The sequence below is a fragment of the Salvelinus namaycush genome, chromosome 16 (genome assembly GCF_016432855.1).
Source record: "Salvelinus namaycush isolate Seneca chromosome 16, SaNama_1.0, whole genome shotgun sequence".
Lineage (NCBI taxonomy): Eukaryota > Metazoa > Chordata > Actinopteri > Salmoniformes > Salmonidae > Salvelinus > Salvelinus namaycush.
In genome coordinates, this window is record NC_052322.1 from 26,330,635 (window position 1) to 26,457,383 (window position 126,749).

Here is a 126,749-nt window from a genome sequence, read left to right on the forward strand (position 1 = left end):
TTTTTTCTTTTTCAAGACATACACAACACATGTAAACACAGAAAAGGAAAAGAAGGACATGACCAGAAGGAGTATATAAAAACAGAAATACAAGGAGACAAATACAGCAGTTAAGCAAACAAACAATACATACAAACATACATCATACATACATACATGGATAGATAAAGCTAATCAATGAAGCATCATTAACTGGAATATAATAATTGTAGTAGTAATTGCAGTAGTAATAACAACAGTAATAATTTGGACAATAATATTTTTTAAAAAGCCGAATGAATTAACCCCATTCCACTTTCCATTGAGTCTTTCATCATTTCAATCAAAAGGAAAATAATCAATTCCAGTTCATTCTTGTCTCTACTACACCAATCACTCCTCTATTGCGTGCCTAGATATACATTTCAAAAGTGTCTTTATCAGAGTCTGGTGGGGTTAGCATCGTTGGACTGTGGAGCTTTTTGTGAGGATTTGAGAGTGCTTTGAAGCAGAGAGTGCAGGCTAAAAGCAGTGGCTGTGGGGGGAAAGGTCGGGCAACGAAACAATCCATAAAACCATTGGTCTATACAATGTTATTTCCAGGTAATACTTTCTCTTTCCGTGTCCAGTTCATCTTCATTCCCTCTTTGTTGGGTTACATCCATGTCCATCAAAGTCATCGGTGTTTCCTCTCCCTTCTTATCAACCATGTCCCCAGATCGTAGTTATAAACAGGTCTCCACGTTGTGCAATGGGCTGGCGGGGCGGCAGAGAGAAGCAGCTGGTAGTCTTGCATCTTTTGGGGTCAGATGATCTCCATTCTCAGCAGCAGCAGTGGCGTTGTTGTTGCAGTTGAGTGTAACGGGGAGGCTCTGCTGGCGGTAGGGGGCGGGGCGGGAGGCGGAGCGGTGGCGAGAGGGTGGCTGAGGGGGCTTGGCAAGGGGAGGAGCTTGACGAAGAGCCAGGCGAACGTTGTTGCAGTCTGAGCGCTCTGATTCTTCGGTTTCAATGTCTGTCTCGTCAATCAAGGGGATGTTGTGGACCGAGTCATTGATGAGAAATTCCGGGTGTGCCATGAAGTCGTGGATGGAGTTCTTGGATTCCGGCTTCTCAATGCCATCATAAAGTGGACTACGGAATGCTTTCACCACTTGGATCTATGTTGAGTTTGGTATAATAATGGTCATACAAGGGGGAAATGCGGAGCGGAAAAGGGAATAGATGGGACAAACAAGTGGAGAGAGATTTAGCATTTAAAAAGCGTCACAGTGGCAGATTTATCTGACTAAACTTACCTGAAAAAGTTGTTATGAAAAGATACAACTTTTGATTCTTCTGAAAATTCCAATTAATGTTAATTAAATTCTTAGTCAAAAGTTTTATTGTTGTAGGTTTGCCTGGGTGTGGGCAGGCATGCTTCTTTCTGTCCATTGAGGTAATTCCTAGATATTATTTTTGTCCATTTAGGGCAGGGTTTCCCAAACTAGCCCCCCCCCCCCTCTCCCCCAGGACCGAGTGTGGGAAACCCTGATTTAGGGGACCACTTTTGTTCAGGAGCATGCCCAGAGGCAACATTTCTGTATAGTCTCTTTCAAGGCAATCAATTACCTATGAATTGAAATGCCTCACTGACCGGATTAAGCCTACTGTATTTGTACAATATGTACATGTCCGATTGGGAACACTCTGTAACTTTAAAGCAATTTAGGGGAAGTAAAACAAATGAAAAGGTAACTTAAATAATGAAAAATCAAAGTTGCTGTTGTCAGTTCAATATAAGACATTTTAAATGTATCAAATACTCATTGATGGATGTACAACATTGTCTGACACACTCACACACACACGCGCACACACATATAGAAACCTTTTTGTACAGAGCTATAAAACGTACATACGGGACAGGTGAAACAACTAGAACACAGAGCATGGGATTGAGACCAGTTTGCAAACCAAACAACAACTGACATGCTGACAGGCTGATCATGTGAGAGCCTCATTTACTGCCATGCTGTAAAAAAACAAACACATTCAATGTGGTCGTGCATGAGATTGTCTTGATGCAGAAGAAAATGCTTATGGGCGCAGTTGGATGAGCTACTGTATCTACTGACTGTTGTAATGTCCAATGAGCCATAATGCTGCTTGCTACCATTAAAGCAAAGGGAAAATCATCCACAATACAGACCAGCCACAGTAATAACAGTGTATGTAAAGTAATCAGTTCAACTTTTTAAAATAATTATTGTAAGTGAATTGTACCTTTCTATTGAATATCTTGAACATGTACTTTGTATGTTGTTTTGGGTATATTTCAAGTCGGGTGTTTTAGATTTAAGGACATTAATACAGTCAACCAGATCGGTACAAACATGTCAATATAGTAGACAATGGTTGTATTTCATAAGGCACAATAGTCACCACACTGGAATTGCAAGTGTTGTACAACAAACCATTACCTCCAATGTCAGAACAAATGTATCAAAACTTTTCCTCATAGTCACATAATAAGCATGTGAAACATGTATGATATACCACCAGTTTTTCTGTGTTACACTCTTAGAAAAAAATGTGCTATCTACAACCTAAAAGGGTTCTTTGGCTGTCCTCATAGGAGAACCCTTTGAATAACCCATTTTGGTTCCAGGTAGAACCCTTTTAGTTCCAAGTAGAACCCTTTCCACGGAGGGCTCTACAAGGAACCGAAAAGAGTTTGACCTGGAACCAAAAAGGGTTCTCCTATGGGGACAGCCAAAGAACTCTTTTGGAACCCTTGTTTCTAAGAGTGTACCCCTGTCCCTGTACAAAAATAATAACAAATGATGGGTTATTCATCCACTCAAAGTCAGGACCCATTGACACAGAACTCAACATAGGTCTTAAAGGCATTATGGTGAAGTTGACTTTAATATTGTTAATGAGGAAAACATAAATAAGGTGTTCCTGCAATTACTATGACTGGTCCTAAATTGTAAAGAGATGTGCATATTGTGAAGTATAATCAAATCATAATAATACATTCATTCCCACAGAGAATTTGATGTAAAGCAAATAAGTATGTGAACATGAATGCAATCATATTACGTTGCGATGGACACTTCGGGCTGAATCTTAACTTGATACACTACATGACCAAAAGTATGTGGACACCTGCTCGTCGAACATCTCATTCCAAAATCATGGGCATTAATATGGAGTTGGCGCCCCTTTGCTACTATAACAGCCTCCACTCTTCTGGGAAAGCTTTCCATTAGATGTTGGAACATTGCTGCGGTGACTTGCTTCCATTCAGCCATAAGAGCATCAGTGAGGTCGAGCACTGATGTTGGGCGATTAAGTCTGGCTTGCAGTCCAATTCATCCCAAAGGTGTTCGATGGGGTTGAGGTTAGGGCTCTGTGCAGGCCAGTAAAGCTCTTCCACACCGATCTCAACAAACTATTTCTGTATGGACCTCGCTTTGGGCACGGGGGCATTGTCATGCTGAAACAGGAAAGAGCCTTCCCCGAACTGTTGCCTCAAAGTTGAAAGCACAGAATCATCTAGAATGTCATTGTATGCTGTAGTGTTAAGATTTCCCTTCACGAGAACTAAGGGGCCTAGCCTGAACCATGAAAAACAGCCCAGACCATCATACCTCCTTCACCAAACTTTACAGCTGGTACTATGCATTGGGGCGGGTAACATTCTCCTGGCATTCGCCAAACACAAATTAGTCCATCGGACTGACAGATGGTGAAGGCGTGATTCATCATTCCAGAGAACTTGTTTCTAGTGCTCCAGAGTCCAATGGCAGCAAGCTTTACACCACTCCAGCCGACGCTTGGCATTGCGCGTGATGATCTTAGGCTTGTGTGCGGCTGCTCGGCCATGGAAACCCATTTTATGAAGCTCCCGATGAACAGTTCTTGTGCTGAAGTTGCTTCCAGAGGCAGTTTGGAACTCGATACTGAGTATTTCAACCAAGGACAGACAATTTTTATGCGCTACGCGCTTCAGCACTTGGTTCGCGTGGCCTACCATTTCACGGCTTAGCCGTTGTTGCTCCTAGACATTTCCACTTCACAATAACAGCACTTACAGTTGACCTGGGCAGCTCCAGCAGGGCATAAATGTGACGAACTGACTTGCTGGAACGGTGACATCCTATGACGGTGCTACGTTGAATGTCACTGAGCTCTTCATTAAGGCCATTCTACTGCCAATGTTTGACTATGGAGATTGCATGGCTGTGTGCTTGCTGTTATACACCTGTCAGCAACGGGTGTGGCTGAAATAGCCGAATCCACTAATTTGAAGGGGTGTCCATGTAACAGTATAACTTTATGGCGTCCCCTCGCCCCGACTCGGGCGCGAACCAGGGACCCTCTGCACACATCAACAACGGTCGCCCACGAAGCATCGTTACCCATCGCTCCACAAAGGCCGTGGCCCTTGCAGAGCAAGGGGAACCACTACTTCTAGGTTTCAGAGCAAGTGACGTAACTGATTGAAACGCTATTAGCGCGGCGTACCCGCTAACTAGCTAGCCATTTCACATCCGTCACATACACATATTTTTGTATATATAGTGTACATGCAAGTAACCCTTGTTTAAATCATACGCTGATTTAAAAAGAGGGATTCTCGCGAAAGTCAGAGTTATGGATGAGCATTAGGAATTCTGTTTGCTCAGTGTACTGTACTTCAGCATGCACAAACAATACGATTTGTTTGTTTATTCCCCCAGCAAGCATAGCCATAAAAAAAAAACATTTCTTCAGCAAGCACATCCAAAAAGACCAACTTTTGTAGCAAGCACAACCAAAAAATACCCATTCTACCTCTGAAAATGACCACAAAGATCTTGGACAAGAAGCGACATTACCCAATAACCATGTTGTGATGAGGGAGTGAGGCAACACAGAGACAATGTTAAGGTTGACTTGTGCTAATTCTTTTTCTCTCTCTCTAAGAGCTGTTTGTTTCCATTAAGTAAATTATTTAGAAAAACACATAATTCTTAGGTACCCTCTGAATTAATGTCCCCTTGCGGAAGTTGTAAACTTTCGAGTATAGGTCCCACAATGGTCAATACCAAACAGCTGTTGAAAATGAAATATTATTCAAGTCAATGTATTCACTTGGTTTCTTTTAAATGGGCCACCTAACTTTGAGAAGAAAATGAGAATGCCTGTTTTTTTGCGTTGGAGGTTGAATCCCATGGACGCTCCAGACGTATTGAATGACACTAGACAAAGGAAGAGAGGATGTTGGAGGGGAGGACAGACAGGTATTAATGATAGTCAAGGTTGGGCTCAATTAATTTCCACTCGGTCAATTCAGGGAACAAAGAGGAAATTAAATTCATGAATTGGTAAAACAATTCTCAGTGAAGATAATGAACCATCCATCAATGTACATCAATGTACATTCCATTCCTGAATTGAATTCAGTTGAAATGATCCCAACCCTGACACAACATTTAGGATTTTCTTCACGAGTCCTTTTTCTAAACCAAGACATTCAGCTAGTGATCAGATTAATATGAGTGTGATTCATAGTCTTCATAAAGCCATGAGAAACATAGGACAGGTGAGTGTGATTCATAGTCTTCATAAAGCCATGAGAAACATAGGACAGGTGAGTGTGATTCATAGTCTTCATAAAGCCATGAAAAACATAGGACAGGTGAGTGTGATTCATAGTCTTCATAAAGCCATGAAAAACATAGGACAGGTGAGTGTGATTCATAGTCTTCATAAAGCCATGAGAAACATAGGACAGGTGAGTGTGATTCATAGTCTTCATAAAGCCATTAAAAACATAGGACAGGTGAGTGTGATTCATAGTCTTCATAAAGCCATGAGAAACATAGGACAGGTGAGTGTGATTCATAGTCTTCATAAAGCCATTAAAAACATAGGACAGGTGAGTGTGATTCATAGTCTTCATAAAGCCATGAAAAACATAGGACAGGTGAGTGATTCATAGTCTTCATAAAGCCAAGAAAAACATAGGACAGGTGTGTGTGATTCATAGTCTTCATAAAGCCATGAAAAACATAGGACAGGTGAGTGTGATTCATAGTCTTCATAAAGCCATGAAAAACATAGGACAGGTGAGTGTGATTCATAGTCTTCATAAAGCCATGAAAAACATAGGACAGGTGAGTGTGATTCATAGTCTTCATAAAGCCATGAAAAACATAGGACAGGTGAGTGTGATTCATAGTCTTCATAAAGCCATGAAAAACATAGGACAGGTGAGTGTGATTCATAGTCTTCATAAAGCCATGAAAAACATAGGACAGGTGAGTGTGATTCATAGTCTTCATAAAGCCATGAGAAACATAGGACAGGTGTAAAAAACATAGAAACAGAAACATAGGACAAGGAAAACAGACATTGTGGTAATAAACATATAGATCAGACTCCTAATTTGGGAAGTGTGTTTGGAGTGTTGCACACGTATGGATCTCAAGTTAGGATTCAGCCCATAGAGAGCTACCTATGATCACTGAACTGACAACCACACCGTCCGGAAAGTAAAGAACATTAAGGGGAAATGATAAGTACCTATAAAGCTGAAGAGCAAAATAATATGTAAAAGACATTGCTTGGATCAACGCAAATTCCTTCTATAGTTAGAGTTCCTACATTCAGATATCTACTAATCTTCCTTATAGACAAGGTAATCTGGAGCTGTTTATAAATTAGATTCATAAATAAAGAAGTCCTTAAAGGAAATGATGAGGCAAAATGCACAACACTTGAGGGACTGTTTTTTAAAAATGTGGGTTGGTTGGATGAATGCATGGATATTGCATTATACCAATTACACCACATACATCCAAATTAACCTCCTGCAAAGTCGACAGATCAAAGGAAAGAAAAACAGCCAGATCACACCTTTTACACCGAAATACAATCTAGTCTGATGTGTAATCCTGTCTCTTGCATGGTTTACACCTTGTGCTAACATGTGGGTCTTGTGATCTGATCAATACGATCCAATCACTATCTGATCAATGTTTGTCGTGTCTATACATGGTGTAAAAATGTGTCTCTTATCCGTCAACTGTGTCCACAATTTGACCAGATTTCCTGGTGCCTCCCTGTATGCTAATTATTTGACAGTCATTCTTTCACAATAATATTAATTAATACATTTTTTAAGATGTCTACTGATGCTATAAGTCAATGGTGCTAGCGGTCAATGATTTTAGTGGCCGATATAATGATGATTTAAATGGTTTGACCTTCCAGATCTGTTTACACTTGATTGATATCCAGATACAATGGGTCCTTGACTACCACCAGAGGTGGTCAGGAAGATCTAATCACAATCAAATCACAATTAGTCTTTTAATCATCTACACCTGACAAAAACACACAAAAAAGTAGGCCTATGTTAGGAAATAGAAAGGAAATAAAAATGTCTTCCTTCATGAGATGCAGAACCTACAACAAGAGAACAAAAGAAACCAAGTAAAATGAGGGTAGTTATTTGTACAAAGCAACACTGCAGATCCTTATTTGGCAGTCTGATCAGACCTAGGGACAGAGAAATTGTTTTATTGGTAAGGTGACCAAAACCGGATGTCTCAGAAATGTCACTGTTGCAGGTTATACTCGAAGGTTTACAACTTTCCAGAAGCGCACACACTGGAAAATAAATGTAACTATTTTTCTTTTGTGTGTCCCTTTTTACCTTGGTTTGTCATCTCAGAAATTGGCATGGCTGCGTCATTGTAATGCTCTGAATAAAATGTCGATCTCATTGAAAATAAGGAGCATACAGACAGTCTTCTCCAGGCAGTTTGAAACACAATTGATCACAGACTGTGTCGAGCCAAACAAAGCAGCAAGATAAAGAAATAGATTACGGCCAGCATTAAATCAGATTAAGGGTAACCCGTGTTAGCCGACAAACGCATGGCTCTTGTTCAGGCGGTGTTGGAGGTATAACTGGGGTATGAGCTGTCAAATTAGTGAGCTGCTGCTCTTGTGGTCATTGTCAAAAACCACCCCTTCTTTCCCTACCGCATTAGTAGTTCAAAACGGTGATTTAATGTGTAGACTATATCAATGATAAAAAGAATGACACTCAAATGTAAAATCATTCAACGAAATTCATAGCCCACGTTACACATAAAGAATATAATTGATTTTTGTTATATATATTTTTTTATGTGTTCATTAAATACTGCTTGCCAGCTAATGATCATGTTTGAAGAAGTGAAGTAGTCTATACTGAATTAAGAAGACAAACGAGTATGCAGCCTGACACTCGAATAAGAGTCATGCGGTTGTCGGCTAGCACGGTTCTGATTGAATCCTGGACTAAGATCATGAGGTAGTAGTGAAAAGGATGTAAAGAAATATTAAATTAACAACTAATACAACAACAAAAGTCAAATAAAAAGGTCAGTGGGTCAGGCGCCTCAGTGTTGGCTCCCCCACTCCCCAACACACAAACACGCACATAGACAAACACACGTATCGTTGATGCTTAATTGCATTTCTGGGCAGGCAAAGGTGCATTTCAACATGCTCATTTTGATGATGGTGAGTGGACTGTTTTTTGTTGTGTGCCGTTAATGGATGGCAGAAACTCACTCCCAGGCGCACCAGTTGCATTGGCAGTGGAGAGAACTACGTGAGTGGGAGTAGAAATATTGGTTACGTCATGGAGTTGGCTGAGAACTGAGGAGCGACGTCGCGCAGCACCCTGAAAGGAACCACTTCTCTTGAAGGTACTCACTACCTCCATCTGTTGGAGAAGAGAGAGAGGATATTAAAGAGAGGACATGACAGTCGTGCAGTAACTCATGTCAGTTGGTAGGGGGCCCTGTGATGCATATTGGAGGGAACCAGCACGCAGAATGAATCACGTTTAAAGGGATGGTATAGTAGAACGTTTTGTAGAGGTCATGTTCCACTATGGAGGTATCAAAAGCATGTATTAGATACAAAAAGGCATTTTAATAGACAATCCTAATCCAATTTAGAACTCTGTTTTTAATCAATGATGTTGCCCTCAAAATATGGACTGGTAATGTTTTTCTATGTCTCATCTAGATGTTGGTGTGTGTACAAGAAAGACAACAATTACAACTCTTGTAAAATATTTTGTATACTTGTTTTTAGGATTGATTAACAATGAACAAAGGATACATCAAAAATAATGACAGAATCTGTAATAATAGCAATGACATGAGGAAGAAGGAGAAAAAGTATTATAGTGAGAAATCTGAACATGCAATGGAATCAAAATTACTCTTATAGGTTACAACAATATAAATAATTATGTTTGTCCTATCGATAAATACAGTGCCTTCAGTAAGTATTCACACCCCTTGAAACTTTGTAACGTAACACATTTAGTTGTGTTACAAAGTGGGATTAAAATGGATTTAATTGTAATGTTTTGTCATCAATCTACACAAAATACTCTGTAATGTTAAAAGTGGAAGAAAAATGTGAACATTTATACAAAATAAAACACTGAGTCAATACATGTTAGAAACAACTTTGGCAGCGATTACAGCTGTGAGTCTTTTTGGGTAAGTCTTCAAGAGCATTGTACACCGGGATTGTACAATATTTGCCCATTATTCCTTTCCAAATTCTCCAAGCTCTCTTAAGTTGGCTGTTGATAACTGCTAGACAGACATTTTCAAGTCTTGCCATAGATTTTCAAGCCGATTTAAGTCAAAACTGTGACTTGGCCACTCAGGAACATTCAATGCCATCTTGGTTAGCAAGTCTTTTGGTTAGATTTGGCCTTGGGATTTAGGTTATTGTCCTGCTGAAAGGTGAATTTGTCTCCCAGTGTCCATTGGAAAGCAGACTGAACCAGGTTTTCCTATAGGATTTTGCCTGTGCTTAGCTGTATTCTATTTTTGTTTTCAGGACAAAAAGTTTATTTCTTTGCCACATTTACTTAAGTGTCTTGTTGCAAACAGGATGCATGTTTTGGAATATTTTGATTCTGTACAGGCTTCCTTCTTTTCCCTCTGTCAATTAGGTTAATATTGTGGCGTAACTACAATGTTGTTGATCCATCCTCAGTTTTCTCATATCACAAACCATTAAAATCTGTAACCGTTTTTAAATCCCCACTGGCCTTATGGTGAAATTTCTGAGCGGTTTTCTTCCTCTCCGGCAACTGGAAGGAAGGTTAGGAATGATGCCTGTATCTTTGTAGTGACTGGGTGCCCTTCTTTGCAAGGCATTGGAAAACCTCCCTAGTCTTTGTGGTTGAATCTGTTCTTGAAAAACCATTACTTGATTGAGGGACCTTACAGATAATTGTACAGTATGTGTGGGTTACAGAACTGGGGGTAGTCATAAAAAATCACGTTAACCACTATTATTGAACATAATTGAGTCCATGCAACTTATGTGATTTGTTAAGTACAATGTTACTGTTGAATTTATTTAGGCTTCCATAACAAAGGGGTTGAATACTTATTGACTCAAGATATTTCAGCTTTTCATTTTTAATTAATACAAAAAAATCTATAAAACCAAAATTCCACTTTGACATTATGGGGTATTGTGTGTAGGGCAGATCCACAAAATTCAAGCTGTAACACAACAAAATGTGGAAAAAGTAAAGGGGTGTGAATATTTTCTGAAGGCTCTGTATAGGAAAACGTCTTTGGTATCTGACAGAATGATCCAAACCCATTGTATTTTAAATAAGATTGCATAAAATATAACTTTTTTGAATGAGAATATTATGTGCATGTTTTACTCTGTTCACATCACTGGTTCATATCATATAAAAAAACAAGGAATTAATTGTGGTGAAATGAATTAAGGCATCAAAAGGTGAATAAAGAGAGACACAAATCAACAGAGATGAGTCGAGCAAGCAAAAAAAGACTCCTCTTCATAGGACAGTACAGTACATACTACAGTACAGCCCTTGTTGGAGAAAGACAAGGGACAGGGAATTGTGGAGCCCAATGCACTGTACCTGAGTTTGAATGCGATTGAGGCCCCTGAACCAGAGGATCTGCCCTCGACGCAGCTCCCTCTCGGCATGGTCAATCTCTTGCTCATCATCTGCCATGTCATCATCAATCATCTCCTCCTTACCGAGCGCATGACCCGCCTCCTTCAGACAGGGCAGGCGGCTGGTGGGTACCGTGGTGATGAGCTGTTTGGGTCAGGGTCAGTGTTAGTTGACAAGGAGAAGAACACAACTTGTAAAACAAAGGGTTTCGGTCTGGTGGGTCTTACATGCTGACCAGACGTCTGCGTGCGCCATCGTGCGCATGTTGATTTTGTCCACCCACACCAGACACGATCAGGACACGCAGGTTGAATTATCAAAACGAACTCTGAACCAACTATATTAATTTGGAGACAGGTTGAAAAGCATTAAACATTTATGGCAATTTAGCTAGCTAGCTTGCTTTTGCTAGCTAATTTGTCCTCGGATATAAACATTGGGTTGTTATTTTACCTGAAATGCACAAGGTCCTCTACACCGACAATTAATCCACAGAAAAAAGGGTAAACAGAGTTTGTTTCTAGTAATCTCTCCTCCTTCAGGCTTCTTCTTCTTTGGACTTTATATGGCGGTTGGCAACCAAATTTAAGGTGCATTATCACTACCAACTGGACTGGAGTGGGAACCTCAGTTCATCTTTCAATCACCCACATGGGTATAGGCTCCTAAAAACCAATTAGGAGATGGGAGAGGCAGGACTTGCGTGTCCTGATCGCGTCTGGTGTGGGTGGACAAAATCAACATGCGTGCAGTCTGGTCAGCATGTTAAGCAGTCCTTCCTGTGTAAAAGCCAACTAAAGACTAGGTTATGGATATGTGGGTTTGTCTATGTCAAATACCTTAATTGGTTCTTGACACAAAACCACTGTAGAACCACAGTTTGAGTAACACATTTACACATTAACTCCAGCATAAGTACCTGTCCCCACAGCAGCTCTCCTACTCCCACGAGCAGACACCACAGCCACTGCTCCACATTGAGTGGTGTGCAGCTGAAAGGTTTCCCCCCAAACTGCACAATCACAAACTGTACAGAACAAGACACAGGATGAGAGAGATTTGATCACAAAAAGTGGTTGCCATTGGTTAGCACAACATATCCTGTGAGACAATAATTAAGTAGGAATGATTATTAGGTACAGTATATGACATGGTTGAATAACATTACTAGTGTTGCTATAATGTAAAGCAAGGATGGGCAACTGGCGGCTTGTGGGCCGCATGCTCCTCTTTTGAAAGCCCTCGGAACTCATGCGGGGTCTGAATTTACTGTTGCGAGTTAGAATAGCAGAGGGGTATGGATGTGGGTACGTAGACCTGTGAGCAACTACAGCCCCTCATGATGAGTTTTATATTTTTTGTGGTCCTCACCCCCATCAAAGTTGCCCACCCCTGAACGTATAAGAAGGAAACGCTTATGGTCCTCTTACCTGCATTAAAAAAGTCCCCAGCACAATACTGCAGAAAATAGGGTTGTGGAATATGCCGTCAAAAACGTTCCTTTCACCGTGGATCTTACGGGCATTGATCTCGTTGAACAGTTGCATGAGCACAAAGGTGTTGAAGATGATAGTGTAGTGCTCGGAGGGAGGAGAGTGCAGAGGGGCATTGCGTCCACTATCAATGTTGAAGATCTTCTCTCCTGAGATGGAGAGGAACACAAAAAAGATAAGCGGACAATAGTCACATGTAGTTAAAGATATACTTCCTACTTCCAAGCAAAGGCATACTAAATGATCATGTAAAACGCTACAAGCTAAACCTTTTTGTCCCTCACTAATGCCTTTTCTTACACCCTCCCTTCCTCTTCCCCCACCTCCAGTCTCTGTCCCTCCTCCCATCTCCAGTCTCCGTCCCGCCTCCCATCTCCAGTTTCCATCCCTCCTCCCATCTCCAGCCTCCGTCCCTCCTCCCATCTCGTCTCCATTCCGCCTCCCATCTCCAGTCTCCATCCCTCCTCCCATCTCCAGTCTCCGTCCCTCCTCCCATCTCCAGTCTCCATCCCTCCTCCCATCTCCAGTCTCCGTCCCTCCTCCCATCTCCAGTCTCCGTCCCTCCTTCCATCTCCAGTCTCCGTCCCTCCTCCCATTTCCAGCCTCCGTCCCTCCTCCCATCTCCAGTCTCAGTCCCTCCCATCTCAAATCTCCGTCCCTCCTCCCATCTCCAGTCTCAGTCCCTCCCATCTCCAATCTCCGTCCCTCCGTCCTTCCTCCCATCTCCAGTCTCCGTCCCTCCGCCCATCTCCAGTCTCCGTCACTCCTCCCATCTCCAATCTCCGTCCTTCCTCCCATCTCCAGTCTCCGTTCCTCCTCCCATCTCCAGCCTCCGTCCCTCCTCCCATCTCCAGTCTCATCCCTCATCCCTCCTCCCATCTTCAGTCTCCGTCTCTCCTCCCATCTCCAGCCTCCGTCCCTCTTCCCATCTCCAGCCTCCGTCCCTCCTCCTATCTCAAGTCTCCGTCCCTCCTTCCATCACCAGTCTCATCCCTCATCCCTCCTCCCATCTTCAGTCTCCGTCCCTCCTCCCATCTCCAGCCTCCGTCCCTCCTCCCATCTCCAGCCTCCGTCCCTCCTCTCATCTCCAACCTCCGTCCCTCCCCCCATCTCCAGTCTCCGTCCCTCGTCTCATCTCCAGTCTCCGTCCCTCCTCCCATCTCCAGCCTCCGTCTCTCCCATCTCCAATCTCCGTCCCTCCTCCCATCTCCAGTCTCTGTCCTTTCTCCCATCTCCAGTCTCCGTCCCTCCTCCCATCTCCAGTCTCCGTCCCTCCTCCCATCTCCAGTCTCTGTCCCTCCTTCCATCTCACGTCTCACCCCTCATCCCTCCTCCCATCTCCAGCCTCTGTCCCTCCTCCCATCTCCAGTCTCCGTCCCTCCTCCCATCTCCAGTCTCCGTCCCTCCTCCCATCTCCAGTCTCCGTCCCTCCTCCCATCTCCAGTCTACGTCCCTCCTCCCATCTCCAGTTTCCGTCCCTCCTCCCATCTCCAGCCTCTGTCCCTCCTCCCATCTCCAGTCTCTGTCCCTCCTCCCATCTCCGTCAATTCTCCCATCTCCAGTCTCTGTCCTTTCTCCCATCACCAGTCTCCGTCCCTCCTCCCATCTCCAGTCTCCGTCCCTCCTCCCATCTCCAGTCTCCGTCCCTCCTCCCATCTCCAGTCTCTGTCCCTCCCTCCCATCTCCAGTCTCCGTCCCTCCTCCCATCTCCAGCCTCCGTCCCTCCTCCCATCTCCAGCCTCCGTCCCTCCTCCCATCTCCAGCCTCCGTCCCTCCTCCCATCTCCAGCCTCCGTCCCTCCTCCCATCTCCAGCCTCCGTCCCTCCTCCCATCTCGTCTCCATTCCGCCTCCCATCTCCAGTGTCCATCCCTCTTCCCATCGCCAGTCTCCGTCCCTCCTCCCATCTCCAATCTCCGTCCCTCCTCCAATCTCCAGTCTCCGTCCCTCCTCCCATCTCCAGTCTCCGTCCCTCCTTCCATCTCCAGTCTCCGTCCCTCCTCCCATCTCCAGCCTCCGTCCCTCCTCCCATCTCCAGTCTCCGTCCCTCGTCCCATCTCCAGTCTCCGTCCCTTCTCCCATCTCCAGCCTCCGTCTCTCCCATCTCCAATCTCCGTCCCTCCTCCCATCTCCAGTCTCTGTCCTTTCTCCCATCACCAGTCTCCGTCCCTCCTCCCATCTCCAGTCTCCGTCCCTCCTCCCATCTCCAGTCTCCGTCCCTCCTTCCATCTCCAGTCTCATCCCTCATCCCTCCTCCCATCTCCAGCCTCTGTCCCTCCTCCCATCTCCAGCCTCTGTCCCTCCTCCCATCTCCAGTCTCCGTCCCTCCTTCCATCTCCAGTCTCATCCCTCATCCCTCCTCCAATCTCCAGTCTCCGTCCCTCCTGCCATCTCCAATCTCTGCCCCTCCTCCCTTCTCCAGTCTCCGTCTTTCCTCCCATCTATAGCCTCCGTCCCTCCTCCCATCTCCAGTCTCCATCCCTCCTCCCATCTCCAGTCTCCGTATCTCCTCCCATCTCCAATCTCCGTCCCTCCTCCCATCTCAAGTCTCCGTCACTCCTCCCATCTCCAGTCTCCGTCCCTCCGCCCATCTCCAGTCTCCGTCCCTCCTCCCATCTCCAGTCTCCGTCTCTCCTCGCATCTCCAGCCTCCGTCCCTCCTCCCATCTCCAGTCTCTGTCCTTCCTCCCAGCTCCAGACTCCGTCCCTCCTCCCATCTCCAGGCTCATCCCTCATGCCTCCTCCCATCTTCAGTCTCCGTCTCTCCTCGCATCTCCAGCCTCAGTCCCTCCTCCCATCTCCAGCCTCCGTCCCTCCTCCTATCTCAAGTCTCCGTCCCTCCTTCCATCTCCAGTCTCATCCCTCATCCCATCTTCAGTCTCCGTCCCTCCTTCCATCTCCAGGCTCATCCCTCATCCCTCCTCCCATCTTCAGTCTCCGTCCCTCCTCCCATCTCCAGTTTCCGTCCCCTTCCCATCTCCAGCCTCCGTCCATCCTCCCATCTCCAGTCTCCGTCCCTCCCATCTCCAATCTCCGTCATTTCTCCCATCTCCAGTCTCTGTCCCTCCTCCCATCTCCAGTCTCCGTCCCTCCTCCCATCTCCAGTCTCCGTTCCTCTTTCCATCTCCAGTCTCATCCCTCATCCCATCTTCAGTCTCCATCCCTCCTTCCATCTCCAGCCTCCGTTACTCCTCCCATCTCCAGCCTCCGTCCCTCCTCCCATCTCCAGTCTCCGTCCCTCCTCCCATCTCGTCTCCGTCCCTCCTCCCATCTCCAGTCTCCGTCCCTCCTCCCTTCTCCAGTCCCCGTCCCTCCTCCCATCTCCAGTCTCCGTCTTTCTTTTCATCTCTAGTCTCCGTCCCTCCTCCCATCTCCAGTCTCCGTCCCTCCTCCCATCTCCAGCCTCCGTCCCTCCTTCCATCTCCAACCTCCGTCCCTACACCCATCTCCAGCCTCTGTCTCTCCTCCCATCTCCAATCTCATCCCTCATCCCTCCTCCATTCTCCAGCCTCCGTCCCTCCTCCCATCTCCAGTCTCTGTCCCTCCTCCCATCTCCAGTCTCCGTCCCTCCTCCCATCTCCAGTCTCCGTTCCTCTTTCCATCTCCAGTCTCATCCCTCATCCCATCTTCAGTCTCCATCCCTCCTTCCATCTCCAGCCTCCGTTACTCCTCCCATCTCCAGCCTCCGCCCCTCCTCCCATCTCCAGTCTCCGTCCCTCCTCCCATCTCGTCTCCGTCCCTCCTCCCATCTCCAGTCTCCGTCCCTCCTCCCTTCTCCAGTCCCCGTCCCTCCTCCCATCTCCAGTCTCCGTCTTTCTTTTCATCTCTAGTCTCCGTCCCTCCTCCCATCTCCAGTCTCCGTCCCTCCTCCCATCTCCAGCCTCCGTCCCTCCTTCCATCTCCAACCTCCGTCCCTACACCCATCTCCAGCCTCTGTCTCTCCTCCTATCTCCAATCTCATCCCTCATCCCTCCTCCATTCTCCAGCCTCCGTCCCTCCTCCCATCTCCAGCCTCCGTCCCTCCCATCTCCAATCTCCGTCCCTCCTCCCATCTCCAGTCTCCGTGTCTCTTCCCATCTCCGGTCTCCGTCCCTCCACTTCTACAATCTCCGTCCCTCCTCCCATCTCCAGTCTCTGTCCTTTCTCCCATCTCCAGTCTCCGTCCCTCCTCCAATCTCCAGTCTCCATCCCTCCTCCAGTCTCCGTCCCTCCTTCCATCTCCAATCTCATCCCTCATTCCTCCTCCCATCTCCAGTCTCCGTCCCTCCACTTCTACAATCTCCATCCCTCCTCCCATCTCCAGTCTCTGTCCTTTCTCTCATCTCCAATCTCCGTCCCTCCTCCCATCTCCAGTCTCCATCCCTCCTCCCATCTCCAGTCTCCGTCCCTCCTTCCATCTCCAATCTCATCCCTCATTCCTCCTCCCATCTCCGGTCTCCGTCTCTCCTCCCATCTCCTGCCTCTGTCCGTCCTCCCATCTCCAGCCTCTGTCCCTCCTCCCATCTCCAGTCTCCGTCCCTCCTCCCATCTCCTTTCTCCGTCTCTCCTCCCATCTCCAGTCTCCTACCCTCCTCCAATCTCCAGTCTCCATCCCTCCTCCGATCTCCAGCCTCTGTCCCTCCTCCCATCTCCAGTCTCCGTCCCTCCCATCTCCAATCTCCGTCATTTCTCCCATCTCCAGTCTCTGTCTCCCTCCCACCTCCAGTCTCCATCCCTCCTCCCATCTCCAGTCTCCATCCCTCCTCCCATCTCCAGTCTCCGTCCCTCCTCCCATCTCCAGTTTCCGTCCGTCCCTCCTTCCATCTCCAGTCTCATCCCTCATCCCTCCTCCCATCTTCAGTCTCCGTCCCTCCTCCCATCTCCAGCCTCCATCCCTCCTCCCATCTCTAGCTTCCTTCCCTCCTTCCATCTCCAGTCTCCGTCCCTCCTCCCATCTCGTCTCCGTCCCTCTTCCCATCTCCAGTCTCCGTCCCTCCTCCCATCTCCAGTCCCCGTCCCTCCTCCCATCTCCAGTCTCCGTCTCTCCTCCCATCTCCAGTCTCATCCCTCCTCCCATCTCCAGTCTCCGTCCCTCCTCCCATCTCCAATCAACGTCCCTCCTCCCATCTCCAGTCTCCGTCCCTCCTCCCATCTCCAGTCTCCGTCCCTCCTTCCATCTCCAGTCTCCGTCCCTCCTCCCATTTCCAGCCTCCGTCCCTCCTCCCATCTCCAGTCTCCGTCCCTCATCCCATCTCCAGTCTCCGTCCCTCCTCCCATCTCCAGTCTCCGTCCCTCTTCCCATCTCCAGTCTCCGTCCCTCCTTCCATCTCCAGTCTCATCCCTCATCCCTCCTCCCATCTCCAGCCTCTGTCCCTCCTCCCATCTCCAGCCTCCGTCCCTACTCCCATCTCCAGTCTCCGTCCCTCCTCCCATCTCCAGTCTCCGTCCATCCTCCCATCTCCAGTCTCCGTCCCTCCTCCCATCTCCGTCAATTCTCCCATCTCCAGTCTCTATCCCTCCTCCCATCTCCAGTCTCCGTCTCTCCTCTCATCTCCAGTCTCCGTCCCTCCTTCCATCTCCAGTCTCATCCCTCATCCCTCCTCCCATCTCCAGTCTCCGTCCCTCCTCCCATCTCCAATCTCCGTCCCTCCTCCCATCTCCAGTCTCCGTCCCTCCTCCCATCTCCAGTCTCTGTCCCTCCTCCCTTCTCCAGTCTCCGTCCCTCCTCCCATCTCCAGTCTCCATCCCTCCTCCATATCTCCAGTCTCCGTCCCTCCTCCCATATGCAATCTCCGTCCCTCCTCCCATCTCAAGTCTCTGTCCCTCCTCCCATCTCCAGTCTCCGTCCCTCCTCCCATTTCCAGCCTCCGTCCCTCCTCCCATCTCCAGTCTCCCACCCTCCCATCTCCAATCTCCGTCCCTCCTCCCATCTCCAGTCTCCGTCCCTCCTTCCATCTCCAGTCTCCGTACCTCCTCCCATCTCCAATCTCCGTCCTTCCTCCCATCTCCAGTCTCTGTCCTTCCTCCCATCTCCAGTCTCTGTCCTTCCTCCCATCTCCAGTCTCCGTCCCTCCTTCCATCTCCAGTCTCATCCCTCATGCCTCCTCCCATCTTCAGTCTCCGTCTCTCCTCGCATCTCCAGCCTCAGTTCCTCCTCCCATCTCCAGCCTTTGTCCCTCCTCCTATCTCAAGTCTCCGTCCCTCCTTCCATCTCCAGTCTCATCCCTCATCCCTCCTCCCATCTTCAGTCTCCGTCCCTCCTCCCATCTCCAATCAACGTCCCTCCTCCCATCTCCAGTCTCCGTCCCTCCTCCCATCTCCAGTCTCCGTCCCTCCTTCCATCTCCAGTCTCCGTCCCTCCTCCCATTTCCAGCCTCCGTCCCTCCTCCCATCTCCAGTCTCCGTCCCTCATCCCATCTCCAGTCTCCGTCCCTCCTCCCATCTCCAGTCTCCGTCCCTCTTCCCATCTCCAGTCTCCGTCCCTCCTTCCATCTCCAGTCTCATCCCTCATCCCTCCTCCCATCTCCAGCCTCTGTCCCTCCTCCCATCTCCAGCCTCCGTCCCTACTCCCATCTCCAGTCTCCGTCCCTCCTCCCATCTCCAGTCTCCGTCCATCCTCCCATCTCCAGTCTCCGTCCCTCCTCCCATCTCCGTCAATTCTCCCATCTCCAGTCTCTATCCCTCCTCCCATCTCCAGTCTCCGTCTCTCCTCTCATCTCCAGTCTCCGTCCCTCCTTCCATCTCCAGTCTCATCCCTCATCCCTCCTCCCATCTCCAGTCTCCGTCCCTCCTCCCATCTCCAATCTCCGTCCCTCCTCCCATCTCCAGTCTCCGTCCCTCCTCCCATCTCCAGTCTCTGTCCCTCCTCCCTTCTCCAGTCTCCGTCCCTCCTCCCATCTCCAGTCTCCATCCCTCCTCCCATCTCCAGTCTCCGTCCCTCCTCCCATCTCCAATCTCCGTCCCTCCTCCCATCTCCAGTCTCTGTCCTTCCTCCCATCTCCAGTCTCTGTCCTTCCTCCCATCTCCAGTCTCCGTCCCTCCTTCCATCTCCAGTCTCATCCCTCATGCCTCCTCCCATCTTCAGTCTCCGTCTCTCCTCGCATCTCCAGCCTCAGTTCCTCCTCCCATCTCCAGCATTTGTCCCTCCTCCTAACTCAAGTCTCCGTCCCTCCTTCCATCTCCAGTCTCATCCCTCATCCCTCCTCCCATCTTCAGTCTCCATCCCTCCTCCCTTCTCCAGTCCCCGTCCCTCCTCCCATCTCCAGTATCCGTCCCTCCTCCTATCTCAAGTCTCCGTCCCTCCTTCCATCTCCAGTCTCATCCCTCATCCCTCCTCCCATCTTCAGTCTCCGTCCCTCCTCCCTTCTCCAGTCCCCGTCCCTCCTCCCATCTCCAGTATCCGTCCCTCCTCCCATCTCCAGCCTCTGTCCCTCCTCCTATCTCAAGTCTCCGTCCCTCCTTCCATCTCCAGTCTCATCCCTCATCCCTCCTCCCATCTTCAGTCTCCGTCCCTCCTCCCTTCTCCAGTCCCCGTCCCTCCTCCCATCTCCAGTATCCGTCCCTCCTCCCATCTCCAGCCTCCGTCCCTCCTTCCATCTCCAACCTACGTCCCTACACCCATCTCCAGCCTCCGTCCCTCCTCCATTCTCCAGCCTCCGTCCCTCCTCCCATCTCCAGCCTCCCATCTCCAATCTCCGTCCCTCCTCCCATCTCCAGTCTCTGTCCCACCTCCCATCTCCAGTCTCCGTCCCTCCACTTCTACAATCTCCGTACCTCCTCCCATCTCCAGTCTCTGTCCTTTCTCCCATCTCCAGTCTCCGTCCCTCCTCCCATCTCCAGTCTCCGTCCCTCCTGCAATCTCCAGTTTCGGTCCCTCCTCCCATCTCCAGCCTCCGTCCCATCTCCAGTCTCCGTCCCTCCTCCCATCTCCGTCAATTCTCCCATCTCCAGTCTCTGTCCCTCCTCCCATCTCCAGTCTCCGTCTCTCCTCCCATCTCCAGTCTCCGTCCCTTCTTCCATCTCCAGTCTCATCCCTCATCCCTCCTCCCATCGCCAGTCTCCGTCCCTCCTCCCATCTCCAATCTCCGTCCCTCCTCCCATCTCCAGTCTCCGTCCCTCCTCCCATCTCCAGTCTCTGTCCCTCCTCCCTTCTCCAGTCTCCGTCCCTCCTCCCATCTATAGCCTCGGTCCCTCCTCCCATCTTCAGTCTCCGTTCCGCCTCCCATCTCCAATCTCCGTCCCTCCTCCCATCTCAAGTCTCTGTCCCTCCTCCCATCTCCAGTCTCCGTCCCTCCGTCCCTCCTCCCATTTCCAGCCTCCGTCCCTCCTCCCATCTCCAGTCTCCCACCCTCCCATCTCCAATCTCTGTCCATCCTTCCATCTCCAGTCTCCGTCCCTCCTCCCATCTCCAGCCTCCGTCCATCCTCCCATCTCCAGTCTCCGTCCCTCCCATCTCCAGTCTCCGTCCCTCCTCCCATCTCCAGTCTCCGTCCCTCCTTCCATCTCCAGTCTCCGTCCCTCCTCCCATCTCCAGTCTCCGTCCCTCCTTCCATCTCCAGTCTCATCCCTCATCCCTCCTCCCATCTTCAGTCTCCATCCCTCCTTCCATCTCCTGCTCCCGCCCTTCCTCCCATCTCCAGCCTCTGTCCCTCCTCCCATCTCCAGTCTCCGTCCCTCCCATCTCCAATCTCCGTAATTTCTCCCATCTCCAGTCTCTGTCCCTCCTCCCATCTCCAGTCTCCATCCCTCCTCCCATCTCCAGTCTCCATCCCTCCTCCCATCTCCAGTCTCCGTCCCTCCTCCCATCTCCAGTCTCCGTCCCTCCTTCCATCTCCAGTCTCATCCCTCATCCCTCCTCCCATCTTCAGTCTCCGTCCCTTCTCCCATCTCCAGCCTCCGTCCCTCCTCCCATCTCCAGCTTCCTTCCCTCCTCCCATCTCCAGTCTCCGTCCCTCCTCCCATCTACAGTCTCCGTCCCTCCTCCCATCTCCAGTCTCCATCCCTCCTCCCATCTCCAGTCTCTGTCCCTCCCTCCCATCTCCAATCTTTGTCCCTTCTCCCATCTCCAGTCTCCGTCCCTCCTCCCATCTCCAGTCTCCGTCCCTCCTGCAATCTCCAGTTTCCGTCCCTCCTCCCATCTCCAGCCTCCGTCCCTCCTCCCATCTCCAGTCGCCGTCCCTCCTCCCATCTCTGTCAATTCTCCCATCTCCCATCTCCGTCCTTCCTCCCATCTCCAGTCTCCGTCCCTCCTCCCATCTCCAATCTCCGTCCTTCCTCCCATATCCAGTCTCCGTCCCTCCTCCCATCTCCAGTCTCCGTCCCTCCTTCCATCTCCAGTCTCATCCCTCATCCCTCCTCCCATCTTCAGTCTCCGTCCCTCTTTCCATCTCCAGTCTCATCCCTCATCCCTCCTCCCATCTTCAGTCTCCGTCTCTCCTCCCATCTCCAGCCTCTGTCCCTCCTCCCATCTCCAGCCTCCGTCCCTTCTCCCATCTCCACTCTCCGTCCCTCATCCCATCTCCAGTCTCCGTCCCTCCTCCCATCTCCAGTCTCCGTCCCTCCTCCCATCTCCAGTTTCCATCCCTCCTCCCATCTCCAGCCTCCGTCCCTCCTCCCATCTCCAGTCTCCGTCCCTCCCATCTCCAATCTCCGTAATTTCTCCCATCTCCAGTCTCTGTCCCTCCTCCCATCTCCAGTCTTCGTCCCTCCTCCCATTTCCAGTCTCCGCCCCTCCTCCCATCTCCAGTCTCCATCCCTCCTTCCATCTCCAGTCTTATCCCTCATCCCTCCTCCCATCTTAAGTCTCCATCCCTCCTCCCATCTCCAGCCTCCGTCCCTCCTCCCATCTCCAGTCTCCGTCTCTCCTCCCATCTCCAGTCTCCGTCCCTCCTCCCATCGCCAGCCTCTGTCCTCCTCCCATCTAAAGTCTCCGTCCCTGCTCCCATCTCCAGTCTCTATCCCCCACCCCCATCTGCAGGCCCCTACCCTCCCCCCTAGTCTCCAGTCTCGCACCTCCTCCTCCTTTGTGCGTACCTGCAAACAGCAGGGTGAAGATAATGGTGAGCTGGTAGATGGCATGGCCCAGGATGTTCTTCATCATGGTCCGGGAGATGAGGGGGTTGTTGCGGCCATAAGGCTTCCTCAGGAGCAGGGACTCAGTGGGCGGCTCAGTGGCTAGGGCCAGGGAGGCAAAGGTGTCCATGATCAGGTTCACCCATAACATCTGGACAGCCTTCAGGGGAGAGTCCTGGAGGGGGGAGAGAGAGGGAGGGGGTATGGAGAAGGAGATGTAAGGAGCGAGGGAGGTAGAGGGAGAGAAAGAGGCAGAGAGAGGGGAGGAGGCAGGCAGAGAGAGGGAGGTAACAGGGAGAGAGGCAGAGAGGTAAAGAGAGAGAAAGAGAGGTAGGGAGAGATAATTTTGCTTTAAAGCTTGTTTGGAATGTCCGTAGACCGTTACCTACACTACCGTTCAAAAGTTTAGGGTCACCGCAAAACACCAGTCTCAACGTCAACAGTGAAGAGGATGCTGGCCTTCTAGGCAGAGTTCCTCTGTCCAGTGTCTGTGTTCTTTTGACCATCTTAATCTTTTATTTTTATTGGCCAGCCTGAGATATGGCTTTTTCATTGCAACTCTGCCTAGAAGGCCAGCATCCCGGAGTCACCTCTTCACTGTTGACGTTGAGACTGGTGTTTTGTGGGTACTATTTATTGAAGCTTTTAGTTGAGGACTTGTGAGGCATCTGTTTCTCAAATTAGACACTCTAATGTACTTGTCCTCTTGCTCAGTTGTAAACCGGGGCCTCCCACTACTCTTTCTATTCTGGTTAGGGCCAGTTTGCGCTGTTCTTTGAAAGAAGTAGTACACGGCGTTGTACGAGATCTTCAGTTTCTTGGCAATTTATCGCATGGAATAGCCTTCATTTCTCAGAACAAGAATAGACTGACGAGTTTCAGAAGAAAGGTCTTTGTTTTTGTCCATTTTGAGCCTGTAATCAAACCCACAAATGCTGATGCTCCAGATACTCAACTATTCTAAAAAAGGCCAGTTGTATTGCTTATTTAATCAGAACAACAGTTTTCAGCAGTGCTAACATAATTGCAAAAAGGGTTTTCTAATGATCAATTAGCCTTTTAAAATGATAAACTTGGATTAGCTAACACATCGTGCCATTGGAACACAGGAGTGATGGTTGCTGGTAATGGGCCTCTGTACGCCTATGTAGATATTCCATAAAAAATCTGCCGTTTCCAGCTACAATCTTCATTTACAACATTAACAATGTCTACACTGTATTTCGGATCAATTTGATGTTATTTTAATGGACAAAAAAAAGGTGCTTTTCTTTCAAAAACAAGGAAATGTATAAGTGACCCCAAACTTTTGAACAGTAGTGTACATCTTTGACCATTTCCTAGTGAGTTACTTACAGTAAGTGGTCCATTTGGAATTTACACAACAGTGAATTGTGGTGTGGTGTGGAGTGCGAGAGTCAGAGATGGAGTGAGTACCTGTGTGATACAGGCGCCGGTGAAGGCCACGATGACAGCCACCACGTTGACAGTGAGCTGGAACTGGAGGAACTTGGAGATGCTGTCATAGACGTTGCGGCCCCACATGACTGCCTTCACAATGCTAGAGAAGTTGTCATCAGTCAGGATGATGTCAGAGGCTTCCTTGGCTACGTCAGTACCAGCGATGCCCTACACAGAGCCACAAAAAATAGCCACTTTAAATGTACACTGCTTTGAAAAGTATTCACAGGTCTCACATTAAAAAAACAATACATGTCAGTAATACCTATTTATGTGCATGATAGTTACATAGTAGTAATGTACTGTAAGTACTTATGTAACAATACTTAAGTACATACCATGCCTATGTAACTATATTGTAAATACATAGGGTACATTTAGTGAAATGTAGCGTTAAGTATGGGATTTAATATCTCCCCAAATGTACTAAAATTACTAAAGATGTGTGTCATCACCATCATCATCATCATCATCATCATAATCATCATTTAGATGACTCACCATGGCAAAGCCAACATCGGCCTTCTTCAGGGCAGGTCCGTCGTTTGTCCCGTCCCCTGTCACTGCCACTACCTGCCGCTGCTCCAGTACGGTGCTGTCTATGATGCCTGCAGGAAGAGAAAGTTATCATTGGAAATTATAGAGATGCATGGTTTACCATCTGTTTACAAAAATAGTACTGTAGCTTTGAGTGGAGTTTCCCTGACCCACCTTTGACCAGTGTATGTTTGTCTGTAGGTGAGGACCTAGCCAGAACTCTTAGTTTGGGCCAAACCTTATCAATGCGCTCCTGCTCAACCTGTAAGAAATAAAGATTGTATTATAGGGGTATCCACAGAAACTGTTGAGTCTTGTAACACTGAGTTATTGAAGCTAATGAATTGAGTCAGGCCACTTGCATTTTTTGTCAGTAAAAGAGTATCAAACAATACATGAAAGATGAATTCTACCTCTCCTTTCTCATTTCTGATTCGTCGGTTGAATTCCTTCCCGTCTATACACAGGAAGTCATCCCCAGGCTGGATGATGCCACACTTGGCAGCGATGGCGCGCGCTGTGTTGATGTTGTCACCTGTCACCATACGCACAGTGATACCTGCCCGCTGGCATTTCTTGATAGCATCTGGGACCTGGTTAGAAAAGACACCAGAGTTTTGCTAAAGCCTTGGCACACCCTCTTACTAGCTGATGTACATGATACTACAGAGAAATTATTGAATATTTACTAAACCTACAACTATAACAAAACCTATCATTTGGAAACCCCGAATTAAAATCTTGCAACATTGTGATTTGTCAAAATGATCAGTGACAAAAAATCAAGGCACTGGAACAATGTTCCTTGTTAGTTGTCGCATCCCAGTCTGTTGACAGACGCTACGGTGCCATTTATGTTATGTGTGTCTGTCCATGAGAGATTACAATACCTATAACTATATACCTACAGTATAACAAAACCTGTTGTGTCATCCTACTGTGCCAGCCCTTCCATAAGGGCAAGCTTCTCCCCACTCTAATCCTAGGTTTTTACAAGTTCTTATTTAGACATTTTTCAACAGAATTATCCACTTGAAACGAAGAGAAAGTAACAGACAATTGTCATCCCTGTGGAAAAACTCCACTCCAAATCTACCTACATCTGTGAAAACAAATGCACCCCAATAGAGAATCCCTCTGCGTAAGGTCTTGGTTACCTCTGGGCGGACAGGGTCCTCGATGCCCACCACTGTGATACAGATGAGGTCACTGACGATGCCAGCCTCGTCCTCCCAGTCAGGCTCAGGGCTGGCCGGCAGGTCCTTGTAGGCCACGCAGATGGTGCGCAGGCCGTCGCAGGCCATGGGCTCGATCACCTTCTTCACCATCTCGTCCCTGTCCCGCGGGCGGAAACCCCGTGGATCGCCACCACCAGCCATGATAGAGGAGCATCTGACAGACAGAGAGTCAGGACACAGATGCTCTGTATGTTAGGGCACAATATTAATGTTTGTCATTTTGTTTTGATCATCAATTCTCATTCAAGGCCCACTTTATCTTGAGGCCCCTACCACCCCTTTCTCTATCAAAGCTGTAGCCTCTATCAAATCCAACTTTGGGCTTTATTCAATCCGTATTGCGGAAGTTCCGCATTACAGCGTGATTTAAATTTAAAGGCAATGTTCTCGCGTTAGAGGAGACTGCATTCACGGTAAATGCTGCATATGTTGGCTCAATCGGAATTTACCTTTACAATTCTATCAAGCTTCAGCAATACGGATTGAATAGAGCCCTTTATTTGTATGCGTGATTCACAGGGAAACTACTTTTCCTACTTGTCATGACAAGGCAGGCAGACAAGGCAGGCCGTCTCCAGCCTGAGAGTCAGACTCACTTCTTGAGCAGGATCTCAGAGGCCCCCTTGCTGTAGAGGCGGAAGGATCCATCAGGCAGCTGCACCACCGTGCTCATGGACTTGCGCACAGAGTTGAAGGTGTAGACCTTGTAGAGCTTCTCCTCAGGGATCTGTTCCCTCACAGGGGCATAGTCCCTCTTCAGGTCCAGGATGAAGCCAAGTAGGGCACACTCTGTCTTGTTGCCCACCTGCTTGGGTAGGCCTCCCTCCTTATCCGGGGGCTAAGGGATAAAAGATGAAGATACCATGTTTTTGCTCAATAAGTGTGGAGGAAAAAGACAGAATAGGAGACTGGGCAAAATGCACATTTGTATGTAAATTTGTATGTAAATTCTGAATTCTATTAATGGTTTATATATGTTGTGTTAACATGAACAAAATAAATGTCCATCCAAATGGCCAATAAAGATGTAAATGTCTTTGCCAGTTAACCAGAAAATAACCAGAAAAGATAATGTTGTGTCCCTTTACCATTCCGCATTGCAGACATTATCCACAATATAAATGTGGGAGCATTCAACAATGTGCAGGTATCTATCTATCTTTCATAATCCACCCTCTCACCATAATCTTGGAGGTGTAGGCGCTGTTGACAGCTATGGCGTTGACGAGCGTGTCCAGCACTTTAGGATTCATCTGGTCAGGGTGTGGGACCTTGTGGAAGTGCTGGTCGCCCGCGTAGGCCTGCACCACGGTCATTCGGTTGGTAGTGAGGGTGCCTGTCTTGTCGGAGCAGATGGCCGTGGCATTGCCCATGGTCTCACAGGCATCCAGGTGGCGCACCAAGTTATTGTCCTTCATCATTTTCTACAGGGAAGGAGGAGGAAACAGACGGAGAGGGATCTTACTGTTAGGCCTCCACCTGAGATACTACAATACAATTCAGCTGCATGTACAATATATAGTATAGTGTAATCGTGCCTTGATTTTGCCATATGGGGGATATTCGAGCAAAAACACGATTTAAAACTTCTTGTCAATAGGGGGGCGCTGTTTTCACTTTGGAAAAAATAGTGCCCAAATTAAACGGCCTCGTACTCTGTTCTAGATCATACAATATGCATATTATTATTACTATTGGATAGAAAAAACTCAGAAGTTTCTAAAACTGTTTGAATTATATCTGTGAGTAAAACAGAACTCATTTGGCAGCAAACTTCCTAACAGGAAGTGAAAAATCTGAAAACGAGGCTCTGTTTCAGGGCCTGCCTATTCAACTGGCTTTTATTTATCGATATGTATGCGATATGATATCATACGCCTTCCACTAGATGTCAACATCTAGAATAAGAGCTTTTGGAGTGACAGGTCCGGTATTTTCTTTGTCTTCGACGGCGCGCGGGGGACCTCGACATTGTCTTCTGAAAAGCGTTCGGTATACACGGCGAATATCTCCGGCTCTGATTTTATTTGATACATATGAGAAAAACATCATAAAGTAGGTTTTTTCAACCGAGTTTTATCAGTTTATTCAACGTTTAATGGGACTTTTGGAATTTTCCGTTCTTTGCGCCAAGAGATGATGGGAATGTTCGCGCCACAATGCTAGCCAAGGTTGCTAATTCGACAGAAGAAATGGACATTCTAAAACCAAACAACGATTTATTCTGGAAATAGGACTCCTTGTACAACATTCTGATGGAAGCTCAGCAAAAGTAAGACAACATTTATGATGTTATTTCGTATTTCTGTGTAATATGTTGATGCCTATTCTCCGCCGTGTTGGTGAGCGCTGTCTCACAATAACCCAAGCTGTATGTTGTGGTAAAGTTATTTTAAAAAATCTAACACAGCGGTTGCATTAAGAACCAGTGTATCTTTCATTTGCCATACAACAAGTATTTTTATGTAAAGTTTATGATGAGTTCTTTGGTCAGATTAGGTGAGTGTCCAAAATATCTCCGGACATTCTGGGGAATTGTTGCTACGTATTCACAATGTATAACCACGATTTGCAGCTCTAAATATGCACATTTTCGAACAAAACATAAATGTATTGTATAACATGATGTTATAAGACTGTCATCTGAAGAAGTTGTCCAAAGGTTAGTGATTAATTTTATATCTATTGCTGGTTTTTGTGAAAGCTACCTTTGCGGTGAATAAATGCCTTTGTGTGTTTGGCTATTGTGGTAAGCTAATATAATTCTATATTGTGTTTTCGCTGTAAAACACTTAAAAAATCAGAAATATTGGCTGGATTCACAAGATGTTTATCTTTCATTTGCTGTACACCATGTATTTTTCATAAATGTTTTATGATGAGTATTTATGTATTTCACGTTGCTCTCTGTAATTATTCTGGCTGCTTTGGTGCTATTTTTTATGGTGGCTGCAATGTAAAACTATGATTTATACCTCAAATATGCACATTTTCGAACAAAACATAAATGTATTGTATAACATGTTATAAGACTGTCATCTGATGAAGTTGTTCAAGGTTAGTGATTAATTTTATCTCTATTTTGTCGGTTTTGTGAAAGCTACCTATGCGGTGGAAACATGGTGAAAATATGCGGTTGTGTGTTTGGCTATTGTGGTTAGCTAATAGAAATACATATTGTGTTTTCGCTGTAAAACATTTTAAAAATCGGAAATGATGGCTGGATTCACAAGATGTTTATCTTTCATTTGCTGTATTGGACTTGTGATTTCATGAAATTATATTATATGATATCCCTGTCCCGTTAGGCTAGGCTATGCTAGTCAGCTTTTCTGATGAGGAGGATTGTAGTTTCCCTGTGAATCTACAGCAGCACGCACGCACGCACGCACGCACGCACGCACGCACGCACGCACGCACGCACGCACGCACGCACGCACGCACGCACGCACGCACGCACGCACGCACGCACGCACGCACGCACACACGCACACACACACACACACACACACACACACACACACACACACACAAACAGTTTATTACCCTTACCTTGACAGAGTAGGCCAGTGATATAGTAACAGCCAGTGGCAGCCCCTCAGGCACAGCCACCACCAGCACTGTGACGCCGATGATGAAGAACTTGACAAAGTACTGCACATAGACGGGGGTACACTCAGTGAGCCACTCCCGGCCCTGCACCACAAAGGTCTCAATCACAAAGTACATCACCAGGATGATCACTGTGATGGCTGACATGACCAGACCTGAGGAAGAGGACAGACAGACACACAGACATGGCTACTTAGATCAAAGAACAATGTGAAGAGTTTGTCGGTAGTAGAGAATGCACTGCTAGCCAACCTTGTGCATACACAGGTCAAGTCAGAGTGAACAAGCAGGCCAGCAAAAAATTGATTATGAACGCTGAACGTTTAGAGTCAGCCCTCACCTGCCTTCCCGATCTGCACGGCCAGTTTAGTGAGTTTGCCCTGGAGCACAGACTTCTCTTTTTTAGGCACGTTGCCCTTTTTCTTCTCCGCTTCCACCTCCCCACCTTCAGCGCTCTTCAGGGGCTGCATCTCCATGGCAACAGCCTCATCCTGTTTCTTGGCTAAGGTTGGGGGTTGTCACAAAGTTAGGGAGTGGTTAGGACGGTTAGAGAAAAGCCAAGAGGTGTAGTGGGCGTTTCGGCACAAAATGGCTGCCATGCTTCCCCCAGGTGGGTTCTACAGCTACAGTATGCAACTGTAACAGGATGTAAAGCACTTATGAGACCTAATGAAAAGGGCTGTATACATACAACCCATTATTATCAAATGTACAGGTAATATGTTTTCAACATAAATCAAGATATTGCTTCCATCTTATTTGAGAAGTAAAATGTTTGAAAATATTTTGTATAAATTATTACCTCATGCCATCTGTTGTTTGCATAGTTCCCCAAAGGATTAACATAAAGTAGCCTACTTGAAATTATGGATGATTCCTCTGCCTTGGAATCCCCCTGTTTCTTACCTTTGTTCTGATTGTTTTCCAGTGTCCCATCTTGCTTGCCTGTGATTAGGCGAGAGAGAGACAAATATCTAGACTGATACAGCTGAATGTGACAGACATATTGCTGCATGGGAGGCAAACATTGCTCCCATTTTAACCCCCCTAAAGGAGTAAAAATCGAATGGGAAAATGAATAGACAAAATGAAAGTGACAGAAACGTGTGAAGAAATCGCCATGACTTATATCAACATGTTAAACTTAATTTTCAAAATATTTTACAGTTTGTTCTTTTTTTCCCAATTACATTAGGGGTCCACAATCTCCCATGGGAGTCCCATGGAATATCTCTAGCAAACCCCTTCACCAACCTAACTAGTCTAGTAGGGGAAACACCTACCATTCGTGATGCTGATCTGTTTTGCTTCGACTGCAGGGGTATTATTGCCCTCTGATGAGATAGTGGTTTGGGATTTGAGATAGGGACAGGGACAATAAGAGATTTTATCAAATTAAGAGACAAAAACAATCAAAACAGTAAAAAGGATGAGCAACAGAAACAACAAACAAGGAATGAAAAAAAATGAATGTATGAGACCTCAGGAGCAGCAAATAAGTAAACCATTGCATCATGTCTTTCTGTGGTCTTTATTGTGAAGCTTCGTCCTAACCAGAGGCTTCCCCCTCTGTGTAACCCCATCTCCATCTTGCTCTCCCCCTTTCCATTCAAGTATTGATTGCTTTGCATACTCCTATGCTTTTAGATATAATTATTAAGCAGCTAGCTACCACTCTTCATATCAAGGAGAGGGAGACAGGGAGAAAAGTCTCTGCCCATGTACTGTAAATGCACACTGTACAGTTCAGAGATGCTTTGCTCTCTCTTTCTCATAAGCAGAAGTAACATCAGGCCTTGAATGTCACAGCTTAATGGAGCATCCCTTCAACACACCTATTGAAACTGCCAATGCATGATACTTATATACTTTGTGAGTCAATCAATTGTGAGTCAATCATATGTAAATACATCCATGTATATATGAAAAGTTCCTTTCCAAAACATTGTATGCACAGATTTTTCACATTTGTGTTTTTTCATCAGAAGGGAATGCTTATGGGTGTGTAAAATATCACTGGTCTCATATTTTTGTTCATATATTTTAGATGTGTATTAAAATTAGTTTTGTTGCAAAACGATATACAGTTGAAGTTGGAAGTTTACATACACTTAGGTTGGAGTCATTAAAACTTGTTTTTCAACCACTCCAAAAATGTCTTGTTAACAAACTATAGTTTTGGCAAGTCGGTTAGGACATCTACTTTCTACAAAAAAAATGTGGACCTCCACAAGTCTGCTTCATCCTTGGGAGCAATTTCCAAACACCTGAAGGTACCACGTTAATCTGTACAAACAACAGTACGCAAGTATAAACACCATGGGACCACGCAGCCGTCATACCGCTCAGGAAGGAGACGTGTTCTGTCTCCTAGAGATGAACGTACTTTTGTGCAAAAAGTGCAAATCAATCCCAGAACAACAGCAAAGGACCTTGTGAAGATGCTGGAGGAAACAGGTACAAAAGTATCTATATCCACAGTAAAACGAGTCCTATATCGACATTACCTGAAAGGCCGCTCAGCAAGGAAGGAGCCACTGCTCCAAAACCACCATAAAAAAGCCAGACTACGGTTTGCAACTGCACATGGGGATAAAGATTGTACTTTTTGGAGAAATGTCCTCTGGTCTGATGAAACAAAAATATAACTGTTTGGCCATAATGACAATCGTTATGTTTGGAGGAATAAGAGGGAGGCTTGCAAGCCGAAGAACACCATCCCAACCGTGAAGCACGGGGGTGACAGCATCATGTTGTGGGGGTGCTTTGCTGCAGGAGTGACTGGTGCACTTCACAAAATAGATTGCATCATGAGGCAGGAAAATTATGTGGATTTATTGAAGCAACATCTCAAGACATCAGTCAAGAAGTTAAAGCTTGGTTGGAAATGGGTCTTCCAAATGGACAATGACCCCAAGCATACTTCCAAAGTTGTGGCAAAATGGCTTAAGGACAACAAAGACAAGGTATTGGAGTGGCCATCACAAAGCCCTGACATCAATCCTATAGAAAATTTGTGGGCAGAACTGAAAAAGCGTGTGCTAGCAAGGAGGCCTGCAAACCTGACTCAGTTACACCAGCTCTGTCAGGAGGAATGGGCCAAAATTGTGGAAGGCAACCCGAAACGTTAAACAATTTAAAGGCAATGCTACCAAATACTAATTGAGTGTATGTAAACTTCTGACCCACAGGGAATGTGATGAAAGAAATGAAAGCTGAAATAAATAATTATCTCTACTATTATTCTGACATTTCACAGTCTTAAAATAAAGTGGTGATCCTAACTGACCTAAGACATGGAATTGTTACTAGGATGATTAAATGTCAGGAATTGTGAAAAACTGAGTTTAAATGTATTTGGCTAACTTCAACTGTATATCCATTGCTTAGCTGGAATGGAATGTTCATATCCTGTATAATTAACATATAAATTCAACTCATATATAAATTCAACTATAGCCTGAGGCTATAGTCTTTGGTTAGAGTTAGGTCTCGTCCCAAATGGCACCCTATTCCCTATATAGCGCACTACTTTTGACAAGAACACAGATCTAATATTACTGTATTGATACAGTTTAAAATATATAACAAAAATGTATGTCACAAATGTATCAATTGTACAGTTGTAATTATTGTCACATTTGACTGTGTAAAACCTTGCACTGCTACTTTTGTCTCTGAGAGAGAGGAGGATATATCTAATTTTGCAACAAAATGTGATTGTCTCTCTGAAATAAAACCATCAATTGATAGATTTTTAACAAATACCTGTCTGTCATTGAACATGCCATGATTAGATATGGGAAAAAAAACACACCAATCACTTTTAATAAGTTCTTCAAAAAAACAAATTTACTAACATTTCTGAAAATGGATATATAGCGTTTTGGAATGAAACTCTTCATATCCATTTGAAGCATCCCTGGTATATGTATTGTGTTTCAAATGTACTATATTTGCTTCATACTCACAAAAATGATACCGAACATCTTAATGACATTACACCTTCAGCCTGTCTTATTATCTTACCTTTCTTGTCTTTCTTCTCATCCTCCCCCTCCCCCTCTCCAGCCCCCAGTAGAGTGAAGATGATTCCAGTTTGAGAGTTGATCCCCACAGCAGTAACAAGCATCTTTCCTGAGCCTTCCATCACATGAGTTCCTAAAGGGATACAAAGATGAAATTCCTAAATAGACATGGGAATAACCCTTCACTTTTTCCACATTTTTGTAACGTTACAGCCGTATTATAAAATTGATTAAATTATTTGTTTGTTTTTCCCTCAGCAATCTTACACACCCCATAATGAGAAAGCAAAAACAGGTTTTTAGAAATTTGTGCCAATTTTTGCCAACCCCCCCCCCCCCCCCCCGGAAACATCACATTTACATATGCATTCAGAACCTTTACTCAGTACTTTGTTGAAGGACCTTTGCCAGCGATTACAGCTTCGAGTCTTCTTGGGTATGACGCTACAAGCTTGGCACACCTGTATTTGGGGAGTTTCTCCCATTCTTCTCTGCAGATCCTCTCAAGCTCTGTCAGGTTGGATGGGTAGCATCGCTGCACAGCTATTTTCAGGTCTCTCCAGAGATGTTTGATCGGGTTCAAGTCCACGCTCTGGCTGGGCCACTCAAGGACATTCAGAGACTTATCCGAAGTCACTCCTGCGTTGTCTTGGCTATGTGCTTAGGGCCGTTGTCCTGTTGGATGGTGAACCTTCACCCCCGTCTGAGGTCCTGAGTGCTCTGGAGCAGGTTTTCATCAAGGATCTCTCTTATCTTTCCCTTGATCCTGACTAGTCTTGCAGTCCCTGCCACTGAACCCCCCCCCCCCACACACACACACAGCTTGATGCTTCCACCACCATGCTTCACTGTAGGGATGGTGCCTGGTTTCCTCCAGATGTGACGCTTGGCATTCAGGCCAAAGAGTTCAATCTTGGTTTCATCAGAACAGAGAATCTTGTTTCTCATGGTCTGAGACTATTTAGGTGCCTTTTGGCAAACTCCAAGTGGGCTGTCATGTGCCTTTTACTGAAGAGTGGCTTCCGTCTTTCGTTGCTCAGTTTGGCCTGGCGGCCAGCTCTAGGAAGAGTCTTGATGGTTCCAAACTTCTTCCATTTAAGAATGATGGAGGCCACTGTGTTCTTGGAGACCTTCAATGCTGCAGAAATTGTTTGTACCCTTCCCCAGATCTGTGCCTTTATACAATCCTGTCTCGGAGCCCTACGGACAATTCCTTTGACCTCATGGCTTGGTTTTTGCTCTGACATGCACTATCAACTGTGGGACCTCATGTCCAATCAATTGAATTTACCACAAGTGGACTCCAATGAAGATGTAGAAACATCTCAAGGATAATCAATGGAAACAAGATGCAACTGAGCTCAATTTCGAGACTCATAGCAAAGGGTCTGAATACTTATTTAAATAAGGTATTTCTGTTTTTATTTTGAATAAATTTGCTTTGTCATTATGGGGTATTGTGCTTAGATTGATGAGGGGAAAAAATGATTTAATACATTTTAGAATAAGGCTGTAACATAACAAAATGTGTAAAAAGTGAAGGGGTCTGAATACTTCCGAATGCACTGTATTAATCATGTCGCAACTCAAACAGAAGGGAGAATTTCCATTAATATTGTTTGCAATCAATATGGTGTTCAAAGAAGGTTATTGTGGAAAAATCTGTGTTTATTTCTATGATGTAGACATAGTGGACTGCTAAGTTCACATTACACAGTGACGTCATCTTCGCTGAGACCTAAAAGCCAATTCTCATTCCTGGAGTGACAAGCTCGACTCTTGTTATAGAGTTTTGCATGGTTGGCTTGAGTGTGGTGTGCATTTGGGAAGGCAGGTTGGAATCCAGAGGCAACGCATAATTACACTCACCAATTACACTCTGGAGCTACTGTAGTTTGTGTTTTTAATCACTGAGTAAGGTCACTTTCCTCTGTTTCTCCTACTGACCGGTGATCTAATTACTTTTGTACAGCAGAGCTCCATTATGTTCCCATTAATTAAAATACTTTATCACAAGAGACCAAGGGTTGTTCAATAACACTGTTCATACTGCCTAATACCAGGGAGTGGAATAGCTCAGAATACTGCTAAATATGTTTGATGTTGATGATTGCTTACATATGTAATGGCTTGGTACTGTTATAAACTTGTGCACTAAACCACAGCATGTACATGGTTATAACAAGTAAAGTGAATGTATTTCAACTGGAACTGATACATTCTTATCGGCAGACTCAGCAGCCTTGGTTCACTAACTACTTCTCAGATAGAGTTCAGTGTGTCAAATCAGAGGGCCTGTTGTCCGGACCTCTGGCAGTCTCTACAGGGTTCAATTCTCGGGCAGACTCTTTTTTCTGTATATATCTATGATGTCGCTCTTGCTGTGGGTGATTATTTGATCCACCTCTACGCAGACGACACCATTCTGTATACATCTGGCCCTTCTTTGGACGCTGTGTTAACAAACCTCCAAACGAGCTTCAACGCCATACAACACTCCTTCCGTGGCCTCCAAATGCCTTAAATGCTAGTAAAACTAAATGCATGCCCTTCAACCGATCGCTGTCCGCACCCGCCCACCCAACTTACATCACTACTCTGGACGGTTCTGACTTAGAATATGTGGACATCTATAAATACCTAGGTGTCTGGCTAGACTGTAAACTCTCCTTCCAGACTCACATTAAGCATCTCCAATCCAAAGTTAAATCTAGAATCAGCTTCCTATTTCGCAAACAAAGCCACCTTCACTCATGCTGCCAAACGTACCCTCGTAAAACTGACTATCCTACCGATCCTTGACTTCGGCGATGTCATTTACAAAATAGCCTCCAACACTCTACTCAGCAAATTGGATGCCGTCTATCACAGTGCCATCCGTTTTGTCACCAAAGCCCCATATACTACCCACCACTGCGACCTGTATGCTCTCGTTGGCTGGTCCTCGCTACATATTCGTTGCCAAACCCACTGGCTCCATGTCATCTATAAGTCTTTGCTAGGTATAGCTCCGCCTTATCTCAGCTCACTGGTCACCATAACAACACCCACCCGTAGCACACGCTCCAGTAGGTATATTTCACTGGTCATCCCCAAAGCCAAGACCTAATTTGTCCGCCTTTCCTTCCAGTTCTCTGCTGCCAATGACTGGAATGAATTGCAAAAATCACTGAAGTTGGAGTCTTATATCTCCCTCACTAGCTTTAAGCGTCAGCTGTCAGAGCAGCTTACCGATCACTGCATCTGTACACAGCCCATCTGTAAATAGCCCATCCAACTACCTACCTCATCCCCATATTTGTTTTTGTTTTTCTGCTCTTTTGCACACCAGTATTTCTACTTGCACATCATCATCTGCACATATATCACTCCAGTATAAATTGCTAAACTGTAATTACTTCGCCACTCTTAGCCTATTTATTGCCTTACCTCCTTACTTCATTTGCACACACTGTATACAGATTGTTCTATTATGTTATTGACTGTACGTTTGTTTATCCCATGTGTAACTCTGTGTTGTTGTTTTTGTCGCACTGCTTTGATTTATCTTGGCCAGGTTGCAATTGTAAATGAGAACTTGTTCTCAACTGGCCTACCTGGTTAAATAAAGGTGAAATAAATCAAATAAAAAACAAAAAATTCCACAGCATTTACAGAGTTTGCATTCATCCAATGTGTGGTGGCCTAAACATCAAGTGATGTATGTGCACCTCGAGAGGTAAGTGTGACAGATACTGGAAAAAAACAATCAATGATAACAAAAGGGAATTCTGTATATTGATTGATGAAATCACATCATACATGTTTCTGAACCTGCAGCTGAATACTTTCAATATTTGATCTTCTGCTCCATCACCAATGTGGATTAGGCTGCTACATCACCATCACAACAGCATGATTATTTTAGATCTCTGCATAGACCTAGCCTAGTGGACCTATGGAGTGAGTAGCAGAGTCCAGTTCCGAGTATCATTATTGGGTAGAGGATGAGTGAGGGTCCCCTGTGGGTCTAATGGATTCATGACCCGGTGCTCAGGATGCTGACCAGGGGCTACAATCCGATTAGCCCTGTCAGGCTCCAGGGAACAGGGAGGAGTCGCTCTCTCACTGGGAGAGGCAATGAGATTTCCCCTCTCGGCACTGCAGCCAGCACACAGAGACACAAAGTCGCCCTCCCCCTCTCCTCTGCCCACTGACAGCACTCATCCTGCAGGCAGAAGCTACTGGCGCCCAACGGTAGTGTAAGTAGTGGCTCTGTTTTGAGTTGCATGTGTCATATCACGGCCAGTAATAGGGAAGGTTTAAATGTGTTAGTAGGCTTAAGAGGCAGGTGTCAGCAGCACAACAAACTCCAATCACGGGTGAAAGACTAGTTAGGTTGTTTCAACAGCATAGCTAACTAGGTAGCTAGCTTACTAGCTGGTTTACATAATCTACTATCTCTGTGATCAGCTGATAGCCTACCCCTCTTTGCCCTCTCTTGGAGCAGTAGGCTATAAGCTTGCTTACAGTCAGATGAGTGTGATTTTGCGTTGGACACACACACACACACACACACACACACACACACACACACACACACACACACACACACACACACACACACACACACACACACACACACACACACACACACACACACACACACATACTGCACAGAGGCAAACACCCCTGGCATGGCCTCTTTTGCCCGACTGTAACATGACTACTGTATTATATGCAAACAACTCACCAGACAGCAACATGGGGTCCTTGTCAACAGACTTTTTTACATGGTCAGACTCTCCGGTCAGCGAGCTCTCATCGATCTTCAGGTCGTTGCCCTGTATCAGTATCCCATCAGCAGGCAGGAGATCACCTGTGTGGGAGTGGAAGCAGGAGGAGACAAGGGACCAGAGACTTATAAGGATCTATAAGGAATTATAAGGATCCAAACATCGTTATGACTGCTTAATAGAAATCTACACAAAACCAGATAGGTTTAATGTATTATTTATGCATTTATGGTTGAGCTGTTATGAATGTTTGATTCTTAATAGACCTTCGGTAAGATACAGTCAAAGGAACTACAAATGCATTATACACAGGTAGCTACATAGATAGTCCAACCAGGTATACTACATCAGGGGACTTCTCCTGATCCTGGACTGACCGTATTTGATTTGGGCCACATCCCCAACCACCATTTCAGCAACAGGGATCTGGATGACGGTGCCATTCCGCACCACGGCAAATCGCTGCTCCTGCTCAATGCGGCTCTGCAGCCCCCGGAACTGCTTCTCCTTGCTCCAGTCGTTAAAGGCCGTCACCAGCACTACGCAGACGACAGACAGCAAGATGGCCGCGCCCTCAATCCAGCCAGCCTCCGCCTCGCCCTCGTCCTCTGCACCGGATGCCACATTCCCACACGCTGCAGAGAGAGAAATAGGAAGAAAGATAGAGCAGAGAAAGAAAGGAGGTGAGAGACAGGGCAAAGAGAGAGAGAGAGAGATAGAGAGAGAGAGAGAGAGAGAGAGAGAGAAAGAGAGAGAGAGAGAGAGAGAGAGAGAGAGAGAGAGAGAGAAAGAAAGAAAGAAAGAAAGAAAGAAAGAAAGAGAAAGAGAAAGAGAGATATGGCAGAGAAGTGAGGGAAGAGGGAACTTCGCTCACCTGATGAGTTACCTTAACTGAGAGAACTGAAAACCTGTGTTAACTCCCATAGCTAATGCCTAGGCTTTAGCTCAGAGTGCTAATTAATGCTTTATTAAGGCATGCGGAAGGCCAAAGTCTGATACCTGGACAGTCAGTCACACCTACCTTCGCTCTCCTCTCCAGGCGGTTGGTAGAAGGACAGTGCGAGGGAGATGATGGCAGCTATCTCTAGGATGATAAGAGTTACATCCTGTAGGGCCTCCCAGACCAGCTCCAGGAACGACTTGGCCTTCTTAGGAGGGATAAAGTTCTGGCCAAACACCTGACCACGCTTCTCTAGGTCTGACGGGTTGTCCGATAGGCCTAGAGAGGACAGGGAATGCTGCTACTGAACATGGTGCATGGCATCCCTTCATCCACCTCACTGGATTTAATTTAAAACACTATTAGAGGGTATCAGATTCTTGTGTGAATTCAGTAGGTAAGAGGGTAGCTAAGGAACTGTTGAAGATTACTGTAGAGTGAAACGTTATTTGGATGTTCTATCAGGATGCCTACTTACGACCAAACATTTGTCAAATTGCAGGTCTCTGCCATGAAAATTAGTCTGTAACACTTCATAATAGGTTCATATTAGAAACTGGCCATGTGAAATACTGTTGTCATAAACAGTCATTACATTATATGGGACATGGTCATAGAACTTGAGATAGTTACAGTTTAGGCCATGTTTCTTACAGCCTTGTGTAGGCATTATGACAGAGCATTAAAATAAAATGCTTTCAAAATGTCTACATTAGAGCAGACAAAACACAGCATAACCATCTTTCAATTACTTCTGTAAAATACATTGCTATAGACTCACTCACATGAATCATATAACGGACATATAAATGTTTGAGTGTTGACACTGGGTGCTGGGTGCTCTTTTAGTAGAATGAGATAGATGGAGTGGGAATGGCACAGATGGCTAAGTCAGTGTGTGTCTGCTTCTCTGTGGGGTGTGTGCTCTGGCACACCCACCTCATGTCCTCCCCTGCCAAACATCACCTGCTGCTACTGTCAACCCAGCCATCTCTCTCTCTCTCTCTCTCTCTCTCTCTCTCTCTCTCTCTCTCTCTCTCTCTCTCTCTCTATCTCTCTATCTCTCTCTCTATCTCTCTATCTCTCTATCTATCCCATTTGGGGGGTAGTCAAAATGTAGTCGCACTATAACCGAGTTCAGAAATGATGTGTGAAACAATCTGGTGATAAAAAGACACGTGAGTAGGAACATTTCAGGGCGATGAGATATGCAAATTAATAATTAATCTGACTCTCTGTGAAAAGTCACCTTTTACTCATTCAGACAATATTCTCACAGTTGCCATGGTAATGAAAGGTTCATGAACAAATTCCCCTTCATCTCTCTAACTGAAACAGCCTACATTTATCTCTACTGAATTATAAAAATAGTTTTGTAATCATCATAAAAGTGTGCAGATATTGTTGAATCATAGGCGCTTGTATAATTTAACATCATCTAAAAAGTGACAAATTACATAATTTTAAACTATAATGGTGAAAATAAAGCAATATGCTGAAAACATTAACCGCTCATATAGTGGTTTGAGCATCTCTCCTCAGGCCTATTTTATGTTTGCTGCAGGAGGCCATGATGAATGAGAGGAGGTGTCTGTCTCTCTGCATCACACCCACCAGATTGCTGATGCTTTTGTAGCTTAGCAACATAACATGAAAGCCTGTTCGGGCAGACTGAGTTGGGAATGCACAAATACAGATAGAAAACCAGGCGGATGAGGACAGTACAAATGAGGACATCTGGTAGAAACCATCTATGCAAACACGATGGCAGTGGCGCTATAGCATAAAATATCATCAACTGGTTGTTCATAAAAAATCCAGTTGATTTGACCTATTGGTTTGAATTTGATTAGTAAGGTAGACTAATAAAGTGCATTGTATGTTTCCAGTGAAGAATGTCACTGAGAGTGGTGTGTCTGAGTGAGACTCTCACCATCGGCTGGGGAGGTCTTCAGTCTCTGACAGAGGCCCTCTGTGTCCGTGTAGTTCTCCTGGATCTTCTGAATGGCCTCTGCACCTCTCAGCTCCATAAGGTCCCGCAGGTCCTCCAGGGTGGCCCCAAAGTCCCCTGCATGGTTGACCTCTGTTCCCCCTCCACTACCTCGCTTCTTGGGTTTGAACTCCACCGAACTATTGGCTAAGTCCCCCATGATAATGTATGGTAATAGATGTGTATTGATTCTTCAAAAAACAATGATTCTTTGATGGACTTCTTTGAAAAGGGCCAGGGTAGGCCAGGATAGGCCAGGGTAGGAAATGCTTGACTATGTGATTTTTAGATTAATGTTCCCCCATGCCACTCCCTCCTTTGCCCCTTCTATGATTCTCCATATCAGGGCATGTGTGGAAGAACATTTGGAAATGTTTTTGTTGTGTGATTTGTCGGTGGTTTATTCCACCAAAGACCTTAATCTGGTCTGTCTCACAACCCCAGAAGAGAAAAGAGAATCAAACAAAATGATAAGGGGGATACCAATCCATAGAAACAGATATTTGTAAGGAGAGAAACAGAAAGAAGAGCTCAAGCGTTTGGAGGTGAAGAGAAAGATGCTTTGGCAGGTGCAGTGTAGGATTCACCTAAAGGCTGGAGAAGATGGAGAAGATGGGTTTTGTAGGGAATATTCTTACATCATTAAACCCTATCTAGATGTTGAGTTGTCAACATTTGCTACTATAAACCCAAGTCTGAAAAGAACTCTCAGATTGTAAGGATTTCAGCATCTTGACATGATTTCACTCTGTCATAAAAATGTGATCTATAATTTGCACCAAAGAGAATTATTAATGATCCAATAGGAGTTGCTGCAATCCCACCCCCTCCCTCACTGGGACACAAATCAAACGAAACAAAAAAACAGACATAATTTATTTATAAAAAGTCTATTGATTTTTAGTTTATTGATTTAGGATGTTATGGCCTCTCTAACTGCTTAGTAGTGGGTTGGCTCTCTGATCAGGGGGACATACTTAACCGTAATGAATGTTCATACTAAAAATAGGAGGAGAAAGGCATTGGGATGAAAACCCATGCAAATATACAATATCTTCATAATGTTATTTATCTATGACTCTAAGTTACATCCTTGAATCATGGCATCAAATTGTAATCATTACAAAGAAATGTGTACATTTCCTTATGATTTAATACGTTTTAGGCCCTATTCAATGTTTTATAGGCATTCGTGTGCATGGAATTATCTGATTATTTTGTCTCATGAATTTTACAAGCGTTTAGGTAATGCATCAGGCCTACACTTTTCTGAGTATTGTATAATGACCTTCGCATAATAACGCCTCTCCTCCTCATCTTCAAACAGTGAATTGCATTCCCTTTATGCTATTCCACCCATACTTGCTATATGGGCCCAGGAATCATCAAAATCCCAACAACATTTTTAAGGTTAAACACATTTCCAGAATATATTTGTTATCACAGTACAGTCTCCTAAACGAGCGTCGTGACGCTCGTATGGAAATAGCCAATCCATGTCTAGAATGGGCTTTTACCAAGGTGACGCGCACAGCCATGATGCTCAGCGATCTGGGATACAGAGGATACTCTCCTCCGAGTGATGCGAGGCGAAAATTGCCTCCATCGTGGCACGAAGCATTAGGCTTTATTAAGATGTTTTTATATTTCCACAGTATCAAAAAGTGAATGGAAACATATGTGTTTATATATCATAACTTAAAAAATCCTCAATTTCCCTTGCAAGACGGAGCATGTTTTAGTACATTGTCAAAATCCACCATGCCCTTTACTTGTAACCTTCAGATATCAGTGTTAACCTTGGTCTGCACAAATTCTCTCTTATGTCAGCGATATCCATCCTTTACGATAGAAATACACACTAAAGTAGGGAAATAACACCTTTCCTTATATTCATAATTTTTATAATTGTTTTTCCAGAGGTGAATGGGGATATGATGGGCCTAATACGAATGAGAACATATTTTCGAGGCAACAGATTTCAGAGGAATTGCAGCTCATGGAAAAATACGATTGGAACATAGTGTGTTTCTTTATGGTGGGAAAATTATACAATTTTGCCCGAGTGAATGTGCTACATTTAATCTGTGAGCTGGCCTACTACAAGGTTATAACCGTGTTGACTGGCTCATTTGCGGAATAATTTATCTCTGTGCACGGATTTGACTCATTCAGACATAAAATAACGGCATACTCATATAAATCATAGAAGTGACCGGTAGGCCTATACCCAATTCCCAGAATACGCCAAATCGGGATTTTATATATTCCAGATGGCAGTGCTGCCCTACTATGAATAATAATCTATTCCTGTTGCCCACAACATTAATGTAGCCTACATAGTCTACTCGGTAATAAATTATAATTGCCTGTAATAACTGACAAATAAATGTTTTATAGCATCTCGTATTGATAAAGGTAACGTAGCCAATTCACTATATTGGATTCATGAATACATTTTATGTCATTATTATAGTTTACCTGTACCATAATATTTTGGATGACTGCTATCAATACTAGTGTTCTACCGAGAAAGGTATAGGCTATAATAATAGGCCTAGGTCTAATAAATGGTGCAAATATTCGCCATTTTCACAGGTCACTCCAATATCATGAGGCATTTTGATGCCATATTATCCTTAGTCCACCATAATGATAGACCACCATTGAACTGAGATAAAAAATACTCACCCGGCCATGTCCAAGGACGTCAAAGGAGAGTTTAGAAAAACAGGAAATCCAATGTTCTTTACTTTTAAATTCACTTCATATCCGACAGACAAAAACGTTTGAAGGATGTAGACTATACCGACGTGATGTTCCATCTGTTGTTTCTGGTCAGGAAATAACAATGTATAGCACAGAATTGTGCAGACGTCTATGTGGAATTCCTCTAATGCGGAATAAAATTATTTGATGGAAGGCAGATATTAGCGTGTTTGCATAAATTAACGGTTAAGGACCGCAGGTAGCTATTTGATATTTTACTGTTATTCTGGTCGTTGGTCCCAATTATTCTCGTTGCTGTAATTTTTTAGTGTAATTGATAATACAGCATAAGCTCCAATTGGTGAGCAAGAATTTGGGTCTACATGCTGAAACGATTCCTCGCTTACCGCACTCGTCCTATGATGATGGCAACATTAAAATGGGCTGTTCTATGCGACGGGTAGGAGTGGGGTGGATGGATGCTGCGACTGCCGAGCTGACGCTCCTAGCTATCCCTCCCTGCAACCCCTCCCCTTGCTCACCCAGACTTTACAACCACGTTAGTCCAGAATATTGGTACTAATATCCCTATATAGACTGTCTGAGCTTTAGACAGCCATTCGTAAAACAAAATCTCAACATAATTTAAAAAAAAATCAAATCATCATACAGTAAATAATAATCAGAATGACTTTCATCAATTCATGGAGGTAGATAGGCCTATATAAGCTACTTGATAGCCCTACATTGAAAACGGCTCTGTAACAGGTTTATGTTGCCTCATCACAATTAAATGTTTTTATTATCATCATAATAATTAGCTAAGCATTTTGTCTACAGAACATGTAATAGACAATCAGAGCATATAGTGTTACGTAGTTTATTACACATAGACAAAATGACAGGTTGTTTTTCTGGTCTCATTGATATGCACTGTCCATTCATCATAATCAGATTTCTCCTGTCCTTCTCCCCAGAACACATTGCCTTCTAATGCTAAACTACATTAATTATAGAGGTAGCCATGTAGCCAGCGACTTCCCCATTAATAAAACATAGCCCAGTGCCAACACGGGAGTGGGGTGAGGAAGAAGGAAGAGGATGGAGGGAGGAAGTTATTGAGTCCATGACCTTCACCTGCATGAGTCTGGTATACACTTGGTCTCTTCATCCCTCTATAAAAAGAGACCACCTTTTTTTAAGCAACGCCCAAACAACAATTTACACAATCAATTAATTAATTAGAAATCCTTTAAATGTCCTATCAGAATTGTAGCAGATGTGAATTGAGATCCGCACCTGGAATGTATCCCTCTTCTGGCATAAAATGGAATTGCCTGATTGCATATTCAGAATCTAAATAGAGATTATTAAGGCTCACCCTGTGAAATTAGCTGAGTTGCTGGGCCTCTCTTGTCATAAATGTGATTGTCTGACTAATGTTTATTAATATGTCAATATGGGGGCGCTGTTTTCACTTTGTAAAAATTCGTTCCCAAATTAAACTGCCTCATACTCAATTCTTGCTCGTACAATATGCATATTATTATTACTATTGGATAGAAAACACTCTCTAGTTTCTAAAACCGTTTGAATTATATCTGTGAGTAAAACAGAACTCAAGTTGGAGCAAACTTCCTGTCAGGAAGTGAGAAATCTGAAATCAGGCACTCTGTTCCAGGGTCAGTTTATTAATTTGCATGTATTCTATTGGTCGACATGCACTGCATACGCCTTCCCCTAGATGTCAGCAAGCAGTGAGAATTGGAATGGAGTTGCTAGGCAGATCTGAGGCCATATAAAGGGTCTTGGAACGTGGGGTGCACTCTTTTCAACGTTCGCCATGACGCGAGACAGACCTCAGGATGGCATTCTGGAAAGCTCTCGTTATAGGCCTTAGATATATCCGGCTCTGATTTTATTCGATATAGGTGTTAAAAACGTCATAATGTAGTTATTTTAAACCGAGTTATATCATTTTATATCAGTATATTGCGATTTTTGGAATTTTCTTTGTGCTGCGTAATGAAGAGTTGGACACGTCTGGGCCACATAGCTAATGTTTGCTGCTAATTCCTAAGCTGAAGACTACATTCTACAGCCGGAGCAACGATTATTCTGGACAAAGGACAACTTGCCCAAGATTCTGATGGAAGCTCATCAAAAAGTAAGAACTATTTATGATGTTAATTCGTTGTTCTGTTGAAAAATGTAAAACTACTATTCCGCCATTAATTTCGGTGCGGTCTCGCTTTAACGCACGCTGTATGTCGTAGTAACGTTAATTTTAAAAATCTAACACAGCGGTTGCATTAAGAACTAATGTATCTTTCATTTGCTGTCCAACCTGTATTTTTTAGTCAAGTTTATGATTAGTTATTGATTAGATTAGGTGCCTCTCCCAAGATTTCTCCCGACATTTTCTTTGCAGCTTGGCTACTATTCTCATTGTATAACCACGATTTGTGCCGCTAAATATGCACATTTTCGAACAAACAATATATGTATTGTGTAATATGATGTTATAGGACTGTCATCTGATGAAGTTTTGAGAAGGTTAGTGAAAAATGTAATATCTTTTGCTGGTTTATTCGCTATCGCTAACGTGCATGAATCAATGCTGCTGTGTGGTTGGCTATTGTAGTAAGCTAATATAATGCTAAATTGTGTTTTCGCTGTAAAACACTTAAAGAATCTGAAATATTGGCTGGATTCACAAGATCTTTGTCTTTCATTTGCTGTACGCTGTGTATTTTTCATAAATGTTTTATGATGAGTATTTAGGTAATTCACGTTGCTCTCTGTAGTTATTCTAGTTGCTTTGGTGAGAGTTGTGATGGTGGCTGCAATGTAAAACTATGATTTATACCTGAAATATGCACATTTTTCGAACAAAACATATGCTATACAATAAATATGTTATCAGACTGTCATCTGATGAAGTTGTTTCTTGGTTAGTGACTATTTATATCTTTATTTGGTCGAATTTGTGATAGCTACCTATGCAGGAAAAAAATGGTGGGAAAAAAAAGTTGTGTCTTTTGCTATGGTGGTTAGCTAATAGAAATACATATTGTGTCTTCCCTGTAAAACATTTTAAAAATCAGAAATGATGGCTGGATTCACAAGATGTGTATCTTTCATTTGGTGTCTTGGACTTGTGATTTCATGAACATTTTATTATATGATATCCCTGTGGCTTTAGGCTAGGCTATGCTAGTCAGCTTTTTTGATGGGGGGGATCCCGGATCCGGGTTTGTGACTCCTTAGAGGTTTTAAACAGCAGTGCACCTCCCATAAGCCTAACGTGACAATGTGAAACCATTATGGTGATTGTGGATGAGGAATAGGAGGACAATAAAGAAAGAATGTAATAGAAATGCCTTTGAAAAATATATTCCTATTGATATTTTGGGAAAAGTCTAATGTTCAAGTTAGCCTATATTGTAAAGCTTAATTAGATACCTTGATCATCTAACAATGACCTATTGTTGCTCTCTATTGATGGAGTGGATGGAGAGGAATTTAGCAGGTGAACTTACTCTTGCAACTTTGGGAATATATGGGTAAAATCCCAAAGAAAATAAAGAAATGGTAAATACCTTGGAAGAACAATACAGTATTCATTACTTTGATTTAATCCAAGATAGAGTCAACTATAATAATTCACAGTACACTAGCCTGGTAATATGACTCAAGGTCCTGTTACTTGTAGAAAGCAAACTATGCAAGGGACATAACAAATACAATGTTTAGTAGAACTAGAAAAATGTCAACACAAACTTTTAAATGTCTAAATATCAATATCAATTGAAATTAAAACCATGAATGAAAAATTGAGGGCTTTTATGAATGATACATGAGGCAGGATTTTAAATAGTTGGATGTCACAATCCCTGCTGAAAGCAAGAAAATCCCCTCTGGTCAGAATTCAATTGTTACAGATAATGGTTTTCCGTACTGTATTTTTATACGTGTGTTTGATTTGCACACCAGCATGTCCCAGGAGAAGAGAGTTGGTATCATAGAAATAGAATTTGAATGTACATACAGTATCTATGGTTGACCATTGTTACTACTAGACTGGATGGATGAGAGCTCTACAGTACATGCTTTCAGAAGGCCCCGGAAGCAGAACCTAAAATTAGAAAAACAGTGAAACATTGACACATAGGGTCACCACATATTAAAATGATCAAAATTATTACTTTTCACACAGACTTTTACACAGCATCTACGTATGAGCTAGCAACAACTTCTTGACTGATTTCTGCTTAACGGGATAGTTCACCCATAGTACAAAATTACATTGGTTTCTTTACCCTGTAAACAGTCTACGGACAAGGTTTGACAGAAATCCATGCTTTGGTTAATTTCCCGGGGATTGTTTTACAAATGCTAACGTTTTAGAATTTGTGGCACGAATCCAATCCAAATCCTAGCACCGACATTTTTTGTAAATCATGTCCAAATCATCCGAAAGTATCTAAAATGTATTGCGAAAATCAACAAAGTCACCTATAGATGATTTGAAGATGATGTGGGAAACATGTTAATATCAGTACCATGACATGAATAGGATTTGTGCCACAAATGTAAGTACAGTTACCAACATATACAATATCATGATATGTAAACGTCCTGCCACAAACATTTATCATACCAGCGCAGGTGACTCCTGCATCTTCATGGTGGCCACAGTCATGGTTACCCAGGCCACTGTGGGGACACTGCAGCAAAGAGTCTTCAGAGCCAGAACAGGCCAAGTCATCCAAAGAGATGGAGCCACTGCCCTTTCCAAACCTGGCAGATCCAAAGGCCTCTAGTGCTTCTCCACAGCCCAACTCTCTGCACATCACCTGAGCATCCCTCTGATCCCAGCCATCATCACACACTGTACCCCACTGGCCAGAGTCAAACACCTCCACTCTACCAGAGCAGTTGTTGGGACCGTTGACCAGACGCACTCTGGAAATGCCATCTGTAATAGACAGGTAGAACTGTGAAGATGACAGGGTGTGGGACTGTCGTTGAGTTGAAAACTTTGTAGAAAATATACAGATGTAGCATCTTAATTAGATCACCCTGTTGTAGGATAACATTCCTGCAATGCAGGAAATTTAGAACTTGTAGTGTATTTGAGGTTTAAGACGGCTTCTGAAGTTTGTAATTTCCACTTTGAAATCTCAGACTTGATTTTCCCTTATGAAAAATGTATCAACCCCGACAAAAATGTCCATTAATTCTAATCCACATAACAATTAACATTTCATGCTGATGCAGGATTATTTGCCATTGACCTTAACAAAGCCCACAAGACCAGTGGAAGCAAAATAACCCCATAACATAAAAAATTCACCACCATATATTACAATAAGTATGGGGTTCTATTCTGCTCATGCATTCTCATTTCGAGGCCAAACCCCACCACTGGTGTGCGTGGCCAAAGAGCTCTATTTTTCATGTCATCTGACCATAGCACCGGTTCCAATCCAAGTGCCAATGCCATTTAGCAAACTCCAGGTGTTTACATTTGTTGGATGACATGAAAGTTGAGGTCTTTGGCCACGCACACCAAATTAAATCAAATCAAATTTTATTGGTCACATAAACGTGTTTAGCAGGTGTAGTGAAATGCTTGTGCTTCTAATTCCGACAGTGCAGCAATATCTAACAAGTAATATGTAACAATTTCACAACAAATACCTAATACACACAAATCTAAGTAAAGGAATTGAATTAAGAATATATAAATATATGGACGAGAAATGTCAGAGCAGCATAGACTAAGATACAGTAGAGAGTATATAAAACAGTATATACATATGAGATGAGTAACGCAAGATATGTAAACATTATTAAAGTGACTAGTGTTCCATTTATTAAAGTGGCCAACGATTTCAAGTCTGTATGTAGGCAGCAGCCTCTCTGTGCTAGTGATGGCTATTTAACAGTCTGATGGCTTTGAGATAGAAGCTGTTTTTCAGTCTCTCAGTCCCAGCTTTGATGCACCTGTACTGACCTCGCCTTTTGGATGATAGCGGGGTGAACAGGCAGTGGCTCAGGTGGTTGTTACCCTTGATTATCTTTTTGGCCTTCCTGTGACATCGGGTGCTGTAGGTGTCCAGGAGGGCAGGTACTTTGCCCCCGGTGATGCGTTGTGCAGACCGCACTACCCTCTGGAGAGCCTTGTGATTGTGGGCGGTGCAGTTGCCGTACCAGGCGGTGATACAGCCCGACAGGATGCTCTCAATTTTGTAAGTTTGTGAGGGTTTTAGGTGACAACCCAATTTTTTTCAGCCTCCTGAGGTTGAGGAGGCGCTGTTGCGCCTTCTTCACCACACTGTCTGTGTGGGTGGACCATTTCAGTTTGTCAGTGATATGTACACAGGAACTTAAAATTTTCCACCTTCTCCTTTGCTGTCCCGTCGATGTGGATAGTGGGGTGCTCCCTCTGCTGTTTCCTGAAGTCCACGATCATATTCTTTGTTTTGTTGATGTTGAGTGAGAGGTTATTTTCCTGACACCACACTCCCAGAGCCCTCACCTCCTCCCTGTAGGCTGTCTCGTCATTGCTCGTAATCAACCATTCTACTGTTGTGTCGTCTGCAAACTTGATGATTGAGTTGGAAGAGTGCATGGCCATGCAGTCATGGGTAAACAGAGAGTACAGGCGGGGGTTGAGCAAGCACCCTTGTGGGGCCTCAGTGTTGAGGATAAGCGAAGTGGAGATGTTGTTTCCTACCTTCACCACCTGGGGACAGCCTGTCAGGAAGTCCAGGACCCAATTGCACAAGGCGGGGTTCAGACCCAGGTCCTCGAGCTTAATGATGAGCTTGGAGGGTACTATGGTGTTGAATGCTGAGCTTCAGTCAATGAACAGCATTCGATTGCATTGTCTGGGGATCTATTGGTCCGGTAGGCAAATTGAAGTAGGTCTAGGATGACAGATAAGGTGGAGGTGATATGATCCTTAACTAGTCTCTCAAAGCACTTCATCAGTCTCTCAAAGCAAACAGTCAGAGGTCACCAAGCGCAACATAGCTTCAGCGTGTAAATCAGCTAGAAAGATGTGTCGGCATTGAGTAATTGTCTCTGGCCCCCTCCCAGTTAGGGGGAGTGACGAGCTCTACAGCTCAATCGAGTCTCACAACTCAATCGCTGGTTGAAAACTGTTTTCTGCCCCTCCCAAAAGATAGAATTTGTAGATAATTGGCCCTCTTTCTGGGACTCACCCACAAACAGGACCAAGCCTGACCTGCTGAGGAGTGACGGACTCCATCCTAGCTGGAGGGGTGCTCTCATCTTATCTACCAACATAGACAGGGCTCTAACTCCACAATGGAATAGGGTGCAGGCCAGGCAGCAGGCTGTTAGCCAACCTGCCAGCTTAGTGGAGTCTGCCACTAGCATAGTCAGTGTAGTCAGCTCAGCCATCCCCATTGAGACTGTGTCTGTGCCTCGACCTAGGTTGGGCAAAACTAAACATGGCGGTGTTCGCCTTAGCAATCTCATTAGGATAAAGACCTCCTCCATTCCTGCCATTATTGAAAGAGATCGTGATACCTCACATCTCAAAATAGGGTTACTTAATGTTAGATCCCTCACTTCAAAGGCAGTTATAGTCAATGAACTAATCACTGATCACAATCTTGATGTGATTGGCCTGATTGAAACATGGCTTAAGCCTGATGAATTTACTGTGTTAAATGAGGCCTCACCTCCTGGTTACACTAGTGACCATATCCCCCGTGCATCCCGCAAAGGCGGAGGTGTTGCTAACATTTACGATAGCAAATTTCAGTTTACAAAAAAGAAAATGACGTTTTCGTCTTTTGAGCTTCTAGTCATAAAATCTATGCAGCCTACTCAATCACTTTTTATAGCTACTGTTTACAGGCCTCCTGGGCCATATACAGCGTTCCTCTCTGAGTTCCCTGAATTCCTATCGGACCTTGTAGTCATAGCAGATAATATTCTAATTTTTGGTGATTTTAATATTCATATGGAAAAGTCCACAGACCCACTCCAAAAGGCTTTCGGAGCCATCATCGACTCAGTGGGTTTTGTCCAACATGTCTCTGGACCTACTCACTGCCACAGTCATACTCTGGACCTAGTTTTGTCCCATGGAATAAATGTTGTAGATCTTAATGTTTTTCCTCATAATCCTGGACTATCGGACCACCATTTTATTACGTTTGAAATCGCAACAAATAATCTGCTCAGACTCCAACCAAGGAGCATCAAAAGTCGTGCTATAAATTCTCAGACAACACAAAAATTCCTTGATGCCCTTCCAGACTCCTTCTGCCTACCCAAGGACGTCAGAGGACAAAAATCAGTTAACCACCTAACTGAGGAACTCAATTTAACCTTGCGCAATACCCTAGATGCAGTTGCACCCCTAAAAACGAAAAACATTTGTCATAAGAAACTAGCTCCCTGGTATACAGAAAATACCCGAGCTCTGAAGCAAGCTTCCAGAAAATTGGAACGGAAATGGCGCCACACCAAACTGGAAGTCTTCCGACTAGCTTGGAAAGACAGTACCGTGCAGTATCGAAGAGCCCTCACTGCTGCTCGATCATCCTACTTTTCCAACTTAATTGAGGAAAATAAGAACAATCCAAAATTTATTTTTGATACTGTTGCAAAGCTAACTAAAAAGCAGCATTCCCCAAGAGAGGATGGCTTTCACTTCAGCAGTAATAAATTCATGAACTTCTTTGAGGAAAAGATCATGATCATTAGAAAGCAAATTACGGACTCCTCTTTAAATCTGCGTATTCCTCCAGGGCTTAGCTGTCCTGGATCTGCACAGCTCTGCCAGGGCCTGGGATCGGGAGAGACACTTAAGTGTTTTAGTACTATATCTCTTGACACAATGATGAAAATAATCATGGCCTCTAAACCTTCAAGCTGCATACTGGATCCTATTCCTACTAAACTACTGAAAGAGCTGCTTCCTGTGCTTGGCCCTCCTATGTTGAACATAATAAACGGCTCTCTATCCACCGGATGTGTACCAAACTCACTAAAAGTGGCAGTAATAAAGCCTCTCTTGAAAAAGCCAAACCTTGACCCGGAAAATATAAAAAACTATCGGCCTATATCGAATCTTCCATTCCTCTCAAAAATTTTAGAAAACGCTGTTGCGCAGCAACTCACTGCCTTCCTGAAGATAAACAATGTATACGAAATCCTTCAGTCTGGTTTTAGACCCCATCATAGCACTGAGACTGCACTTGTGAAGGTGGTAAATGACCTTTTAATGGTGTCAGACCGAGGCTCTGCATCTGTCCTCGTGCTACTAGACCTTAGTGCTGCCTTTGACACCATCGATCACCACATTCTTTTGGAGAGACTGGAAACCCAAATTGGTCTACACGGACAAGTTCTGGCCTGGTTTAGATCTTATCTGTCGGAAAGATATCAGTTTGTCTCTGTGAATGGTTTGTCCTCTGACAAATCAACTGTACATTTCGGTGTTCCTCAAGGTTCCGTTTTAGGACCACTATTGTTTTCACTATATATTTTACCTCTTGGGGATGTTATTCGAAAACATAATGTTAACTTTCACTGCTATGCGGATGACACACAGCTGTACATTTCAATGAAACATGGTGAAGTCCCAAAATTGCCCTCGCTAGAAGCCTGTGTTTCAGACATAAGGAAGTGGATGGCTGAAAACTTTCTACTTTTAAACTCGGACAAAACAGAGATGCTTGTTCTAGGTCCCAAGAAACAAAGAGATCTTCTGTTAAATCTGACAATTAATCTTGATGGTTGTAAAGTCGTCTCAAATAAAACTGTGAAGGACCTCGGCGTTACTCTTGACCCTGATCTCTCTTTTGACGAACATATCAAGACTGTTTCAAGGACAGCTTTTTTCCATCTACGTAACATTGCAAAAATCAGAAATTTTCTGTCCAAAAATGATGCAGAAAAATTCATCCATGCATTTGTTACTTCTAGGCTAGACTACTGCAATGCTCTACTTTCCGGCTACCCGGATTAAGCACTAAATAAACTTCAGTTAGTGCTAAATACGGCTGCTAGAATCCTGACTAGAACCAAGGAATTTGATCATATTACTCCAGTGCTAGCTTCCCTACACTGGCTTCCTGTTAAGGCAAGGGCTGATTTCAAGGTTTTACTGTTAACCTATAAAGCGTTACATGGGCTTGCTCCTACCTATCTTTCCGAGTTGGTCCTGCCGTACATACCTACACGTACGCTACGGTCACAAGACGCAGGCCTCCTAATTGTCCCTAGAATTTCTAAGCAAACAGCTGGAGGCAGGGCTTTCTCCTATAGATCTCCATTTTTATGGAATGGTCTGCCTACCCATGTGAGAGACGCAGACTCGGTCTCAACCTTTAAGTCTTTACTGAAGACGTATCTCTTCAGTAGGTCATATGATTGAGTGTAGTCTGGCCCAGGAGTGTGAAGGTGAACGGAAAGGCTCTGGAGCAACGAACCGCCCTTGCTGTCTCTGCCTGGCCGGTTCCCCTCCACTGGGATTCTCTACCTCTAACCCTATTACAGGGGCTGAGTCACTGGCTTACTGGTGCTCTTTCATGCCGTCCCTAGGAGGGGTGCGTCACTTGAGTGGGTTGAGTTACTGACGTGATCTTCCTGTCTGGGTTGGCGCCCCCCCTTGGTTTGTGCTGTGGTGGAGATCTTTGTGGGCTATACTCGGCCTTGTCTCAGGATTGTAAGTTGGTGGCTGAAGATATCCCTCTAGTGGTGCGGGGGCTGTGCTTTGGCAAAGTGGGTGGGGTTATATCCTTCCTGTTTGGCCCTGTCCGGGGGTATCATCGGATGGGGCCACAGTGTCTCCTGACCCCTCCTGTCTCAGCCTCCAGTATTTATGCTGCAGTAGTTTGTGTCGGGGGGCTAGGGCCAGTTGGTTATATCTGGAGTACTTCTCCTTTCTTATCCAGTGTCCTGTGTGAATTTAAGTATGCTCTCTCTAATTCTCTCCTTCTCTCTTTCTCTCTCTCTCTCGGAGGACCTGAGCCCTAGGACCATATGTCAGGACTACTGGGCATGATGACTCCTTGCTGTCCCCAGTCCACCTGGCCTTGCTGCTGTTCCAGTTTCAACTGTTCTGCCTGCAGTTATGGAACCCCTACCTGTCCCAGACCTGCTGTTTTCAACTCTTAATTATCGGCTATGAAAAGCCAACTGACATTTATTCCTGATTATTATTTGACCATGCTTGTCATTTATGAACATTTTGAACATCTTGGCCATGTTCTGTTATAATCTCCACCCGGCACAGCCAGAAGAGGACTGGCCACCCCTCATAGCCTGGTTCCTCTCTAGGTTTCTTCCTAGGTTTTGGCCTTTCTAGGGAGTTTTTCCTAGCCACCGTGCTTCTACACCTGGATTGCTTGCTGTTTGGGGTTTTAGGCTGGGTTTCTGTACAGCACTTCGAGATATTAGCTGATGTACGAAGGGCTATATAAAATAAACTTGATTGATTGATTGATTCATGATGACAGAAGTGAGTGCTACGGGGTGATAATCATTTAGTTCAGTTACCATTGCATTCTTGGGTACAGGAACAATGGTAGCCATCTTGAAGCATGTGGGGACAGTAGACTGGGATAGGGAGAGATTGAATATGCCCGTAAACACACCAGCCAGCTGCGCATGCTCTGAGGACGTGGCTAGGGATGCCGTCTGGGTCGGCAGCCTTGCGAGGGTTAACAAGTTTAAATGTCTTACTTACGTCGGCCACGGAGAAGGAGAGCCCACACTCCTTGGTAGCTGGCCACGTCGGTGGCACTGTGTTATCCTCAAAGCGGGCAAAGAACGTGTTTAGCTTGTCCGGTACCAAGACGTCTGTGTCCATGACATGGCTGGTTTTCCTTTTGTAGTCTGATTGTCTGTAGACCCTGTCACATACGTCTCATGTCTGAGCCATTGAATTGCGACTCCACTTTGTCTCTATACTGATGTTTTGCCTGTTTGATTGCTTTGCCGAGGGAATTACTACTTTGTTGTGGTTTGCACGTTCAGTTTTGCGCGAATGCTGCCATCTATCCAGTTTCTGGTTAGGGTAGGTTTTAATACTCACAGTGGGTACAACATCTCCTATACACTTCTTGATGAAATCAGTAACCGTCTCAGTGTACACGTCAATATTGTTCTCGGAAGCTACCCAGAACATATCTCAGTCCGCGTGATCAAAACAATCTTGAAGCGTGAATTCCAATTGGTCAGACCAGCGTTGAATAGTCCTTAGCACAGATACTTCCTGTTTGAGTTTCTACCTATAGGAAGGGAGGAGAAAAATGTATTTGTGGTCAGATTGGCTGAAAGGAGGGCGGGGGTGGGCCTTGTATGCATCCCGGAAGTTGGAATAACAATGGTTGAGTATTTTTCCAGCGCAAGTACTACAGTCGATATGCTGATAGAATTTAGGTAGCCTTTCCCTAAAATTTATAATAAATGCAGCCTCAGGATATATGGTTTCCAGTTTGCATAAAGTCCAGTGAAGTTCCTTGAGGGCAGTTGTGGTATCGGCTTGAGGGGGGATATACGCGGCTGGGACAATAACCAAAGATAATTATCTTGGGAGATAATACGGTCAGCATTTGATTGTGAGGTATTCTAGGTCGGGTGAAAAAAAGGATTTGAGTTCCTGTATGTTATTACAATTACACCATGAGTCGTTAATCATGAAGCATATACCCCCGCCCTTCTTTTTCCCAGAGAGATGTTTATTTCTGTCGGCGCGATGAACTGAGAATCCAGATGGCTGGACCGACTCCGACAGTATATCCCGAGAGAGCCATGTTTCCGTGAAACAGAATATGTTACAATGCCTGATGTCTCTTCAGAAAGCGAGTAATATACTCGGAAGCGGTGGGTGGTGTGCGCTCCTCCTAAGTTTGACTAGAAGACTGCTTCCAGTCCCTCTTTTTCACCGGCGTTGTTTTGGGTCGCTCTCTGGAATCAGTTCAATTGCCCTGGGTGGTGTGAACAAATGATCCGCTTCGGGAAAGTCGTATTCCTGGTTGTAATGCTGGTAGTGCTGGTGAGTTACCACCACTCTGATATCCAATAGTTCTTCCCGTATGTAATAATCTACCAGTGGTAGGTTTGGTGTCGAAATGAGAATGCATGAGCAGAAAATAACCCATACAGTACGTACTGTAAAATATGGTGGAGGATCTTTGATATTATGGGGCTATTTTGCGTCTATTGATCCTGGGACCCTTGTTAATTAAGGTCAATGATATCCGAAACTTTACCCAGTACCGGGACATTTTAGCCAAAAACATGGTTGCCTCTGAAGGAGGCTGAAACTTGGCTGCAAGTGGGTCTTCCAGCAAGACAATAACCCCAAGCACACAGCAAAATCCACAAAGAAATTATTAATTGGCCACAAAATCAACATTTTCCATGAAAACATGTGGTTTAAATTGAAGAGGGCAGGGCCTCCTGAGTGGCGCAGTGGTCTAAGGCACTACATCACAGTGCTAGAGGTGTCACAACAGACCCGAGTTTGATCCCGGGCTGTATCACAACCGGCTGTCATAGGGCGGCGCACAATTGGCCCAGCCTCGTCCGGGTAAGGGGAGGGTTTGGCTGGGGGGGCTTTACTTGGCTCATCGCGCTCTTGTGGTGGGCCAGCTGCCTGCAGGCTGACCCCGGTCGTTATTATTTATTTTATACAGTAATTTTTGCTCATCTTTATCAAGGTTGTCAACAATTTTGGAACCCACTGTATGTAACCTTAAAAAGTGCTATATAATAAATAAAGCTAACTGCGTTTAAAATTAGCTAAAGGTTGCAGTGGCTGTTTAAAGAAAACTGAAACATGGATTACAGTTCTCCTGGCCAATAAACTACTTTCAGGATCAGGAACCATCTAACAGTTGAATATGGAACTTCCCCTTTAATCTCACCTGAGCAGACAACGCTCGCATCCTCAGGATGCATGTAGTTGCACTGACCTTTCACATCAGAGGGGCAGTCAAAGAGAGATTCCTCTGTTCCAACACAGGCCATGTTGTCCAGAAGAATGGGAATACCATCTCCCATACCAAACCAGGCCCATACGGGGGCATCTATCACCCACATACAGCGGAGCAGTCTGCAGACCACGTCAGCAGCGCTCACGTCCCAGTTATCATCACACACCGTACCCCACTGCCCCGCATGATACACTTATAATATAGTTGTATGGAATTGATCTTACTGTTTTTAAATGGGTCTTCTTGTTCTTGAATTGAAGGTTATGAAAATATGAACATATGGAGAAGGGATATTGACAATGAGAGTGAGATATTGTGAAAAACAGGTATTAAATTGTCCTTAATTCATCTGAACATAAACTATTTTTGTCTACTGTAATTGTAGACTGAGACTTACCCATCATGCAAGTTACACTGGCATCTTCATCATGGCCACAGTCATGGTTTCCTATCCCTCCTGAGCTGCATTCCAGTAAAGATCCCTCACTTCCCATGCACGCCACATCATCCAATAGGATTGAGCCACTCCCCTCACCAAAGTGAGCCTGGTGAGGAGCCTCTGTGGCTGGTCCACAGCTCAGCTCCCTACATACAACTTGGGCATCTAGCAAAGCCCAGTTATCATCACAGACTGTCCCCCAACTCCCATCCTGGTAGACCTCCACCCTGCCAGAGCAGCGGTTAGGACCATCAACTAGGCGCACTGTCAAGTCAGCTGTCTGAGTTAAGAGGAAGGGAAAGGGAGAAACGTGTAATGGGCACTAACTTTTTGTTTTACAAATACGTATTATGACTCATTTTGCAACTGAAACATAAAGTAAAAAATGTTTTTTTGATTACTCACAATGGGAATCTGAAGGGGATGGACCTGAGAGACGGAGAGAGAGAGAGAGAGAGAGAGAGGGAGAGAATATCGTATGGTGTTAAATCTTTCCCCTTCAATTATTGCTGGAGAGACAGACAGCACCTGCCATTGTCTGCCAGCTGAATTACAGGACCCAGGTCAAAGGAGACAGGTAGCCTAGCAGTTAAGAGCTTTGGGCCGGTAACCGAAAGGTCTCTGGTTTGAATCTCCGAGCTGACAAAGTGAGAAATCTGTTCATGTGCCCTTGAGCTAGGCATTTAACCCTAATTGCGCCTGTAAGTCTCTCTGGATAAGAGTGTCTGCTAAATGACTAAAATGTAAATGTAAATCTCTTATTCGGACCTAAAATATACCGACCATAAACAATGCTCAGATTTATGGTGATAAGTGACCACAAACTGCACTGAGGCAAACTGGTTATGTCAGTTAGGGGTTTCTTCTTATGACGTGTGAATCGTAATTTCTTTGCATATAGTGAGGCTTTCTGTAATTGAAACATAAAGTAAAGACCCACTGGGAACACACTGTTTAAATCAACATTGTTTCCACATCATTACAATGAAACTACGTTGACCAATGTGAAATAGACGTTGAATTGACGTCTGTGCCCAGTGGTAATTCATTTTTAGATGACTCACAACGGAAATCTGAAGGGGATGGACCTGAGAGAGAGAGAGAAAGAGAGAGGGAGGAAAAACATGGTAGCATTACACAAGCCCCTGGTTGGTGTTGGAAGTTTAAATAAGTTGTCTGAGATAATTCAACCATTCACTTACCCGACTGGCCCTGACATATCGCTGCTGCATCCTCAGAATGTCCACAGTTGTGTGACCTCAGTCCATCTGAGCTGCAGCCAAGCAGTGACCCTTCATTCCCAGAACATTGCACATCCTTTAGCCAGATCTCTCCCCTGCCTTGGCCAAAGTGAGCCTGGTCCGGGGCCTCCAGCGCCACCCCACAGCCCAGCGCTCTACACACTACCTTGGCATCCAGCAGGTCCCAGTCATCATCACACACTGTACCCCACTGGCCAGAGTGGAACACCTCTACTCTACCAGAGCAGTTGTTGGGACCATTGACAAGACGCACTCTGAAAATGCTGTTGTTCTCTGTAGGACCTGTAAACAAAGATAACTGTTAACTCCATTTACTAAGTGGTTTGATTAGAAATTAGGTGCATCCCTGTTCACTTTATTAAGTAACAATTGGGTTAACGAACAATACTGAGGTGAGTGCATGTTTCATCAATTTTGCATTGTTTTTCTTTGCATATACTATAGCTTTATAAACATTGCAAAAAGCAAAGGCAAAATACTGCAAACTTGACCGGTTCCTCTACACTGAAGGAATCATTTTTAAAGGACTTCATTAGTGAATATGGCGCTAGGTTTTTTATACATGATTTTGATCCAGTTAATAAAGTAAGATCACATAATAGATCGAGCCAATACTGCAAAAAGAGAATAAGACGGTCCACAGGAAGTTCAATGGCTGGATGTCTACAGAAATACCTGTTGTAGAATTTGGTTTTTACAGTGTAACACTAGCCCTATTACCAACATATACAATATAATGATGTATAAACTTCCTGCCACAAACATTTATCTTACCAGCGCAGGTGACTCCTGCATCTTCATGGTGGCCACAGTCATGGTTACCCAGGCCACTGTGGGGACACTGCAGCAAAGAGTCTTCAGAGCCAGAACAGGCCAAGTCATCCAAAGAGATGGAGCCACTGCCCTTTCCAAACCTGGCAGATCCAAAGGCCTCTAGTGCTTCTCCACAGCCCAACTCTCTGCACATCACCTGAGCATCCCTCTGATCCCAGCCATCATCACACACTGTACCCCACTGGCCAGAGTCAAACACCTCCACTCTACCAGAGCAGTTGTTGGGACCGTTGACCAGACGCACTCTGGAAATGCCATCTGTAATAGACAGGTAGAACTGTGAAGATGACAGGGTGTGGGATTGATGTTGAGTTGAAAACTTTGTAGGTGGAAAAGGATCTTAATTTGATCACCCTGTTGTAGGAGAACCTTCCTGCAATGCAGGCAATTTAGAACTTGTAGTTTATTTGAGGTTTAAGAAGGCTTCTGAAGTTTGCAATTTTCACTTTGAAATTTCAGACTTGATTTGCCGTTACGAAATATTTAACAATTTCTACAAAAATGAAAATTAAGTATAATGCACATAATAATTCACATTTCCTATTGCTGCAGGATTATTTGCCATTGACCTTAACAAGGGCCCCAAGACCAGTGGAAGCATAATAGCCCCATAACATAAAAAATACACTACCATATTTTACAATAAGTCTGGGCTTCCTTTCCGCTCATGCATTTTCATGTCGACGCCAAACCCCACCACTGGTGTGTATGGCCAAAGAGCTCTATTTTCATGTTATCCGACCAAAGCACCGGTTCTAATCCAAGTGCCAATGCCGTTTAGCAAACTCCAGGTGTTAATATTAGTTGTATTACATGAAAATAGAGCTCTTTGGCCATACACGCCAGTGGTGGGGTTTGGCGTCGAAATGAAAATGCATGAGCAGAAAGGAAGCCCAGACTTATTGTAAAATATGGTAGTGTATTTTTTATGTTATGGGGCTATTTTGCTTCCACTGGTCCTGGGGCCCTTGTTAAGGTCAATGACATCATGAACTTTACCCAATACCAGTACATTTAAGCCAAAAACCTGGTTGCCTCTACCAGGACGCTAAAACTTGGCTGCAAGTGGATCTTCCAGCAAGACAATAATCTCAAACACACATCAAAATCCACAAAGAAATTGTTAATTGGCCACAAAATCAACATTTCAGTCTCCGGATTTGAAAGACATTGGAAACCTGTGGTTTGAATGGAAGAGGGCAGGCCATAAGCTCAGACAAAGGATATCTAGGATGTGGAAGGATTCTGTATCATTACCCATTTTAGAAAAAGGTTCAGTGCTGTTATCCTCGCAAGGTGAAGCATTGAAAGGTATTGAAAACAGGAGTGTCAATAATTTTGACCCCTACCTTTTTGAGAGAAAGAAATATTACTTGTTAAACAAAATCTCTTTCTCTAAGCAATTTTATTAGTATAAATAATATAATTTCCCAATTTTTCTGAGCATACAATTTAGTTCAGTATTTTAATTATTTATTTTATAGTCATTTTTGCTCATCTTTGTCAAGGGTGTCAATAAATTCAGACCCTACAGCATATAACCATGACTGACCTATCACATCAGAGAGGCAGTCAAAGAGAGAGTCCTCTGTTCCAACACAGGCCATGTTTTCTAGCAGAATGGGAATACCACCTCCCATACCAAACCCAGCCCTTCCGGTGCCATCCTAAGGGCTCCCGAGTGGCGCAGCGGTCTAAGTGCCTGGTTCAAACCCAGGCTGTATCACATCGGGCTGTGATTGGGAGTCCCATAGGGCGGCGCACAATTGGCTTAGCGTCGTCCAGGTTTGGCCGAGGTAGGCCGTCATTGTAAATAAGAATTTATTCTTAACTGACTAGCCTAGTTAAATTAAATTTAAAAAATTGCCCACATACAGTGGAGCTGTCAGCAGTGCTCACGTCCCAGTCATCATGACACATGTATAATATAGTTGTATGGAATTGATCTTACCCTTTCTAAATGGGTCTTCTTGTTCTTGAATAGGATGTTATGAAAATAGGAAAATATGGACATTGACAATGAGAGTGAGATATTGTGAAAAACAGGTATTAAATTATCCTTAATTCATCTGAACATAAACTATTTTTGTCTACTGTAATTGTAGACTGAGACTTACCCATCATGCAAGTTACACTGGCATCTTCATCATGGCCACAGTCATGGTTTCCTATCCCTCCTGAGCTGCATTCCAGTAAAGATCCCTCACCTCCCATGCACGCCACATCATCCAATAGGATTGAGCCACTCCCCTCACCAAAGTGAGCCTGGTGAGGAGCCTCTGTGGCTGGTCCACAGCTCAGCTCCCTACATACAACTTGGGCATCTAGCAAAGCCCAGTTATCATCACAGACTGTCCCCCAACTCCCATCCTGGTAGACCTCCACCCTGCCAGAGCAGCGGTTAGGACCATCAACTAGGCGCACTGTCAAGTCAGTTGTTTGAGTTAAGAGGAAGGGTAAGGAAGGAACGCGTAACGGGCACCGACCTTTTGTTTTACAAATACATATTATGACTTGTTTTGCAACTGAAACAAAGTAAGGAATCATTTTTAGATTACTCACAATGGGAATCTGAATCTGAAGGGTATGTACCTGAGAGAGAGAGAGGGAGAGAAAGAGGGAGAGGGAGAGGGAGAGAGACAGAGAAAGAGTATGGTATGGTGTTATGATGGTGCCGACGGAGATGGCAGCATCGCGACTAGTTCTTAGGAAACTCTGCAGCATTTTGTTTGTTTATGTACTATTTTTTACATTATTAGCTCAGGAATTATTTTGTGTCATTACATACAGCCGGGAAGAACTATTGGATATTAGAGCGGCGGTAACTCACCAGAACTTCCAGCAATACGACCAGGATTACAACTTCCCTGGAGCAGATCCTTTGTTTGCTCTCCCCAGAGTAATTAAGGTACTCGAGGCGGTCTTCTGCACACCTGCCACCACTCCTGAGTATTTTACTCGCTGATGTCCAATCTCTGGATAATAAAGTTGATGAGCTCAAGGCGAGAGTTGCTTTTCAGAGAGACGCCAGGGATTGTAACACACTGCTTCACAGATACATGGCTCTCTCGAGACATACTGTCTGACTCTGTAAAGCCAGTTGGGTTCTCAGTACACTGCACCGACAGGAACAAACATCTCTCCGGGAAGCAGCAGGGTGGCGGTATATGTTTCATGACTAACGACTTATGGTGTAACTGTCATAACATACATGAACTCAAGTTCTTCTGTTCACCCGACCTAGAATATCTCACAATCAAATGCTGACGGTACTATCTCCCGAGAGAATTTTCCTCAATAGTAGCCACAGCGGTCTATATCCCCCCTCAAGCTGATACCACAACGGCCCTCAAAGAATTTCACTGGACTTTATGTAAACTGGAAACCACATATCCTGAGGCTGCATTTACTGTAGCTGGGTATTTTAACAAAGCAAATTTGAGGAAAAGGCTCCTGAAATTCTATCAACATATTGATTGTTGTACTCGCGCTGCTAAAACTCTCGGCCATTACTATACTACCTTCCAGAATGCATATAAGGCCCTCCCAGGCCCTCCATTCGGCAAATTGGACCACGATTACATCTTTCTCCTACAGGCAGAAACACAAACAGGAAGCACCCGTCGTGAGAACTATTCAATGCTGGTCTGACCAATCGGAATCCACGCTTCATGATTGTTTTGATCACGCGGACTGGGATATGTTCAGAGTAGCGTCAGAAAATAATATCGACACATATAACGATACGGTGAATGAGTTTATCAGGAAGTGCATAGGAGATGTTGTACCCACTGTGACTACTAAAACCTACCCCAACCAGAAACTGGATAGAAGGGAGCAAAGAACCGCATTTAACCATGGCAAGGTGACTGGGAATGTGGCAGAATACAAAACAGCGTAGTTATTCCCTCCACAAAGCAATCAAGCAGGCTAAACGTCGGTATAGGGACAAAGTTGAGTCCCAGTTCAACGTCTCACACACAAGACGTATGTGGCAGGGTCTACAGACAATCACGGATTATAAAGGAAAACCAGGAACACCGACGTCTTGTTTCCAGACAGGCTGAACACCTTCTTCGATTCTTTGAGGATAATACAGTGACACCAATGCGGCCTGCTATCAAGGACTGTGGGCTCTCCTGCTCCATGACCGACATGAGTAGGACATTTAAACATGTTAACCCTCGCAAGGCTGCCGGCCCAGATGGTATCCCTAGCCGCGTCCTCAGAGCATGCACAGGCCAGCTGGCTGGTGTGTTTACAGATAATTTCAATCTCTCCCTATCCCAGTCTGTTGTCCCTACATGCTTCAAGATGGCCACCGTTGTCCCTGCACCTAAGAAAGCAAAGGTAATTGAACTAAATAACTATAGCCCCGTAGCACTTACCTCTGTAATCATGAAGTGCCTTGAGAGACTTGTCAAAGATCATATCACCTCCACCTTACCTGCTACCCTAGACCCACTTCAATTTGCTTACCGCCCCAATAGATTGACAGACAATGCAATCGCCACCACACTGCACACTGTCCTGTCCCTTCGGGACAAGAGGCATACCTATGTAAGAATTATGTTCATTGACTATAGCTCAGCATTCAACACTATATTACCCTCCAAACTCATCATCAAGCTCGAGGCCCTGGGTCTGAACCCCACCCTGTGCAACTGGGTCCTGGACTTCCTGACGGGTCGCCACCAGGTGGTGAATGTAGGAAACAACATCTCCTCTTCACTGATCCTCAACACTGGGGCCCCATAAAGGTGCGTGCTCAGCCCCCTCCTGTACTCCCTGTTCACCCATGACTGCATGGCCATGCACTCCTCCAACTCAATCATCAAGTTTGCAGATGACACAACAGTAGTAGGCTTGACTACTAACAACGATGAGACAGCCTACAGGGAGGAGGTGAGGGCTCTGGGAGTGTGGTGCCAGGAAAAAAAACTCTCACTCAACGTCAACAAAACTAAGGAGATGATCGTGAACTTAAGGAAACAGCAGAGGGAGCACCCCCCTATCCACATCAACGGGACCGCACTGGAGAAGGTGGAAAGTTTCAAGTTCCTCGGCGTACACATCACTGACAAACTGAAATGGTCCACCCACACAGACAGTGTGGTGAAGATCGCACTGGACCGCACTGGAGAAGGTGGAAAGTTTCAAGTTCCTCGGCGTACACATCACTGACAAACTGAAATGGTCCACCCACACAGACAGTGTGGTGAAGAAGGCGCAACAACGTCTCTTCAACCTCAGGAGGCTAAAGAAATTTGGCTTAACACCTAAAACCCTCACAAACTTTTACAGATGCACAATTGAGAGCATTCTGTTGGGCTGTATCACCGCCTGGAAGGGCAACGGCACGGCCCACAACCGCAAAGCTCTCCAGAGGGTGGTGCGGTCTGTCCAACGCATTACCGGGAGAAAACTTCCCGCCCTCCTGAACACCTACAGCACCGATGCCATAGGAAGGCCAAAAAGATCATCAAGGACATCAACCACCCGAGCCACTGCCTGTTCACATGATGCTGCCACCCCCGTGCTTCACGGTTGGGATGGTGTTTTTCGGCTTGCAAGCCTCCCCCTTTTTCCTCCAAACATAACGATGGTTATTATGGCCAAGCAGTTATATTTTTGTTTCATCAGACCAGAGGACATTTCTCCAAAAAGTACGATCTGTATCCCCATGTGCAGTTGCAAACCGTAGTCTGGCTTTTTTTATGGCGGTTTTGGAGCAGTGGCTTCTTCCTTGCAGAGCGGCCTGCTAAACACATGTATGTGAACAATAAATTTGATTTGAATCTTTCCTCTTCAACTACTGCTGGAGAGACAGACATCACCTACCATTGTCAAAGGTCAAAGGCGGTAGGTAGCCAAGCGGGTAATAGCGTTGGTGGTTCGCATTCCTGAGTTGACTAGGTGAAAAATCTGTCGATATGCCCTTGCGGTAAAGGGTTTCTTCTCATGACGTGTGAATATACAGGATATCTGATGTGACCATAATTTCTTTGCAAATAGTGAGGTTTTCTGCAATTGAAACATAAAATAAAGACCCACTGGGAACACACTGTTTAAATCAACATTGTTTCCACATCATTACAATGAAATTACGTTAAACCAACGTGGAATAGACATTGAATTGATGTCTGTGCCCATTGGGGAATAATTTTTAAATTACTCACAATGGAAATCTGAAGGGGATGGACCTGAGAGAGAAAGAGGGAGGGAGAGAAAGAGACAGAGAGAGAGAGGGAGGGAGAGAGAGAGAGAGGGGAGAAATGGTAGCATTACACAAGCCCCTGGCTGGTGTTGGTAGTTTAGATAAATCTTCTGAGAAAATTCAACCACACACTTACCTGACTGCCACTCACATATCGCTGCTGCATCTTCAGAATGTCCACAGTTGTGTGACCCCAGTCCATCTGAGCTGCAACCAAGCAGCGCCTCTTCATTCCCAGAACATTCCACATCATCTAGCCAGATCTCCCCCCTGCCTTGGCCAAAGTGAGCCTGGTCCGGGGCCTCCAGCGCCACCCCACAGCCCAGCGCTCTACACACTACCTTGGCATCCAGAAGGTCCCAGTCATCATCACACACTGTACCCCACTGGCCTGCATAATACACCTCCACCCTGCCAGAGCAGTTGTTTGGGCCATCCACTAAACGTACTCCTCCAGCACTGACTGTGGAGGCTGGAAAATAATTGTTTTGTTAAGTCCCACATTAAGTGACTGGGTATTTATATGATAGTCACATATATAGGAACTACAGTGTATGATTGCCATCATGGAACTACAGTGGCTTGGTGAAAGTATTCACCTCCCTTGGCATTTTTCCTATTTTGTTGCCCTGGAATTAAAATAGATTTTTTGGGGGTTTGTATCATTTGATTTACACAACATGCCTACCACTTCGAAGATGCAAAATATTATTTATTGTGAAACAAACAAGAAATAAGACAAAAAAAACAGAAAACCTGAGCGCGCATAACTATTCACCCCCCAAAGTCAATACTTTGTAGAGCCACCTATTGCAGGAATTACAGTTGCAAGTCTCTTGGGGTATGTCTCTACATGCTTGGCACATCTAGCCACTGGGAATTTTGCCCATTCTTCAAGGCAAAACTGCTTCAGCTCCTTCAAGTTGGATGGGTTCTGCTGGTGTACAGCAATCTTTAAGTCACACCACAGATTCTCAATTTGATTGAGGTCTGGGCTTTGACTAGGCCATTCCAAGACATTTAAATGCTTCCCCTTAAACCACTCAAGTGTTGCTTTAGCAGTATGCTTAACGCCCTTGTCCTGCTGGAAGGTGAACCTCCGTCCCAGTCTCAAATCTCTTGAAGACTGAAACAGGTTTCCCTCAAGAATTTCCCTGTATTTAGTATCATCATTCCTTCAATTCTGACCAGTTTCCCCACAGCATGATGCTGCCACCACCATGCTTTACTGTGAGGATGGTGTTCTCGGGGTGATGAGAGGTGTTGGGTTTGAGCCAGACATTGTGTTTTCCTTTATGGCCAAAAAGCTCAAATTTAGTCTCATTTAACCAGAGTACCTTCTTCCATATGTTTGGGGAGTCTCCCACATGCCTTTTTGCAAACACCAAATGGGTTGCTTATTTTTTTCTTTAAGCAATGGCTTTTTTTCTGGCCACTCTTCCGTAAAGCCCAGCTCTGTGGAGTGTACGGCTTAAAGTGGTCCTATGGACAGATACTCCAATCTCCGCTGTGGAGTATCTTTGGTCTCTTTGTTGCCTCTCTGATTAATGCTTTCCTTGCCTGGTCCGTGAGTTTTGGTGGGCGGCCCTCTCTTGTCAGGTTTGTTGTGGTGCCATATTCTTTCCATTTTTAAATAATGGATTTAATGGTGCTCCGTGGGATATTCAAAGTTTCTGATATTTTTTTATAACCCAACCCTGATCTGTACTTCTCCACAACTTTGACCCTGACCTGTTTGGAGAGCTCCTTGGTCTTCATGGTGCCACTTGCTTGGTGGTGCCCTTTGCTTAGTGGTGTTGCAGACTCTGGTGCCTTTCAGAACTGGTGTATATATACTGAGATCATGTGACAGATCAAGTGACACTTAGATTGCACACAGGTGGACTTTATTTAACTAATTATGTGACTTCTGAAGGTAACCAGATCTTATTTAGCGGCTTCATAGCAAAGGGGTTGAATATATATGCATGCACCACTTTTTCGTTTAGAATTTCCGTTTTTTTTTTTAAACAAGTTATTTTTTTCATTTCACTTCACCAATTTGGACTATTTTGTGTATGTCCATTGCATGAAATCCAAATAAAAATCAATTTAAATTACCGGTTGTAATGCAACAAAATAGGAAAAATGCCAAGGTGGGTGAATACTTTTGCAAGGCACTGTACATTTATTTTGTATTTTTATTAAGATTAAACTTAATAACAGAATTAATTACAAGTCTGCTTCACTATACTTACTTCTATCTAGAACTCGAGATGCTCCTTCATTGGTGCAAACAACTACTTGAGTGGAAAATAATGATAAACATACAATGAGGTAAAGATGTTATATTGTATTTCCATGTCAAAAGTCCTCTGTCTGTGTGAGTTGATAAGAGATGGACACGGACGTGTTTCAGTTCTCATTTGCTTTTAGTTAACAGATTAATTGGAAAGCAAAGTAGATCAGGATATTAGTAGTCATATACCTCACAGTGCTGTTTCTGAACTTTCGTAAAGCAATAGAATATACAATGGAAATGTTAGTGAGTAGAGTCACTATTGTGGATTAACCCAATAATATTAAATCAATTATTATTTTCTGAGAACCTATGCACAAAACTACAACATGAAATCTTAGAGCCCTGTGTATACATGTAGTACACAAAATATGAATTGTACATTAAGTATTTTGTGAAACACACTATTTGCTCATATGGGACAAACACATTCATAAATAGTTAACATAAATATTCATAAATGGTATTGTTAAAATACAATTTGCTCACCTGCAATCACAAATGCTAGATACCACTTGCGCTTGGGTGTAAGAGTCATGATCAACGTTGAGAATGAGTGTATTGTCATGTATGAACCTTTTTATAGACAGATTATGTTACCTTTTGTTGTGTGTCACCTGATTCCTACAAAGAAAAAAACTGATATCTAACAAAAGGTGGCATTTATTTATCACTGAATACACGTTATATAACACCCGTGAAGATTACTATTTGAAGAAACCACATGAAGGCATCTTCTCTGGGAATAAGACTAGCACACTGTTTATCAAAACAGAATACAAGCTTTGGAAAAAATAATGAATTTAATTGGGAAATTGTTGTTTCAGAGCCAAATGAGTATGTTCAAGGTGCTTTCCTCTTCCCACTTTCAATTCCTTGAGGGGTAGGCCTGTTTCATGATAGATAGTGGGGTGGGGTCAATATCTCAACGGGTTACACCTTAAAAGGAAACTCCCTTTTCACTAAGGACCCAATTCTAAATTAGGATTCATGCACATGCATTATGTAAATGAGAGAATAAAGCAGGGGGAAAAGATTTAAAAAATAAATAATTATGCCACCCGCAATAACTCAGTTCAAGCACGTCATAAAATGCTCTATGCAAAGTTGTTTTCTAACTGGTGATGCGCAAATTGCATGTTAGATATATAACAGAAATATAATGCCACCCGCAATAACTCAGTTTAAGCCAGTCATAAAACACTTTATGCAAAATTGTTTTATAACTGGTGATGCGCAAATTGCATGTTAGATATATAATTCCCCTTTAGAGATCATATAACTGCTAATGATCTTACTATTGGTTTTGAAACAATATTTAATTATGAATGAATATGCTTGCATGGGAATATATCTCATATATTGCACTTTTCACGATCACATTGTTTTTGAATTATGAGAGGCTGAGTCATTGTGAATGAATTGTACATAATCCCCTCTGCATAATCTGTTTTTGGGGCAGGCATTGTATTCTAGAACACATGCTTCAGATCAGGCACACCTTCTCTCCTTTGGCTATGGCCCAGACAATGTCAGAAATCTGGGTCAAAGTTCATTTGTACTTTTCCTGTGGTGTGTCAAACATACATGTTTGTTTTAGTAGTCTCTGAAAAACTGTGTTGCGCAGTAGTGAAGAAACAGCCACTGACAGGATTGCATTTTTCTTTGCCTTGGCGATATTCATCCCTATTTCAAAGTACTCTCATACTTAAAGGGGCTCTTTGGGGCCACTTTCAACAAGGTGCTCATCATATCTTCCTACCCAAGGTAAGATGTGGCCTTTTATTTTGGTATAGTATGTGTGTGTGTTACATTCTGTTCTTTGAAAAAAAATATCCATAATACTGTACCAAATAACTTAAAATAAATGTGGTCCAACCCCTGCTTTTGCAGAGCCTCCCCTACTTTGGGTTCAGGTAAAGTTATGTTACACAAGTGGATGCAAAATGTTATGATTTTCTGCAAATGAGTAACAGAAAGGTCTACTGGTACCTATACATAACATCCTCAAGCCTAAAGAGCTTCACATTTATGAGCACATTGTTCTCCCCTCCCTCAAACAACTACATTCTGATTACACTGAATGAGATATCTATGTGCAGTGTATATCATCACATAAAAGTCCATTTTCTTGTAAAAACTTGTTTGGCCATGTCCATTGTGGCTAACACAAAGGTTGGTGTCAGGTGAAGGAAGGGATCCAACTTCAGTTCAAGGGTATACCATGACTACAACAGTGGCAGTCAGTGCAGTTTAAGATGAGGGAGGACAATATATATTTTTAATGAGCATGGCCTTATTTCTATTACAGCGTATTGGATGACTGTCATTCATATTCCATTCACCCAGTTCAATTTAACTACTATAGATTAAGGCTACTTACTACATGATACTCACATTTTCTCTATACCCATCATGAAGTTGCTACAACCTAGCCTATGAATGAAAGTGTACAACGTAGGTGCACACAGGTTGAGAGAAAATGTTGAGGCGACAGAAGGTTGAGAGAAAATGTTGAGGCGACAGACAGTGACCCATTCAATACTGCCTTGCACACTCTTGCCTGCATCTAGCTGATCTAGGGTGTAATCATTAGTCCAACAGTTGCAAACCAGAGTTTCTATTGGACAAATGTAGGTATGTATATTCCTGTTTTGTTCCGTTTTGCTTCTGTTTAAGAAAAGTTTTTCAACAGAATCGGCGGAATGAATACACCCCTGATCACGTGTAAACACAGTTCACTTTCATAGCAGCCATGATGTATTCATTCTCGCATCTATGCGCTCTCCTCCTCTCACCTTTTCCCTTTGCTTGTGGATTTCAATCCACAACACATCACTTGTACGTGACCAGGCAAAAAACCTTTCCAAGCCAAACCATATCTTAACCTCTACACACATCCTACATCGTTGTCACCATATTAGCTAAAGTAACGTCATAGTCAACATAGCTAATACAACTAAATGCGTTAGTAAACCCGCTACGATCATGCAGTAACGTTAGTGTAGTCAGTAAGTAGTTTAGCACTTACACCGGCGGGCTCCGGTGGCAATAAATTAGTCAAACCAAAAGCTTACCTTGACTTGGAGGAGTTCCAGTGTTGTGTTGGATAGTCATTGCCAGCTAGCTAACATAGCATCCCTCTGTTTGAGCAGGGTGCTTGAGTAGGGTAAACTCACTAGCTGCATTTGCTAGCTAAGTAAGTGAAACTTAAAGTAAAAAAATAAATAATAATCTCTCTCTCCTTCTTGTCTTTCATTTTGGAAGAAATTAATTTGTTCAAAACTGTTCAACTATTGTCTTTCTCTCTCTTTGAGTCAACTACTGTAGCTTATGCTTTCAGTACTAGATTTGTTCTCTGGTCCTTTGACTGGGTGGACAACATGTCAGTTCATGCTGCAAGAGCTCTAATAGGTTGGAGGAAGTCCTCCAGAAGTTGTCATAATTACTGTGTAAGTCTATGGAAGGGGGAGAACCATGAGCTTCCTAGGTTTTGTATTGAAGTAAATGCACCTGTAACAGTATAACTTTAAACCGTCCCCTCGCCCCGACACGGGCGCGAACCAGGGACCCTCTGCACACATCAACAACTGACACCCACGAAGCGTCGTTACCCATCGCTCCACAAAAGCCGCGGCCCTTGCAGAGCAAGGGGCAACACTACTAATAGGTTTCAGAGCAAGTGACGTAACTGATTGAAACGCTACTAGCGCGTACCCGCTAACTAGCTAGCCATTTCACATCCGTTACACTCACCCCCCTTTCAACCTCCTCCTTTTCCGCAGCAACCAGTGATCCGGGTCAACAGCATCAATGTAACAGTATAACTTTAGACCGTCCCCTCGCCCCGATCCGGGCGCGAACCAGGGACCCTCTGCACACATCAACAACTGACACCCACGAAGCGTCGTTACCCATCGCTCCACAAAAGCCGCGGCCCTTGTAGAGCAAGGGGCAACACTACTAATAGGTTTCAGAGCAAGTGACGTAACTGATTGAAACGCTACTAGCGCGTACCCGCTAACTAGCTAGCCATTTCACATCCGTTACACACCCAGAGGAGGACGGAAGCTAGATGTCCTCCGGCTACACCATGGTGCTACCCTAAAGAGTGCCGTTGAGGCTACTGTAGACCTTCAATGCAAAAAAAGTGTGTTTAATAAATTATTTGGTGACGTAAATATATTAAGTAAAGTTTTATCTAAAAAGGATAACCTTTTAAATGTTTAACCATTTTTTAAATGAAATTCACTGGAGGATGGTACTCCCTTCCTCCTCTGCAGAGCCTCCACTGAACAACAACTATTGCTATTTGAATGCTAGTCTAATTTTTTTATAATCTAAGGCCGGACAAAGTTGAATTACTGTTTAACGGATGCCCCGCCTTACTTTTCTCCACACCCCGCAAATATATGGGCAATATATGTATTGCTTGTAATGCACTGTCCGCTCTCCTTTGAGGCTTTCCCAAATTGATGCTCAAGAGACCAAACAGCCTCAGATCACGTGCTCAGATCATGTTCGAGTCTCGGGACAGTGTAACACACAGGCTCACACCTGCAGGTCACTTGCAGATGTTTAATTTCTCTCTCATGCTGTCATGGCTGAAGCCAGCGCAAAATGCCTACTATTTATGTGGCCAGGTTAAACGTGGGACGTCCCTCATTATAAACAAACAGTCGGTTAAATGCATGGTTAATGCATCATTTTCAGATATATTAGAAGTGATTAATAGACGAAACAACAATGTCATTGAACCAATTGACTGGCCAGAGATCAGGGTATTCATCAGCAAAGACGCAGTGCAAGCTGATAGTATTTTGGACTGATAGTATTTTGGACAACCAAATTGAAGTCAAAATATTTGATGAAATCGAAGTGTGTTAGTTGTATGGTGATTTGCGATGTGATCTACGGTCTCCAAGGTGGGGCCTTTTTGGGGCAGCCAGGCGAGACAATCGAAGGAGGACGCGCTGAGCAAAGTTACTGGGCTCGAATTTAGTCAAGCTTGCGCTCTATAGATTGATGCCTCTAATTGTGCATGTTATAGACCAAATTTTCTATTTTGATGATGATAGGCTATACTCTACGGCTGGATATGTGTATTATTTTTACAATGCTACATTAATTTGGCAGACCTAACTTGATTGACGCTCTTTCTACAAGACCTAGTCTATGACAGACCTAATCATATTTGTATGAATATTTTGTTAACGCCTATAGGCTACAGAGATGCATTATTATACATAAACATTTACTTTATTACACATTTATTGTCAATCATTCTGTAATTAGATGTTTTAAAATAGTTTACTCTATTGCCCTATACATCACATTCAATTATGAGATTGGATTGCACTTTTTTATAATCAGGAATAAAGAAACTGTCACAAGTTATACTTCCCATTGTGTTTCATTTCTCATGGTTATAACAACATTGTAACATCTGCATTCTTTTAAAGAAAAATAGTGTAGGTTTTCCCATGGAAAAATATAACTCTTGAAGCTCACATTAGGCCTAGAGAGCCTGCACAAGTGCCTAGGACAATGTGGTAAAGTTATTCCTTATCCACTTAATGTTTTTTTTGTTTTCTCTCTCGCTTGCCTCACTTTTCTGGGGGGTTAAATCCATTAAACAGTGAATCAATTTTGTCTAGCCTAACCACTATTTATTCTCAGTAATGGCCTCACCAACATATCTGCCTAGCTTGCTTCATATCACCTTCTGCCGGGAAATCTTAAAGTTGCAGTATCTCACGGATTTATCTTTTTATCAATGGCAGTCTGTTACCGCCAATGTAGCTAAAAGATAAAAGAACATACGCAACCAATGCATTGAATTTATGTTTGAGATAGTAAACAACTAGTCACATTACTTAATGTGTGTGTGGTGGGAGGGGGGTGGATGAAAACACTTTTAGACTGTTCAAACACAGAAAGCAACAATATTTGTTACATTCTTTGCCCTCTCCAGAGAAACCATGCTAGTCACCGTGGCAGCCCCACTTTGCTTCCCTCCACATCCTGCTCTCTGCCTCCTGACCTGTCTCCTGTGGGTGTTCCCAGCTCAGAGCCACTCTGGCAACATCCTGGTGTACCCTGTGGACGGCAGCCATTGGCTCAACATGGACATCCTCCTGCGAGAGCTGCACCAGCGGGGGCACTCTTTAACGGTGGTCCGCTCGTCCACCAGCTGGTACGTCCCTGAACACGCCCCCCACTACTCCTCCGTCACAGTGCCGGTGCCCGGGGCCAGCAGCCTGGAGGACCCACAGTACATGGCATACTTCCTGAAGAGGAGCCTGGAGATATGGACACGAGAGCGCTCCGTTTTGTCCTTCATTGAGCTACAGAAGGAGACAATTAATTTGCTGGAGGAGGCCCATCGTGGCAGTGCTGAAATGGCCCTCTTAGCCATGGAGGACAAACAATTAATGGAGAAGCTGAAGGCAGCCAACTTTGATTTAATGTTGACTGATCCTGGATTTGCAGGAGGAGTTGTATTAGGGAATTACTTGGGTCTTCCTATTGTGCTTAACGTTCGTTGGATCACTAATGCAGAGGGACACTTTGCAATTGCACCTTCGCCCCTTTCTTACATACCAACTATCGGGTCACTGGTCACAGATAAAATGAGCTTTGCCAACAAACTGAAAAACTTCTTGCATTATGGAATTGCTCTTTATATTGATTATGGCATAACAAGACCCTTATACCAGGGTGTGATCAACAAATTCATCGATCCAAACACCAACATCTATTCTCTCATTCAAGGGGCTGACCTATGGCTGATGAGAGTGGACTTTGTGTTCGAGTTCCCACGCCCCACCATGCCCAACGTGGTCTACATGGGGGGCTTCCAGTGTAAGCCTTCTAAGCCTTTGCCCTCAGAGTTAGAGGCATTTATGCAGAGCTCGGGGGAACATGGGGTCGTGGTCATGTCTTTGGGGAGTCTGCTTGGTAGCCTCCTACCGGAGATCTCAGAGGTCATTGCTGCTGCCTTCGCCCTCCTGCCTCAGAAGGTGGTGTGGAGACACACAGGAGAGAAGCCCTCTACTCTAGGCAACAACACACTGTTGGTGAACTGGCTGCCTCAGAACGACCTACTGGGCCATCCCAAAACAAGAGCCTTTGTGACACATGGGGGTACCAATGGGATCTATGAGGCCATCTACCATGGGGTTCCCATGTTAGGCCTTCCTCTCATCTTTGACCAGTTTGACAACATGCTGCGTCTACAGGCCAGGGGTGTGGCTAAGGTTCTCGAGGTGACGGCCCTAAAGGTGGAACCTATGACACAGGCACTGACAGACATCATGGACAACAGGAAGCACTATAGAGACAATATGCGCAGGATGTCAAAGCTCCACCATGATACACCTCTCAAACCAATGGACAACGCCATCTTCTGGCTAGAATTTGCCATGAGACACAAGGGTGCAGCACACTTGCGCACTGAGTCCTACAAGATGCCCTGGTATGCTTACCACAATGTGGATGTGCTGGTACTTCTCCTGACTGTTGTAGTCTCTGTCGTGTTACTAACGCTAATGACTTGCAAGGTTTTAGGCAGGGCTCTTTGCCGAAAGAAAAAGGAAAAACTGCAATAATTTCTGAAGAATTTGTTTTACATTCTACAGTACATTCAAATTATCTGGTGCAATTGAAATCCATTACAAGACAAATGGGCATGAAACTTGGTCAAAATCAGACTATAGATGATTAATCAATCCCATTTTCTTGTAATAAAATAAAAACAGCAGTTTAGCAAATGTTAAATCAATGCGATCTTGTTAATGTCACAATATTGCTAATACAACATTTTTATAGATTTTTAAAGAACATTTTCTTTTACAGACATTAAAATGTACCCATCACCTATAACCATGTTCATATTCACATAATACCACAATCTCTTTCTTGGTCAACACAAAATAATTACAAAATAAATTGGTCGACACAACAATGTGATGCATTTTTTGCTTTTATGTCCTAGATTTCTGAGTGGTGGATTTGACTAATGTTTGTGTGGTACAGCTAAATATTTTAAACAGTTAAAAAATAAAGTGCCCATCAGCTGTATGGTATTGACAATACACATCTCTCCAATTTATGAACAGTCTCATTTGCTTGCACTACGCAAGAAAAATGCATTAAAAAAGTTGCAAAGCAAATTAAATATAATTGAATGAATTATCTACAGGTTACAAAACTTGTCTCAAGTTTCCGGGGATCATGATCAGACATGCAATCTATCTTAAGTCAGATGTTTAAAAACTAATATAGAACCTATATACTGAGTGCACAAAAAATTAGGAACACCTGCTCCTTCCATGACATACTGACCAGGTGAATACCGGTGAAAACTATGATCCCGTATTGATGTCACCTGTTAAATCCACTTCAATCAGTGTAGATGAGGGGGAAGAGAGAGTAAAGAAGGATTTTTAAGCCTTGAAATAATTGAGACATAGATTGTGTATGTGTGACATTCAGAGCGTGAATGGGGAAGACAAAATATTTAAGTGCCTTTGAATGAGGTATGACAGTAGGTGCCAAGAACTGCAACACTGCTGGGTTTTTCACACAACAGTTTTCCGTGTGTATCAACAATGGTCCACCACCCAAAGGACATCCACAGTTGTGTCAAATTGGCTGGGAAGCATTGGGGTCAACATGGGCCAGTATTCCTGTGGAATGCTTTCGACACCTTGTAGAGTCCATGCCAGACAAATTGAGACTCTTCTGAGGGCAAAAGGGGGTGCAACTCAATATAAGGAAGGTGTTCCTAATTTTTTGTACACTGTTTACAATAGATACCAGTTTGCAACCTTGCTATATTCCATTAGAAAAACATATCCCATCGTAACAGTGGCTTTAAAGTGTGGTGTGTCCTTTTCTGACATGTGCCCAAGGGTTGGTATGGCAAACTCAATAACTTCAGTTGGCAGAGGGGACTTTTTTTATACAACTATCTATCTAAAGATAATTGGGTTAGAATTCCTTTTAAATGTTTTTTCTCCTATTAAAAGCAATAAAAGGTAGCAGTAAAACTGATACTAAAATAAAAGATGGCATGTGTCAAATTGCTAAACAATCCTAATTTAATTTCTGGCATTCTTACTTCAAACTACCAGACAGAACCTTTTATGTACCAAGATTAGATTTTAGCACCAATTAGGACTAGCTATTTTATTAAATGACCATGTAAAGGGGAATGTCACTGATCATTTTATTAACTACAGTTAAAATCAAAAAATGATTTTTGAAAGCGGCTTCATCTTCCATAAAAAATGTAATTGCTGCTTTGCAAAAGTGCAAAAAATGCTCATCTTGTAGGCTATAACATTCATTTACAAACAAATTTTAAAAAATGAGGGGAATACAAATATTACATATACTGCACTCTAGATTAACTATACTACCTTTTCATGTGGGAGGAATCTTCTGGATAGTGAACATCCGTTCAACGTAACAGATGTACACAGTATACACTGTTTAACAGAAGCAGACACCTGCTGTAGCCTATATGACACTGAGAACATTGTGTTACAATGCAAACAAGTATGAAGTGTAAAATAATCAGCAACAATCACATTCACTTCCCCACACTCATCACTGCTTTTGACCTTGCTGCATCTATGAAAGCCAAACATACAACCTATAGAAAAAATGTAGCCTAGAAAACCACATCAGAAAGAATTCAAACTGAGGTATTCAACATGGTATGCCAGAGGTATAGCCACCTGAACTGTATTAAATATTCAAATGGCAGTCTTTGCTCATGTTCATTTCCTAAAGTAAGTATCGGAGGCTCTTAACTGGGGTAGCACTTAACCATGCTAAATTGTGACTGATTGTAGGCTATTGAACTGTGGACAAAGATGAATCTATGCCAGCCAAACATAATAGAATCCTTAACGCAGACATGTCCTGAAAATTATTTTGGTCTTGCACATTTGCATGAAACAAAATGAGCTATTGTAGTAAAATTTGAGATGACTTGGAAAGCAGATCAAAGATAGTATTGAATCAATACTGATCAACTCAAAACGTTTGTCTTTCTGTTTCTGAAAGTTTGATTTATGCATTTTATTATCTAAATGAGTCTTTTTTCAATTTCAAAACCGCAAAGTCAAAATTGGCTATATTGAAAAAATTCATGAAAACAAATATTTGCTTTTTGGGCTTAATTTAAGGTTAGGCATTAGGGTTACCAGTGTGGTTAAGGTTAGGTTTAAAATCAGATTTGTGGCTGTGCCAGCTAGTGACCTCTGCAGAATCGCTGCCTCCTGGGAAAAGACTCATGACAATAAATGCCAACCTGCTTCTCTATTAGAGGCGAATATTCATGAGAATTTACATTGACATCAAAAAAAGTATAGTAAACGGAGGATTGATTTCATGTGGATTTAGAAGAGGCAGGGAGGTTGTACCTCTCACAAATATAACGATAATAAAACAATTGCTTAAAGAATAAATGTAGCATTTTTCAAATTAAATGCAAATATTGACATACAAATCAGTAAGGAATCTGAGCCATGGGTGAAATACAATTTAACAATGTTTTATACGGGAGGGTAGACGGGCAATTCCACAGTACGGTAAAAGTGACGCGAGGCAGGTTTCCATTGACCAAGCAATGTCACATCAAAAGAATGTGCCACATGTTATGGAAACGGCAGACATGATAATTATTATCCGTTCGACACGGGTGGACTTTTGTCAACTTACTTAATTTATGGCGACAAATTATGGAAACTTTTTCAAATAAATTATGATTGCCAAATAATTTTTTATGTATGCGGGCATGTGAGATCACCTAACTATAAAAGCTCCACTCCACATTTCATTGTAAATGCCTACTGCTTGCTAAATCTATTTTTCAATTATAAAAATGTTTCTTTGCAGAACAAGGATTGTTTCCCTGAATTGCTTCGCCCTGCTTTTCTGGTTGGCTGGATGCAGTTTTCACCATCCAATTATTACAGATCTACAGGAGTCGCCATGGTACATTAGCACATGATTATGATTAGAATATGGCAAATAAGACCTCCCGATTGGCACAGCGGTCTAAAGCACTGCATCGCTAGAGGCATTACTACAGACCTGGGTTCGATCCCAGGTTGTGTCGCAGGCGACCGGGAGACCCATGAGGCGGCGCACAATTGGCCCAGCGTCGTCCAGGTTAGGCCGGCGGGATATCCTTGTCACATCGCGCTCTAGCGACTCCTTGTGGCGGGCCGGGCGCTTGCACGCTGACTGCGGTCGCCAGCTGGACTGTGTTTCCGCCAACACACTGGTGCGGCTGGTTAAGCGAGCAGTGTGGCTTGGCAGGGTTGTGTTTCAGGGGACGCAGGGCTCTGGACCGTCGCCTCTCCCAAGTCCGTACGGGAGTTGCAACGATGGTACAAAACTAACTACCAATTGGATATTATGAAAAAGGGGTCAAATGTACCCCCAAAAATATATAAATATATCAAAGACTACAGCAAATACCAGTCAACTATTGCATTCTATCCAGGTAACTTGGTCTACCTGAGACATGAAACAGATAGGTGGGGAGGGCATACAGGCTGTCGCCAATTTATTCACGCGCAATTTGCTTAAATGGATAATGGAAACACTTCAACCATTTCATTTGTATTCAACACTTTCAGTTTTTTTTTAAGTGCCGTCATTACGCCCAGCTGTTTTTTTTATAACACACAACAGTTAAATGGAAACGCACCATAGCAGTCAATTGTCGCAACAATTTTCTATGCAAACTTTGTAAATGTCAACAGAAAAGAAATATATAATTCACTTGACAAGTTGATGGAAACATGGCTACTGAGACTTTTTAAATGTACGTTAAACAAAAACCAATGATTGCAAAGTTAATCAAACCTTACAACTCTATGCCTATTTTTACAATTCCTTCTGAAAATGTTACAAAAACACAGAACAGTGCCGATGCAAAGTTTGGTAACAGAATGACGGTTTGTGCTGTCATTCGGCTACCAAACTTTGCATATGCAATGTTCTGTGGAAATCTTTTAAACAAGTTATTGTGCATAGAGTTGTATGGTTTGTTTAACTTTGCAATCATAGGTTTTGTTTGGCATACATCTTAAAGTGAAACATCGGAGTCTCAGCGTTACTGCTACCGTGGAATTGCCCAGATACAGAATTTAGGGAGCAAAATGACTTCAACATGACTTCCCGTTTAAAAAAAATAATATATATATCTGCATTCTATATGTTGTTGAATGTATGTTTGTGTTGCAACAATTTTCAAGCACTTCTGACACCTCTCAGTAAGGTTAATATTTTTTTCCTTCTCAAAATGCTTGTACCTTGTTGTCAAATGAACAAATATTGTGAATCATTCTTGTTGATTTGGTTCACAATATTTGTTCATTTGACAACAAGGTACCAGCAGTTTGAGAAAAATCAAGACTTATTTACTACCAAATAATTGTATGATGGTAATGTCTCTGGCTTAAAAGGATTCTGTCCTAGCCTGGCAATAAACGAAATGCAAAATGTCCCAACAGTGACTTGCCTGTTTATAGCCATGTGAAGTAATAGTCTACAAGAGGACATTTCATGAACACTTTTTGGGAAAGAGATGTGTGATACCAAAAGAAAATGTAAAATCTGATTTTATAGTCAACTCACAAGTTACAATAGAAAATATTAGCATTGTCCCTCCAGCAGAAAGAACAAAACCCTTCAACTTTCAAAGCACTTCTCTTCGGTCTGTGTTCCACATCTCCTGACTCACTTACTTTGACTCACTTGCTTTGGCTCATTTTTATTTCACATTCCCTTCATAGATGAAAGGGCAGGGCACCCAGCATTCTCCCTCACACTTCTTCCTGAAACAGAACAGCCTTTTCACTTTTCTTGCTCCTGTCCACACCATGAAGTCAAGTTCTCTTATTTGGGACACGGGTTCCCCCTCTGCTAAAAGCAGCAGACGCATGCGTTTCTAGGATGGAGTCTCTCTGCTCCCTCCAAGTGCGGCTGCGGCTTCAGCTGCAGACCCTGCCCCCACTCCAGTGACCAGGTTCCGGAGCAGCTTGCGGCGGCCAGCCTGATAGTCCTCCTCATCCACATTGACCAGGAGTTTGATGGCCTCATGGCCCACCGCCTGTTTGAGTGAGTCTGTGATGAAGACGCCCTTCAGGGCCTCCAGCAGGGAGCCGTTGATGTAGTCCCGCCAAAAAGCATCTAGGTAGGTGAGCTCCGAGAACTTGATGTCGCAGATGATGGAGCCCAAGTCCCGGGACTTGAGGATAGTGTTTGCCTGGTTGAACCTCTCAAACTGCCTCTCCAGAGCCTCCTGCTTGTTGGAGAAAATGTTTCCCAGAAGCGCTGATTCATGCTGGCAGTACTCAGCGCGCACTCGTAGGCGGATGTCTGCAGGGTGTGGGGTGAATAGGGAAGAGAAAGGGGAGGAGTGACACAGAGGAAGAGGTGTGCCGTCTATTGGAAATTATACTGTCAATGAATCATGCCGCAATCTTTAATTTTTAATCAGCGTCTGTATAATTTGGCGCAGATCTGTATGCATGTGCTTTAGCCAAGTCCTTTGTCATTCATTGTCATGAAATAACTGACAAAAAGTAGATACAACCTTTGAAAGCATAAAGTTACTTAAGAATTATTTTTATTCCGTGCTTTCATGATACACACTCAAAATGCCCTTACCACAGGTTTGCTTTTCCCTGCAGTCTCCTGTGGCGTAGGCCCTCTTTCTTTTGCGGCTGGGTAATGGGGGGCCTGGCTTGGTGCGGGAAGGACCCACCTGGGTCCCCGATGGAGAACAGCAGATCACTGGCTGGGGACCTGTTATTGGAGTGGGGGGCAAAGACATTTACAGATGTATTTATGTCACTATTTCCACCAATTCTATTAATTCCCCCAACACACATACACTACATCACAAAAGTATGTGGACACCTGCTTGTCAAACAGGTCATTCCAAAATCAAGGGCATTAATATGGAATTGCCCCCCCCCCCCCATTTGATGTTGTAAAAGCCTCCACTCTTCTGGGAATGCTTTCCACTAGATGTTGGAACATTGCTGCGAGGACTTGCTTTCATTCAGCCACAAGCGCATTAGTGAGGTCAGGCACTGATGTTGGGCGATTAGGCCTGGCTCACAGTCGGCGTTCCAATTCATCCCAAAGGTGTTCGATGGGGTTGGGGTCAGGGCTCTGTGCAGGCCAGTCGAGTTCTTCCACACCGATCTCGACAAACCATTTCTATATGGACCTTGCTTTGTGCACAGGGGCATTGTCATGCTGAAACAGGAAAAGGCTTCCCAAACTTTTGCCACAAAGAATGTCATTGTAGCGTTAAGATTTCCCTTCACTAGAACTAAGGGGCCTAGCCAGAAACATGAAATGCCTCAGACCATTATTCTTTCTCCACCAAACTTTACAGTTTGCACTGTGCATTGGGGCAGGTAGCATTATCCTGGCATCTGCCAAACCCATTTTAGTCCGTCAGACTGCCAGATGGTGAAGCAATTCATTACTTCAGAGAACGCGTTTCTACTGCTCCAAAGTCCAATGGCGGCGAGCTACCACTCCAGACGACACTTGGCGTTGCGCATAGTGATCTTAGGCGTGTGTGCAGCTACTCGGCCATGGAAACCCATTTCATGAAGCTCCCGACGAACAGTTCTTGTGCTGACGTTGCTTCCAGAGGCAGTTTTTAACTCGGTAGGGAGTGTTGCAACTGAGGACAGAATTTTTACACGTTTCAGCACTTCGCTGTCCCGGTTGGTAAGCTTTTGTGGTCTACCACTTCGCGGCTGAGCCATTGTTGCTCCTAGGCGTTTCCACTTCACAATAACAGCACGTACAGTTGACCAGGGCAGCTCTACCAGGGCAGAAATTTGACTAACTCACTTGTTGGAAAAGTGACATCCTATGATGGTGCCACGTTGAAAGTCACTGAGCTCTTCAGTTAAGGCCATTCTACTGCCAATGTTTTTCTATGGCGTTTGCATGCTGTGTGCTCAATTTTATACACCTGTCAGCAACGGGTGTAGCTGAAATAGCCAAATCCACTCATTTGAAGCATTGTCCACATACACTACATACACTACATACAGTATACTGAAGTATGTAGCTGTATACATGCAGAGCCAAACTCACCTGTCCTTCTGTGGGGTGCAGCCTCCCTGCTCTCTCCTCCTCTTCTGGGGGACACATAACGCACCGACGTCTCTTCCAGGTACTTATCCACTGGGTCTGGGCACACTGAAAGGTAAAGCACATGAAGGCTTTTGGTTAGTGACATAAAATATTTCAATTTAACGTAAAGTGTCAATTATTAACTAAGGGACTAGAAAGTGTGTTTAAGATGGCGAGAAGTGGAGGGAAAAATATTCGGAATAACATTTAGGAGATTGACAACATAACATTTTGCAGATCGGGAATCTACATTTCTCTGTCTCAACAACATTACATGTAGTTTGGTCTTTCATTTTTTTATAAAATGACGGTGGGCCTGAAAAAGACTAAGTTTGAGAAGGAAACCAACACTTACCGGTCTGTCTCTTCCTGAGTGTGACGTAGGGCAGCAGGTCGTGCCGTGTGATGATGCGAAGCAGCTGCAGGACGTGTCTGAAGTTGGTCTCATCACATCGCCCCTGGCGCTCCAGAGCCAGCAGGAAGTCCCGGCCACTCCTGATGCCACCGCGCTCATACTCATCAATAACGTCCACGAACAGGAACGAGAGCACTCGCACGTCGCGGTGCGTGAGCTGGGCTCCCACTATGTCGAACATGCGGTGCAGCGAGTACAAGCCGTAAGCATTGTCTACGGCTTCCTCGGGCCAGGGTTCAAAGCGTCCCGACGAGGGCATCCTTGAGGAGGCAGAGTTAGTGCAGGAGGCCAACGTGCCCCTATTCACTGCCACTCCGCTGGAGGTCCCCACCGACGAGGACCCCACAGCGCCCATCAGACCTGTGTGGGAGGCAGGGTGCCCCGCAGCACTACTCTGAGTAGAGTCCAGCTGGTTTGGATGAATGTGAGGCCTACCCGGGTGAGCTAATGAGTTCTGGGGGACGAGGAGGGGAGGGTTGACATTTGCATTGGGGAGGTAATGCTGCTGTGAGGTCATCACTGTGTTAGGGGTGGACGATCCCAACAACTTCTGTGCTGTGTCTGAATACTTCAACTGCTTTCCTACAAGAAAAGGAGGGACAAAACACTATTCACACCTAAAGTGACGACATTTAAAATACACAAATGCAGGACAACAGGATGATTTTGCAGGACAGTGTGAGCTTACATAAATACAAACATTTGGTAGCACCACCCCCCCCCCCCCCCGCCAAATGTTAATGGCTTCATCATAATTTCTTCAAGGTTGTGCTGACAAATGTAGCTTATTGAATATATTTATAGAATATGCATAAAAATGCATCCTTCAATTGCAACGTTTGCATATGCCCAACATTTCTATTTTTAATAGGCTACCCTCAAACACCAAATTAGGCATAACAAATTTCAAAATAGACCATGGCATGATCAATGTCAATCGTGAATGATAACTCTGGTTTTACCAGTGAAATGTCAAAAATGTGTCTGCATTCTAATCATTTGATCTCAATCAGTTTCATTGGTAATATAGATTTAGATGTTCTTGAATTGCTGTTTCGTGAATACATTAGAGCAGATGGTGTTAAACTATATAGCCTTCTGGTATTTTGTTTCAATCAAAGAACAGTCTGCCTAGTAGCTCGCACTGTTGAGTTTTGGCCGCATGAGATTTATTATAAAAATGTTTTTACATTTAGCCTATCATCCTAAAATATCTTTATAAATGGTGATGTTTTTGGTGTAACAGTAACGTATTACTATTATATTTGGTTATGTTATGTAAAATACTAATTAATCATTATATTATCTTCGAAGACTGATTCAGCTTCTACTAAAGTGGTACATCGGAAGCGCTCCACCACTGCAGTCTGCTGCACTGAACGAGCAATTGAAGCGCACCTAGCCTACTCTTTTGCCTCGCGCAAAATTTGGTGACGCAGAAATGAGAGACCACAGTTTGGCTGTTTTATGAAAATCTGGGAATATTTCTGGTTCGTCTCATGGAATGTAAAACAGCTGGGAAGGGAGACTTAAAACGGGATTGAGTGAAGTAGCTGCAAATATGTTGAATAAGCAACTGATGAGCCTCACACGTTTGACGAAATTACCTTATACGTTTTAGTTTTAAAATCACCAGTAGGTTTAGGCTACCACATCCTTATGAAATTTATATTTTCATAAAAAAGACACGATGGAATGTCTAACTGAAAAACGCTTACTTGTAACTATGTGTTGAATTTCATACTTTTATTTATTTATTTTATTATTGAACGCAAACACCGAATTTTCAATGCGCTTGTGCCAATTGAATATCTGTGTATGTAGTACGTCAATCACGGCAGCTACGTCTCCAGTTGAGGAACACAACATGAGGAAAACGTTGGTTGTTGTATTCCAGTGTTTCCAAACCAGGGGTACTAGGCCCCCTAGGGGTACTTGAGAAGACTCGTGAGACCATAGGCTTATTGGTAAAGTGCACATGAAGGGGTACTTCAAGGGTAGCCTGGGCAGAGCAAAATGTACTTGATGTTACAGTAACCAAACGGTTGGGAATCAAAGTTTTTATTTAAAGTATGAATGTCAGTAACTCTTACCCCGCGGAAGGACTGCAGTTGTACAGGACAAACATAGGTATATGTAAGCGTTTTCAGAATTAACATGTTTACAAGTATCGACTGATGGTGACCCAATGTTGTTAGATAATTGCGCTACCAGTTATCAATACACAACTCCGCCTCCGAGAACTGGCTACATTGAGGCGTTCCTCAACTAAGCTACCGTTAACTAAATCACAACAGTCGGGAAGCTAACGTAGCTTGTTGTAAACAGTAATGACCAGCTAGCTAACGCTAGAGTACTAACTAGCTACATGGTGACATTGTTGACTGTCGCTAACCCTAAATGGCTAGCTAACCTTAGCTAGTTGACTAAACCACGCAGCTAACTGGCTAGCCACCTTGCTACAAATAAGCAGCTTGTTATTGTGAAAATGTAGCTAGCTAACGTTAGCTACGTCAACTAGTTTCAATTTAGATAAACTAGTTAGTTAGCTAAATATTTCAGTTACACACAACAACAAAATGCAACAAAAGTTTAGTCATAATAAAATAAACGACACCACCAGTAACTAACTAGTTTTTCAAAAAAGCTAGTTAGCTAACAAGGACTAGGTCGCTTATGCTAGTTGGCTAACTTTAGCAAAGTAGATAACGTTACCTGGCTATTGATGCTTACCTTAGCTACGTTTCCTTGAGTTAATACCTTGATTCAAAGTAATTTAACTTGAAATACCGTAGATACTTACTTAACGTTTTTGGTTGAACGCTTAACTAGCTCCTTCAAGATCAGAAAACACAATTATGGTGTATAATTGCACACTCTTTCACAAGGCTAACAATTAGCATGCCCATTTTCGTTTCTCAGCTAAAATGAAAGAACATCCGGTACACTACGTAGTATTAACATCCGGGTTACAATGGTTTAGACTAGCGAGTCTCAAATTCGGTTCGCGTTAGAATGCTTGTAAACCAGACACTCCTTTCCTTCTTCGAAGTTCTCTCTCTTGAAGTACTCTTTGATCTAAACACAGTTGGCTAGGTAAAAACACATGTTTCTCTACATGAGATGGATTGTTTGTTTATGACAACAAAAACAGGATTAATGTGTTTGGGTTATGATAGGTGATATGAAGCTCATTTACAAATTAGGGACAGTTCGACATTTACTGGGGGGGAAGGGATGGCAAACTTTTTATTGTTGCTTTCGGCAAGGTTGTGTGTTTTTTTTTATTGGGCACGGGAGGGTATTACATTTTTTCCCCTGGTTTACATTCACTCTTTTGCAGGTTTTACTATATCATTTCTTGCATCCTAGCTGAATTGACTCATCGGCTTGCATGCGCCTCCCCTATATCAAGGTGTTTTGGTACTTCCCTTATGCTCCACACTTTTCCGACTGCTAACTTTCACAATACCACAGGTCAATATAGTGTCTATTCTGTCTATCCTGCCCTCTATCCACAGAAGTGGTAGATGGATCATTTGTCCAGATCTGCAATAGGCTAACTAGAAATCAAACCACATTGGCCAATCTGCAGTTGCTACATCCCACTGCTGGCTTGCTTCTGCTCAGCAGGGTGGTCTTGGTCAGTCCCTGGATGGGAGACCAGATGCTGCTGGAAGTAGTGTAGGAGAGCCAGTAGGAGGCACTCTTTCCTCTGGTCTAAAATAAAATATCCCAATGCCCCAGGGCAGTGATTGGGGACATTTCCCAGTGTAGGGGTGCCGTCTTTCGAATGGGATGTTAAACGGGTGTCCTGACTCTCTGTGGTCACTAAAGATCCCATGGCACTTATCGTAAGAGTAGGGGTGTTAACCCCGGTGTTCTGGCTAAATTCCCAATCTGGCCCTCATACCATCCTGGTTATTACCTAATCATCCCCAGCTTACAATTGTTTCATTCATCCCCCTTCCTCCCCCCTGTAACTATTCCCCAGGTCATTGCTGTAAATGAAAATGTGTTCTCAGTCAACCTACCTGGTAAAATAAGGGTCAAATAAATTAAAAGCTACATACATTTTCAATATGAATCCACAAGAACAAATAGGAATAGCTGATAGGCAGTGGAAAGCCCAGGTGCAACATTGCGCATGAAAGAACATTGAAGACATGAGACACGCAGCTCAAAAAGCTCCCCTAGAATATCTTGTTTAGGGACAATACAATAACCCTACCTAGACTAGCCTACAACACCACAATGCAATGAACAATTGCCTTATTATTTTCAAGGGAGTACAACATTCTACTCTAGGCTGCAGTGAAAATGTCATGAATAACAACGAGTAATCCCTGTGATTTGAATGTTTAATTCCATTTGGATCAGTTGTGGTCTACTCTCGACAGTTTATAAGGTCTAGAAAGGCACAGTAGCAGGTCAGTCTGGCAGTGTTTTTAATTTTGATACTGAGATGCGCTCTGCTTCCTCTCCAATGCAAGCGTCATTTAACTTTTAAAATGTAACATAAGTCTCCTATAGGCATGTGTACATTTGTCCAAAATATAATTCCAGTGTCCTCAAAACGGCTTGACATTAACCAGGGTTCCATCCAACCTTTCTATGTGAGGAAAGTACAGTTGAAGTCGGAAGTTTACATACACTTATGTTGGAGTCATTAAAACACATTTTTCATCCACTCCAGAAATTTCACTCCACAAATTTCAAATTTCACAAAAAACTATAGTTTTGGCAAGTCGGTTAGGACATCTACTTTGTACATGACACAAGTAATTTTTCCAACAATTGTTTACAGACAGATTATTTCACTTATAATTCACTGTATCACAATTCCAGTGGGTCAGAAGTTTACATACACTAAATTGACTGCCTTTAAACAGCTTGGAAAATTACAGAAAATGATGTCATGGCTTTAGAAGCTTCTGTTAGGCTAATTGACATAATTTGAGTCAATTGGAGGTGTACCTGTGGATGTATTTCAAGGCCTATCTTCAAACTCAGTGCCTCTTTGCTTGACATCATGGGAAAATCAAAAGAAATCAGCCAAGACCTCAGAAGAAAAATTGTAGACCTCCACAAGTCTGGTTCATCCTTGGGAGCAATTTCCAAACGCCTGAAGGTACCACGTTCATCTGTACAAACAATAGTACGCAAGTATAAACACCATGGGACAACGCAGCCATCATACTGCTCAGGAAGGAGACACGTTCTGTCTCCTAGAGATGAGCGTACTTTGGTGCGAAAAGTGCAAAAGAATCCCAGAACAACAGCAAAGGACCTTGTGAAGATGCTGGAGGAAACAGGTACACAAGTATCTATATCCACAGTAAAACGAGTCCTATATCGACATAACCTGAAAGGCCGCTCAGCAAGGAAGAAGCCACTGCTCCAAAACCACCATAAAAAAGCCTGACTACGGTTTTCAACTGCACATGGGTACAAAGATCATACTTTTTGGAGAAATGTCCTCTCGTCTGATGAAACGAAAATAGAACTGAAAAAGCGTGTGCGAGCAAGGAGGCCTACAAACCCGACTCAGTTACACCAGCTTTGTCAGGAGGAATGGGCCAAAATTCACCCAACTTATCAAATCAAATCCAATTTTATTTGTCACATACACATGGTTAGCAGATGTTAATGCGAGTGTAGCGAAATGCTTGTGCTTCTAGTTCCGACAATGCAGTAATAACCAACAAGTAATCTAACCTAACAATTCCACAACTACTACCTTATACACACAAGTGTAAAGGGATAAAGAATATGTACATAAAGATATATGAATGAGTGATGGTACAGAACGGCATAGGCAAGATGCAGTAGATGGTATAGAGTACAGTATATACATATGAGATGAGTAATGTAGGGTATGTAAACATAAAGTGGCATAGTTTAAAGTGGCTAGTGATACCTGTATTACATAAGGATGGCAAGATGCAGTAGATGATATAGAGTACAGTATATACATATACATATGAGATGAGTAATGTAGGGTATGTAAACATTATATTAAGTGGCATTGTTTAAAGTGGCTAGTGGTACATTTTTACATAATTTCCATCAATTCCCATTATTAAAGTGGCTGGAGTTGAGTCAGTATGTTGGCAGCGGCCACTAAATGTTAGTGGTGGCTGTTTAACAGTCTGATGGCCTTGAGATAGAAGCTGTTTTTCAGTCTCTCGGTCCCTGCTTTGATGCACCTGTACTGACCTCGCCTTCTGGATGATAGCGGGGTGAACAGGCAGTGGCTTGGGTGGTTGTTGTCCTTGATGATCTTTATGGCCTTCCTGTGACATCGGGTGGTGTAGGTGTCCTGGAGGGCAGGTAGTTTGCCCCCGGTGATGCGTTGTGCAGACCTCACTACCCTCTGGAGAGCCTTACGGTTGTGGGCGGAGCAGTTGCCGTACCAGGCGGTGATACAGCCCGACAGGATGCTCTCGATTGTGCATCTGTAGAAGTTTGTGAGTGCTTTTGGTGACAAGCCAAATTTCTTCAGCCTCCTGAGGTTGAAGAGGCGCTGCTGTGCCTTCTTCACAACGCTGTCTGTGTGGGTGGACCAATTCAGTTTGTCCGTGATGTGTACACCGAGGAACTTAAAACTTTCCACCTTCTCCACTATCCCATCGATGTGGATAGGGGGGTGCTCCCTCTGCTGTTTCCTGAAGTCCACAATCATCTCCTTTGTTTTGTTGACGTTGAGTGTGAGGTTATTTTCCTGACACCACACTCCGAGGGCCCTCACCTCCTCCCTGTAGGCCGTCTCGTCGTTGTTGGTAATCAAGCCTACCACTGTAGTGTCGTCCGCAAACTTGATGATTGAGTTGGAGGCGTGCATGGCCACGCAGTCGTGGGTGAACAGGGAATACAGGAGAGGGCTCAGAACGCACCCTTGTGGGGCCTCGGTGTTGAGGATCAGCGGGGTGGAGATGTTGTTACCTACCCTCACCACCTGGGGGCGGCCCGTCAGGAAGTCCAGGACCCAGTTGCACAGGGCGGGGTCGAGACCCAGGGTCTCGAGCTTGATGACGAGTTTGGAGGGTACTATGGTGTTAAATGCTGAGCTGTAGTCGATGAACAGCATTCTCACATAGGTATTCCTCTTGTCCAGATGGGTTAGGGCAGTGTGCAGTGTGGTTGCGATTGCGTCGTCTGTGGACCTATTGGGTCGGTAAGCAAATTGGAGTGGGTCTAGGGTGTCAGGTAGGGTGGAGGTGATATGGTCCTTGACTAGTCTCTCAAAGCACTTCATGATGACGGAAGTGAGTGCTACGGGGCGGTAGTCGTTTAGCTCAGTTACCTTAGCTTTCTTGGGAACAGGAACAATGGTTGCCCTCTTGAAGCATGTGGGAACAGCAGACTGGGGAGCTTGTGGAAGGCTACCCGAAACGTTTGACCCAAGTTAAACAATTTAAAGGCAATGCTACCAAATACTAATTGAGTGTATGTACACTTCTGACCCACTGGGAATGTGATGTAAGAAATGAAAGCTGAAATAAATCATTCTCTCTACTATTATTCTGACATTTCACAGCCTTAAAATAACATGGTGATCCTAACTGACCTAAAGCAGGGAATTTTTACTAGGATTAAATGTCAGGAATTGTGAAAAACTGAGTTTAAATGTATTTGGCTAAGGTGTATGTAAACTTCCGACTTCAACTGTACATGTTGGATAAAAAATGTCACAACATTATGTTAAAGCATTATGGTCCCGTGTGGCTCAGTTGGTAGAGCATGGCGCTTGCAACGCCAGGGTTGTGGGTTCATTCCCCACGGGGGGACCAGGATGAATATGTATGAACTTTCCAATTTGTAAGTCGCTCTGGATAAGAGCGTCTGCTAAATGACTTAAATGTAAAAAAAAATGTAAAGCATGCAGTTTATTAGGCTTGATTAAATAAATTATGATGAACTTCACAGGGTGTTGAAAGTGCATGGTGATGAGCTTGATGCTCCTTTCAATAAATATTGAGGGTCTTATTCTGGTGACATGATGATCGATGGCTGCCGTTTTACAAATAAAAATGATCTCGCTGATACAGTGTGGGTATAACCTACATGATGAGATTATTATGAACACAAGTGTCCATGATAAGATTATTATGGACAAAAGTGTCCATAATAATCTCATCATGTAGGTTATACCCACACTGTATCTGCGAGCTGTTGGCTCGTGCGCATGTGCCAATTCCAGAGTGGGTATTATCTTTATGCAGATTTTTGAATATCCGCATGCAAATCTGTCACCATTGGATGGAAACCTAGCTATATACACCCTATGGACTCTGGCAAGTGCGCTAGTCCAGTGTCACTTTGATTATGCCTGCACATCATGGTTCACCAGCAACCCCAAACAGCTCAAGTATGAACTACAGACCAGCCAAAACCAGCTTGTAAGAATTGTACTTAAACTACCCCTCACGCTCATCTGGTGGTTGAACATTTTAAGCAGCTAGGCTGGCTATCGGTGGAAAAAATAGTATTATTAATTTAGCTAGGTCTGCTCCACAGAATTATCATGGACTCAGCCCCCAAGTACCGATCCAACTTTACTGAGCAAAAATATAAACACAACATGCAACAAAGATTTTACTGAGTTACAGTTCATATAAGGAAATCAGTCAATTTAAATAAATGAATTAGGTCTGTTGGTCACAGATACCTTAAAAAAAAGGTAGGGGCATGGATCAGAAAACCAGTCAGTATCTTTTGTGATCACCATTTCCCTCATGCAGCGTGACACATCTCCTTCGCATAGAGTCGATCAGGCTGTTGATTTTGGCTGTGTGATGTTGCTGGATATTGGCAGGAACTGGAACCCGCTGCCGTACACGTCGAACCAGAGCATCCCAAACATGCTCAATGATCTAAATATACTTTCCTGCAAAACTCCCCACCCAATGTGGTACGGAACTGCTATTTTTATACGTTATAACTGGAACCTCCACTAGCAGCTTGCCAGCTAACTAGCTACTAGCTAGTAGTCACTGTTAGCCACGGCTAGCAGACTTCACCTTTAGCTCGGTCACCAGCCAGCTTTAGCTCGGTCGACACCTGCCAGTCTGCACAGCGTGATATCGGACTGCTTTTCTCCAACACATCACCGGATTCCTGCCTCAAGCTCTGGGCCATTACACCGAATCATCGCAGCTAGCTAGCTGCAATCGAGTGGCTACCGCTGGCTAACGCATCTGTCCCGAATCAAGAACAAGTTAGCCTTGAGCTAGCCTTGAGCTAGGCCCAACACCCGGCTAGCCGAAGAGGTATACCCGCTAATTTGTGGGCTACAATTCCTCTTTTGCCAATTGGCCTGGACCATTTATTGCCGACAAGGAGCCCTGCCGATCCATCACGACTGGTCTGCCAACGTAATCGTCCGATGTGGTTTCAACAGGCTTTTCCATTGCGTTGTCACCGAAGACCCTTCTGCTAGCCCCGGCCCGCTAGCTTTCTGAACGCCATGCCTCCCGCTCGCCTAGCATAGTGGCGACTACTGAACGGCTCCCGGACTCACCTATTGCTGCTCATTAGACCCTATGATCACTCGGCAACACATGCCTCTCTCTAATGTCAATATGCCTTGTCTTCCGCTGTTTCGGTTAGTTATTGTTTTATTTCACTGTAGAGCCCCTAGTCCAGCTCAACATGTCTTAGATAGCTCTTTTGTCACACACCCCACACACGGGAGACCTCACCTGGCTTAGCTGGTGTCTCTAGAGATGCAAGCAATCTCATCGTCACTCAATGCCTAGGTTTACCCACACTGTACTCACATCCTACCATACCCTTGTCTGTACATTATGCCCTGAATCTATTCTACCATGCCCAGAAATCTGCCCCTTTTACTCTCTGTTCCCAATGCATTAGACGACCAGTTCTTATAGCCTTTAGCCGTACCCTTCTCCTACTCCTCCTCTGTTCCTCTGGTGATGTAGAGGTTAACCCTGGCCCTGTAGCCCCCAGCATCACACCTATTCCCCAGGCGCTCTCATTTGTTGACTTCTGTAACCGTAAAAGCCTTGGTTTCATGCATGTTAACATCAGAAGCCTCCTCCCTAAATTTGTTTTATTCACTGCTTTAGCACACTCCGCCAACCCTGATGTCCTAGCCGTGTCTGAATCCTGGCTCAGGAAGGCCACCCAAAATTCTGAAATTTCCATTCCCAACTACAACATTTTCCATCAACTGCCAAAGGGGGCAGAGTTGCAATCTACTGCAGAGATAGCCTGCAGAGTTCTTTCTGTCATACTATCCAGGTCTGTGCCCAAACAGTTCGAGCTTCTACTTTTAAAAATCCAACTTTCCAGAAATAAGTCTCTCACTGTTGTTATAGACCCCCTCAGCTCCCAGCTGTGCCCTGGACACCATATGTGAATTGATTGCCCCCCATCTATCTTACGAGTTCATACTGTTAGGTGACCTAAACTGGGATATGTTTAGCACCCCAGCTGTCCTACAATCTAAACTAGATGCCCTCAATCTCACACAAATTATCAAGGAACCTACCAGGTACAAACCTAAATCAGTAAACATGGGCACCCTCATAGATATCATCCTGACCAACTTGCCCTCTAAATACACCTCTGCTGTCTTCCACCAGGATCTCAGCGATCACTGCCTCATTGCCTGCGTCCGTAAGGGGCCCGCGGGCCAAAGGACCACCCCTCATCACTGTCAAACACTCCCCTAAACACTTCAGCGAGCAGGCCTTTCTATTCGACCTGGCCCGGGTATCCTGGAAGGATATTAACCTCATCCCATCAGTAGAGTATGCCTGGTTGTTCTTAAAAAGTGCTTTCCTGACCATCTTAATAACCTCTTGACGCTAGAGGTCAGATTTTTAAAATATTTTTAAAATAACGTTCCCAAGGTAAACGGACTATTTCTCAGGTCCAGATCGTAGAATATGCATATAATTTACAGATTAGGATAGAAAACACTCCAAAGTTTCCAAAACGGTCAAAATATTGTCTGTGAGTATAACAAAACTGATTCTGCAGGCGAAAACCTGAGAAAATCTAACCCGGAAGTGATTTTTTAAATTTTTTAATCTGTGTTTCCTGGCCCGTCTTTCTTCAATTTAAAGGGGTATCAACCAGATTCCTGGTTTCAGGCTTTTATTTTGAAAAATGAGCGAGATTTTTCAAAACTAGTCAGGTGTCCTCTGATTAGTTCCTGCGTGCGAGAGGGGTAGCTCTCCATTTTCTTTTTCTCTCTTATTGAATAGGTTACGATCCGGTTGAAATATTATTGATTATGTTTGTTAAAAACAACCTGAGGATTGATTATAAAAAAATTTGACATGTTTCTACGACCATTACGGATACTTTTTGGAATTTTCGTTGAACGGAACGAGGCTTTGGTTTTCTGAACATAACTCGCAACCCAAATGGCGTTTTTTTGTTATAAAAGTAATATTTATCGAACAAATAGAACATTTGTTGTGTAACTGGGAGTCTCGTGAGTGCAAACATCCGAAGATTATCAAAGGTAAGCGATTAATTTAATCGCTTTTCTGACTTTCGTGACCATGCTAATTTGGGGCTAGCTGTTGTAGCATTGATTGATACACTCACAAAAGCTTGGATTGCTTTCGCTGCAAAGCATATTTTCAAAATCTGACACAATAGGTGGATTAACAACAAGCTAAGCTGTGTTTTGGTATATTTCACTTGTGATTGCATGATTATAAATATTTTTAGTAATATTTTTGAATATGATACGTTTGGGCATTTTCTTCTGCTTTTCAGGACCGGAACGAGGCTGTAGTTTTCTGAACATAACGAGCAACCCAAATGGCGTTTTTTTGTTATAACAGTAATATTTATCAAACAAAAAGAACATTTATTGTGTAACTGGGAGTCTCGTGAGTGCAAACATCCGAAGATTATCAAAGGTAAGCGATTAATTTTATTGCTTTTCTGAATTTCGTGACCATGCTAATTTGGGGCTAGCTGTTGTAACATTGATTGATACACTCACAAAAGCTTGGATTGCTTTCGCTGCAAAGCATATTTTCAAAATCTGACACGATAGGTGGATTAACAACAAGTTAAGCTGTGTTTTGATATATTTCACTTGTGATTGCATGATTATAAATATTGTTAGTAATATTTTGCGCCCTGCAATTCAGCGGTTGTTTAGGAAAATGATCCCGCTAAAGGGATCCGTAGCGCAGAGAAGTTAAATAAGCATGCCCCATTCAAAAAAGGTAGAACTAAGAATAGATATAGCCGTTGGTTCACTCCAGACTTGACTGCCCTTGACCAGCACAAAAACATCCTGTGGCGTACTGCATTAGCATCGAATAGCCCCCGCGATATGCAACTTTTCAGGGAAGTCAGGAACCAATATACACAGTCAGTTAGGAAAGCTAAGTCTAGCTTTTAAAACAGAAATTTGCATCCTGTAGCACTAATTCCAAAAAGTTTTGGGACACCATAAAGTCCATGGAGAATAAGAGCACCTCCTCCCAGCTGCCCACTGCACAGGCTAGGAAATATTGTCACCACCGATAAATCTACGAAAATCGAGAATTTCAATAAGGATTTTTTCTACGGCTGGCCATGCTTTCCACCTGGAAATCTCTACCCTGGCCAACAGCTCTGGACCCCCCGCAGCAACTTGCCCAAGCCACCCCCAACCCCCCCCCGTTTCTCCTTCACCCAAATCCAGATAGCTGATGTTCTGAAAGAGCTGCAAAATCTGGATCCCTACAAATCAGCTGGGCTAGACAATCTGGACCCTCTCTTTCTAAAATTATCCGCCGAAATTGTTGCAACCCCTATTACAAGCCTGTTCAAACTCTCTTTCGTATCGTCTGAGATCCCCAAAGATTGGAAAGCTGCCGTGGTCATCTCCCTCTTCAAAGGGGAGACACTCTAGACCCAAACTGTTACAGACCTATATCCACCCTGCCCTGCCTTTCTAAAGTCTTCGAAAGCCAAGTTAACAAACAGATCACCGACCATTTTGAATCCCACCGTACCTTCTCCACTATGCAATCTGGTTTCCGAGCTGGTCATGGGTGCATCATAACCGCCATAGATAAAAGACAGTACTGTGCAGCTGTTTTCATCAACCTGACCAAGGCTTTCGACTCTGTCAATCACCACATTCTTATCGACAAACTCAATAGCCTTGGTTTCTCAAATTACTGTCTCGCCTGGTTCACCAACTACTTCTCAGATAGAGTGTGTCAAATTGGAGGTGTGTCAAATCGGAGGGCCTGTTGTCTGGATCTCTGGCAGTCTCTATGGGGGTGCAACAGGGTTAAATTCTCGGGCCTAATCTTTTCTCTGTATATATCAATGATATCGCTCTTGCTGCTGGTGATTCTCTGATCCACCTCTACGCAGATGACACCATTCTGTATACATCTGGCCCTTCCTTGGACACTGTTTTAACAAACCTCCAAACGAGCTTCAATGCCATACAACACTCCTTCCGTGGCCTCCAACTGCTCTTAAATGCTAGTAAAACTGGTTGCTGCCAAGCATCACTACTCTGGACGGTTCTGACTTAGAACATGTGGACAACTACAAATACCTAGGTGTCTGGATAGACTGTAAACTCTCCTTCCAGACTCACATTAAGCATCTCCAATCCAAAATTAAATCTAAAATCAGCTTCCTATTTCGCAACAAAGCCTCCTCCACTCATGCTGCCAAACATACCCTCGTAAAACTGACTATCCTACCGATCCTTGACTTCGCAAATAGCCTCCAACACTCTACTCAGCAAATTGGATGTAGTCTATCACAGTGCCATCCGTTTTGTCACCAAAGCCCCATACACTACCCACCACTGCGACCTGTATGCTCTCGTTCGCTGGCTCTCGCTACATATTCGTTGCCTAACCCACTGGCTCCAGGTCATCTATAAGTCTTTGCTAGGTAAAGCCCCGCATTATCTCAGCTCACTGGTCTCCATAGCAACACCCACGCGCTGCAGCAAGTATATTTCACTGTTCATCCCCAAAGCAAACACCTACTTTGGCCGCCTTTCCTTCCAGTTCTCTGCTGCCAATGACTGGAAAGAATTGCAAAAAATCACTGAAGCTGGAGACTTATATCTCCCTCATTAACTTTAAGCATCATCTGTCAGAGCAGGTTACCAATCACTGTACCTGTACACAGCCCATCTGTAAATAGCACACCCAACTACCTCATTCCCATATTGTTATTTTTTTTGTTGCTCTTTTGCACCCCAGTTTCTCTCCTTGCACATCATCATCTGCACATCCATCACTCAAGTGTTAATGCTAAATTGTAATTATTTCGTCACTATGGCCTATTTATTGCCTTACCTCCCTAACCTTACTACATTTGCACACACTGTACATAGATTTTTCTATTGTGTTTTTGACTGTATGTTTGTTTATCCCATGTGTAACTCTGTGTTGTTGTTTGTGTTGCACTGCTTTGCTTTATCTTGGCCAGGTCGCAGTTGTAAATGAGAAAAGAAAACAATGGGAAAACAATGGGTGACATGTCTGGCGAGTATGCAGGCCATGGGAGAACTAGGACATTTTCAGCTTCCAGGAATTGTGTGCATTATGTGGCTGTGCATTATCATGCTGAAACATGAGGTGATGGTGGCAGATGAATGGCATGACAATGGGCCTCAGGATCTCGTCACAGTATCTCTGTGCATCTCTGTGCATTCAAATTGCCCTCGATAAAATGCAATTTTGTTCATTGTCCTTAGCTTATGCCTGCCCATACCATAACCCCACCGCCACCATGGGGCATTCTGTTCCCAAAGTTGACATCAGCAAACCACTCGCCCACATGACTCCATACACGTGATCTGCGGTTGTAAGGTCAGTTGGACGTACTGCTAAATTCTTTAAAATTATGTTGGAGGCTTATGGTAGAGAAATTAACATTAAATTATCTGGCAATAGCTCTGGTGGACATTGCTGCAGTCAGCATGCCAATTGTATGCACCCTCAATACTTGAGACATCTGTGGTATTGTCTTGTGTGACAAACTTGCGCATTTTAGTGCACCTGTGTAATGGTCATGCTGTTTAATCAGCTTCTTGATATGCCACACCTGTCAGGTGCACGGATTATCTTGGCAAAGGAGAAATGCTCACTAACAGGGATGTAAACATATTTGTTCACAAAATTTGTGCATATTTTTGTGCATATGCAACACTTCTGGGATCTTTTATTTCAGCTCATGAAACATGGGACCAATACTTTACATGTTGTGTTTATATTTTTGTTCAGTGTCTTTTTCATTTGTTAGAGATGTCCACCAGCATAATACCAGACACTCTAATATTCACTGTTTTATCTGGTAAGAACACATTTTAATATACCGGCGCTGTTGAGTGGAACAAACTACCACAGCATCTCAAAGCCATACCAACCATAACCACTTTTCGCTGGCTAATGTGTGAACAATATAACCTTTTTTTGTTTGTATCTACAGTATGTAATTGTATTTATGTACAAAACAAGGACCACAATAGAAATAAGTCCCCGATTTTATTGTGCAATCCTGGTCACTTTTAAAAATCTTTGTACCGTGTGGATATATGAATGTTTTTAAACTGACAAATAAAATCAATCAATCCAAACTGTGCAGTGGCCATTTGATGAATGGAAAGAGGCATCTATTATAAAACACCAAAAAGTTGAATGACATTCTGAGATTGTCAAGCCAAGCCTTCGATACTGGGTAGGCATACAAGGTAGGGAGGGATGTATTTTCCGTTAGTCGAGATTTACATAGCCTATTTATTGTGGTGTTGAAAACGCAAACCATGATATTGAAGCACCCAAAGTCAGTATGCTTTGTTTATTGGTTGTTTGAAAAATGTGTCGCATATATTTAATATAATTATAAACATGGCATCAAGATGTTGAAAATATAATGTCTCCCTAGCCTAGCTGATCATTGTCTGCAGCCGGCTCTGATTATAGTGTAGGCCTAATGAAACAGGGAGAGTGAGAAATAAGACCCCTCTTATGACTGTGATGGAACATTTTATTGGTTGTGCTTTTCTAATAACCAATTTCTGTGTTCATGCATGTGACTGATTGAACGAAACCTCATTATCATTATCTGCAATTTGGCAGTACGCCCAGAACCTTGTTTTGAGAAAGGGATATCTCAGTTTCAAGGTCTCAGCTTGGAGAGAAGAAGCCTCGTGAGGTATTGGTCAGTCACATGAATGAACCAAACATTAATTATGAATTAATTATGAATGATGAATAAGCTAAATCATGCAAATATAACTTGTCTGTGTAATTATATAAGCGATTTAACGGGACAGCCCTAGCGGAGCTCACTTCAGGCCGATACTTTATGCATCTAAGTTTGACTGTGACCTCTCCAGCATGCTGTTAATAAAAAAAGGATTCATTTAAGATTGACTTTGTGTCCCTGTGTAGAATTTCCACGACATGACATTCATTTGTTCAAGATTTCAATAAAGGGTATGCAAAACATATTCTAAATAATCTTCAATATTCTGCAAACACATCATGACAACAACATTTTTTCAACAACATTTATAAGAGAGATTCTTCTGAAGGTGCTTTCAACTGTCAGTTTGTATTGTTCTTCTATATCCAATATTTGAGATCAGTTGTCAGATCAGAGGTAAGTTGAGATAAAACACAAACAAAAAAACAAAATCACAGAGAATCCCAAATTGCTATAGACCAGCTGAATTGAAGGTAACATACATCAAAAAAAATTGTATTAAAATACATTTGATTGGTTGATTGAAATGATATGGATGACCAATTTCTTTCCAATATACAATATCACCCACTCCATGCATGCAAAACAAACTTCAGTTATGTTTTAGTTATTTATCTTTTACCATACATCAGGCTCTTTCTATCAATAGATTGTTTTTTAACTGTGTAACAAAGTTATTTATTTTGTATCTGAGTTGCATGTATTACCCTACATCTGGTGCCTCTCATGCACTACTTTTTGTGGTTGCCAAACTGTACAGCCATCCTGTTGCTGACACAGCGGAAGGTGGCCGGCACCACCTCCCAGTAGTTGATTGGGTTATCAAAGAGACTGATCCCGTTGTAGTAAGTCTTCTTGACACCAAAGCCGTTAGGGCAGAAGTCATTCACGTCAACCTGGCTGATGTTGTTGGAGTGAAGGTAGACTACCTATTTAAAAACATTACATATATCAACTGTTATCATCATAAAAACATAACATAACATAGCAAGTGAAATCACCAATGTTTATACTTAATACAAACCTTACAGATATACATTTTTAGCAACTTAACATAACAAGTGAAATCAGCAATGTTGATGTGATTGATGCTGCTTCACAAACCCCCTCCACACTTTACCTGCAGGTACTTCATTCCAGCAAGGCCTCCAGGGACATTGGGGATCCGGTTGTTCTCTAGATGCAGCTCTCTCAGGTTTTGCAGGTAGTACAGGCTGCCATGCTCAATGTGATGAATGTGATTGTAGCCTAGACCCAACCTAACACACACACACACACACACACACACACACACACACACACACACACACACACACACACACACACACACACACACACACACACACACACACACACACACACACACACACACACACACACATATCGAAATCAAGTGATTGATGAGACAATGAAGGGTAAACCCACTAGAGGGTGCTACTATCACAATGATTCCAGACATTATTTATTTTGTGCAACTTGGACAATGACTCTTCCTTTATGCTGTTGTTACTTATATGCTTTTTATTTGATTTTTTTTGTATTTTATCCCCTTTTTCTCCCCAATTTCAATCTTGTCTTATCGCTGCAACTCCCCAACTGGCTCGGGAGACAAAGGTTGAGACATGCGTCCTCCGAAACATGACCCGCCAAACTGCGCTTCTTAACACCCGCCCACTTAACCCGGAAGCCAGCCGCACCAATATGTCAGAGGAAACAGTTCACCTGATGACAAAGGTCAGCCTGCAGGTGCCTGGCCTGCCACAAGGAGTCGCTTGAGCGCGATGAGCCAAGTAAAGCCCCCCGGCCAAACCGTCCCCTAGCCCAAACGACACTGGGCCAATTGTACGCCGCCCTATGGGACTCCCGATCATGGCCGGTAGTGATACAGCCCGGGATCGAACCCAGGTCTGTAGTGATGCCTCTAGCACTGTGATGCAGTGCCTTAGACATCTGCGCCACCTGGGAGGCCGCTGTTTATTTTCTACATATTTTTTTAACATTTGAAGATAAGTAGTGAACATCTATAGCATTCATAAACTCCTCATAAATTCATAATTAGATGGAGTTTTAGAAACTCTCCGACATTGAACACCCTCTTGTAAAGCTACGTACCTGTGCAAACTCTCATATTGTCTTAGGTCTTCTAGTTCAATGGCTTGAATTTGATTGTGATCCAAATGCAACTCATGTAGACCCTCAGGGAGATCTAGATGGAGAGGGAAAACAGGTGACCGCTTGATTCAAAGGACTTTCAGTGGAAATATGTGGCAAGTAGCAATGAAACAAATATTGCCCTGCAGAACACTCCAAAGAAAATTATTATAAAGGTTGTCACGTTTTCTACCTTTAGGGATGCCTGTGAGTTTTGCCTCAGAAATGCGAAGGAAGGTAAGTTTAAGTCCATCAAAGGCTCCGGGCTCAAAACCACTGTTCTGAATAGGATTCCTCCCCATCTCTGAGGAAGAAAAATATGTGTTTTAAGTCAATGCCACAACTTGCTCCAGTACTCAAGCGGCTAGACTTACACTTCAAAGACATTAAGATGTTAGATGTGTTATGCTGTTTCCAAACAGAAAAAAACAGTTGCTAATGTTTAATCTGGTGCTAACACATAGTAAATCTGGCCTAAGGTCTTTTATAACTATAGCTTGCCATCTCACCAATGCAGTTCATGCTGCGCAGGCCAGAGAAAGCCCCAGATGCCACCCGCTTGATATGGTTGTCGTGGATGCGCAGCTCCACCAGGGAAGAGGGCAGGTTCTTGGGCACGGCCGTCAGCTGGTTGTGGGAGAAGTAGAGCTTGTGCATCCTTTTGAGGGGCATGAAGGCCCGAGGGTGCACCCTGGAGATTTTGTTATTCACCAACACCAGAGCCTGAGAAAGGAGGCATAGGTCATGAGGAGACCAGCCACCCCTACCCAAAATAAATGTGTTATATATAGTTAATTCTTGAATTGCGGTGGCATTTAGGCATGGAATTTTGGAAAATATGAACTTTTTATTTAAATGTATTTGTGTACATCTTTCCATTATAAATATGGCAGCTTAATTACTTTAAATATGTTTTACCATTAGGATACCATTGTGCCTCCAATAGGAGTAGTAACACCAATGATGCTAAAACCAATGAGACATTTTTGGTTATTGAGGATTTTCTTAAATGGAGGCCACAGATCCTCAAATGTAAGGTCATTAACCCTTTAAAAACAATTTACTAAAATGATATGATTAATACTTTTGCTCACAGTGTTATTTCCCTTCATTTGAATCGAGTAACACCAAGTGACACTTTTGATTTAGCCACCCCAAATTATCAATGGAATCCTTAAATTTGTGACATAGTGAAAGGGTGTGATTAGCTAATAATTTTCTTTAATATATGTACCCCTCCCCTGATAGGAGTTTGCCACTGGAGGGAATGCTGAAGGTCCTTGTAAATCTTTGTAATGAGTGATTTTCAAGGCGGTAACACCAATGACATACAACTGAGGGAGAGACATTATACTAGTAAAACAATTATTTGAATAGCCTTCTTTGTTTGTATTGATCTATACAATACTATTAAATAATTTTGTTCACTTTCTATTTTTGAAAAGAACAGATGGATATCTCTAAATCCCCAAAACATGTCACCACAACTCTGCACATCACTACTGGCACAAACCAATTTGCTTACCCTAAGTACTTTAAACAATGCATGAACTGAAAGTTTTGCAGTATAAAGGACTTGCATTATTGTTAATATAAATATATTAGTTCAATATACACAAAAACATGTATGATGTGTAACTCTTTGTCATTTGAAAGTGTTTTTCATGGTTGCAAATGCAAGGGACGCAAATGCCACCACAATTCAAGAACAACCCATATATTATACAATGTATAATTTGAAGACACGTCATTAAAAGTATGCCTCTTTTTAGTTAGGATACTGAAAGGGTGTGCTACGATGAAGAAAGCAAAGACAGATAAGTGACGTTTCTTTCTATTGAAATGCCAGAACTCTCTTCCACCATTTGTGTTTTGACTGTTGGTGCTCACATAGAGGTTACTGAGTCCCTTGAAGTCATTCTCTCTTATCTCAGTGATCTGGTTGCTTTGAAGGTCCAGGAGCCTGGTCTCCGGGGGGATGTCATATGGCACATAGTGTAAACCTGCGGATAGAAACTACAAGATTAACTTACCTGCTTTATTTTATACACTTTACCACATTCTGTCAGTTCACAATGATAACAAATCAGTTGCAATATAATATATTGTGTTATTGCTTCTTTACATTTTTTATAAAAATCTATGAATCATGACAATATCAAACACACACAGTGTGTTCTCACTCTTAAGGTTATATGAGGATAAATCCACAAGTTAGAATTTATCGTCATGCTGTAATTTGGTCAATGCTGAGTAATGCTCTGGGCTGTGGTTTGTACCCATACAGTATATTGTTGTTTATGTGTGAGCTCAGCTGTCACCATATAATTAAGAAGAAACCAGATGGCCATGATTCCACGTAGCACTAAAAAGCAACGTGCAGATGTGCGACTGCTGGCTACACATTAACAATTGTGTGTTCAGTGTAAAGAATCATTTGGAGACAATATGATATTATAATATTATGACATTGTATCTCTTCACCCACCCAAGTCAGAGCACTGCACAACATTCTGGTTACACTGACAGCCGAATGGGCAAGTAGGCTGTTCTGGTTTAGAGTATTCCTCAACCGCTGAGCCTTCCTCTTCATCGTTCATCATCATCATCATCAGCCCCTCTACATCGATGCTCTTCCCAAAGTCCAATAAGCCCTTCTGCTCAAAGGGCAGGGCCACAGAGGCGGTGGGAAGAGGGGTGGCACACAGCAGGAGAAGGACAACAGAGAAGGGAAGCATGGCTAGGCCTTTAGTTGAAGAGAAATTACAAGGGGAAGACAAAAAAGCACACAGAAATGAGCAGCAGTCTATTAAGTGTCACAGTTATGAATTCAGCAACTATCTAGCTATAATTCCTGTAGCCTACAATTGGAGAGTTGCCCACACACACACACACGCTATGCTGCCCTACAAATGCAAAACACAGTAACTACGTAACTCCAATGTTTCTGATACTCCATGATATATTCTGATCAACTGGCTTGTTCTTGTGTCAGGAAACTAAATACCACATTATTCAGATAATATACCTGGCCATTACAACAGATCAAATATTTTTGACCAAATTCGTAGTTACTGGGTTTTGCCTTTGTAGGGCAGTATAACTAGCATTGTGTTACAGTTCACTCCTCCAGTCCAGAGTAATCTCATTGTCAACATTGCCACTCCAGAGCAAAAGCCAGTCCAAAAGCAATTGTAGCCAGTGACAAAGCATGAAATACACTCTGGCTTTCATACATCTATTTGTTAGGCTTCAATCTCAAGATGTGATCTATCATATCTGTCATAGGCGTTCTCTCTTAAAAGCCAATCTTATTCTTCCCATCAATTTTGTGGTTGGTATAAGAGGCAGTAAAATCATGGACCATGGATACTATGTGGTCTTTGAGTCTGTAACTATGACATCTGCTCTCATTAATTATTTGCTTTTAGCTGAGGCTGTGGCTTCTTTAATTTATGCATTAAAATTGTAAAATCTCAGATCCAGTAACATATAGCAAAAGACAATTCCGGCATTACATATAAGTCTGTGTAATATAGTACAATATAGTACAGTGTGTGTGATCTGTTAATATTTATTAGCAGGATTGTAATGCAAACTATCAATAGATGCCCTAAGGTCATTTGGGATAATCTCAGATAAACCTTCAGCTAGAAGATTCTTGATGAAAATAAGAACATTGAAATGGTTTGTTCTTCAAAGAGGGTTTTCCATGTGAGCAAAGAGCCTTTGCTGTGGAACTGGAGTTTGGCATTTCCTTGCCTTGCCACGTGTTGTGAAAGGCCTACTCCCTCCCGTAGCACTCCCACACCCTTTACCACAGTAAGGCCCCAGAAGCCACATAACTGGCTGGTCTCAGGCAAGGTTTTTTATAGACCCTCTCTGTCATAGCACTCTTTCCCCCAAACATTATCTATATCAGCAGAGTGTCAAATCTCTAAATACACGAGAATCTCTAAATACATTGCATGAGATGTATGATGTACACAATAATTACTTATTTGCTTAGTCGATCATTTTGTAATAGACTTGTCTCCCTGCAGCGAGCCCTTTAACTACAGTATGGGGTGGCTCTGAGTTTTTAATGTTTGTGAAATTATCCTCATCTTTGTTCTGTTACAAGATCCATTTATTAAACATGGCCAATAAAGGTAATATAGAATGTGTAGACAAGGTAGGGTTGTGTTGCCCCCAGAAGACTTAAACAAATTATTCAAAGCTAAATAGTCCATTTCAAATGTCAAATATTACTTTAACAATCAATCTTTTTTCAAATGCAGAATGTTAAACCAACTGTGGAACTGTAGAATAAAGCTGTAGATTATAGTCCTCCTATTGTAAACCATACTGAATATACTATTATCTGTAGGTCAAGAAACTCAAATAGAAGCTCAAATATATTTACTAAGACACTTACCGTTTCAGTTCTTGGAAAAACAAAAAATAATTTACTAAATAAATGAAAGGTACAAATAAATGAAATAAGGATGAATTCAACCTCAAAGTGATATACAGGATACGTGTTTTATTCCATGTGATGATCCTTTATCTGTGAATCCGTCTGTCAGCAGAGTCAGAACTCTGCACAGTACCTGTTAAAAACCACAGAAGTAGTTACCAAAAGGAAAAAACAAGTATTTTAAGCCATAACCCAAAATTGGTCCAGTCCCCTTTTCATTGCTGCTTCATTGTGTGTTTGTGCGTGTGTCTGACAGAAAGAGAGAGAGAGAGAAAGGGAGAGAGATTTGAGTTATTTTAAACTTATTTTGATTCAACGTTTGAGATCTATATACATACATTTTTATTTAAGCTACTGTATAAGGCCAAAATAAAATAAAAAGTACTATCACAGCACTAATAGGGCAAATACAAAATCCACTATGAATAAAATATCCCGCAACACTCTACCCAGTGCTACACAGGCAGATTATTTGAGGTACTAAGACTATTTACAGTTACCATAGACAATGACCAGCAATTATCTAAGATTTTTTATTTTCACAATTTTTCATTACACAAGTTTGTCACAAAGTTGAAACAGTTGTACAAACAACAAAACAGTGAGTTTAGTATAGAGGGCACCTGGACATCATTGGCTCTCACTACTGTCAAGTAGCTACCTGTGTTTCCTTTGGTAACCCCACATTATTTTTCTTTCAATACATGCTACTGTATCAAGCAAGGTCAAAGTCACAAGTAAAACCTAGAACTGCTTTACATAGTGAAGCTTTAAAACAGGAAAAACACACACAATCGCTCTCATTCATTGTGATAATGAAGCCCACTGACAAAGGGCTGGTTGCATAAACATTGCCCTAGAATTATGGTCAGACTTAGGATAGAAGTCTAATTTCATCTGTTGCATAATGCTTGGGTGTCATAAGTCTGACTAAGCTAATCACAATCAGAGACGGACTCAGAGGAAATTATGTAATGAGAAACGCAGACAAGGTGTAACACAGGACAAACTGACGGGGGGGGGGGGGGGGGGGGGGGAGAAATGGGTGAAAAGGAAGGAGGGAGGTGAGGAAAGGGGGGGTACTAGTAATCTTCATGGTGGTAATCTTCCTCGTAACTCTGCGGCCGTAGTATGATGCTGTGGTAGGTCTTGATGCAGGAGAGGGCGGTGGGCGGGATGAGGCGCCGGTCAATCAGGTTGTACTCCAGGTGAACGGAGACTAGGGGCGAGTCGTCACTCAGGCGCATGTCACACAGAGAGTTCAGAGGAACGTATCTGCAGGGAGGAAAGAAAAAGATGGACATTCAGTCACCACCGACAGAAAGACAGATACTCAGACAAGACAGAACAACCTTTGATCCGACTAAAGGAAATAACGACTGAGAGAGAAACATAAATTACACGTTGAGATTCACAATAGCAATTTCAGATCTGAATGTGCCATTATGGTTAGTGGCAACTGTGCTCTTCTCAAAGTTGTTTCATCTCCCAGTGGGAGGAAGAGGACTGTATCAAGCAAGATTAAAGTCACAAGTAAAACCTAGAACTGCTTTATAGAGTGAAGTTAGTTACGTTAGATAATGTTGCGGCCGCGTTACCTGACAACGTTGCGGCTGAGTTACCTGATAACATTGCGGTTGATCTACCTGATAACATTGCGGTTGATCTACCTGATAACGTTTTGGTTGAGTTACCTGATAACGTTGTGGTTGAGGCGGAGGAGGTGCAGGCTCTTGAGCTTCAGTAGCCCCCTAGGGATGGAGTGAAGCTGGTTGTGGTCCAGCAGGAGTTCAGTCAGAGAGTTGTACAGGCCCAGGAAGGAGACATCATCAATGCCGTCGTTGGCCAGACTGTTGTGGGACAGGTGAAGAAGGTCCAGTCCCGGTTTAATGTGGCCAAACACGTAGCCAGGGATCCGCTCGATCTGGTTGTGGTGCAGGTGGAGCTGCTGTAGGCCCACAGGGAGGAAGGAGGGAACATGCACCAGCTTATTGTGCGACAGGTCCAACGACTCCAACTTTCTGAAATGGTAGGGAAAATACAGGGAGATCTTTTGCTCAATATGTGGAAAGTTTCGAAGACATGAAGAGATAGAAGGTAATGTCCTGTATTATGTCTCCAGTTAAAAGGGGACTTTTTCAATCTTAGGACTATATTTCGAGTCCACCTTTTCTTTAGAAGGCTGGTTCAATGTTTCCCTTTTCTCCATCTTTCACCAGAGGGTTCCATCATATCCACCACATTTGTCTCACAGCATTGTAGGAGTTTCAAACCACTAAGAGCCTTAACACCCCTCCCTTTGGGCTTGACTCTCTACAACCTATCATAAAGCTGGACTGTGTCTGCTGCGCCGCTGTCTCGCCAGCCACATCAGCATGTCCCAAAACAATGTCCTCTGTGGCTTTGTCCTCTATTCTCTTGTTTTTCCTTTTCTCCTTTTTCTTCTAAGATGCAATTAAAATGATATTTTCCTCTCGTTATTGCCAGGAAACTGGGAGACTAACACATGTACAGAGTGTCAGATGAATTACATCATTTAAACTTTTGATTAAGAATCCTGTATGCAATAATGTTGATGTTCATGCATTTTACAAAAACTTTCGTTAAAAAAAATTATATTCAATGCATTCAAAAAATAAATACTGAGGTCACTTTTCTGCAAGATCAGAAATGGGAATAAAATGTGTTCCAACATTCCCTTCAAGGTGGCGCTCAAAACCAGAGTAAAAGTAATCTTTACACTGAACAATAACCTCCTAAATGCTGCAAAAGCAAGAATGGGGAGAGGTTGTTGGGACTTACAATAGGTGTATCCAGGCCCTTGGGGCTATGCGGTCCTCCCGGATCCTATTATGACTGAGATCTAGAAACCTGAGGTTGACGGTCTTGTTGAGGATCCCCTCATGCACCTCTTCTATTCTGTTATCCGACAGGTGAAGCGCCTGGGAATACAAACCGCAAAACCCTTTGAGTATTCGTGTTGTTAGGGGGGTGAGGGGGACCTACCTAGTCTACACACTACAGATTGGGAGTTAATAATATACAGTACATTCAGAAAGTATTCCGACCCCTTCACTTTTTCCACATTTTGTTACGTTACAGCCTTATTCTAAAATTGATTAAATTGTTTTCCCCCACATCAATAGACACACAATACCCCATAATGACAAAGCAAAAACTGTTTTTTAGAAATTATAGATTTTTTGTTGTTGAAAACTACAAAAACAACAACATCTTGGTGATGATGCTACAAGTTTGGCACACCTGTATTTGAGAAGTTTTTCTGCAGATCCTCTCAAGCTCTGTCAGGTTCGATGGGGAGGGTCACTGCACAGCTATTTTCAGGTCTCTCCAGAGATGTTCGATTGGGTTCAAGTCCGGGCTCTGGCTGGGCCACTCAAGGACATTCAGAGACTTGTCCCGAAGCCACTCTTGCATTGTCTTGGCTGTGTGCTTAGGTTTGTTGTCCTGTTGGACGATAAACCTTCGCTCCAGTCTGAGGTCCTGAGCACTCTGTAGCAGGTTTTCATCAAGGATCTCTGTACTTTGCTCCGTTCATCTTTCACTCGATCCTGACTAATCTTCCAGTCCCTCCCGCTGAAAAACATCCCCACAGCATAATGCTGCCACCACCATGCTTCACCGTAGGGATGGTGTAAGGTTTCCACCAGACGTGATGCTTGGCGTTCAGGTCAAAGAGTCTTGGTTTCATCAGACCAGAGAATCTTGTTTCTCATGGTCTGAGAGTCCTTTAGGTGCCTTTTGGCAAACTACAAGAGGGCTGTCGTGCCTTTTACTGAGGAGTGGCTTCCGTCTGGCCACTCTACCATGAAGGCCTGATTGGTGGAGTGCTGCAGAGATAGTTGTCCTTCTGGAAGGTTCTCCCATCTCCACCGAGGAACTCTGGAGCTCTGTCAGAGTGACCATCGGTCAACTCGCTGACCAAGGCCCTTCTCCCCCGTTTGCTCAGTTTGAACGGGCAGCCAGCTCTAGGAAGAGTCTTGGTGGTTCCAAACTTCTTCCATTTAAGAATGATGGAGGCCAGTGTGTTCTTGGGGACTTTCAATGCTGCAGACATTTTTTGGTACCCTTTCCCAGATCTGTGCCTCGACGCAATCCTTTCTCGGAGCTCTACGGACAATTCGTTCGACCTCATGGCTTAGTTTTTGTTCTGACATGCATTGTCAACTGTGCGACCTTATATAGACAGGTATGTGCTTTTCCAAATCATGTCCAATCAATTGAATTTACCACAGGTGGATTCCAATCAAGTTGTAGAAACATCTCAAGGATGATCAATGGAAACAAGATGCACCTGAGCTCAATTTCGAGTCTCATAGAAAAGGGTCTGAATACTTATGTAAATAAGATATTTCAGTTTTTAAAATTTGTATAAATATGCAAAAAATTCTAAAAACCTGTTTTCACTTTGTCATTATGGGGTATTGTGTGTAGATTGATGATGGAAAATAAATGTAATCAGTTTTAGAGTAAGGCTGTAACGTAACAAAATGTGAAAAAGTCAAGGGGTCTGAATACTTTCTGAATGCACTGTATGTGCACGCAATTACCAAATTACCAAATTACCAAAAATAATATCTTTAGTCAAACATCTGAAACCTCTCATAGTCTGTGGACTATTCCAAAACCTATTTCAAATAAAGTGATGTTTCAAATGTCTGAGAGCTATGCTCCTTTGTATGACTGAGGCTACTGCATATCATTGGCTCCTGCATGCTCACTACAGTGACATCACAGGCACCTCGTCCAATCACTGACCTGCAGGGTCACAGGAAGCCCAGAGGGGATGGCCCGGAACTTGTTGTCCTCCAGTCGCAGATAGATGAGTTTCTTAAGGGGCCGGAAGGTCAAAGGTGACACATTCCCATCGTGGAAGTGGTTGTCCTCAAGCTCCAGTGTCAGCAATTTGGACAAACCTGAGGAGAGACACATTTTCAAATCCCAACATGACAATATCAACATATAATATCAACATACAATAATCCAATGTAATTTGACTTGTTTTGCTGATTTTCGTTGCTAAATGAGTTACGCCAACAATGCTAATGTGCTAATCTGCACATCCTATCTGAGGTCACTTGAAATAGTACTGTAGGTGCTCAGATGCAAGCTAAGCTTGAACAAACAAAGCTTTGTACATATACTCTCTCTCTCTGTAAACTCCACCTTTCTATACCTTTAAAGCTGCTAGGTGTGAGGCCCAGGATCTTGTTGTCATTGATCTTAAGCTCCACCAGGGACGGCGGTAGAATCGAGGGGACTTTGGTCAGATTGTTGCCATCTAAATTCAGCCTCCTCAGCTGGGTCAGGTTCTGAAACAAGCCAAGAATCTCCACACATTAGAACATTAGAGTGCTAAGCGTGATTTAACCAGTGTCCCTCTCTCTCTCACGGCCAAGCTCAAGAACTGCAATGTTACCTTACACCTATGACATGGGCCTTATACCAGTATAACCTGTGTACCTACCAGTTGAATAATCTACGCAAGTATTATACCCTGTAACAGGCTAGTAGGCTTAGTACACAATAGTATTTTTCAATGGTGCAGGAATAATATGATTTTTCCCAGCAATGGCAGTTCTCCCAGTGGTGATTTGATTGAATTCCACCCTATGTCTTATTCATGAAGTGCTTTTTGTGACGTGTTTTGTTATCAAGTCTGTCCAACTCTGAGATGTACTGCAAGCAAAGTAGTTAATAAACACTAATGCTCTCTCAAGGGAATTTTTAGTATGGTGAGCTCCTGGCATCAGGGACTGACACCTTAGTGGGAACAAGTGCATTTAAAAAATATAGATTTTATTTTATTTAACCTTTATTTACCTAGGCAAGTAAGTTAATAACAAATTCTTATTTACAATGAAGGCCTACCCCAACCAAACCCTAACGACACTGGGCCAATTGTGCGCCACCCTATGGGACTCCCAATCACGGCCGGTTGTGATACAGCCTGGAATCGAACCAGCGTCTGTAGTGACGCCTCTAGCACTGAGATGCAGTGCCTTAGACCGCTCCGCCACTCGGGAGACCGCTGCGCCACTTAGGACGCCTTGCCAAAAATTACTGATCTGTTTTTAGTTGTGGCTTGTCTGTTGACCGACAATATTCCCAGGTTCATTGCAACAGCTAATTGACATTCGCCTCGATGGGGCCAGATTAAACTTCTGTTCTTATAAGCTACCCGGGAGACAGCAAAAGTTCTAGCAGTCCAACTACAAGATGGATCATTTTGTTTAAATATTAGGCACTACCTATAACTTAAATGACTGTGACATGCACATACCTGTACTATTCTGTAACACCACACAGTGACATAACATGTTTAAATTCTATCATAACAGGCTGAGAGGAATCCAGGTAATGCAGCATGATAAGGGTCAATAGAGCCCTGAAGTAACATGAGGCTGAGATGTGTAGGTGGGTCTGGGAGCGCAGTAGAGTTCCAACTGGAACTAAAGCCAAATGTGTTGACATGAATGATGCTCTCAGACTCACCTGGAACAGGTCAGGGCTGATGGAGGAGTCGTCCAGCTTGTTCTTGCTCAGGTCCAGCCACTCCAGGTTGGGTAGCCCAGCCAGCGCCCGGGGAGGGATCTTATTGATCTTATTGTCTGATAAAAGAATAGAACACAAGCTGACCCAGTTTCCTCAAACCAAGAAAGGCCTGGGTCCACATGCCATTGCACCTGCCTTAATGTTTATGCAGTATCTTTGTGTACAAAATATGTTTATATATGCAACTGTGTAAACACCGCAAAGGACATTTGATTGCATTGAAGCACACAACGGTAAATCCTTTGCCTTCCCGAAATTCCAACTTATTAAACATAGTTACCCATTTTAGTAAGCCTGAACTCAGATTCTTGTCCCCCCTCTTGACTCTGCTAATTGTCCCTGTAAGTAACATGTGAGATCTCTGTATATCCTCACCTGCCAGATAGAGGGTCTTGACCCCCTGGTCTGAGAGGATGGGGATGTGGACCATGCCAGTGCTGCCACAGGCGATCAGAGACTCCGAGAGCAGGCAGCCAGCAGGGAGAGACTCCATGATGCTGTGTCTCCTGGGGAATGTGAGCACAGCACGTCCCGGCCCCCTCGCCATGGGTCTCCTAGTGGTGGTAGTAGCCAGTCGGCCAGTCGCCATGGTGACTGGTCTCCCCATTGGTGCCAACCTCATGGTGGGTTTTCCGTTGGCCCTGATGATATAATCGTCATCGTCGTCATTATCATCATGCTCGCTGTGGTCATGGTCATCGTGATCGTCATCATCGTAGGGAAGGTACGGAAGGCCGTCTTTGTTTATCTTCGGGTCACGCCTCTTGGCCACAGGGACCTCGGTCTTCCTGACTTTTGTTTTCACAGCCATTTCCTGTTTCTTCACAGACACGTTTTGTTTCTTCACTGCTACTTCTTGCTTTTTGTTCTGGGTGGCCACGGATTTCACAACAGTAACCTGTACAACATAGACATCACACACAAAATATATTAAATTATATATATTCAATTCCTCAAAAAATCCCTGTCAGTCAATACTCAGTCATAGGCAAAACATTAATACAATAGTCAAAGCATTGTTAGTTCATCTGCTGTGCAGTTCCTATAGCATTGCCCTCTTCATTTTCCCATGGGCACCATTGGGTGGGCACCCACCACTTTCGCTGGAGTAACATGCCGCTCCTCCTTCTTCTGACGTCCTGCTCCTCCTTCTTCTGATGTCCTTTGGAGACTCTTCTTCTGCTTTGGAATCCCCTCTTTCTTCTCTGCATTAGGGGAGGGTTTCTTGGCTTTGGGAGCCACCGTCTGCTGGTTATTTGAACCTGAGGAAGAGGGCAATATATGTTACATTCATATTTATACAGTATATACAGTACCAGTCAAAAGTTTGGACACACCTACTCATCACAGGGTTTCTCTTTATTTTTACTATTTTCTACATTGTAGAATGGTAAAGACACCAAAACGATGAAATAACACATATGAATTCATGTAGTAACCAAAAAAAGTGTTAAACAAATCAAAATATATTTTATATTTGCCTTGATGACAGCTTTGCACACTCTTGGCATTCTCTCAACCAGCTTCATGAGGTAGTCAACTGGAATGCATTTCAATGAACAGGTGTGCCTTGTTAAAACTTCTTATGGCTGCAGGGGCAGTATTGAGTAGCTTGGATGAAAGGTGCACAGAGGTGCCCATAGTAAACCGCCTGCTCCTCAGTCCCAGTTGCTAATATATGCATATTATTATTTGTATTGGATAGAAAACACTCTGAAGTTTCTAAAACTGTTTGAATGATATCTGGGAGTATAACAGAACTCATATGGCAGTCAAAAACCTGCGTGGGAATTCTGAGTTTGGTCGATTTTCAACCAAGACCCTATTGAATACACAGTGGGATATGGATGAGTTTGCACTTCCTACGGCTTCCACTAGATGTCAAAGTCTGTAGAACCTTGTCTGATGCCTCTACTGTGGAGTGGGGCCGAAGGAGACAGGAATTAGTCAGGTCTATCATGACCTGACCGCGCGTTCACATTAGAGGGAGCTCTGTTCCATCGCACATCTGAAGTCAATGTAATTCTCCGGTTGGAACGTTACTGAAGATTTATGTTAAAAACATTCTAAAGATTGATTCAATACATCGTTTGACATGTTTCTACTGACTGTTACGGAACTTTTTGACATTTCGTCTGCTTTTAGTGAACGCGCTTCCTGACTTTGGATTTGTTTACCAAACACGCAAACAAAAATAGCTATTTGGACATAAATGATGGACATTACCGAACAAAACAAACATTTCTTGTGGAAGTGGGAGTCCTGGGAGTGCATTCCGACGAAGATCAGCAAAGGTAAGTGAAGATTTATAATGTTTTTTATGAGTTTTGTTGACTGCACAATTTGGCGGGTAACTGTATGGCTTCTTTTTGAGGCTGAACGCTGTTCTCAGATTATTGAATATTGTGCTTTTGCCGTAAAGCTTTTGAAATCTGACACAGCGGTTGCATTAAGAACAAGTGTATCTTTAATTCTATGTAAAACATGTATCTTTCATCAAAGTTTATGATGAGTATTTATGTTATTTGACGTGGCTCTCTGCAATTTCTCCAGATATTTTGGAGGCATTTCTGAACATGGCGCCAATGTAAACTAAGGTTTTTGGATATAAATATGAACTTTATCGAACAAAACATATATGTATTGTGTAACATGAAGTCCTATGAGTGTCATCTGATGAAGATCATCAAAGGTTAGTGATTAATTATATCTCTATTTCTGCTTTTTGTGACTCCTGTCTTTGGCTGGGAAAATGACTGTGTTTGTCTGTGATTTTGAGGTGACCTAACATAATCGTTTGTGGTGCTTTCGCTGTAAAGCCTATTTGAAATCGGACACTTTGGTGGGATTAACAACAAGATTACCTTTAAAATGGTATAAAATACATGTATGTTTGAGGAATTTTAATTATGAGATTTCTGTTGTTTGAATTTGGCGCCCTGCACTTTCACTGGCTGTTGTCATATCGATCCCGTTAACGGGATTGCAGCCATAAGAAGTTAAAAGTTAATTTTGTCACAGTTTCTGTGTTATTTGATTGTTGTTTCCTTAGGTTACCGCTGGAGGGCACCCTTACCCTGTTTTCTAGTTTCCAGGTTACCCTGATTATTACTTATTGGATTCACCTGTGTTTAATTACCTTCTCTGTTCACCTGGTTGCCTTGTTATTTAGGTTCCTCAGGTGGCCTGTATCTTTGCTTAGGTCTAATGTTTTATTTGTGTGCTCTTGTACGGTTGCCTTGTTTCTGTTAAGACTCTAAGTAAATGTTCTGGATTTACCCTTACCTCTGCTTGCTGTGTTTCTCTGTGCCTGGGTTCGAGTTCGTACTAGCATCAGTGTTACAAATTTGTGGAATTTCTTTCCTTTTTAATGTCAATCAGTTGTGTTGTGACAAGGTAGGGGTGGTATAAAGAAGATAGCCCTATTTTGTAAAAGACCAAGTCCATACTATGGCAAGAACAACTCAAATAAGCAAAGAGAAACGACAGTCCATCATTACTTTAAGACATGAAGGTCAGTCAAGCTGGAACATTTCAAGAACTTCATAAGTTTCTCAACTGTTCAGAGGAGACTGCATGAATTAGGCCTTCATGGTCGAATTGCTGCAAAGAAACCACTACTAAAGGACACCAATAATAAGAGACTTGCTTGGGCCAAGAAACACGAGCAATGGACATTAGACCGGTGGAAATCTGTCCTTTGGTCTGATGTGTCCAAATGTGAGATTATTGATTCCAACTGCCGTGTCTTTGTGAGATGCAGAGTAGGTGAACGGATGATCTCCACATGGGCAGTTCCCACCGTGAAGCATGGAGGTGTGATGGTGTGGGGGAGCTTTGCTGGTAACACTGTCTGTGATGCATTTAGAATTCAAGGCACACTTAACCAGCATGGCTATCACAGCATTCTGCAGCGATACTTCATCCCATCTGGTTTACGCTTAGTGGGACTATCATTTGTTTTTCAACAGGACAATGACCCAACACACCTCCAGGCTGTGTAAGGGCTGTTTGACCAAGAAGCAGAGTGATGGAGTGCTGCATCAGATGACCTAGCCTCCACAATCACCCGACCTCAACCAAATTGAGATGATTTCGGATGTGAAGGAAAAGCAGCCAACAAGTGCTCAGTATTGTAAAGCATTCCAGGTGAAGCTGGTTGAGAGAATGGCAAGAGTATGGAAAGTTGTTATCAAGGCAAAGGCTGGCTACTTTGAAGAATCTAAAATATATTTTGATTTGTTTAACACTTTTTTTGGTTACTACATGATTCCATATGTGTTATTTCACAGTTTTGATGTCTTCACTATTATTCTACAATGTAGAAAATAGTCAAAATAAAGAAACCGTTGAATGAGCAGGTGTGTCCAAACTTTTGACTGGTACTGTATGTACACAATTCCATGCCCTGATCCGTCTGTACACTTTGTCAGCATGGACATTTCAACTAAAAAGCTGCCATTAAATATAATAGCCACAAATAAGATTACAATCCTTCCATAACAATCTACAACTTGAATGCCTACCGCCGCAGGGGACAGGGTGACAGCTGACAGTTCCCCTCTGACACTGGCACACGGAGCAGGGCTGAGGCGACCACATGGCCCTGTCAAACAGGAACATCCCATTCACCGAGCACTGCCCGCTGCCACCTGCAAGGCAGACAGAACAACAGACACACAAACACAGCATTACTCACCCAAACTACACATGATCCACAGATAAGGTCTACATGAAACTGATGCTAAATAAAACTATATGCACCACACTCTGTCTTTGAAAACTCAGTGCAGTTCTTTCTGAAGGATTGTGGACCACCCTTGACTTGGGAGACCACACTGTAATCACAAAAACTAGAAGCACTGTGAAGTATGCATGCATGTTGCCTCCACCATCCTTTTCCAAGAGCATGTTGAAAACTTACCAGGGAGGAGAGCATCATCAGTATTATCCGGTTCAGGTAAGTCAGCTGCTACCACGGGGTTGGAGCTCCTGGGCTTCTCTGTTCTATGGCTAGGCTTCCCATCAATTAGTGAGGCTGCTGCATATAAGCAGAAAAATAGGAGCGCTAATCTGTTCATGGTCAGCTCTGCCATGGACTCGCTTGGTCAGCCTTCTTTTGGATAGAAACCTTTTCAAAGTGAGTGTGAGGAATCTCAACTCCTGAAGGGCTTTTATAGACTCTCACCCCCAGGACATGATTTTTGGCCACACACCCCAGAAAACCCCCAAAAGGTGAGAGGATAGAGGAGTGGTGAGAGGAAGCAGGGGAGTAAGTGAAAAAAATAAAAGGAAAACATTTTCAGGACAAAGACCCCCTTTCATTCATCTTTAAGAAACCACCTACCTCTCCTCTCCACCCACAGCCCCTGGTATACCTAACAAACCAATAGAGGTCCAGTCAGAGACTGCATATTGGAGGGAGACTGCATATTGGAGGTGTCAAATAATTACTGTGACGTCAACCAGCGGAGTGCTTTCTGACATCCCAAACAGACCGTTTATCTAAGGCCCATTCCCATTGGCCACGGGCCAGAAGAGGTATAGCCCGCTGTACGGTATGGCCAGAAAGGAAGAAAAAAAACTCTCCAAGCTCTCCAATCGGAGTCCAGCTGGAATGAAAGGTTGCTTTGTGTCCAACACCTCCCTAGCCCACCCCACCACCAACCACTACCAGCCAGCAGGACAGCGAGACACAGAGACCACACTCCTGAGAAATTCTTGGACTTTTCTCCCTCTGCTTTTCGACCCTGCTTGACCGCATGGTTTTCCCCCTGTAGTGTCACCAGGGCCTTGCATCTCTGTTTACACACACAATATTTGTAACTTAGACAACCACAATATATGTCGACACTGTCGATTCATGTTTTCTGATATAGTACGTTTAGTATACATAAAAGCTTAACCTTATCTATGAGTAGAGTGTGATATGATTGCAGCAACACTTACTGCATTCTGGACCACCTCTGTTACTGTCCGTCCGTACTATTTCTCCCAGTATGACCCCTGGTTGCATTTCATGTCTAATTTCTCAAAACCACATCCAATCATCCTACTCCTACTTCATTGTGATGTCCACATCCTGTTTGTGAGATTTAAAAAGGTGTGCCAGACACCAACTGCTCAGAGTGAGTAAATACCAAACACTCCTACATCATCCTGCTTATAGAAACAGACACCTGCAGACCTGCTGCATGGCCAACCAAAAGCAAAACAGACTGTCATCTCAGCATACGCCCTAGACACTTATAGGATCAGATTTACTCAACGATTGCACTAGTTCAACGTTTGCACCTGGACCCGTGTTCATTATCAAGGATGAAGGTAAGACCCAGCTGCAGACCACGTCGAATAAACAATAGTTTAATAATCCAACAGGGGCAGGCAATAGACAGGTCAAGGCAGGCAGGGGTCAGTAACCAGAGGTGGGGCAATGGTACCGGATGGCAGCCAGGCAGACTCAGGGTATGCAGAGGTCAATAATCCAGAGGGGGGCAAAGGTACAGGTCAGCAGGTAGGCTCAGGGTCAGGGGCAGGCAGAGTGGTCAGGCAGGCGGGCTCAGAGTCAGGATAGGCCAGGGTCAAAACCAGGAGGGTGAGAAAAAGAGAGACTGGAAAAAGCAGGAGCTGAGACACAAAACGCTGGTTGACTTGACAAACAGACAACGGACAAACAGGAAACAGGAGACAAAGGGCTGTGAGACATAGGTTTGACTCTGGACATATGAAAGGTGGGATGTATACGAAGGGTACGGGGCAACAGAAGATGAACAGCAGAGGGGCCATACCATACCTTCTGCCCAAGACGATACCGGGGTCCGATGGAGATCCGCTTGTCGTCGATACCTGGAGGTGGTCTTGAGGGGGCCGACCGGGCTCTACTCCAGGTACGACGACAGCGGCGGACAAACATCTGGTCAGAAGGTACGCCGACCTCCTCCTGCTCGGGGAAGAGCAGGGGCTGATACCCCAGGGAACATTCAAACGGAAAATAGCAGAGCAGGCAGAGGGTGTTGTGGGCGTAGTCGACCCACACCAGCTGCTGGCTCCATGAGGTGGGGTTGGCAGAGACCAGGCAGCGCAGAGTAGTCTCAAGATCCTGGTTGGATTGCTCTGACTGGCCATTGGACTGGGGGTGGAACGGGAGAAAATGAGGATGTCATCTAGGTAGACAAAGACGAACCGGTTCAACATGTCGCGGAGAACATCATTGACCAGAGCCTGGAACACAGCTGGGGAGTTGGTAAGGCAAAATGGCATGACCAGATACTCGTAGTGACCGCTGGCCACGTTGAAGGCGGTCTTCCACTCGTCCCCTTCCCTTATCCGCACCAGGCTGTAGGCGTTCTGTAGATCCAGCAAAGGTACAAGTCGGCAGGCTCAGGGTCAGGGGCAGGCAGAGAGTCAGGCAGGTGGGCTCGGAGTCAGGGTAGCTAAGGGTCAAAACCAGGAGGGCGGGAAAAAAAGAGACTGGAAAAAGCAGGAGCTGAGACACAAAACTCTGGTTGACTTGACAAACAAGACGAACTGGCAACGGACAAACAGAGAACACAGGTATAAATACACAGGGGATAATGGGGAAGATGGGCGACAACTGGAGGGGGGTGGAGACAATCACAAGGACAGGTGAAACAGAAAAGGGTGTGACATTCATAAAGAATCTTAGGAGTGCTGATCTAGGATCAAGTCTAAAAGGCTAAACTGATCAGTGCTATTACTCTGGGACAATTTATGAATATGGGCCCAGATATTTACTGGTAAAGGTCAATGAAAGATTGTGAGAAGGAAAAGCCTGACAGCTAGTATAGAAAACATGGGTTAGCTTTGTTATAACAACAGGTGCAAACAATTAATAAATCTGTCCTAACACCTTCAAGTGTACTACACGGTCTGAGAATTCTGAAATCTTTAATATTTTCACAGTGCCTTTTTACTAAGCAGGTGATTGGCTAAGAGGATGACCTCAATTGAACCTTGACAGCGAAACACAGAAACGTTATTTGAGTCGATGTGAGAATCAAGTCTGGTTTGCAACACAATTAATTTAATATTTTTGGTTTTACTTTTACCATCTCTCACTGTTATAGAACGTTTGTCTCAATATATATGTTTTAAGTACCCAAACCTATGTGCAGTATCTGTTGCCACAATAAGGGAATTACATAATTCCAGACACAAAATAACATGTGGTTATTTTTTTATTGAACCTTTATTTAACTAGGCAAGTCAGTTAAGAACAAATTCTTAATTACAATGACAGCCTACCAAAAGGCAAAATGCCTCCTGCGGGGACGGGTGCTGGGATTAAAAATAAAAATAAAAATATAAATATAGGACAAAACACACATCACGACAAGAGAGACAACACAACACTACATAAAGAGAGACCTAAGACAACAACATAGCAAGGCAGCAACACATGACAACACAGCATGGTAGCAACACAACATGACAACAACATGGTAGCAACACAACATGGTAGCAGCACAAAACATGGTACAAACATTATTGGGCACAGACAACAGCACAAAGGGCAAGAAGGTAGAGACAACAATACATCACGCAAAGCAGCCACAACTGTCAGTAAGAGTGTCCATGATTGAGTCTTTGAATGAAGAGATTGAGATAAAACTTTCCAGTTTGAGTGTTTGTTGCAGCTCCTTCCAGTCGCTAGCTGCAGCGAACTGAAAAGACGAGCGACCCAGGAATGTGTGTGCTTTGGGGACCTTGAACAGAATGTGACTTGTATGTGGAGGATGAGGGCTGCAGTAGATATCTCATATAGGGGGGAGTGAGGCCTAAGAGGGTTTTATAAATAAGCATCAACCAGTGGGTCTTGCGACAGGTATACAGAGATAACCAGTTTATAGAGGAGTATAGAGTGCAGTGATGTGTCCTATAAGGAGCATTGGTGGCAAATCTGATGACAGAATGGTAAAGAACATCTAGCCGCTCGAGAGCATCCTTACCTGCCGATCTATGAATTATGTCTCCGTAATCTAGCATGGGTAGGATGGTCATCTGATTCAGGAATAGTTTGGCAGCTGGGGTGAAAGAGGAGTGATTACGATAGAGGAAACCAAGTCTAAACGTAACTTTAGCCTGCAGCTTTGATATGTGCTGAGAGAAGGGCAGTGTACCGTCTAGCCATACTCCCAAGTACTTGTATGAGGTGACTACCTCAAGCTCTAAACCCTCAGAGGTAGTAATCACACCTGTGGGGAGAGGGGCATTCTTCTTACCAAACCACATGACCTTTGTTTTGGAGGTGTTCAGAACAAGGTTAAGGGTAGCGAAAGCTTGTTGGAAACTAAGAAAGCTTTGTTGTAGAGCATTTAACACAAGATCTGGGGAGGGCCAGCTGAGTATAAGACTGTATCATCTGCATATAAATGGATGAGAGAGCTTCCTACTGCCTGAGCTATGTTGTTGATGTAAATTGAGAAGAGCGTGGGGCCTAGGATTGAGCCTTGGGGTACTCCTTTGGTGACAGGCAGTGGCTGAGACAGCAGATTTTCTGACTTTACACACTGCACTCTTTGAGAGAGGTAGTTAGCCAACCAGACCAAAGACCCCTAAGAGACACTAATACGTCTTAGCCGGCCCACAAGAATGGAATGGTCTACCGTATCAAAAGCTTTGGCCAAGTCAATAAAAATAGCAGGACAACATTGCATAGTATCAAGGGCAATGGTGACATCATTGAGGACCTTTAAGGTTGCAGTGACACATCCGTAACCTGAGCGGAAACCAGATTGCATACCAGAGAGAATACTATAGACATCAAGAAAGCCAGTCAGTTGATTATTGACAAGTTTTTCCAACACTTTTGATAATTAGTCACATTTGCCACACACCTTTCAAAATAGTATTTTTACTCAAGGCCTGGCATAGCACTTTCAGAAATGTTTTACCATTTATGACAGAGTTACAATAGATACAGCCATATGAAGCGTATCTTGGCTCAAGACACAAAGAAACCTGAAACCTCACAACATTCAAAGAAATTATGATTAGATCAAACATATATCCACACACGTCATGTGAAGGAACCCCTAACTGACATAACCAGTTTGCCTCAGTGCAGTTTGTGGTCACTTATCTCCAGAAATATAACCATTATTTAGAGTCTGTATATTTTAGGTCAGAATCAGAAATTTGACCTTTGACCTGGGACCTGTAATCCAGCTGGCAGACAATGGCAGGTGCTGTCTGTCTCTCCAGCAGTAGTTGAAGAGCGAAGATGTATCACCATACCATATGCTCTCTCTCGTTCTCTCTCTCTTTCTCTCTCTCCCTCTCTATTTCTCCCTCATTCTCTCACTCTCCCTCCCTCTCTCTCTGACAGCTGAAATGTTGGTGCAGGCGCACTATTTCCAGTCAAGGACACAAAGCATCCAAAATAGATTTATCTATGTACAGTATCTGTTGTCATAATGACTCCACCAGCCTCTTCTTTGCTGATTTTAGCAGTTCGCTGTATATACTGTATGTCATAAACATATTATACATCTATATAGGATTATCAAGAATCTAAGGAACGTACAGACCAATACAATCCAATGTTAAAAAGAATCTTTGACGATGTCACGTTCTGACCTTAGTTTCTTTTTATGTCTTTTGGGGTGGGTAGTCTATGTTCTGTTTTCTATGTTGTTGTATTTCTATGTCTGGCCTGATATGGTTCTCAATCAGAGGCAGCTGTCGATCGTTGTCTCTGATTGAGAATCATATTTAGGTAGCCTGTTTTCCCCATTTTGGTTGTGGGTGGTTGTTTCCTGGGTTTGTGTTTGTATCACCATTCAGAACTGTTTCGGTTATTCGTTTTCATTCACTTTGTTATTTTTGTATTTTGTAGTGTTCAGTTTATTATTAAAATATGACGAACACTTACCACGCTGCATATTGATCCAATCCTTCCTACTCCTCAGACGAAGAGGACAAGAATTGTTACAGACGATTACAGAATATGAAGAGTTTAAACAATTAAAATGAAATGTATATTTGATGCCTGTGTATTTTGAGGACATTAATACAGGTTACGATAGGCAGGGCTTCACTGTTGCAGCACTCAACTTATAGTGAATCATTATTACCCGATGAGGGAATCAAACAGAACAAGCCAACCGCATAACCACTCTGCCACTTTCTTCCATAAGACACTAGTAAAACTAGTCTATTACATTGCCTTGTCAAGGCAAAATTGTGGGTTAAAACCCCGCGTGTCTTTCTTTCCGGTCCTTTCGTACCAAGAAACATCATTTCATAGATCGAAAATGGCCTTCAGAAAGTATTCACAGCCCTTGACTTTTTACACATTTTGTTGTGCTACAGCCTGAATTTAAAATGGAATAAATATCGATTTTTTTTGTCACTGTAACGGTTTTCTTCCAGGGGTGAAGGAGAGGACCAAAGTGCAGCGCGGCTAGTGTTAAACATGTTTAATAAAGAACAAGTAAAACACTACAAACAACAATACAAAATAACAAATGTGCAAAAACCGACACAGACCTATCTGGTGCAGACAATCACAGAGACAGGAAACAAACACCCACAAAATCCCAACACAAAACAAGCCTCCTATATATGATTCTCAATCAGGGACAACGATTACCATCTGCCTCTGATTGAGAACCATATTAGGCTGGACATAGAAACAGACAAACTAGACACACAACATAGAATTCCCACCCAGCTCACGTCCTGACCAACTAAACACATACAAAACAACAGAAAACAGGTCAGGAACGTGACAGAACCCCCCCCCTCAAGGTGCGAACTCTGGGCGCACCCCTAAAACTCAAGGGGAGGGTCTGGGTGGGCATCTGTCCGCGGTGGCGGCTCCGGCGCAGGACGAGGACACCACTCCACCACTGTCTTTGTCCCCCTCCTTAGCGTCCTTTGAGTGGCGACCCTCGCCCACGACCTTGGCCTAAGAATCCTCCCCAAGGCCCCCACATGATTTAGGAGGTAGCTCAGGACAGAGAGGTAGCTCAGGACAGAGAGGTAGCTCAGGACAGAGAGGTAGCTCAGGACAGAGAGGTAGCTCAGGACAGAGGGGTAGCTCAGGACAGAGGGGCAGCTCAGGACAGAGGGGCAGCTCAGGACAGAGGGGCAGCTCCGGACTGAGTGGCAGCTCTGGACTGAGTGGCAGCTCCGGACTGAGTGGCAGCTCCGGACTGAGTGGCAGCTCCGGACTGAGTGGCAGCTCCGGACTAAATGGCAGCTCCGGACTAAATGGCAGCTCATGACTGGAGGGCAGCTCATGACTGGAGGGCAGCTCATGACTGGAGGGCAGCTCATGACTGGAGGGCAGCTCATGACTGGAGGGCAGCTCATGACTGGAGGGCAGCTCATGACTGTAGGGCAGCTCATGACTGGAGGGCAGCTCATGACTATAGGGCAGCTCATGACTGGAGGGCAGCTCATGACTGTAGGACAGCTCATGACTGTAGGGCAGCTCATGACTGTAGGGCAGCTCATGACTGTAGGGCAGCTCATGACTGTAGGGCAGCTCATGACTGTAGGGCAGCTCATGACTGTAGGGCAGCTCTGGCAGCTCCTGACTGGCTGGCGTCTCTGGCAGCTCCTGACTGGCTGGCGTCTCTGGCAGCTCCTGACTGGCTGGCGTCTCTGGCAGCTCCTGACTGGCTGGCGGCTCTAGCGGCTCCTGACTGACGGACGGCTCTAATGGCTCGGGACAGACGGGCGGCTCTAATGGCTCGTGGCAGACGGATGGCTCAGACAGCGCTGGGCAGACGGATGGCTCAGACGGCGCTGGGCAGACGGATGGCTCAGACGGCGCTGGGCAGACGAGCAGTGCAGGCGGCGTTGGGCAGACGGGCAGTTCAGGCACCGCTGGGCAGACGGCAGACTCTG

General features: G+C 43.7%; 5 protein-coding genes across 8 annotated transcripts; 1 reads left to right on the plus strand and 4 right to left on the minus strand.

Moving 5' to 3' along the window:
* Positions 1-704: 704 nt before the first annotated feature.
* Positions 705-41,265, minus strand: LOC120060720 (plasma membrane calcium-transporting ATPase 3-like). 3 transcript variants are annotated; one of them, XM_039010126.1, is made up of 21 exons: positions 41,049-41,265; positions 39,197-39,394; positions 38,553-38,810; positions 38,133-38,258; positions 33,402-33,533; positions 30,279-30,317; positions 29,713-29,874; positions 29,313-29,527; positions 26,942-27,184; positions 26,357-26,598; positions 25,680-25,914; positions 24,936-25,115; positions 24,697-24,784; positions 24,487-24,593; positions 23,962-24,153; positions 22,486-22,699; positions 12,415-12,626; positions 11,904-12,011; positions 10,946-11,128; positions 8,578-8,731; positions 1,111-1,136 (listed from the first exon to the last, which is right to left on the minus strand). In XM_039010126.1, the coding sequence occupies exons 1-21, from the start codon at positions 41,263-41,265 to the stop codon at positions 1,111-1,113; spliced, it is 3,531 nt and encodes a 1,176-aa protein (XP_038866054.1). The 3 variants fall into 3 exon arrangements, with proteins under 3 accessions (XP_038866056.1, XP_038866054.1, XP_038866055.1); XM_039010128.1 differs by lacking the exons at positions 8,578-8,731; positions 30,279-30,317 and adding an exon at positions 705-851 and having other exon boundaries at positions 951-1,136; positions 41,049-41,187; XM_039010127.1 differs by lacking the exon at positions 30,279-30,317.
* A 6,664-nt stretch (positions 41,266-47,929) lies between these two features.
* On the minus strand, positions 47,930-69,379 carry LOC120061596 (deleted in malignant brain tumors 1 protein). The gene is made up of 9 exons (XM_039011505.1): positions 69,331-69,379; positions 66,700-67,035; positions 62,464-62,769; positions 60,287-60,604; positions 59,453-59,794; positions 58,209-58,526; positions 57,743-58,003; positions 48,478-48,795; positions 47,930-47,952 (listed from the first exon to the last, which is right to left on the minus strand). The coding sequence occupies exons 1-9, from the start codon at positions 69,377-69,379 to the stop codon at positions 47,930-47,932; spliced, it is 2,271 nt and encodes a 756-aa protein (XP_038867433.1).
* Positions 69,380-70,433: 1,054 nt separating this feature from the next.
* ugt5e1 (UDP glucuronosyltransferase 5 family, polypeptide E1) lies at positions 70,434-76,812 on the plus strand. Its single transcript, XM_039010904.1, has 2 exons — positions 70,434-70,608; positions 74,816-76,812. The coding sequence occupies exon 2, from the start codon at positions 74,823-74,825 to the stop codon at positions 76,449-76,451; it is 1,629 nt and encodes a 542-aa protein (XP_038866832.1). The 5' UTR covers positions 70,434-70,608; positions 74,816-74,822; the 3' UTR covers positions 76,452-76,812.
* Positions 76,813-80,404: 3,592 nt separating this feature from the next.
* Positions 80,405-87,379, minus strand: LOC120061241 (death effector domain-containing protein-like). Of its 2 annotated transcripts, none has more exons than XM_039010905.1 (5): positions 87,255-87,379; positions 84,392-85,033; positions 83,998-84,102; positions 82,540-82,677; positions 80,405-82,248 (listed from the first exon to the last, which is right to left on the minus strand). In XM_039010905.1, the coding sequence occupies exons 2-5, from the start codon at positions 84,966-84,968 to the stop codon at positions 81,818-81,820; spliced, it is 1,251 nt and encodes a 416-aa protein (XP_038866833.1). In that variant the 5' UTR covers positions 84,969-85,033; positions 87,255-87,379; the 3' UTR covers positions 80,405-81,817. The 2 variants fall into 2 exon arrangements, with proteins under 2 accessions (XP_038866833.1, XP_038866834.1); XM_039010906.1 differs by having other exon boundaries at positions 87,185-87,379.
* A 14,036-nt stretch (positions 87,380-101,415) lies between these two features.
* LOC120061597 (biglycan-like) lies at positions 101,416-105,573 on the minus strand. The gene is made up of 7 exons (XM_039011506.1): positions 105,324-105,573; positions 104,726-104,838; positions 103,345-103,558; positions 103,029-103,139; positions 102,797-102,890; positions 101,805-101,943; positions 101,416-101,613 (listed from the first exon to the last, which is right to left on the minus strand). Exons 1-7 carry the CDS (start codon positions 105,571-105,573, stop codon positions 101,416-101,418), a joined length of 1,119 nt encoding a protein of 372 aa, XP_038867434.1.
* Positions 105,574-126,749: the final 21,176 nt, after the last annotated feature.

Excerpts from the sequence above, each read along its gene's own strand:
- ugt5e1 (XM_039010904.1), top strand. The coding sequence starts at position 74,823 with ATGCTAGTCACCGTGGCAGCCCCACTTTGCTTCCCTCCACATCCTGCT.
- LOC120061597 (XM_039011506.1), bottom strand. The coding sequence starts at position 105,573 with ATGCTTCCCTTCTCTGTTGTCCTTCTCCTGCTGTGTGCCACCCCTCTT. Across the intron at positions 103,559-104,725 it reads AGGGACTCAGTAACCTCTAT|GCTCTGGTGTTGGTGAATAA; the intron begins GTGAGCACCAAC and ends CTCCTTTCTCAG. Across the intron at positions 101,944-102,796 it reads CAATATGAGAGTTTGCACAG|GTTGGGTCTAGGCTACAATC; the intron begins GTACGTAGCTTT and ends TGTGTGTGTTAG.
- LOC120061596 (XM_039011505.1), bottom strand. The coding sequence starts at position 69,379 with ATGACTCTTACACCCAAGCGCAAGTGGTATCTAGCATTTGTGATTGCA. Across the intron at positions 67,036-69,330 it reads TCTAGCATTTGTGATTGCAG|CCTCCACAGTCAGTGCTGGA; the intron begins GTGAGCAAATTG and ends ATTATTTTCCAG. Across the intron at positions 58,527-59,452 it reads GATATGTCAGGGCCAGTCGG|CTGACTTGACAGTGCGCCTA; the intron begins GTAAGTGAATGG and ends TAACTCAGACAG.
- LOC120060720 (XM_039010126.1), bottom strand. The coding sequence starts at position 41,265 with ATGGGGGACTTAGCCAATAGTTCGGTGGAGTTCAAACCCAAGAAGCGA. Across the intron at positions 29,875-30,278 it reads GGAAAACAATCAGAACAAAG|CCAAGAAACAGGATGAGGCT; the intron begins GTAAGAAACAGG and ends CCCCAACCTTAG. Across the intron at positions 24,154-24,486 it reads CCGATGTTGGCTTTGCCATG|GGCATCGCTGGTACTGACGT; the intron begins GTGAGTCATCTA and ends GGCTCTGTGTAG.
- LOC120061241 (XM_039010905.1), bottom strand. The coding sequence starts at position 84,968 with ATGACCTCACAGCAGCATTACCTCCCCAATGCAAATGTCAACCCTCCC. Across the intron at positions 84,103-84,391 it reads ACTCAGGAAGAGACAGACCG|TGTGCCCAGACCCAGTGGAT; the intron begins GTAAGTGTTGGT and ends TTTACCTTTCAG. Across the intron at positions 82,678-83,997 it reads TGCACCCCACAGAAGGACAG|GTCCCCAGCCAGTGATCTGC; the intron begins GTGAGTTTGGCT and ends CTCCAATAACAG.